Source organism: Mytilus galloprovincialis, chromosome 6 (assembly GCF_965363235.1).
Source record: "Mytilus galloprovincialis chromosome 6, xbMytGall1.hap1.1, whole genome shotgun sequence".
Lineage (NCBI taxonomy): Eukaryota > Metazoa > Mollusca > Bivalvia > Mytilida > Mytilidae > Mytilus > Mytilus galloprovincialis.
In genome coordinates this window covers 91,900,626-92,044,804 of record NC_134843.1, presented here as the reverse complement: position 1 = coordinate 92,044,804, position 144,179 = coordinate 91,900,626, and the positions used below count along the sequence as shown (strand labels likewise).

Here is a 144,179-nt window from a genome sequence, read left to right as displayed (position 1 = left end):
TTTGAAATTTTCAAAGAGCTTTTAAATAACAGTGACCTTTACCCATTTCAATTTCAAAATTCGGAATTTTTAAATTCAATTCTTTACAAGTAAGATCTAAAGATGTTTTTTAGATCTTAACTTTGATAACTTGTCAAACAAATGTGTGTTTGTACGTCTTTTGATTGTTAGGTGTTCGTCAATTTCTCGGTAAATATCAAATTTCTTTTATTGAGTGTGAAAGCGCATACATTATTAATTAGTTTCGAAATTTGTGTAACATTAACGTCAAACTTGGCTGAATATAAAGCTCTGTGCATAACTTTGCTTTACGGAAGTAAACATTACCGAAAACGGAGAAGAAAAAGGGGGGGGGGGGGTTTAAATTATGAAAACAAAAAAGTATGTTAGAAACACATTATCTTAAATATAAAGATAATAAATGAGTAAAAATTAGCTATTATATTTACAAGTATTCTAAGAATATTATCAGTGAGAGGGTAATGTACAACACCGATGTATTTTACAAACAATTGCAAACAAAAAAGGCACAAATATGAACCATGTCTTTTTGAATAATCAGAATAAAAATCCCGTGATAGTTACACATAATAAACAGACATCAGCATGGTATTAGAAAAAGGACTAGAGACAAACAAAAAACGAATTACTTCGCATAAAACTCAAAATTGATCAAAACGAACCATAAAAAGCGACGGTGAACTCATATGTTCCGGAGGGGTCAACAGTTACCACCATGCATGTAAAACTCTTTTGAAATACATGGATGATAACACATTATTTTATAGAAAATTTGTGACTAACACTAATATATGGTGTTGTTGAAAAAGACACCACTGATATTAATAAATTAATGATTGCATATTTGATTTGAGCTTGGATATGAACATTCATTTATGGTCAAATTAAAAATCAACTGTTTACAAAACTTCAAATTGTTCGTAATAAAATAGATTTTCTACCCAGATATAAATAACAAACGCTCTATTAAGCAAATATTTGGACTTATTCCTCATATCCTCAATTCTCGTCAACGTCGTACTTGAATTAACATTTATTCTTAGTTGGTTCGAGCGTCACTGATAAGTCTGTTGAATTTGGAATCTTTGAGTAATTATTGTAATCAGACGATGCAATTACCATCGATTCAAGTCTACTTATACTGAACATCTGTAAACCTTTATCGCTTTAATTTAGCAACAATTATTTACATAATCCTCCTAATATTCCTATTGTGCACATGCTAGCCTAGTATATATGAAAATTATACATATTGTCTCTTTTTCACGATATACTGTGGATGACCTCTTGCATGTCAATCATAAACCAAGCAAGTTATATATTTTTTTTTTTATAGAAATCCCATTTGGAGATTTGTAATTATCAGCGTAATGTTTTAATTTTTCTTAAAACAGTGGTCATTGGGACAATTTCGTGATTTCTGTTTACAATTTATCTAAATACTAGATATTACGCTTATATGTGAGCATAATATATCGGATATGTTCCTTACGTCGTAACTACAATCCCCTTCCCTTTCATGAATGTGACCTACCGAATTAGACCATTTACCGGATTTGTTATCACATAAGCAACACGACGGGTGCCGCATGTGGAGCAGGATCTGCTTACCCTTCCGGAGCACCTGAGATCACCCCTAGTTTTTTGGTGGGGTTCGTGTTGTTTATTCTTTAGTTTTCTATGTTGTGTCGTGTGTGCTGTTGTTTGTTTGTCTTTTTCATTTTTTAGCCATGGCGTTGTCAGTTTGTTTTAGATTTATGAGTTTGACTGTCCCTTTGGTATCTTTCGTCCCTCTTTTACACATACTTTCAGTCAAATCAAATTAATAAGGCAAAAACGCGCAAATTAACCAAATGTCTGCGCTATACAATGATGAAAACGAGATATCTAAACAATGTCTGTGTCATTTTGGTATTTTGTGGATAGTTGTCTCATTGGCAATCATACCACATCTTCTTTTTTATAAGATACTAAGTTTGAAACATTTTTGATAAACACATTCATTCAATGTTATTTCCAAAGCGTCTAATGCATTATGCCACTGTGTGAAGCACAATGTACACAATTTATTTCCTGTAAAAAGGGGGTAAAAACAAAAACAAAAATGTTACATTGACTATTTTAGATTTTTTGATATTTTGTATAGATTGTTTAGGCATTATAAAACATAATTTAACGCTTTAAGAAGTTTGGTGCTCAATGTTCTTCAACTTTGTACTTTATTTGACCTTTTTAACTTGTTATGGATTCGAGCGTCGCTGATGAGTCTTTTGTAGACGAAACGCACTTCTGACATAAATGTACACAATTTAATTCCTGTAAAAAGGGGGTAAAAACAAAAACAAAAATGTTACATTTACTATTTTAGATTTTTTGATATTCTGAATAGATTGTTTAGACATTATACAAAATAATTTAACGCTTTAAAAAGTTTGGTCCTCAATGTTTTCAACTTTGTACTTTATTTGACCTTTTTAACTTTTTATGGATTCGAGCGTCATTGATGAGTCTTTTGTAGACGAAACGCGCTTCTGACGTAAATACCAAATTTAATCCTGCAACCTATGATGAGTCAATTTTCGATTTTGTTGTTTGCCAACATATCTTTAATACTACAAAAACAGGGTGTTCTTTCTATCATTCTACCTTTCTTTTGTGTAAATTACCATGCATTATTTGCCTGCGCGCATGGAATGTCTGTTAATGTGAAATCATTTCGAAAGTTTTTGAAAATGATTCCGGAAAAAGTTACCTTTAGTGCCATTCGAACATTGTATTGGCCAAAAACATACAAAGTTATAATGACAGGGATCTCAATAACATATTTCATGATGGTGCGTTGAATATCTGCCACCACCGTCAATTTATTCCTGCAATTATTAAATTATCTTCCGCCATCGCCAAATTAACGCCGCCATTGTAAAAGTTTGTTGCCATTTCTCTAGCCGCCGCCATTTTTGTTACCAATTATAATCAATTGTATGTAATTGCATGTCCCTTAACTATTTGTATTAGAATCAAAAGGGTCCTCCTGATAACAGTTTTAAAGTCCTGATCGCTATACGGGATAAGATCGCTCATCACTTGTACAGGTAGACCGACTCACCTGACAAGAGAACACTTTATCAAGATAGACGATTGATTGTATTATTTAATTACATTTCAGTAAATGGTAATAAAAACTAAAATTAAAACAAAACTTAAATCGAGTTACAAAGAAAAAGTTTTACAAGTCGACCACGTTTTCTTTTATATCAGCACTGCCCTTTGTAAATCAATACCATATAAGTCGTAAAGCAGAACATAATGTCATGCCACAAGTACAGCAATTATCGATAATTTTGAATCACTTTACAATAAAAATGAGAACGGAAACAGGGAATGTGTCAAAAAGACAACAGGCTAAACAAAGAGCAGAAAATAAGTTTTAAAGAAAATTATATTATAAAAGAAAATAATATAATAATCCTAATAAAACTATTTACATTACTGGGTCGATGTCTCTGCTGGTGGACGTTTCCTCCCCGAGGGTATTACCAGCCCAGTAGTCAGCACTTCGGTGTTGACATGAATATCAATTATACGGTCATTTCAACAAAGTTGACTGCTTCAAAAGTATGATATATCTATATTTTATACAGTATAAATGTATGATATGGATTTCATTAAACTTGTCGAAATTATTTTTCTCTGGTATGTGATCGTTAAAAGGCTCACGAAACATCGCCTAACCTATATTTGCGGTGAAATTAAACATTGTGAATTCAAACGTACTTGGTCGTTTTTGCATTTATCTCATATAATATCATTTTCAACATCTGCTCTAACATAAGATACAATTAGAATTTGTTTGGTCCGAGATTCGTCTTTTAATAATGTTTTTTTCAATACTTACAAACCAAGTCTGAATATTCTTCGGAAGTTTTAACTTCAGACCTCTTATATTATTTGTTTAATACTGTTTTTACAAACACTTGATAATGAAAATGAGAAGATATAGAGTAAAATTCCTCGAAGGCAATTCAATATATAATACTGTTTAATGACAGAATTCCATTGCCTTGCAAATTTCTCATAAGTAAAATAACTTACATCCAAAATTAGAATTTATTACAGACTAAAGCTATCATTCATCAGTAAATCAACAACAAAAGCCATTATATGAAATTATCAATTTAATCTTGAGGAGATGGTATGATAGGCCTTCGGCTGTTTTCTATTCTTTGGTCAGGATATTGCCTCTGGCCATATTCCCCATTTCCATTCTAAATTTTAGAAAACATAACTGGGTATAAAAAATGAAAAAAAAAAATATTTTGCAGATTTATTATTCTTTTTGATTTTTTAATTCAAGGAGCCCAAACATTGACACTCACGTGGGTCTTCAACGAAGCTAGAAAATCCAGCACTCGGAGGCGGGCGTCAACAGCAATGAAGATGGACGTCACAATTAACTCCAAAATATATAAATGAACTAATATTAATTTACAAACAAAACAAACAAAGGCCAGAGACTCCTGACTTGGGAAAGGCGCAACAATGTGGCGGGGTTAAACATATTCTTTGAGTTTCCCCTCCCCTGTACGTCTAACTATTGTAGACTAAACAAACACACAGTGATACACACAGTAAAACCTAGTTTAAAAGAAATCCGAGACCGATATCAGAATAGTAACAAAAGAAACTAAGCAAAATTACAATGATGCATATATTACCAAAGGCCTATACAAGTTATTGACATCTCAGCTCCAGACCTCAATTCAACTGTTTGAAAGATTATGTCTGCATCATAAAAAAATCAAGCATAATACCTCCCGTTAAGGATGTAGTATCATACAATCATCAAATATATGAGAAGAACATAACCAGTATCACCCCAACCACTTTTTTTTGGAATAAATGTGTATATTTCCGATGCTGAGACCCTATGAGTGAATCAACATTAATACCAAAATTTGTCATCTGTAATAGTATCGGAACAATATTCATCATATTGGTCAGATACACACCCTTTCATTTAGCCAATTTCGTTTGAAGTAATAACTAATACAACTTATGATTTACTTTAACGAAGTGCACAATAATGACGTTATCTTGGATCCATATAGTCCCTTAAATTTTGTAAAAATTAATTTGAGTAATGAAATAAATATTGAAGACAAGATTTGCAAAATTATCTGATAAAAAAACAATTTCAACAAGCCCTGACACATAAGAACATTTGTGATTTCTTCATGAACATTCTTTATAATTAGATATAAGAAGATATGATATGAGTGTCAATGAGATTACTCACCATCCAAGTCATAATTTATAAAAGTAAACCAAAGTATGGTCTTCAACACGGAGCCTTGTCTCACATCGATAAGCAAGATATAAAGGGCCTCCAGATAATTACTAGTTAAAAAACCATTCAAACGGGAAAACCAACTGTCTAATCCATATAAAAAAAGAAGAAATGAGAAACACTTATAAACCTCATCAACAAACGACAACTACTGAACATCAGATTCCTGATCAGATTAGTTGATATATGCTGGAAAAAATGACACGTACAACTCTACTCTCGAATTCCTGATACGATTACGTAAATTAGTTTTGAAATGTTGAATTCTTTATATCATTGCCAGTAATTTATAATAGTACAGTTACGAGTTATGTAATTTGAATAAAAAATCGTGTTTTTTTCTAAAGCTATGCACCATCTTATTCTGTGCATGCATACATTTAGTATGACGTCTATTATCACTGAAATAGTACACATTTTTGTTATGGGGCCAGCTGAAACACGCCTGAGGTTGCAGTATTTGCTCGCTGTATTGAACTTTCGGCTGATTTCCGCGCTTCGGTCGGGTATTTGACACATTACCATTTCCATTCTCAATTCTATACATATTAATGTATTTTAAATGACCGGTAATATCAAATCCTACTTATCTTTGTATTCCTCATTCCTTTTCAGTTCTTTTTACTATCTACAGGTTGTGAAGACAACCATTCAATAGACATGTACACTTGTACATATACAGTGAAAACGTGATATATTTAATTTTCTGGGTAATACAAGCGACTTGTATGATTTGCTTTAACGTCCATCCTTCCTTATGATTTGCTTGAATTTGGGAATTGTAGCATGTACATATTTCCAATATCTATTAGTTTCAAGATCTGCAGCATTTTAACTGTAGCTCTAATGTTCAATTGCACACAAACCTAACCTCTTATAAAATAAAATAATACATTGCATTTATCATATTGCCATTATTTACTTTACCGGAATCAATAAAATATTCAGACTTTTTAAATCGCTATTAACGACTATCTCATTCCTATCAAGAATAAATGAGCTGTTATCACATTATTATGAGTGTATAAATAATATGAAAGTTTTTAGCATTGGTTATTCTTGATCGTTATAACGAATAACCATTTACCATTTTGAAAATCTATTGGCTTATATACGAACCGTTGCTGTCGTAGAATACAAAAGAATCTTAATCTATGCTTTGTACACATATTTTCAGTTATAGCAGTTAAACGGGATAAATTGTTGAGGATCACTTCGAAAATTGGCCGGTTTCGGCGACATTTCCCTTTTGAAATAATAATTTTGATTGACGGAATTCAAATACATATACTACTTACAATGCTGATAGATAGATCTCAAACTTAAACAAATGTTTACCTTTAAGGTGAGGTTTTGGAATTTGTGTCAAATTTTCGGACTCCTTGTTGTTTTTCCATACAATAAAATGTAAAATATTTTGCCCCATAACACCCATTAATTTTTCCATATAAGACTTAATAGCTCATGAAAGGTCATTTACAAAAATTTTAGAAGATTCTTGATTTTCTTTCTTTGGTTTTGAGACCCAAATAATACCAATGCAAATATAAGGTAAAAATCCGAGTCAGTCTTTTCCCGCCATATTTTAAATCTCGAAAAGGAGGTCCATGACCTATCAACATTTTTATCTCTATCCTTAATTGATGTCCTACCAGCTTATAGTATCAATTTTAATTTCTTAATTTCTTAATTTTTACCTAACCTCACCTAAGTACATCCTTAAAAGTTATATTACGAAAAATACCAGAACAAAAATACCAAACTCAAGTTAAATATGGTGATGATGATAGGTACCGAAGTGAGGGCAATCGAGAGGCAATGTTGGAAAATGTTAGTGTGTTTGTCAACTTGATAGATGAGGTTTGCCTTTTTTCTTATTAAACCAGGAATAAATCGTATTTGGTGATAAGATAGCGTAATCTTTGTTACGACATAATTAGAAAACAGATCGATTTTATACCATTGGATTGTATTTATAAAGCTAAGAATTTCCTTCTTAATTACGTTTTAATTTAGTGTTTTCAGAAAAAAGTAAGAAATACTCTGGATTTAATTTAGAAGAGGAAATTGGATACCTATACAAAACATCCACTTATTGAACTAGGTTTAATTTTTTCTTTTTTACTCTTTTTCTTTTTTTTTTAAACTAATAATCGTTTTTCTATTCTAAACTACTTTACAAATTGTATTATACAAGTCCAACCGACAGTTTCCTTCAATTTATTTTTCTTACTTTGTACAATGCACTACCTTTATTCATATAAATGGATGTGGGTATTAAAAAAAGAATTCTTTCCCCGGAACTAAAAACAAATTGACGATTCAAAGAAATGTAGAAAATCATGCCATGCCTTTCATGTTAAGTTTCATACTTAGTGCGAAAACGAATATCCTAGTAACGATATTAAAAGATGAATTATCTGTATACTGTTATGCTGAAAATTAATTTTTATAAATGTATCATCTGTGTTTTTCATGACCATGACCATTAACATTATAAAAGTATTCTAAATTAACTGAGGCAAAGTACATTCAAAAGCTTTTCAATGATTAAAAGTCATCGCATTTGACAAAGTTCAATGATTTCATTTTCATAAAGATTGACTATATCCAATCACTCCTTTACTGATATTTTTGAGAGTACTTGCAAGTCCTGGTGAACTTAAAATTAAGGACACGTCCGATACAAGATGTGTTTCTTATTTCAATCTTTTCAGTGATATTGATATAGATGATTGACTTTGAAGTAGGGCATATGAAAAACATGTCGAATTCAGCTTTTCCATTATCAAACGTCTGATATTTCCGCAATTGTACATCCTCTGCCCCCATGGCATTCACGTATTTAAATCATTCCTTACCAGTGTGTTTATTAATGATTTACAAACTTCATTAACAGGATATAGTCCTACCATTCCATACCAAAACCACTTCGACAGCAGTTTAATAGAAAGAACATTTGAAATCTACATTATAGATTGACCGTTATGGAATAACCGTTTCACAAATGATATCGGATATGTTCCTTACGTCGTAACTATAATCCTCTTCCATTTCATGAATGTGACCTACCGAATTTGAGTCTTTAGCGGATTTGTTATAACATGAGAAACAGGACGGGTGCCACATGTGATCTGCTCACCCTTCCGGAGCACCCCTAGTTTTTGTTGGGTTTAGCGTTGCTTATTCTTTAGTTTTTTATGTTGTGTCATGTATAATTTTGTTTTAACACTTTAATACTTTAGTATACTTTACTGAACTTTTCCCTGGAAATTCAGTAACTAAATACAGGGATACTCGGGCTAACGCTGTAATCCGAGTAGATTGTCAATACAGCAGATATATAATAAAAGATATTTACTTGGAAAAAAAAAAAAAAAAAAAAAAGTATAATTTTGTTTGTCGGTTTTGTCTTTTTGATTTTTAGTCATGGCGTTGTCAGTTTAGTTTCGGTTCATGAGTTTGACTGTCCCTCTGGTATCTTTCGTCCCTCTTTTATACAGTCACCATAAAAAAAAAATAGTTGATCGAAATAAAATTTCAACGTCTTATCTCATAAGGGTTATGATTTTTTGTTCTATGTCCATAAACATCAGAATACTGTTCCACACAACTACATTTGGATTCGCTTGATTAGTGATAAATACATAGCTGGGCATTTGATCTCTTTCTATGGAACGCCAAAACTGTCTTATGATGTGCACTTGTCATTATATGATGTGCATTTACCTTTACATGATGTGCACTTGTCATTATATGATGTGCAAACACCTTTATATGACATGCAAATATGCTTAAATTATGTGCAAGTATCTTTATATGATGTCCAAACATCTCTATATTATGTGCAAATATACTTATATGATGTGCATAAATACTTATATGATGTGCAAATGTTCTTTTATGATGTGCAAACATACTTATATGATCTGCAAACATTCTTATATGATGTGCAAATATACTTATATTATGTGCAAATGTACTTATATGATGTGCAAATATACTTATATGATGTGCAAACATCCTTATATGATATGCAAACATCTTTATATGATGTGATTGTGTCATTATATTATGTGCTTGTAATCTTATATCATGTGGTTCGGTTAACTTCATTATATGATGTGGAAACGTTATTATATGATGTGCTTTCATCGTCGTTATGGTCAATGAACATGATTACGATTAGAATGATTAATGTCTACGTCATAACTGATTCTGATCTGCTTCTGCAGAATTAATATAAACCCGGATCAAATCTGTAGCTATCGTTTGGAAAAAGGTTGAGATGTAAAAAGAAAAAAACTTGGACATGTTTGTTCCTCGATTTAAGGTGAAAAAATCACACCAGATATTATTGGAAAATTGTCAAATTGTGAATTGCAAAGTTTAGTTTTAATCAACTGGTCTACATTAATGAACATACGAGGTCTGCAATAATGGCCATACAGTTAAAGTTATTAAATTAAAGAAATGATTTTTTATGCCATGCTCTATGCTCATTGTACTAGGCTTATATTTGACAATATCTTTATATCTTGCGTTAGCGGCTTTTCTTTTTAAAGAAGTAAATACATGAATTTCAAGTACGTTCATTGTTTTGTAAAGTTTGCTTTGCTGATCATTTTAGCTGTGGAAGTTTGTCTTTATATATCACTTTTCTGAAGAAAGACACAAAAATGGACAAAAACCGGACATTGATAGGGTAATGACTAATATAATGGACCGGTTACAACCTCATGAAGAGGGGATAGGAAGAAATTAAGGGAGCCTTTAATTTTGATTTTGTTTTAAATAAAATGGTTGTATTCTATCGTTTATATTTATAGATTTGACGCAGTATAATGTTTTTGCGATGTGTTCGTTGTCCGTAAATACTTTGTTGCCAAAAAAACTTTTTAGAAATAAGGGGTCAAAACGGCACTTTAAACACGCAATTCTTAGGGTTCTTTGATATGTTGAATCTAGCAATATATTTAGATTTCGGATATTGGACAATATAATAGTTAATTGCCCAATTTAAATTTTAGAATTGTCATTTTTTTTCAATTTGTATTTTACGAGTTTCAAATTATCCGGCCACCGTCACACTACATACAGTGTGTCCACTATTTATTATGTGTCACAAACCTATGATGTGTCAGATATTGAATAATAAATTAATTCAAATTTAGACCTGTATAAAGCTGGAATGGTTATGTCCATACTTGCCCTAACTGTTTAGGGTTCGACCCTCATTGTACTCCCTCCCCCCGTAAAAATTAATAGTTTTGACTCGAAAGACGTCAATTTTACGGCTAGCTCCGCTAGCCTCATCTGTTAAAATCTAAATCCTTATTTTGTCAACAAATTTCTTCTAGCAAAGTATGGTTTCATCTGAAACTAGTAGTATTGAATGAAGGTGTGATAAATATCAATGAGACCATAACCGGCATATCTAAATTAAATTCCAAGTCGCAAACAACTTCCACACTTGAAGTTCTAGATCCACTATTGACGTGCTATTTTAAACTTATATTATTTATGGGTAGACTTTACATAGATAAATTCAGCCGTATTTGACGTGAAACTGTACTTATGTGTCCCGTCATACTTTGAACCACACCATTATTTTATTTATTATTTTTACTGTAAGTCTGTTTTTTGTTATATCTACTTTACGTGAGTCTGCATGTCTGCATTTATGTATGCCGTCATACGACAAAATTATTTTTATGTCTACCTGTGCGAATTTCAAACGCGCAATTTTACACCAGTAATGAAAACCTTCTTTCATTGATGGGTAGACTTTACATAGATAAATTCAGCCGTATAAGAAAAGCAAAATGAGAATGTTAAATTTGATGTATGCCTTTTTGTGCTACTTTGTTACATTTGTTGTTTATGTAGTGATATTAAGATGATAACACAATATTGACTGTTGTACCCCTATTTTTGACATTTTTACTCTTTGAGTATGTTTGTTTTGTTCATGCACCGTTGACAATGTAATGGAATTTGATGCGACTGTCATACAAGTGAGAGGTTTAGCTAGCTATAAAACCAGGTTCAATCCACCATTTTCTACATTAGAAAATGCCTGTACCAAGTCAGGAATATGACAGTTGTTATCCATTCGTTTGATGTGTTTGGACTTTTGATTTTGCCTTTTGATTTTTGATTTTCCTTTTTGAATTTTCCTCGGAGTTCAGTATTTTTGTGTTTTTACTTTTTACATGTACCTGTCAAAATCGAAAGTCAAATCTCTGTTGTGACAATACAATGGAATGCCCTCACGGTCATCGTGATGTACACAAGTGTGGGCAGGAGGACGTGTACTTCCTTGTACCAGGACAAATATAGTTTTCGACCTTAATGAAAAAACTCTTCTTTAAAAATAAAATGTTTTTTTTTTTAATTTCATTATTGTTTTATTTTTTCTCTCATTTTCAATGGAAACAATTATTTTGATTCCCTCCTGAAAAAGATAAAATATTTTTCTAGAAACTTGGAATCAAACATTTATAAAAAAAAAAAATGCCCTCCTTTCCCCCGCAATCACCCCAAAAAATCAATGGTCAGTATGTTAGCCCTGTTTACGGAGTTTTATATCTGAACGGCTTTCCTTTTATATTACGGGTAACTGTCTAGTGGCGGTGCTTTCATGGTAGCATGTTAGCCTCTAGTGTTGCTGGTCGTATGTTCGAATTCCGGCCAGTTCAAAACCAAAGAAGTTAAAATTGGTATTTGCTGCTTCCCTGCTAAATTAAGGAGTAAAATCAAACACTTGTTCGGCTCGGAATCAGAATAATCTGGGTAACACCGTAAGGTTAAATGGATTTCTATAAAGTAGCATGTTAAAAATCCAACTCAGGGTGTCGGTCTATTACAAAACAGGGTTAATATTCATTTCACATTAATATGTTCCCGTACGAATATACACCTGTCCCAAGTCAGGAGCCTGTAATCCGGTGGTTGTCGTCTGTTGATGTGTTACATACCGGTATTTGTTCTTCGTTCATTTTTTGTACATAAATTATGCCGTTAGTTTTCTCGTTTGAATTGTTTAACATTTGTTATTTCGGGCCTTTTATAGCTGATTATGCGGTATGGGCTTTGCTCATTGTTGAAGGCCGTACGGTGACCTATAGTTGTTAATTTCTGTGTCATTTGGTGTCTTATGGAGAGTCGTCTCATTGGCAATTATACCACATAGCCTTTTATATATCAATTTTCCGCTGGACGTCAAGCATACATTCATAATCATGTAAGTGTGCAATAAATGCATGAAAACATAATAAAAAGATGCAAGCAAATGTCATGTACCGAGTTGAAGGTCATCCCATATCTCCTTTAATTCCTTGGGGGGGAGGGGGTGGCCGAAGGGTCCAAGTATCTAGCCTGTCAACACTTACATGTATGTTGTGAGTTTGAATCCCACACGTGGCAGGTAAACTCGACTCCAATCTCAATTGAATAGAATTATTAGTTTTTCCTACCGAAAGTCGGTGTTTCTTTCCGGGGACTTCGGCTTCCTCAATCAATATAAACTCACTGCCACGAATTAGCACGATAGTGTTGAAAGTGGAGTTAAAAAGCAATCAATCAGCAAATGTCAATCAACCAATCATCCATACCGGTATAATTATATATGCAAGAGAGGATAATTTTGTAGCTATCGTTATAAAATATTTTTAAAATTGACTTTGAGGTCATTGGTGTCTTTTGAAATGAATAGAAATAGGAAGATATGATATGAGTGCCAATGAGACAACTCTACATTTAAGTCATAATGTGTAAAAAGTAAACAATTAAAGGTTAAATTACGGCCTTCAACACGGAGCTTTTACTCAAACCGAACAGCAAGCTATAAATAAGAGCCACAAAATTTGTTTTATCATATTTCCGCTGCTGCCCGGAAATTCTTTAATTAGTTCCTGCATTAATTGATCTTAGTCTTCCGCCGAAATGTTTGAAGCGTTAATTTTTGTTAAAATGCACTGTCTCACTTTATCTTAAAAATGCACTTTCGCTTAAAAGATTAAAGATCTATTTCTAAAACGTAATAAGTATTTTACTGTATTCTCATTATTGTAGCTCCCGTATATTCATTATTGTAGACCCATCGATTAAAATTCATAATTTGACAATTTTCCATCAATATTTGGTGTGATTTTTTTCATCTTTAAATCGAGGAACAAACATGTCAAGGTTTTTCTCTTTTTAAATAACTTAAGATTTGATCCGGGTTTATATCAATTCTGCAGAAGCAGATCGGAATCAGTTAAGACGTAGACAGTAATCATTCTAATCGTAATCATGTTCATTGACCATAATGACGATGAAAGCACATCATATAATGACGTTTCGACATCATATAATGAAGTTAACCGAACAACATGATAGAAGATTACAAGCACATAATATAAGGATATTTGCACATCATATAAGAACATTTGCACATCATATAAGGACAACGGGAAGGATTGTGCCTGATGTTCATATGATGAAATCATAATCTTTCAGTCAGTTTAATTGAAGTCTGGAGCTGGCATGTCAGTTAACTGCTAGTAGTCTGTTGTTATTTATGTATTATTGTCATTTTGTTTATTTTCTTTGGTTACATCTTCTGACATCAGACTCGGACTTCTCTTGGACTGAATTTTAATGTGCGTATTGTTATGCGTTTACTTTTCTACATTGTCTAGATGTTTAGGTGGAGGGTTGAGATCTCACAAACATGTTTAACCCCGCCGCATTTTTGCGCCTGTCCCAAGTCAGGAGCCTCTGGCCTTTGTTAGTCTTGTATTATTTAAATTTTAGTTTCTTGTGTACAATTTGGAAATTAGTATGGCGTTCATTATCACTGAACTAGTATATAACTGTTTAGGGGCCATCTGAAGGACGCCTCCGGGTGCGGGAATTTCTCGCTACATTGAAGACCGGTTGGTGACCTTCTGCTGTTGTTTTTTTCTATGGTCGGGTTGTTGTCTCTTTGGCACATTCCCCATTTCCATTCTCAATTTTACAGTTGCACATCATATAAGTACATTTGCACATCATATAAGTACATTTGCACATCATATAAGGACAGTTGCACATCATATAAGTACATTTGCACATCATATAAGTACATTTGCACATCATATAAGGACAGTTGCACATCATATAAGTACATTTGCACATCATATAAGTACATTTGCACATCATATACGTATGTATGCACATTATATAAGTGTAGTTGCACATCATATAAAGATGTTTGGACATCATATAAAGATGTTTGCACATCATATAAAGATACTTGCACATACTTTAAGCATATTTGCACGTCATATAAAGGTGTTTGCACATCATATATTGACAAGTGCATATCATATAAAGGTAAGTGCACATCATATAATGACAAGTGCACATCATATAAAGGTAAATGTACATCATATAATGAAAAATGGTCATAACAAGACAGTTTTGGCGTTCCATATCTTTCGACCAACTTGCTTTCGCTTATATTGGAGTTCCTACGAATCCCGAATTTGGATATTTTGATTTGTAAACCAAAAATTTCATTTTTGAGTCATTAACATCTTTTATTACTTCCAGAACTTGAAAAGTGATTTTCCCGGTATGTCGTGCAAAAATATATTATAAAATGACGACAACCATGTAAGTTGTTCCAATACACAGTATTATGGCATTTAACGAACAAATTAAATGAAGTTATGAACAGAAACGATTCTGATTATGAAGATGTAATACCTTTTTCTTTTATAAAAAAGGATATTGTGAGTTCGTACAGTTGAAAGTTTACTAAATAATAAAAAAAAACCTTAGAGAACTATACTACCGACTTTATAGCAGTTGTTAATCAAAGAATCAAGTTTCAGGCAAAAACATAACAAACAAATAACTAATGTGGAAATAACGGCCACAGTTCACTTAGAATGACGTGGTCTGACATGATTACAGAATGCCGACATGATTGATTTAACTGAAAAATCTGTGCACCATTGGTAGCAATGGATACTCAAGTTCCTCAAGGTTCAGCCTAAAGAGAACGAGGGTTGTGATCCCCAAATATTTCGGGTCTTATTCGCATCACCCCCTGGTTTCAGGGGAGTAAAGATTAACAGTTTCTATATCATAAAACTCTATATGCACGCTGAATACATAGGCCATACTATGTATCATAAAACAGTCAAGCTCGAACTGGTACCAATTCAGAACCGGCCACTCAGGGTAGACATGAGATGGTCTCAACAGAACTTCCTGCGGTACCGCAGGAAAGTAAAAACCTAATATGATCCGACGTACAATTACGGGAAACGATCATAACCCCTTAATCTTGCCACTTGAGTGTGTCTATACACATTCATCAAAATCCCCCCCCCCCCCAAACAACTTAAAGGTCCATTTAAGTGAACTAGCTAGGAAGGCATTAGTCTTTGTTTATACGTTTGAATCTTGGACAATAATATTTGTCCTTTTGTAATAGCTTTGTTATCATGGGGCTGTTATCCTTCCATGATATCCCCTCAGCAAGATTTGTTTTGGACGATATCACTTCTTTTGTTGTATTATTCATGTTATATATATATTTAATTCATCATAAAAACGCAATATTTTAGCAGTACTACATCCACTGATAAACCGCTCATGAATTGGCAATGTTTACTAAAAGAGTTATCTCGCCTTAAACGGCTTAGTTAAACAAAATTATTCTAAAGCACATATTTTTCGGTACTCCTTAAAATATTTTTAATATATATAATGCGATAAATCAGGAAGTTTTCTTCGTAGAGATAAACATTCTTTTCAATAAAATTGAACATCTGTGTACAAATTCGGAGGTTTGGGTAAGAACTAGACTGATTGGTCACTGCAAAAGTACAATGCAAGATGGTGGTATACCTAATTGCTTTGTTAGTCTGTAAAACGCACTAATAATAGTTTTCAATTCTCAATTTTATTATCCTCTAAAAAGTTTACGAAAATACGTTACCTGTATATATAATTTAGCTATTCTAGGCACCCCTTCGAAGTCGAGTACATTTGTATATATTTTTATCTTCAACAAGTAACGTGACCAATATTTTAAAAACAAGGGTATATAACGTACACTTTTAAAAAATAATTTATTCGTATCAATCAATACATATAGAAAGTACCACACTTCCTGTACTAAGTCGGCAACACATGCATTCCTAGTAAAACTTAAAATTCGGATACAGCTAAGCAGTCTGTGCAGTTTTTTTGGAAAGTTCAAACTTGAATAGTTTTACGTCGAATATATTTAGTGACCTAAAAGAACTATGTGCTAGAGTGAAATTCCATGTCGGTGTATATAGATGTACAGTTGATTAATTCAGACTAGAATTAAAAAGATTGTGTCCATCAGCTCTGTATATAGATAAGAATGCTAAATGTTTCTTTTAATAGAAGGAAATAGATCAAGAGTATTTGAAATTAATTTAAAAATTCATGGAGTCTCCCATCTGGATAATATGCGTGTTTGTCTGTAAAGTCCTTAAAAGTACATACCACATATTTGTTTGTTTCTAAAACTAGTTGTGGGAAAGCCCATAGTTCGTGTTGACATGTGATACATGTAAAAGAAATGTGATGGTAAAATACAAAGGTATCCTCAATGTTCACATATCGTGTTAGATGATGATGACAATCAAAAATATAAACAATACATGTATATATACAATAACATTGTTATCGCACTTCAAAGTAAAGAGGATATTTCTGCTGCTTCGTGAGTTTATAAAGTAATTTGATAATTGTGTCAAAAGTGCACATAATTCCCTTATTTGCTCTAAGTTGACTTGTTGGTAAACTAATAGTCCTGGCCATTAGCTTTAGTGAGCTATCTGAATAACCTATACCAATAGTAATAACAGATCATATGTTGAGGTTGAAAATATCAACTCAGCTTTGCTTGTATAACTATATTTGCTTGTAAAACTATATTAACTCTATTTGCATAAGTCAGAAAATTTAGGGTCAGGCATGATATGTATGTTTCAACAACGTAAACATGAGCTCTGTAGATATCTCAAGTTCAACTGACTTGATATTTAATACAAAAATTAAATATCAAATTATAAGCATATTACACAACAAGAACACATGCATAATGTAAACAGCTAGGCAAAGTGAAACATGCATAAATTAAAGCAAGCAAGCTAACAAGAAAAGAAACGCAAATTGAAAAGTATATATATATATATATATATAAAGTGCCTAGAAAATCAACCTAACGATGTTAGAGTAGATTTGATTCGTAACTTCCTCCCCGGCGCCGGGGCTGGAACCTGTACTTTATTTTCTAACTTCTACGACAACACCGCCTAGCATTGCGCAGAGACCTTATCCCCTCCTCTAACTCTAGCTTATAAAAATAAGCTTTCGTTTCGGGAGGTGTTACCTTCTTGTAGGAATTAAACAAGGATCTCTGATACAATACACGAAGTATTTATTCGAAAGGACAAGGTATAATTTGCAGTTGTCACTACACACAGGCAGACATATATATATATATATATATATATATATATATAAACGCCTAAAAAGTGTACATAACAACACCAATGATATAAAAAGGAACTATAAATGTAATTATTTATAAATATTTCGGATAACAGATATCCTTCGTCAGTCAGATTCTGATGTTAAATGAATCATCTTTAAGTCTTCTTAGATTAATCTAAGAGACTTAAAGAAAGTATTTTGAAACTTTTACATATCTGGCTACAAGAGTGGCTAGTGTAATGTAATGCTGACGAGTCATGTGACGTTGATTGGCGGGAAACGAGAACCGGATTCGAATGATGCAGTAATCATTTCTCTTTAATTAAATTGGTTTATCTTATGAAAGAGATAAACCGTATTATCAAATAGTTGGTTTCTATCTGTGTTAGCGTTTATTTTTGTTGCAATTCAGTGTTCCTGATGATCATTTGTTTTCCGCTTATCATTGATATGTCAATGTATGTTTCAATAAGGTTTAGTTTGTAACCCAGATTTTTTTTCTCTCAATGGATGTATGACTTTTAATCACCGGTATACTATTGTTGTCTTTTTTTTGCCCTTAGCTGTGCCTTTTTGCTGTGCCTCTATGACAATCATGAAGAACGTTTTGTTTATAAATCATTCAGTAATTGATAACTGTCAGGTATATCAGTTACTAAACAGTTTCCAATTAGACAAAATGTGTCTTACATCAACGATGTGATGTAATTACTCTGTCTATTATGTAAGTTAAGATGCATTTACCTACGCTTTAATAGGCAGTTAGACAATAAATCACTTCAAAAGACTCCCAGATCGTCAAATAAACATAAATATTACTACTACTGTGTTTAAAATAGATACAATCATTATAAAACATACAAATAATGATGTTTTACAGTGAAAACAGACAAATAATGATGTTTTACAGTGAAAACAAACAGTCAATTATAGTTTCTTTACAATGATACCATAGTATTTGCCGCATAAACTAATGACAACTTCAATTTTATTACGTAGTGGCTTGACAGTATTAATAAACTATCATTATATAATAGCATGGTGAGCAAAAATGTAAAACATGTTACACAGAGGAACAAGTGATCAGTATGCTGCAGTTTCCTATTGACAACATGTTTGTTGAATTTTGAGGTAGACTGTTTCAACAATTTGTCGGAATTCCTATGGGAACGAACTGTGCGCTTCTCCTTTCCGACCTCTTCTTATTTTCATATGAGTCGGAGTTCCGTCAGACACTTAACAAAAAGATCAAAGGAGCCTGGTCATGTTAATTACACATTCAGATATATTGATGATGTTCTTTCCATTAACCATCCAACCTTTCTGATTTTGTTTCTTTAAATATTCCCTAAGAACTCGAAATTAATGAAAAAACAGACACGGCTTCCTGCGCCATTTTTAGACTTATACCTCGAACTTGACATACAAAGTCATCTCAGTATCAGAATTTATGACATAGAAGATTTTACTTTGAAACTATCAACTTCTCCTACCTCAGTAGCAATATACCAACTTCACCTGCATATGGGATATACATGTCCCAACTTATTCGGTATTCAAGAGCCAGCAGCAACTACTGAAACTTTGTAAAACGTCACCAGTGTCTAAGCAGAAAGTTAATATATCAGGGTATGTTAAAGAACGTCTCTTTTTTTCTAAAAAGTTCAGCGGAAGGTACCAATATCTTGTTGATAAATATTCCGTATCAACTTCAGAAATAATACACGATGGTCTTGAAGCTTTGATTCTGGATACTGATGTTGTAAGTCATCTTAATAAAGTGTTATATCATTCTTCTATTTGTTTTTATAGATATTAATTTTACTGTTTTGTTCTTTTAATGGTATCCATTTGATGTGGCTCTGTACCTATACATCCTGTCATTGTGTTATTTTGCTATGATATTTTTGTATTCTTGTCTTTCATTTATGCTAATGTTCTTTGTCTGTGTGCCTAATTTTATTTCTTTCTTGTATATTACGTACTTATACATCCCGTCATTGTGTTATTGTGGCAATGTAAATGTTTGTTTGTATATCTGTTTGTTTTATTGGGATTCGGGTGACAACGCATTGCTGACTGCTGTAACCTTATTTTTGATATTTTTACCTATTATATCTGTTTGTTTTGTTCAAACATCGTTGTTAATATGAATTTTATACGACCGTCACACAAGTTAGAGTTTAACCAGCTAAAATTCAGGTTTAATCCCACATTTTTTACATAAGAATTGATTTTGCCATTTGATAAGTGACTTTTCAACAACTGGCGAAATAGTGTGATCACATATTTTAAAATTATTTTCAAGAAATGAAACTGAGTTTTTTATAAAAATATTTTATAAAAGATAACTCATCAAAGATACCAGGCTTCGTATTAAAAAAGGTGAAAGAAATTAAACGGTTCTCTGTCATAACGTAGCGATACATCTAACTGTTCTAATCGGTTAACACATAAATACTTGTAAACAACAATGTAACCCTATGTTGCTGATTAAATTAATTGGTCAAATTTTATAGTGTCATTTCTGTGAAAGTTATTACAATTATTTAAAGTTTTATGATAATTGCATAAATGAAGCAATACTAATATTTCTGTTTATTTTTCGATTGATAGTTTTTATAAAAGATTAAGTGAACCTCTTCGTATTCAAAATTAGAAATGTATATAATCTTACGTAATAAACAGAGAGACAACAATAAACCGTTAATTTAAAACGCATTTCTCATTAAATGATTTTGTATATACTGCTTCACATGACTTTATGTTCTTTTTCACGGGTTCAACCGAACATAAAGCATTTCTTTTCTATACAAGGCTTAATAACACAAAACACAAATATTCTATGGGATGCAGGTTTGCAGCATCCAGTCTTTTAATAAAACATTCGGAACATAATAACAACATGTGAAAAAAAAATTAGAATGGCAGGTGTTACGCAAAAAACAGTCCTTATCACATTCTCTTCCCTAGAAGTAAGATCAACAGCCTGAACAATCTACAAAATATAATTACAAAAATTAGAAACAATTCACAACTACATGTAAATGAGTGAATACTGTAACTTTGGACAGTATACATGTTCATCTATTGAATTGTACAATTCTATAAGAATAATCTTATACGTGTGAAAGACAGTACCTATAGAACAAAAATTGTTCTTTTTTTTAAAACTAAAAATAAAAGTCAAACAGACCTTAACAGCAATTGAAATAAACGTGTAGACTGATTGAATGCAAACCGTCGAATGATTAAATTCCCGCTAAGGTATGCACGGGTGAATCCACCCGTGCAAATTACTACGCATAACGGTATTCGTTACGCCTTATAACGAAAAGAAATTTATGTAATCAATTACCCAATGATTTGTGACAAAAGCGTTCTGTTGATCCAACTGTTTGTTTACAACTTTGAAGACAGTAGCTCTTGTTGTTTTTCAAGTTTATAGGTATGGCAAATATAATGATACTTTTACTTAGCAAACTTAGAATAGAATTATGTTATCAAAAACAGCGAAATTAGTATGACAATAACTAACAAAATATCCGTATATTTTGTTTGGTAATGTCATTATCCTGCTATCAAAGTATAAAAACAAAACATTACCGAAACAGGAAGCAAGATTTTCCAACGGTAACATGCTTTAATAAAATCTAATATGAATGTCAATAATTGTCCTCTGCTAGATTTTTGAAATTTCTTTTTTGATGAGGAAACATTTTATTCATAATATCATAACAAAAGAGACGATTTCCTCTCTAAATTTATCTTTCGTTACTGGATCGTTATGTTTGAAATAGCAAATTTTGAAATTGAAAATATCTTTTGTTATTTAAGTCAAATAGATAGATGAAATACACCTATACCAACAGAATAAAGGGCAAGTAAATATAACTGAACCCAATAGCTCAAACAAAAAGTTTCAGTCATACTCGACAAGACTTCAAATAGAGAAAACGAATATACATATATTTTCTATGACATATATTGACTGGGATATGTCTTTTATATTTGACATATGTTTCATTTGTACCCATCAAAAACAAAGGAAAATAATTCGTTTAACAATGTCATGCATTTCAACTTGAGTTCTTCCTAGCCGTACAAAATAAAGTTAACAGGTTAAGAAATATGGTTTTGTTTTTCTATACATTAATTTGATGTTTAGTAGTTGCCGTTTGTTGATGTGGTTAATAGCGTACATCATTGGGGCCCTTTATAGCTTGCGGCTCTGTGATAGCCAACGCTCCGTGTTGAAGATCGTACTTTGATCTATAATGGTTTACTTTTACAAATTGTGACATGGATTGAGAGTTGTCTCATTGGCACTAATACCACATCGTCTTATATCTATGAAGCCATGGATCCAAGCTCTATGTTGAAGGTCGTACTTTGACATTTAATGGTTAACGTCTACAAATTGTGACTTGGATTTAGAGTTGTCTCATTGACTCTGATACAACATCTATTTATATCTATGAAGTTACCTTGATATAGGCAATATAATGATAAGCAAAATAAACATTTTAGGAAAAATCTCAGTTGTATTGAAATGATCAGTGATATATATAATTCTCATTAACCTGTAAAGTTATTCTATTCAACAACATGTTCATGGAGTGCATGATCCCAGTCTGTATGGATATTTAATTTCTTTTCTTGAAGGAATTTATATTAAAATGTAAGTTGGGAGGAAATAAAGTAAATTACAATTCTATGGTGTTGGCGTGAGATGTAAACTATCTAAGGAAATGTGATGTGACTGCTAATGGCTAATGATAAAAATGACCAACAGTGTCCAAATTAATCAAATTTAACCAACCAAAGGTCATCATACGGTGTTTATCAATGAGCAAAGCCTTCCACATTTTTCAAATTGTACATTTCTTTGCATGTTTTTGCTGGTTCAATTTTTATCCATAAGTATGCAATGTAGAAACATATATTGTTATACAGTTTATATATGGTTTGCCTGTTTAACAGTTTGAAAGGAAATGCTGTCAACGACAATAGCAATTGTTCATGAAGTAAATTAATTCGAGGTTGAATTGTTCTTAGAAAAGAATTTTGGTTCTAATTGCCAGTATTTCATGTTTAATGGTGTTTGAGACAGCCAAAACAAAAGTAAATTAAAAAGTATTGATAAGAAGTCGTTACATTTGACATCGTTAATAAGGAACATTATTACAATGTTAACGTTTTTTTGATTGAACATTTCAGTGTCTTGTCCTTCATATATATGTTAGTGTTTATCAGACCATTTTCTTACTACTTCTATACATTAAACCTATGTTTTTTATTATTACGAAAATGTACGGATTGTAGAGCTGACCAACGTCATTTTACACTTAGGATCATTAACGATAACAAGTGTACCGCACTAATTGAAAATTTAACAAATAATGGCTTGTCAGTGATTCTCGAAGCCAATCCTAAACATATAGTTCGTGCCATGATTGATTGTGATACATTAATTAACCTATTCTTTTTTGAAATTTTATGGCAGCAAAATCAAATTTTGAAATCGTTGTTTTTATTCAAATTCTTTCTTTACTGTGTTGATTGTATGTAAAAAAGTATAACACAAATACCGAACTTCAAGGTAATTCATTAAAGAGGAAGTCCATACAACAATGAAACCAAAGGAACAACTTGAATTCATCTGTGATATTCCTGAATTTTAATTTTGTAGATTAATGGCTACGCGAATGGTAAAAGCAGGCTAAACCTATCACTTGTATTATAGCTGTTTATAGTTCCGTTGTATTGAGTGACCCCCGATCAGATATACTTTTAGTAGGTAATTGTGGCAATAATTTGTTTTCAGCAACCATAACTTTGTAAACAAACTTCACTAACCTACAACACAATAGACTAGAAATTTCGAACAAGCATACATTTAAATGATACAAAGACACAAGCAAAAAGTTGTTGTTGAAAGTATATTAACAAAAAACCTGAATTAATTTTTTTTTTAAGTTGATAGTAAAAGACATTCCCTATAAAAACAAATTGTACGTAATATGAATACACGGGTAATCCAAGAGACCACGTAAAAAGTTGAAAAAATAAAAATGACATACTGGGTCGATGCCTCTGCTGGTGGACGTTTCGTCCCCGGGAGTATCACCTACCCAGTAATCAGCACTTTGGTGTTGACATGAATATCAATTATATGGTCATTTTTATAAATTTCCTGTTACAAAACTTGCATTTGAATTTTTCGAAAAAAACTTAGAATTTTCTTATCCCATAAAGAGATTACCTTAGCCGTATTTTGCACAATTTTTTGGAATTTTGGGTCCTCAATGCTCTCCGAGTTTATACTTGTTTGGCTTTATAACTATTTCGATTTGAGCGTTACTCAACGAGAGTCTGGCGTATTAAATTATAATCCTGTTACTTTTGATAACTATAGTAATAATTTCATTACAATAAAATGAATTTCAACGTATTATTTTGTTTGTTGTCGTGGTGGTAGACTTTCATAAAACAAGTGTCTGAAAAAAGGATGGTCAACGCTTTACAATGAGAGCAAAATCTTCTTGATGTACTGACTATTACATTGATAGTCTGAAAATTCTAAAATCGAGCAGAGATTATTCATGAATAAATTTATTAGAATATAATAGAATAGAAGAAGAAAATCGAATAGTAAAAAAACTAAACAATAGAACTCAAAAGGAAACACGAACTGATAACTTTTGTAATTTCAGAGAGAAAAAGGAAATATTTGGGAGTGTACAAAGTTTCTTGATACAAACGAACCAGTAAATTTACAATTTATCAATGTATGAAATCGAATTTTCTCAAATAACTCCACGTTAATGGCTAAATCAAAATTTCTACTTCATAGTGTACAACTAAAGTATTTTTCTAATGTTTAAACAAATTATCAATTATGGGTTTTACAGCTGCAAACATATATAAAGCGACACCATCAAATGCGATTGCTTATACAAGAAAGTTGTTTCTCCGCCGTTTAAACAGCTGTCACAACACTTGAAGGTGGTTATTTCAAAATAAGTGTTGCAACCGTTCGTTGCTGCAAAAATCAGTATCGTCAGCGCTATGCTGACATCCGAAATACACAAAACGTACAATTAAGCTGAAACTGATATTTTTTTTTTTCTTAGACAGAACAAAAATATAATACATTTAAAATATAGAACTCCACAGCCCATCAACTGGAAAAAGAATGTCAAGTCACTGATAGATGCAGTTGAGGACTATGCAAGAAAATGGGGAAAGCGCGAACCAGACGAACCAGAACTGGATACTTTGTTTGAATGGATCAAAGCTATTTGATCTTGCATTCAAAAGTTACGATGTAGTATGAGCACTAGCGTTACTAACCTTTTCACGAATCCGGAGGTTGTGGATGATTTTTCCTCTTTGCATGACAAATATGTCGTTGTTTCAGCAGATAAAGCCTCTAATATTGTCTTCATATGTAAAAACCATTATTTGCAATGTCTCACAACAGAGCGTGGAATAAATAGAACAACTACATATTCCTTAACATCATTTACCAAGGACGAGATTTTACAAAATCACAAATCTGTCCTTCTTTCTTTTGGTATCAACATCAAAGAAAACGAAGAAAATTTACCATCATTATACTGGATACCAAACTACACAAAACTACATATACACAGTTGGCTCGTCAAAATGTTCGACTAAACATCTATAAGAAAATAAAATACTGACTACTATTCTTTCTAAAGTTCAAGATGGGCTTCAAAAATATTGTGATGAGAAATATTCTACCAGTGGTGTTAACCAGATGTGGATTCTCAAAAATTCGATAGATCTACTGCTTAATCTTCGATCACAATTTTTTCAATTTTGCAGCATCATAAAGACTTTTGATTTTTCTACGCTTTACACTACTATTCCCCATGATCAGTTGATGATCGACTCCACCATCTCAATAATCAGAGCTCTTTCAAAAAATGGGAATTGTAGATACACATTTCTTGTTTTGGGTTACAATAATTCATATTTTGTGAAGAACCACACTGAATCTACCAAAAAATATACTAAAAATGATATTATCAATATGCTGGACTTTTTGATCGACAATATATTTGTTGAGTTTGGAGGATTCATATTTCAACAGACTATCGGTATTCCAATGGGTACTAATTGTGCACCCATACTAGCCGATTTGTTTTGTACTCGTATGAAGCAGAATTCATTCAAATCCTTCTAAAGACAAACAGAAAAAGCATATTGCGAAATTCTTTAATTTCACTTTCCGATATATTGTTGATGTCCTATCATTTAATAACCCATATTTCAGCCAATACTTGCATCTAATATATCCCAGTGAACTTGAAATTAAGAATACTACTGCTACTAGAAGGACTGCTTTATACCTTGATATTTTCCTCAATATTGATACAGATGGACGACTTCACACGAAAATCTATGATAAACGGGACGATTTCAACATCCCAATTATCAATTTCCCATTTCTCAGCAGTATTATACCCTCTGCCCCTTCGTATGGTGTTTACATATCTCAATTGATACGTTATTCTCGTGCATGTTCACACTATACGGACTTCATATACAGGAGTGTGCTCCTAACGCAGAAACTGCCCTAACAAAGTTATGAGGAGGACAGATTAAAAATGACACTCCGTAAATTTTACTGACACCATCACGAATTGGTTGATCCATACGATGTATCTTTGTCCAAACTAACTATGGACATTTTTACCACGTGTTAGATTGTGGTTTGTCATTACGTCGTTTGATCTTTTAATTACCGAACGTGACTTATTCCCGAATGTGACTGCAGAGTGTGAATTCGTATTGCTTTAAGACGTGGCACGGTACTTTTCCATCCCAAATTAATTTGTTGGGTTTTGATGTTGTGTTTGTTGTTGTCATCGGATTTTGTCAAATGTCTTAACGTTCGTAGTTGTAAATCGTATTTTTTCTGTTGTATTCGTTTGTTTTGTTGGGGATAACTACTCATCCAGTTCATTTTCGATCATCGAAATTAACACGATATATCTGGTTTGCAGTTCAATCAGAAGAAACACCGACAAAGCTAGATAATACAATTAATTATCTAATTACTACTACAATTAAATATTTATTAGTATTATAATTTTTACTGTTTTTAATATAAGTTAGATAGGTCATACAAATCTAATCTTGAAATTCATTCAAATTCTTTCTTAATTTTCTGAACACGTTTTAAAAATTTAAATGTGACGTCACTTTTTGCGTTACAATGATTATGGCTAACACGGCTGTGATTTTGTAATGTATTCGTTTTTATTCTATAGTCACCACTTCAGTTTATCATGTATATCTATTGTATAGTCAATTTATAAAATTTACTGTTTGCAAAACTATGTATTATTCTTGATAATAATGTTTTTGTCCCAGGCGGATAACACTGGCCTCACAACTTTTTTGGAACTTTGGTCCCCGGCGATCTTCAACTTTATTGTTGTTATGGCTTTCAAAGTTTTTCCATCTGAACATAGTTTTGTGTGGACTTAACTCACGTCTAGCGTATGGAATTATTTTTTAACCTGTTACCTTTTGATGGCTATTATTCGTTTGTTTCTCTGTCCTATATTTTCTCCCATTTATTTATTGTAGCCCTTTCGTGTAATGTTGTCATTTTAATGTTATAATTAACAGTCATTTCATAAAATGCCCTGTACCAAGTCAGGAAAATGGCCATTGTTACATTATAGTTCGTTTCTGTGTGTTACATTTCGGTGTTGTGTCTCTGTTATATGTGTCTCTTATATATGATACGTTTCCCTCAGTTTTAGTTTGTAACCCGGAATTGTTTTTTCTTGATCGATTTATGAATTTGAACAGCAGTATACTACTGTTGCCTTTATTAATATAAAAATCTTAAAATAAAAAAAAAAACCACATATCTGATAATTATAAAAAAAGAAGAACAAATTAAAACAAACAGTATTAACTAAGTAACAATTATAAAAACACATTAGTTAGTCGACGTTTCAATTTCCTCAATCGATAAATAGACAAATCTAAGTAACCAATAATAACTGAGTACTCCAACGGTCACCGAAAGGAACGAGATGCGTCTCCGGCTTTACATACACCATCCACCATGCAAATACACACCAAGTGGAAAAGGGAACAATCGAAAAGACTATTCTGCTATCTGTGATGATATTATATGCACCGACTGGGTCACCAGATGTCGTCTTATTTATTGATCCATCGTTAACAAAATCTTTACGATATACTGAGGATTGTAAACCCAGGAATAGATCACCTTTATTGTATTCGGCAAAACCTTTAGGATCCCGAATAAATTGCGTCATGAATGCTCTTTAACTTCGTACTGTTTTTGACATTACATGACTTTTTTTTTATTCTTGAGCGTCACTGATGTTTCTTTTGTAGAGGAAACGCGCGTCATGGTTACACCTTTTTTTGTTTCTGATGACTCCAAAGAAATTATATTAATATCCATGATTGTGACAACATGTCTCATGAGAGCTAACACAAATATTATTGGTGAACAAAATTAGTGGTGGTGACCATTAAACGTATGCAGTGTCAATTTCATTCATTCTCTGCAACCTCATACATTTGTTAAGAAGAAATAAGAAGATGTGGTATGATTGCTAATGAGTCAACTCTCAAAACAATGTGTAAAAGTAAACAATTACAATGACTAGTGTTCATTAATTCAAACAGGAAAATTAACGTTTAAATCTATATAAAAACATGAACACTACTTTTGATGAATTCCGTGTAATGTGAACTTGCCCAAGGGTAACGTTTCAATTTCAATTTAACTATGTTTAAATGGTTTTACACTAATAAATTTGTGTGGCCCTTTATAGCTTGCTATTCGGTTTAAGCCAAGGCTCCGTGTTGAAGACCAATCTTTGACCTATAATGGTTTACTTATATAATTGTGACTTGGATGGAGAGTTGTCTCATTGGCACTCATACCGCATCTTCCTATATCTATATACCAAACAATGGTGCAGAAGGTATAGTTATGCTGGAAATTAATTTTAGTTTATCTAATGGATAACTTTAAGTTATGTTTTTCGTTGTTAAAAATAGGGAATCACGTGAGAACAGTATCAACTCAGAAACAAATATGTCAATACTGTAATTTTATTTTGTGTATCAGAAATATTTACAAATATTAAATCATCTACACAGTTTATATACCAGCTAAAGAAACGAATAAAAGAAAATATAGAAACGATGATATTTGTTCTTCACTTTAAAGAATTATTCTATTATGTTTTGTCTTAAGAGTACAGTTCCAACAAGATTATGAACTGTCACAGACGAAATATCAAATTGTAGCTTGTCTATTTGGATCCCGTCTGTTTTCATAGCCAAACTGTTTATATGGCAGGAAATAATGTCTGTTTTGCTTATCCTGTCCCGAATGGTTTGATTGAAATACAAATCCCTGTTTTTATGCACAGATTCTGAATCTTGGGTAATTAGATAAACACTATAATAGCCTTTTTCGCCACAACCTGACATTTTTGCTACGTACTGCGCATTACCAATTGACGTTTTATGCCAAATTGCGCACTTACAATTGTTGATATCAAACGTCGTTTGGATGTTCATTTTAGAGAAAGTATAAATTACAAACACCAATTCCGACTTTTTCGATGCTGATGTTATTCGGGTTTTGATTATTACAGGCATTTCATCATCTAGAACTTCCAAAGTCAGAGAAATTTCTTCTGCACCAGGAACTGTAATGCATTACAAAATATTTCTGTAGATAATGTTACCTTATACTTTAAAACGTCATTCTTTGCTAAAGTCGCGTTTAAAAAAAACGCATGTGTTATACATAATTAATATATCATACAATTGTTTTATATTTAGTTGATGCATATGACTTATACCGAATATTTTAAGAATAAATATGAACGAATTATAGCAATTTACGTAACAGCCATCATTTTTATTTCTATTAATTTGACATATTGAGAAATTAGTTTGCGGGATCATAGATTTACTCGGACCATTCCATTCCAGTAATATTGCATTATATAGTTATATTCTGTCAGTCAAGTTTATGTGGTGACAATTATAATTACATTGATCACACTTTTTCTTTTAAAAACCAAAGGTTAAACATATATCAAAAATGCTACTATAAGATATGTGGTATGCTTGCAAAACGAGACAATTTAAAAAAAATGACCGGACGACAAAGATCTGAATAAGAACAGGTCACAATATGGCCAGCAGCAATAAGTTAACTCACTATGACAAAGTTAGATATGATTGACACGGACAACAATTTTCGAAACAATTCAAAAATGAAAATCAACTTATCATTTGTTTATATTATGGATATTATTTACCGTTATCTTTCACTTGGGGTATCTAATTTAAGAATTGGATCCGGTGACCCGGCCAACAAACTGAGATGGCCGCCATGGCTAAAAATAGAACATAGGGGTAAAATGCAGTCTTTGGCTTATTACTCAAAAACCATAGCATTTAGAGCAAATCTGACATCGGGTAAAATAATTATCAGGTCAAGATCTATCTGCTCTGAAATTTTGAGATGAATTGACAACCCGTTGATAGGTTGCTGCCCCTGAATTGGTAATTTTAAGGACATTTTGCTGTTTTTGGTTATTATCTTGAATATTATTATAGATAGAGATAAACTGTAAACAGCAAAAATTTTCAGCAAAGTAAGATCTACAAAATGGTCTGTTGATCCCTTTAGGAGTTTTGCCCTTTATAGTCAATTTTTAACCATTTTTCGTAAATCTTAGTTATCTTTTACAAAAATCTTCTCCTCTGAAACTACTAATCCAAATTAAACCAAACTTGGCCACAATCATCATTGGGGTATCTAGTTTGAAATTGTGTCCGGTGACCCGGCCTACCAACCAAGATGGCCGCCACGGCTAAAAATAGAACATAGGGGTGAAATGTAGATTTTGGATTATAACTCTGAAACCGGAGCCTTTAGAGCAAATCTGACATGGGGTAAAATTGTTTATCAGGTCAAGATCAATCTGCCCTGAAATGAATCTGACAACCCGTTGTTGGGTTGCTGCCCCTGAATTGGTAATTTTAAGGAAATTTTGCTGTTTTTGGTTATTATCTTGAATATTATTATAGATAGAGATAAACTGTAAACATCAATAATGTTAAGCAAAGTAAGATTTACAAATAAGTCAACAATGGTCAATTGACAAATGGTCAATTTACCCCTAAGGAGTTATTGTCCTTTATAGTCAATTTTTAACAATTTTCATAAAATTTGTAAATTTTAACAAACATTTTCCACTGAAAATACTGGGCCAAGTTCATTATAGATAGAGATAATTGTAAGCAGCAAGAATGTTCAGTAAAGTAAGATGTACAAACACATCACCATCACCAAAACACAATTTTGTCATGAATCCATCTGCTTCCTTTGTTTAATATTCACATAGACCAAGGTGAGCGACACAGGCTCTTTAGAGCCTCTAGTTTCTTCTCTTAACATCTTGAATATGACAATAATCTTGCCTAACCATTAAAAAGTCCACATCTAAACCAAACCCTTGTCCTTCAATGAGTCGAGATAGTACAAAAAACATATATTGATATTTTAGATGTCATTGTCATTCTTCGGCATTCCTATTGCCTTATGTCATCTCTCAGTTATAGTGGTACTTACCATGAAATCTGAACTACCTAAATGCAACAATGCTGCAAACATAATCAAAAGATAACAGACATCCATAATGTAAAAAAATTAGATTTTGATACGTCCTTTTGAAAAATTCCTTGAAACAATTTCAATATACGTGAAAAAATAAAAAGGTCACTCAGACGACCTAAAAAAACAATGACCATAATTTATTTTCAAACCAATAAATTGTCGCCAACTCACAGCACATAGTTAAATTTATATCATAATTGTCAATCTAAAGTATTGTAAATGGTATAATGTACTTTGACATTCATATCTCGTTTATTGCAGATTGTACAAGGTGATTTTAAAAATATCTACGTTTTATATATCGATTTTGTAACGTTCTAAATGTATTGTTTTTTTTAAATATACTGAATGCAAATAATTTATAGAATAATGTTGTCGTTTGCTTGTTAATTGCATTTCTTTTAAATACTTATTCGCCAAACACATGCAAACAAATGAAACACGAATTTCTTAAACATATTTTGATCTCAAACAAACAAACATCTGTCATAAGTAATAAACCTTAAATGACAGAGAACGCAATATGTTTTTGTGCGTATGCGTTGTTTGATTGATGTCTCGCTGAGGTTTTACTACAATTGTCTTCAAATCTAAATTCAAATTGTGATATCGCTCCTTTTCTGCTCAAACGTAAAATTTGTTGAGATAATAGATTTAACATTGTATCCGTAAGTTTATTTTTAACAATTATTAAGTGACTTCGTGTTCCTATACCTCTTATTCCATACAATTTTAATGTGTATGTCTAGAAATATTTCATATTTACTATTAAACTGTTTATCAAAAGAATCTTATTCATTCAAATAAAATTCCTTAAAGGGGGGCAGATAATAAAAATACAAGCCGACATACTTAATGATTGGAAAAACACAGAATCAGATATATGTCCTTGATATGTGTTCACTGCTAGCAGTTCTAGTCCAAATCATATTGATATTAGCTATGACTTTTTGGAAAGATAAGAACTTGTTCTAAATCTTTACTTAGGCACCGGCCTCCCTTACAACACGACAGGTTAGCTACTGTTACTAAATGTATTCACACTGAAATATAGTTCCCTACAGTTCTCATGTATATGCACAATATACATACATAAACTGAAAAAATGGGTATATATTTTTTAGCAGTTAATTCAAGAAAAATTGTATGTCATTAATTAAGGTGTGTTGATGTGCAGGTTTTTTTTACAACTTTTGATTAGATAATTTGGTATTGATATCATACTAGTATGATTGACAACTGTCATTATCACCAAACAGTCAGAGTCAAGATAGACATTTAATTACAATACCTCAACTCCTAAACTGTCAATCATAATGACCACATTACTTATCAACCTCAGTCTTACATAATTATACAGACCCTCCAATACACATCTGAATATACAAATATTTGACCATATAATTGAATACACAAATGTATATATCAGATGTTTGATATATATAAGGATGATAGATTTTATTAATTGCCTATTACTTTTGATCTACATTACATAAAGTGATTCTGTAAATTATGTCTGAAAGATGAATAATTAATGGATTAACAAAATCTTTAAAAAAAAATGAAATATGAATATAAATATGAATATATAAAAGGTATTCAAGTAAGACCTATAATTCACTTGATAAATTTTAATAATCTGACATCTGTAATTAATCAACAATTTAGATTAGTTCACTTGTTTTTTTTTATCAGGAATTGGCTTGAAACAGTTTTAAAATTTTAAAACTTTTAATTATAACAAACCATTGTTTATTAGTTTATTCCCTATCAATCATTGTGTCTATTGTAGTGATTTGAAATGTTAGTAAAAGTAAATATATATTTTTGCAATCAAGAAAGAATCCACATTTCAATAAAATAAGTTTTTCAATTTGTTTACCATGTTTACGTTGAAAAAGTACATTTTTGATGCCTCAGTGTGTTGAAAAATACTTTAAAAATTGATCAAAAAGCACTCTACAACTTTTTAACTTCAACGTCATATAACCTATGTTTTAGCTTACAAAATGCTTCAAAAAAAACATTTTTAGATTATTTTTGTTGACACTTTAAAGTTCTTAGCTGTTGGTCTAGATTTTTTGTCTTACAAGGATAATTTGTAACATTTACTAGAAGAATTTTTGATTTGCAATTTTTTGTTTTTTTGAAACATGTTCAGAACAGGCAACATTATTTCGATAAGATATAAACCATGTAAACTGCAGTTTAAATAAAACTTTGCGAATTAAGACTGGAGACCAATACTATTTAATTTGAGCTCATTTTATCCTCATACTGGAAAAACACTTTTCCTTCTAAAGACCTGCTGTTAATGCAATTTTCAGCAAAAGTGTTTTATTAATGTTCTTCCCCCCCCACCATACCTTGATATGAAATTATTCAAACTACTGTTCTAATCTTTCCATGAATGATATCCATCACTTTGATTTTTTAAATGTTTAGAAAGTTTAAATGATTTTGGCTATAGTTTGTTTAAAGAATTTAAATTTCATTTGTACTTTTGTTAGATGATGCATTATTATAGTACAAGAACATAAATATTATCTGCTTGGTATTTAAAATCCATCAGTTGCAAAGTTACTAGTTGATAACTAGAATCTAACATCATACAAAACTGCTTTCTTCCAAAATCTGAGAGAGGTGATTGGTTGACTCTTATCACTGTATATTTGAAGGGAAAAGTGTTCTTGTAAAATGTTGTATGATACTTTCTAAAGTATTGATAACTCTATACATTTGTAAAACTCATTCAGTTCTCCTTTCAAAAAGGTATACATGTACTGTATTAACATGGAATGTTCAAGTAAAATATAAAATGTAACAAGATTTTTGTAACTGCTGTTCAATTACATGTTTCAAGTTCTGTGATTTTTATGCAATATGGGCCCATATATATATTAATGTGATTTTGATATTAAAATTAAATATAAGAGGGAGTTTCTCATCTACAATCTTATAAATAAACTTTTACAAAAGGCGTTTTGCCCTAAGATAATATGTAACTGAGGAATTTGTAGAGTTGAAAGATTATCATTTATCTCTATTTTCTGTTTGAGCTTTTGATTTTTCCATTTGATTAGTGACTTTCTGTTTTGAATTGTTGGAGTTCAGTATTATTGTGATTTTACTTTTTCCCTAGTTATCTTAAGTGAAAATCCGCCAACATCTTTTCAATCTACAAAACTGAGAAAACCTATTCTCAGTTGAGTAACTTGAGATGGAAAATTATCACACAGAAAGATCACGACTAGGACAAAATTTAAGAAATTAATCATTATTAGATTTTATTTATTGAAGTATTATACTTTTTTGTGACTTGTTGTATTTTACTCCTGTGTGTCTTACTGGGTGATACTCATGTCCCTGCAGTAGTGGCTGGGGTACACAAAATCATTATATATGCACAGCAAAAACACACACCAAGCAGTTTGTCTCTTTTACAATAATGAGGGTGTGTTCAAGCCAAGATTTTGGCATCTTTATTAGCCACATGTTGTCAAAAAGTTAGTATAATAATACAATTAGATTATTGTTTAAAAATTGACAGTTAAGGTTAATGAATTTGTAACATGTTTTGCCTCTTAAGTCTAAAATTAAATCATATATGCATATATCCCACTGGGTACTTATATGCATAGATATAGACATGTGATTAAAATTACACAATTCCAAGGGAATGCAACCAGCCATATTTGATAAATTTGCGTTCTCGGTGTATACTTCCCATATAGGGTTAAAGTTGGGTTTGTTGTAATACATTAACATGAGGATTAATACATGTGTTCATCAAATGTTCTAAAATTGATGAACTAATAAATATGCAAAATTAATGTTTAAATTCATATTGCAGGTTTACTGAACATGGAAATGTGATATGAGTAGTGCCAGTAGATGAGCAGTACTAAGGATGCATATTCTTGACTTTTGTGAATGAAAAAAAAGATAAACAGTTTGATTTTCGTTGAAATTTATGTGGAGTTGTAATGGTGCTATTTTCACCAAATTTACTTCAGAGATATTGATTGACTGGTGTAAAACTTTTTTTAATACAGAACAAAGGTAATGTGTATGTTAAAATTGAGTTAAAAAATATGTTTTTATGTAAACTTTTGTAATAAATTAATGAATTTATAATTATTTTTTGTAAAACCCTAGTAAAATATTTTCATGTTTATGTTTATATAACAAGATTTTATAAACATAGGTTGCTGTCTCATTGATGTTATTCAAACAGCTTCATATATTTCTTTATATTTATTGAATTGAATAAAAGTTTGTTTTTCAATATGAGATTGTTGTTTTTGCTATTGTTGTACTAATAAATATTTGTTTAGTAAAAAAATAATACAAATCATTATAAGGTTAACCTTATTAAAGTTTTTAAAATAATTTGTATAGTCTCTTTATTTTTTACTTTTTAAAGAATCTGTTGCTATAGGATTTATTTTGTATAATCTTCATCAGTTCTCTCATTTTGATTTAAATATTCATGATTTAAAAGTCTTGAAAACTTAAGAAGACAATCTTTCTACACATAGAGCAATTTAGTTCTTACAATTCTGTATTTACCTCTGTAGTTTGGTAGATACTGTTTACCTCATGTTTTTTTACTTTTGTGTCGTGTCATTTGGTAACTACCTCATCAATAATTACCACGTGTGTTTTTAATTTTGTGTCATTGGGTAACTACTTCATCAATATTTACCTCGTGTGTTTTTAATTTTGTGTCATTGGGTAACTACCTCATCAATATTTACCTCGTGTGTTTTTGGATTGGTAAAGAATGTTATAAAAAAGTTGAAACCAATTTTCTCATCAGTGATCACAAATCTTTTGAAGGCCACCGATGAGTCATCAATACAACGAGAAAATCTTACCCCAGCTTCTCAATAATAATGTGTACTAGTTCAGCTAAAACGGATGTTACACTAACCTACGAATGAGCCAAAAATAAAAAAAAACAAAAACAAAAAAAAAAACCCAAAAAACTCAGGACTAACAAACGGCCAGAGGTTCCTGACTTGTGACAGGCACAAACATTCAGCCTGTTTAACATGTTTTGTGTGATCTCAACACTCCACAAATACCAGTACCAATGAGGCATAAACAGACACAGCAATCTGCACAGTAAAACGCAGTCCAAATGGAGTATGTGTCTGATATTTGAACATGTAACAGAAGAAACTAAGCAAAATTGCAATTATAATCAACACAAGTTGCCAAAGCACTATTAATTTATCAGTTACTTGCATGCCAGCTCCAGACCTCCTTTAGTCTTACTGAAAGGTATGAAAAGAATATCGAGCACAATACCTCCTGTTATCAGTTTAGAACCATATCCTCATAAAACATGTAAAATTATGTGAGAACAGAACCCATATCTTGCCAACATCTGGTTTTAGAATAACAATGTTTATTTCCTATGCAAAGACCTTACACGTGAACCAGTTTAAATTCCAAAAAATTATATATTTAATGAGCCTGATTTATGTACAAAACAACAACCCAACACTTTGATATATACAGCATTATTGTGGATGGTTTCTGCTTAATACAATATCTTTACAAGGGGTAGACTCTTTCTAGATTTTCTAGATTTTTGTTTTTGGCTTGCCTGGAAATTCTAGACAAGTAAGTGCAGATCTTGACATTAGATAAGAAGTTGTTTGAACATAGGCACTTTTCTTTTGAAATTTTTCGACCTTGTATTCACTCTCATAGTCTATTTAGTTTGAAATTTTTAAGTAGTTATAATGTTATAATTTGTGATTGTGTCAATTGATTTCTCAATCTAAGGAAACCACTTTTAATAAATGAAGGATATTTGTATGCAGTTTGTTTGTATTGTCGTATCTCTCATCTGAGAAACGGTTATTGACAACTGGAAAGCCTATAAAAGTCCGCTTGTCATCCTTAGTAGCAATATACCAACTTCACCTGCATATGGGATATATATTTCCCAACTTATTCGATATTCAAGAGCTTGCAGCTCCTACTCTGACTTTGTAAAGCCTCATCAGTGTCTGAGCAGAAAGTTGACGAACCAGGGGTGTGTCAAAGAACGTATCGTCCTTTTTCTAAAAAAAAGTTCATCAGAAGGTACCAAGACCTTGTTGATAAATATTCCGTATCAACTTCACAAATAATACATGATGGTCTTCATGTATAGATTCTGCGTTCTGATGATGTTTATCATCTTAACAACGTGTTGTATTGTTCTTTCATTTGTCTTTGTTCTATTAATAATATTACTTTTACTGTTGGATTGTTTTTATGTGATATCCATTTAACGTGGCTCGGTACTTAAAAATCCCGTCAATGTGTTTGTATTATCTTTCATTTTTTGCTGGTGTGTTTTGTATATGCGACTTTTTGTGTTTCTTTGGTTCCTATAACGTGACTCTGTACTTTAAAAATCCCGTCAGTATGATATTGTTCTATTATACGTCATTATGATATATTTCTATTATGAATTAGAAAATGCGTTCAACCACAAACGTCAAAATTATTCAATCGCGTAGTGGAATGAACTATTTGTGGATATATAAATTCTATATAACTTTTGGACTATTTTAAAAATCGGTCTATTTCTGAAATTAATTCTTACATACTTTTGATTTTTAAACCTGTCTGCATTGCCCATGTGAAATTTTAAAATTGTTTTAAAACATTGAATGACAAAAATATGCTACGTATATGATTTTCTGACGTCAGACACGCGAATCAATGAATGTGTTTGTAGATAGATGTTTTTGTGTTCTGTTTAATTGGTCCTTTTAAAATTGATACACGATGATGACTGCTGTACCCATATTTTGACTATATTATTTATTATGTCTGTTTAGTGAACGTATCATTGTAAATATAACGGAATTTTATGAGACTGTCAACAAAGTGAGAGGTTTAGCGCTTTAAAACCAGTTCTAATCCACCATTTTCTACATTTGAAAATGCCTGTACCACGTCAGGAATATGACAGTTCTTGTCCATTCGTTTTTATACGCCCGTCAAAATTTTGATGGGACGTATTATGGTATACAAATGTCCGGTGTCCGTCCGTCTGTCCGTCCGTCTGTCCGTCTGTCTGTCCGGCGTAAACATGTCGCACTGTAACTTGAGAACCACTTATCCAAATTTCATGAAACTGAATATAGTTTTTTTCTTATGATGGTCAAATGATCTGTATACTTATTGGTGAAAATAAGATTAATACTTTTTGAGTTACGGCACTTTGTAACTAAAAAAGGGGGTGTTTTTTTCACATGTCGCACCGTATCTCAAAAACGATTCTTGATTATGGCTTAAAACTTTAAACACTTCTTAGTTATATTAATCTTAATATCTGTATACTTTTTGGTGATGATTTAAAATTTCATTTTTGAGTTATTGAGTATTTTGTAAAAAAGGGGGAGGGTTTTTTCACATGTCGTGCCATATCTCAAAAACAATTTATGATTATTGCTTAAAACTTTACACATGTGTTTTTTATATTAATCTTAAGATCTGTATACTTTTAGGTGATGATTCAAAATTTCAATTTTTAGTTATTGAGTATTTTGTAAAAAAGAGGGAGGGTTTTTTTACATGTTGTGCCGTATCTAAAAAACAATTTATGATTATTGCTTAAAACTTTACACACTTCTTTGTTATATTAATCTAAGATCTGCATAATTTTTGGTGATGATTCAAAATTTTATTTTTGAGTTATTGAGTATTTTGTAAAACAGGGGAGGGTTTTTTTACATGTTGCGCCGTATCTCAAAAATAATTTATGATTATTGCTTTAAACTTTACACACTTCTTTGTTATATTAATCTTAAGATTTGTACACTTTTTGGTTTTGATTCAAAATTTTATTCTAGTGATATTTAGGTTTTTGTAAAAAAAAAACAGGCTGGGGGGTTTCACATGTCCCGCCGTGTCTCAAAAACAATATAAGGTTATTGCTTAAAACTTTCTCAGAAACTATTTATGATAATTGCATAAAACTTCCACACAAGATGTCGGGCGTATCATGCGCTCATGGCGCAGCTGTTTATTTATGTGTTTTGTCATTTGATTTTGCCATGTGATTATGGACCTTCCGATTAGATTTTGCTCTGAATTCAGTATTTTTGTGATTTTACTTCTTTCTAGTAGACTGGTTTGATGTAATATCAATCTTTGTCAAATAAAGGCAACAATAGTATACCGCTGTTCGAAAGTCATGAATCGATTGAGACAAAAAAAAAAAAAAAAAAAACCAGAGTAACAAACTAAAACCTAGGGAAACTCATCAACTATCAGAGGAAAACAACAAAAACAGAACTAAAATCAAACGACAATGCAACACACACAGAAACGAACTATAAGATAACAACTGCCATTTTCAACATCGAAAAAAAGATCATACCAGCAGTATCGATATCTGTCCTTATCCAAAGTTGACTGGGACCAATCAGATACAATCAGAGAAATGTGGGTGTGTCGGAACGTCATCAGTATACATATGTTACTAAAGTAACTTGCCTTTGGTTTATTTCTTTTAGATTAGGTTCTGTGTAAATACTGCTTTATATTAGAACAGAAAAAAATCTTCCTCGGTGTATTTTTGATGGAGTCGTGGTATAGTTCTTTACAAAGTAAAACAAAGTGTACTGATGGTTTAAGCAAGGATTTTGTTAGTATCTACGATTTTGTATTTTGTAGAAAAAGCTTTGTTTAATTAGGCGACATAGAAGATCTTTTACTTCAGGATGAGGGTATACAAGCGTAAAGGTATACACTACAATATGATATTGATATTATTAATAAATCATTTGACATGCTATATATGAAACACATTTCATCATCTTTCCGCCACAATGGGCTTGTTTTAGAAGATGCAAAATTTGTATGTCCCATATTGCTGATATAATGATGATAATTGCCCATGATTATTTATGTACTTATCACATTTTTTCAAGTACGACTGATATGGTACTAGTCTCCCTAATAAGTTGTAATTGAAATTGAAATAGCCAGTGTTTGTGAATGAGCATGATGTAAATGTCATATTATAAATTGTTAACTGCCATAGTGCTGGTTCTGACATACTTGCATCACCAGCCCAGTAGTCAGTACATTGGTACTGACATGTTTTTTTCTATAACAAACCTTTTTTTTAAATTGTTGGTTAATAAGAAATTATAAAGAAACTGAGGTTTGAACATCCGCAGGCAAAGTTGGCTTTATATAACTTCTTAGGAAGAAGGATAAGAAGTTAGCAATATCCTTCAACTTTACTTTCCGCTATATAGATGATGTTAATTCTCTCATTAAATAATTCAAAATTTGGTGACTATGTTGAACGCATCTATCCCATCGAACTAGAGATAAAGGATACTACAGATACAGTTATGTCGGCCTAATATGTTGACTTACATCTAGAAATTGACAATGAGGGTCGGTTGAAAACCAAACTTTACGACAAAAGAGATGATTTCAGCTTTTTAATAACGTTTCTAAGTAGCAACACTCCATCAGCACCTACATACGGGGTATATATATCTCCCAATTGATCCGATATTCCCGTGCTTGTATTTCCTATCACGATTTTCTTGATAGAGGGTTGCTGCTAACAAGGAAGCTATTAAACCAAATGGTGAAGTTGAAATCATCCCTTCGTATCTTTTACGGACGCCATCACGAGTTGGTTGACCTTTATAAAATAACCGTTGCACAGATGATATCGGATATCTTCCTTACGTTGTAACTACAATCCCTTTCCCTTTCATGAATGTAACATACCGAATTAGACTTTTTACCAGATTTGTTATAACATGAGCAACACGACGGGTGCCACATGTGGAGCAGGATCTGCTTACCCTTCCGGATCACCTGAAATCACCCCTAGTTTTTGGTGGGGTTCGTGTTGCTTATTTTTTAGTTTTATATTTTGTTTCGTGTGTTCTTTTGTTTGTCTGTTTGTCCTTTTCATTTTTAGCCATGGCACAGTTTCTTTTCGATTTATGAGTTTGACTGTCCCTCTTGTATCTTTCGTCCCTCTTTTATATAAAATTGAATATTTTTGTTTTGTCCTGTTTTGTCATTTAGCTCTTCAAGTGTTTGGATTTGTTTTTACATCCTTGGCTTTCAACGTTTATGGCGCATTTGGTGCAAGAAAATTGGCACCGTTAATTTTATTACTACCACTGGGTCGATGCCGAGGGTATCACCAGCCCAGTAGCAAGTACTTCGGTACTAGCATGAAAATACGGATTTTTTGTGTTATTAAAATTTACTGTTACAAAATGATAGAAATTATTATAAATTAAGGAATGTATCTTCCTCATGCAAAGCTCTGATTCCTTTCACGGATGTGGCTATACTTTTTGGACCTTTTGGATTGTAGCTCTTTATCTTTTATATAAGCTTTGGATTTCAAATATTTAGGCCACGAGCATCACTGAAGAGACATGTATTGTCGAAATGCGCATCTGATGCAAGGAAATTGGTACCGTTAATTTTATTATGATGAAGTTCGATCTAAAAAAAAGTACTTCGGACGTATCAAATTTATAAAGTGTTATTGTCATTTTCTCAAAAACACTCTAAAAACGTATATAATAGACGAGCTTCCAAATCTCTGTGTTACAGAGACTTTCAATAAAGTTTAATTTCTGTTTCATTTAAACTAAATTTCCTTTATAATTTTATCACAAACTCCATTATTGTTGTAGCTTAATATCCTTTATCGTTGCGGATTAATCTAAAAATAATTTGTTAGTGCTTGTACAAAAATTATTGTAGACGTGGACGTTTTTTTCATTTATATGTAATCTCAAACTATATTTTACTTGATATTTATAGGTAAAAAGTTAAGTTTCTGCCCGCAAAAATAACTAGAATTTCTAATTATTATAGCTTTTATTTTTTTTTTATTTCTGTTTAGTTTGTACTCATATGACTAAGTGAAACATGAAAATAAAAAAATATTTTCGAGCTGCCTGGAACAATTTTAATAATGACAGACAGACAGGAAATATAAGAAATATCAAAACGCAATGATTTCAAAAATTTCATACAAATGAATAATCCCGTTCACCAAGCGTAAGCATTGCAGCGAGTTTTGAAGCACAATTCTTAAGAGTACTTGGTTCTTTATAAAATATATTACCGTGCACTAATCTGGTTGCGAGGTTCTGTAAATCTGCATTTAAAATAAAGAACAGCATAGTTTAAAGATCTACTTATATCTTGTTATATTATATAGATATAGGAAGATGTGGTATGAGTGCCAATGAGACACATCTCCATCCAAGTCACAATTCATAAAAGTAAACCATTACAGGTCAAGGTAAGGTCCTCAACACGGAGTCTTGGATCACACCGAACAGCAAGCTATAAAGGGCCCAAAAATTACTAGTGTAAAACCATTCAAACGGAAAAACCAACGGTCTAATCTATATTAAAAAAAAAAAAAACGAAATCGAGAAACACTTATGTACCACATAAACAAACGACAACTACTATTTTTCATTAAATTTTCTAATCTCTCTACATAAACAGCTAAGACATTTTCTAAATCGGACTCTAACATGAATATTGTCTTAATAAAAAGTAATAAACATAGAAAAGACACAGAAAGAAAAGTAGTACGTAGATATATTAAGATTGTACCCGAATCCTTGCATTTATTCCAAAGCTGGTAAAAAAATTCAAAAATACAGAACTCCAAGTAAATTTCAAATGGAAGTCCCTTAACATATTGCAAAATCAAAGCTCAAACACATCAAACGAATGGAAAACAACTGCCATATTCCTGACTTGATACACCATTTCCTTATGTAGAAAATAGTGAATTGAACCTAGCTTTATAGTTAGCCAAACCTCTCATTTATATGCAATCGAATGTCATTCATTTATATTGACAATAATGTGTGAGCCAAAAAACTTAAACAGACATAAAAGGTAAAAATGGCAAAAACTGGGCTACAGCAATCAACATTGTATTATAATCTTGATCACTATAAAACAAAAAAATATTTCAACAAAGCAAACCCAAATGGTAAGTAGATATTCTATAGGCAAATCACATAAGCGACAATGAAAGTCACGAATCCAGAAAAGGATCATAGCAAAATAACTCTATAGGCAAATCACATATGCGACAATGAAAGTCAAGAATCTAGAAAAGGATCATAGCTAAATAACACAATTCCGGGATGTATGAATACCGAAAGGATAATATGAAAAAAATGGAATAAACAGTAAAGTTTAAAATATACAAAAACAAATACAAATATCATAATATAAAAAGATTGGATTGAATTCATTTACACGTTTGCTGTGTTTTTGTTTTAAATCTTGAATAAATGGTACGATACGCTGTTTTAAAACTTTACCATCATCTTTATATATAACCTTAGAGATATATTTTTAAATTACCTTGAGTACAGTGATAAGGTGTGGAATGTGAACATGTTTTCAATTTGACCCATGAACGATAGTATATATGTGTCGCATCCATTGCCAGTCCTTTATTTGTATTGCTCGGACAAACCAATCATATAAAAAATAAGATGTGGTATGATTGCCAATGAGACAACTATCCACAAAAGAACAAAATGACACAGACATTAACAACTTTAGGTCACCGTACGGCCTTCAATAATGAGCAAAGCAGCCCTTACCGCATAGTCAGCTATAAAAGGCCCCGATAAGACAATGTATAACAATTCAAAGGAGAAAACTAACGGCTTCATTTATGTAAACAAAATGAACGAAAAACAAATATGTAAGACATAAACAAACGACAAGCACTGAATTACAGGCTCCTGACTTGGGACAGGCACATACATAAATAATTCGGCGGGGTTAAACATGTTGACGGGATCCCAACCCTCCCCCTAACCTGGGACAGTGGTGCATTTTTCAACAATATATATATGTTTATAGATTATATGACAATAGATTCAAAAGAGACGCAAAGGATACCAGAGGGACATTCACACTTATGAATCGAAAATATTCTGACAGTGCAATGGCTTAAAGAAAAAGACAAGCAAAGCTTGACCAAATTAATTTAGTTTTTCAACGCAATCTATCAGAATATTTTTTCCAAATTTAACACTATGAGTTTCGGGGAAATTCGAGAATATTTTATTTTTGTCACCTGCTTGGCCTGCAAAAAACCCTTGAAGTACAATGGTCGTTCCCATATAAAAGAGATACGGTCTAACAAATAATAAAAAACTTAGAGTGTATGCACTTATTTACGTCTATAAGAGTTCGTAAGATGACACGAACTATTCTTTTTATGATTATAGTTTTAAAATAATAGCTTTCACAACTTTTCAGTTCTGAACCCCAAAACATGATTTTCGTTGGAAGTTGGTATTTTGTTTGATCTGCTGTGCTGATATATTGTTGTTTAATGATTCCGATTTCATTTTATGTATTTAATATTCTCGTTTTTTAAAAAGTAGATCCATATTTTTACATGTGTAAACAGTTTATTTGGTACAACGCTTATTTTTGGATTAAAAATCGTCGAAAAAAAATGTAAATTTCGTGATTGATTTTGGAATTATGATTCTTATCCTGCTTTATGACAGAAAATGGAACAGTGTTTTTTTCTTCTCTACATGTTTTTGCGATAAATTTTGAATTTCTTGAGAAAAAAACCCTACTCTTTTAAAAGTTCTCAATCGATATTTTGTCAATTCAAAGTATGACCCAATCAGACAACTGACCCACATGCATTAACGGTAAATGTTTTAAATTCTGATATGCATAATAACTGTTACATGTACCTTAATATTTGTAGATAATCTGCTTTAAGGTAGGGCTAGTCTACACGACAAGTCTGTTGTATCAGTCGTAGCATAATGGTAAACATATGAAACAAGGCTGTCTGAAAAAGATAAGGCAATACCTATATATTAGATCCGCGTTTCCGTCCTTTCATCTGTAGATAATATTGTTAACGTTTTCTTCTCTTGAATGCATGAACTATTTGCTATTTGACTTCCGGCAAGTAACCGTAAATGGATCATTTTCACATGATAGATAACGTGAGTCAGATATCAAATTCAATTTTTTAAAAGTAAGGATATCTTTTTCATTATTACACCTGTAATAATAATTATAAAGGATGACATTGAAGTCATATGCAACGAGTGACTGATGAATAATAATGTGTATCTTTTTTTGGACCAATGCATGTACATATTATAAACTTAGTCTTCTGTGCACGATTTTATCATCTTTTACGTATCCATATCGTTTAATCGCCATTGTTTTTTTTTCTCTCCGTCTAATTTGATGTGAAAATATAACAGCTAATTACTTGTCGTGTTTTGAAGCCGTAGTTTACCGATTGTCACCTTTGTAAACAATCAACAAAGAACTAGCATGGATATTGAGCACGTGTATAACATGTACAATTAAATATTTTACTTCAATGACAGATCCATATATATTGCGATCAGCGGATTTTTACGAGAAAGGTCACGCTGAGTTCACTGCATACTGGAAACATTGAATTGTTTACTGGATGCAAACAATTAAAAAAAAAGTAAATGTCTTCTTAATTTGGACAAATTATAGAGTTTTCTTGAGAAAAACGGATATTTTCATCCGTTTTATAACAAAAACAACCCATTTAAATAAGTTTTAAAAAACATATGCATATTTTTTTCAAATTTGAAGTTTCATATGATTTTAAAGTCAACCTTATTTGCTAACAATTAAATGATCGTTGTTTATTACATCAGATTTAATCTACTCACCAAATGTTTCTGTGCCCTGTATCTAAGTTAACCCTCTGTTTGTCCAATGAATTAAATAATTTCTAACAACAGTATTATGCTCTTTGTTGAACAGGTTATCTGTTTTGTTTTCATTCATGACTAAAACAAACCCTCCTGCTTCACTGGACGATTTCCGTATCAGAAATGATCCTACCACTTTGTTTTTAATTCTTTCAATTGCTAGAAGAACCAAATGTCAAGAGTCATTATTGTCCGAAAAAGCAAATATATAAAACTATGAACAAAAGAGTGCATGTACGTTATATCATATTAAAAATAGTTAAAGTATAAGATTTGTTATCAAACTTAATCCTCATTTCATGATGCAATAAAAACAACGTATCTATAAATGACTAATTCGCTTTTTATGTGTTAATTATTAACTGTTTTCCTTATGTGAACTTATATCTATTCTTTTACTTTATTTTCAACTTTAACTATGTCTCCCATAAAATTCAATACAAATATGTTTTTTTTTTACAAATGAGATACCAATAGATAAAATAAAGAAAATATTGGTTTACAGATTGAGATAATGCAATTTAAAGCAGACTTTGTGAGGGAATTTTTAAGGAGGGAAAAAAGGGTGAAAAAGGATATAAACGCACAAAACAAGTAAAAAGATAGAAAAGAATGTAACACAAACCAGTTGTTTTGAAAAAGGTCATCAAATCAATACATATCAATCCGAAACATAAATATAATTTACTTGTACTGTTGTGGCGGTAGTACCTGTTCATTTCAAATAAACCTTGAAGTTCGAAAATTATTACTTTAAATAATTTTAGTGTCAAACCTTCGTCTCTGGAAATATCAGGAAAGTACCAATAATGCCTTATTGCTTGAAACGATTCACTGCTTAAATTAACCCCACGTCTCAAATCTAAAACGTTAAATACATTTATAAATGATAATAACAAACTGAATGATTTTGAATATAGCTCTGGCTATTCTCATACAATATGGAGTCCAATTCAATACTCAATTTACAAATATATTTAATGGTGTTTAAATTTTAATATAGGTATTGTTAATTGATTTTAATGAGTTGATTTCGCGCACTCGAGTAACATTTACTAACAAAGATCAGAGTAGTATGTTGTTAAACGCATACTAACCAATATAGGCTTCAATGGAATATATAAACACTATCAAACTTAACCGTTTCTGTCGTTAACTCATGGGAGATGTCCGTTGTTATTCTATGGTTAAAATCTTGTAATGTATACTGTTGTCATACTATTTATTTATATAAGTCTCTGAGTGTTCTTGCGTTTATAAGTACTATATTCCTGTCACGCAATGTTTTGTACAAGTTATATTTTATATAACATGATTACTTGCACACAAAATATATATCCCATGTGAAACGAATTTGTTTACTGTTATGGAATTTCGGTTTCACAGATGACAATTGTTATGCTGATATTCCGAACCTAAATCTCGTCCTCTCCACAACACCCTTAAATATGTATTTTGTTTTAAAATTAAATCAAAAGTAAAGCTTGTTACACAGTAGTAGAAATTATGTTTTTTCAGACTGAGGCAATATTATGTATAAGATACGTGTTATTATATTTATAGTTATTACTTACCACCTTTTGGAAGATTTAATGTACATGGCAGTATACCTTGTGCTTTTGTATGTTGGAATACCAGTGATCCAATGGTGTCTAAAACATAAATCAAAACAATATTGCAGAATGAGTTTGTTAATATCTATGATAAGAAGTATTGATGAAGTACTCTAGAATATGACTGCTGAGTGTGAATTCGAATTTCTATAAGACTTGTCCCGGTATTTGTTTATTCAGCGTTCATGTAATGTAATTTTAGCGGCATATTTAACATTGCCATAATTTTTTTCTTCTTAAAATGTCCGGCACCAAGTCAGAAATATAGCAGTTGTTATCTTATAGTTCGTTTCGGTGTACATTGCATTGCCGTTTGGTTTTTATTGCAAATCAGTGTTCTGTTGTTTCTCTGTTTTCCTCTTATAGTTTACGTGTTTCTCTCGGTTTAAGTTTGTAACGCAGATTTGTTTTCTCTCAATCGATTAACAACCTTTGAACAATAATACTACAGTTGTCTTTATTGAACATGTTTCGATTATTTTAGATTTGTTGAGGTATTCACCAGTCCTCTTCGATTATTTCGTAATCGATTGGCACCTTGTGAAAAGTCAAATCACAAAAACACTGAACACCGAGGAAAATTCAAAACGGAAAGGGCCTTATTAAATGTAAATATCAAAAGATTAAACACATCGAAAGAATGGATAACAACTGCCATAAACCTGACTTTGTACAGGCATTTTCTGAACTGCTGATAAATTCTTCAATTAAATATCGATAATGTTGTCTGGTGCATGATTATTTTTTTTACAGAAATCAACTCTTTAAAAAACCAGAATAGAAAAAAAAAAAATCAAGGATGTTATCAAATCCAAACCATTAGTCAATTAAAAAAAGACAATCCCTTAATCACAAGAAAAGAATGAAACAGAAAATTACTATTCACTTAATTACGGAATTTGTCTTGGAAGAGTCAACATTTAATCTAAATAGGTGTCAGGCTCAATAAATTATGTGCCATATATGATTATTGATCCTATACTACACAAGCATATATAGAAAAGCTTTTTATTCTTTCAATAAATTGAAATATTTTAACAACAAAACTTTGAATGGAAAACATAAAAAAAACCAAACCGAACCGATGTGCACCACAAAAAAAAAAAAAGAAAAGGAAATTACGCATGCGAAAAGTGAATTTTATGACTTAACATCGGGCATTATGCATTTATTTGTATTGATATCGGAATTTCAGCCATTGAGTTATCTTTCTTAATGTCTGTACTTATTTAGATACAAAATATCAAACATCGATGCATTGCTTGATTCTATTTCTACAAGAACACAACCCGAAATTACAGGCATTTAGAGCATAAATAGAGGTATGTTGACTGTTGTAGGATAAATTTTGTAAACATTTTATGACTGGAGAATTCCAGGAAAGGAATAAAAAAAGGATTGGTACTTGGGGGCAGGCCATTTTTTTTAGCAATGCCCTTTTTTTCAAAATCCGTTATTTTTTTGTTTTCAAATGATTTCAATTATTTGCGTTTTCCTGTATGAACAGACATATGTACTCTTCTCATTGGTTTTTGTGCTTATAAGAATCCATTGTGACGTCATAATTGACATTGAGATATCATACTAAGTACAGATTTGTAAGACGTACGAAAACATATATCTAACCATACTATAATCTCTATATATAAATATATGACACCCGTTTCTAGTAAACCAAGACTTAGTCTTGATAGTAAATAGCAAATACACTTTTTTCTTAGTATATATGTATTTTCATAGTGTACAGAAAAAGCGAAAATAATTGTCCTGTCCCCAAGTACCTGCAAAAATTTATGTGTAATTTTTAAGTAGTTTTAAACAGCGAGGAGAGCAAATGCGACTATGCATGGTACCTATAGAATGCAAAGGCATGATTATTAGGTTATTGTTGAAGGAAGAGAAACGGCACACACAATAAGGTCTCCTCATTAAATAGTATAGATATTTCGAAAGTTTTGAGGCTCATAAGATACATTATGTGTTTTTAAAATATCGTACGTTCCATATTTTGAATTAGCGGGTTGTTAGAATAGTTCCAACTGAATGTGCCATATATTATTACGTTAACTGTTGTATAATGAATTTTTGTAAACATTTTATGACTGGAGAATTTAAGAAAATGTAGCAATAGTCTTCCTCATTAAATAATATAGATAGTTCGAAAGTTTTGAGTCTCATAAGATACATTATGTGTTTTTAAAATATCGTACGTTCCATATTTTGAATTAGCGGGTTGATAGAATAGTTCCAACTGAATGTGCAATATATTATTACGTTAACTGTTGTATAATGAATTTTTGTAAACATTTTATGACTGGAGAATTTAAGAAAATGTAGCAATAGTCATTGGTTTTTGGGGACAGGACCAATCCACCATTATCTACATTAGAAATTGTCTGTGCCAAGTCAGGAATATGACAGTTGTTGTCCATTCGTTTGATGTGTCTTATTTTTCGATTTTGCCATTTGATTTGGGCCATTCCATTTTGAATTTTCCTCAGAGTTCAGTACTTTTGTGATTTTACTTTTTAATGTTAAATCTCACCAAACTTCTGCGCTGTGGAAAAGAACTGATACTTGTTTTCTGTCGATTTCTCGATAAGATATGTAGAGACACAATCTTCCAAAGAAATTTCTGTTGGGTTATCGTACAATGAGTCGTTTTCCACTCGCAAAACGAGAGCAAAATAACCAACTTTGATACTTGACTTCCTTATCAAAAAAGTTCCAGGTGTGGTGGCTTTCAGCGAAAGCAGAGCTGAAATAGCATTAAAATAATTCTAACTACATTGTGATGTTTATTGGAAGAATTGACTACTATACCAATTGTTATGTCACAAGTACAATCTGAATCAAAATTAACATAGCTTTTGTTGACGTTTGTCGCAGTTTGATTTGAATCCTTAACTTCATATCAATTCTCTAGCTTAATCCATTTAAGCTTTGACAATAAATCCCGGATAAATACCTAAAGATAACTTCATATTTAGTCGGTGATGTCTATCTTATTCTTCAATAGTTGGAAACATATCCACAAGGTATCACATCTATATATAGGCATCCCAAAAGTTAACTAAAGTTGAATATAACTTAAAACTTTATACATATGTTACTGGTTGAGTCTGTAATTGTTCAGAGAGTATATTCAAGCAAAGCAGACACATTTACTATCAATATCAAGGCTATTGTAAATACTGTTGATTTCGAGTGGTAAAAGTAAACAAATAATAAATAAACATAATGTATAGAACCTTCTGTTTTACTTATATCTGGCATAAACCAAAATTTCGCTGCCTTTTCTACATAGTTCAGAGTAATAAACGTTGGCGCTATCAAATCTAAAATGAAAAAAGCAGACTAAGTATTTGTAAAGACATAACGATGATGAAATAAAAAAAAAATATGTGAATAAATGCAATAAATGTAATGTTAACTCTTATGTGACAATATGAACCTGAAGAAATAAATAAAAACTTCTGTGATCATATCAAATTAATCTGATACATCACATTACCTCTAAAGCAAATTGAAAAAATATATTAGTTTAATATAAACTGTACTGTAGAAAAAGATCCAATAGTAAATAAAATTGAGAATGGAAATGGGGAATGTGTCAAATAAAATCACCATAGATACCAGGACTAAATTTTGTATGAACGCCAGACAGACGCGCGTTTCGTCTACAAAAGACTCATCAGTGACGCTCGAATCCAAAAAGTTAAAAAGGCCAAATAAACTACGAAGTTGAAGTGCATTGAGGACCAAAATACCTAAAAGTTTTGCTAAATACAGCTAAGGCAATGTATGCCTGAGATAGAAAAGCCTTAGTATTTCAAAATTTTAAATTTTGTAAACAGTTAATTTATAAATATAACCATATTAATGATTATTCATGTCAGCACAACAAGTTCTGACTACTGGGCTGTTGATACCCTCGGGGACATAAATCTCCACCAGCAGTGGCATCGACCCAGTGGTTGTAAATAAACTCATCATAGATACCAGGACTAAATTTTGTATGAACGCCAGACAGACGCGCGTTTCGTCTACAAAAGACTCATCAGTGACACTCGAATCCAAAAAGTTAAAAAGGCCAAATAAACTTCGAAGTTGAAGAGCATTGAGGACCAAAATACCTTAAAGTTTTGCCAAATACAGCTAAGGCAATCTATGCCTGAGGTAGAAAAGCCTTAGTATTTCAAAAATTAAAAATTTTGTAAACAGTTAATTTATAAATATAACCATATCAATGACAATTCCTGTCAGAACAAAAAGTGCTGACTACTAGGCTGGTAATACCTTCAGGGAAATAAATCTCCACCAGCAGTGGCATCGACCCAGTGGTTGTAAATAAACTCATCATAGATACCAGGACTAAATTTTGTATATACGCCAGACGCGCGTTTCGTCTACAAAAGACTCATCAGTGACACTCGAATCCAAAAAGTTAAAAAGGCCAAATAAACTACGAAGTTGAAGAGCATTGAGGACAAAAATACCTAAATGTTTTGCCAAATACAGCTAAGGCAATATATGTCTAAGGTAGAAAAGCCTTAGTATTTCAAAAATTCAAAATTTTGTAAACAGTTAATATATAAATATAACCATATCAATGATAATTCATGTCAGCACAAAAAGTGCTGACTACTGGGCTGGTGATACCCTCGGGGAACGAGACAACAACCCGACCATAGACCAGACAACAGCAGAAGGTCACCAATAGGTCTTCACTGCAGCGAGAAATTCTCCCACCTGGAGACGTCCTTCAGCTGGTCCCTAAACAAATATATATACTAGTTCAGTAATAATTAACGCCATACTAAACTCCAAATTATACACAAAAAACTAACATGAAAAATAATACAAGACTAACAAAGGCCAGAGTCTCCTGACTTGGGACAGGCGCAAAAATGCGGCGTGGTTAAACATGTTCATGAGATCTCAACCCTCCCCTATACCTCTAGCTAATGTAGAAAAGTAAACGCATAACAATACGCACATTAAAATTCAGTTAAAGAGAAGTCCTAGTCTGATATCAGAAGATGTAACGAAAGAAAATAAACAAAATGACAATAATATATAAATAACAACAGACTACTAGCAATTAACTGACATGCAAGCTCCAGACTTCCATTAAACTGATTGAAAGATTATTTCTTCATCATATGAGTATCAAGCACAATCCTTCCCGTTAGGGGTTTAGTATCATAACATCATAACATATATGAGAAGAACATAACCCGTGTCATGCCAACAACTGGTTTTTAAATAAATATGTTTAGTTTCGATGCAAAGACCCTATACGTGAATCAATATTAACGCCAAAATATGCAATCTTTAATGACCTGACAACAGTATCGTAACTATATCCCTTCTTAATAAGTCTAAACATTTACAAACCAGTAACTTCTTAATATGTAAAAAAAAAACGTAAATAAACATTCTTATGTCAAATTGAAATATCATTTTCTTTGTTTTAAACTTTGAAAGCGTGGGTGTTTCTGATTACAAATTACCAGCGACCACGCATGACTGGAATAATTTGGCAAGTAAAGATCGGCAAAGAACTGAAATGATTTTGCTTCAAAAAAACGAATTTGATATGACCAATTTTTAACTGATGGGTAATAATTCTTGCCTAACTAACTCAAATTTATAACAATATCAAATGCCCTTGTGTTTTTGCCCTTAAAACGAAAGCAATAAAACTAATGCAAAGCACATTCTGGATTCACCTTAATCAGGAGTGCAGATGTCCCAAAATTGAAACCAACGATTAAATACTAAATGTATAAAATTAAACACTTCTATCTAGGGTCAATTTGGCTGAGTGAGTTGAACCCTTGCGCCTTTTTTTTCTAATAATTTATGAAAAATGAAAGGATATTTAAAAACGTTTGTGATAAATCGTGTCAGTACGGAAACACCGATGCAAAAAAAAAATAAATAAGAAATGGATTTAATGATCCCAATCAGATTTGCAATACATTTATTTGTCAATAATGGTATTATATTTGGTTATTACGTACCTTCTGAAACCTCCAGTTGTTCAAAATCCGAGCTTAAACTTATATCACTCGCAGGTTCATTATTACTGGACTTCCGTGATGACTGAAAAAAGAAACATGTATATAATTACTAAGTTTTCTCTCTACTCTTTTACACAATTATTTAAACGTCAATCGTGTATGTAGCAACTTTTTTGATTGCAACGAAAGAAATCGCTGTTTTACTGAAACATTACAACACCAGGGTTTTCGATATCACAAACTAGTCAAAACATTTACTCGATTGTGTCGTCGGTACAAGGACATACTTCGTATATATAAATCAACATGTAGACATCTTATACGTTCAGGTATTTCTTATTTAATCTTTACAGTAATATTCTTTACAAAGCAAAAAAATGTTGGCATTCACCTCAAAAGCTAACCAAACCTATAAACAGTATGTCAGAAGGGATTTAATTACGATACTGTTGTCAGGTAATTAAAAATGGCATATTTTGCTATTAATATTGATTCATTCATAGGGTCTTTTCATCGGAAATATGTTCAATTATTCTTAAACCAGTTGTTGGCAATAGAAGATTTGATCAAGCAGCGGCCATCCTTTGGAATGCATTACCAAAAAAACTTCAAAATGCAAAGTCGGTGCCTGTATTCAAAAAGAACTTAAAAACTCACTTTTTTCGACAAGCATTTTTAATCCCTTAAATTCGTTTCTGTGATACATTGTGCCATAGACGTTAGCCTGCTTTTGATTTATCGAACCTTTCTTTTAACTGGAGATATGTTTTATTTATAATATGTACATTGTATGTTTTTTTTTTTTTTCTTTTTTTTTTTTTTTTTTAGTAGCACACATATTTTTCATTTAAACTTTTTTGGCTATTTGTTTTACCAATTTTATTCAGTATAATTTTTTACTCGTTTTTTTTATTTTGATTCATTGATATATATATTCCACTTTTTTGAAAAAAAATTCCACATTATTAATCCTTTTATCTAGAAAAGTTTTAACACTTAAATATTTATTTTGTGGGTTCATGTTTTATATTTTTATCACTGTCTGTGTGTATATTTCGTTTAACATGTGATGTAAAGCGCTTTGAGTAATATTGTATTAGATTTAGCGCTATAGAAAAATTGTAATAATAATAATAATAATAATAATAATAATAAATAAAGATACGGGTTATGTTAGTTTCCTATATATTATGATGGTATGATACTAAACCCCTAGCGGGAGGAATCGTGCTTGATTTTCATATGATGAAGACATAATCTTTCAACCATTTTAATTGAACGCTTGAGTAAGCATGTCAGTAACTGCTAGTCCTTTGTTTGTTTATGTATCATTCTCATTTTGCTTAGTTTTTTTTATTACCTTTACCTATATGGGACTTAGACTTATTTGAAACTCAGTTTAATTGTGTCTCTTTATCCTACATTGCCAAGAGGTATAAGGAGAGGGTTGAGATCTTACATAAGATGTTTAATCCTGTTGCGCCTGTCCATAGCCAGAAGCCTCTGGCCTTTGTTAGCCTCATATACTGCATGTTTTGCGGAGGATCGCAAAATATTTGGTTTATCCATGTCGGGGTTTTGCTAGGACACACCGCAGCGTGCCGGGCAGTCTCAAACATTAATAAAGATTTTATATATAAAAATATCTATACTACTACTAGGTTCAGGAAAAGTTTGGATTGTAATTTTAAAACTCCGCCCAGTACACAGGTACGCTATACTAGCCATGCTTTTTTTAAAAGGTAAGCTAATAAGGAGTTATGGATTAAAAACAATATAGTAGAGTGATGTCATTGCGGCAAAAAATGTGAATGACAATTTTGTTTGTGAACACTTGATTTGATCTTACTGTGGAAAAGAAATATAATACTAATTATCGATCTAGATGATAAGAGATGTTTTTTATTTATAATATTGAATTTTAAATTTGAACTTTGGTGGATAGTAACATAATTTAGTAAATGTTGTGTTTTTAATTAATAATTAATTGTGAAAATTAATAATATAACTAAGTATATTAATTAAATTCCTAATTAATATTTAGTGTTGACCAATGTCCGAGTCTAATATTTTATTGATTTATTTTTTACAATAAAAATGGGTATGGTCGTTTCAACTGCATTGGTTTAAAGGTAAAATATTTTGTATCCAGATTAGGTTTGAAGTGGAAATACCTCCAAATATATGTGGGCTTACAAAATAAATAAAATCTATAAGATATATTATATAATTTATTGTATACAAATCACAACAACAAAGAATTTCACAAGACCTGTCATTTTTAAACATACATTCTAAAAGCCGTATGGTATTCGGGTATTGATCCGTTTGCAAGCTGATTGTTTTAGCTTCGGCGTGTAATTTGGTGTTTCGCACAAAATTTCTGCGCCCTGAAACTATTGGGATTATACCAGCACAAGGATACCGTCCAGAAGAGAAACATTCTATTAAAGCTTTAAAATGGATTAAATACGTATCACAGTTTAAAGGGGTACACAACCAGCATGCAAGGAACGGTGGGGAGAAAACGATTGACCAATACAGAGTAGATGGTTATTTTGAAACCGATGATGATGGAAAAGTTGTAATGGAATATCTTGGTTGTTTGTGGCATGGATGTCCGAAATGTTACGCCCGGCACACTATTAACACTTTGAATAAGTTATCAATGGCTGATTTGTATCATCAAACTATGGAGAAGAAAATCCATATTGAAAAGCAAGGATATACATACAGATGTATATGGGAATATGAGTTTGACAAAAATATCCGTGAAAATGAGAGCATCAAAAGGTTCATAGCCTTCTTCGATATTACCACACCCTTAGAACCGAGAGGTGGTAGAACGGAAGCATTTAAACTGTACCACGAATCTTCAGATGGCGAACATATCAAATACTATGATGTTACCTCACTTTACCATTACATCAATAAAACTGATAAAGCCGTATTAGGTCACCCAACAGTTGTGACAGAAAATTTTGATGATTTACAAACATATGAAGGATTAATCAAATGCAAAGTATGTTCTCCCCGTGAACTTCACATTCCGGTGTTACCCCCTAAGATTAACAACAAACTGATGTTTTCCTTGTGCAGAACTTGTACAGAATTGAAACAACAAACCACTTGTGAGCACAATCCTGAAGAACGATCATTTATTGGAACTTGGGTAACCGATGAGTTAAAGATGGCATTGCAAAAGGGATACGCATTGGATACAATTTATGAAGTATGGCACTTCAATGATGTTGAGCAATATGATCCAAGATCAAAATAAGGAGGAATCATCACGGAATACATCAATACATTTTTGAAAATGAAACAAGAAGCCAGTGGTTGGCCTAGCTGGTGTATTAGCGAAGAGTATAGACATAAATATATTCAAGATTATTTTGAAAAGAAGGAATCTTACTGGATTATGCCAAAATAGAAACAAATCCTGGCCTCCGTTCCCATGCTAAACTTATGTTGAACAGCGTCTGGGGTAAATTCGGACACCGGACAAATTTACCTCAGGTTGAGTATGTGTCAGACCCTTTAATTTATTTTGATATTTTGACCAGTGATCAACATCTTGTAACTGGAGTTAGCTTTGTTACGGATGAAATGGTAGAGATGAGATGGAAAAACAAGGAAGAATTCCTGGAAACTTCTGGAAGAACCAATGTAGTAATAGCTGCATATACAACAGCTCAAGCTAGATTAGAATTGTACAGTTATTTAGAAAAGCTAGGACCCCGAGTCATGTTCGCCGATACTGATTCAATTGTATTCACTGTAAACGAGGGTGAGTGGGTACCTCCACTTGGTGACTATCTAGGAGATCTAACAGATGAAGTCCCGTTTAATAACATCACACACTTTGTTACCGGTGGCCACAAAAACTAGGCTTTCAAGCTGGAAAAGCCAGATCCTACAGGAATTAAAACTGTATGCAAAGTACGCGGAATAACACTCAACTATAAAAATGCTCTTAGCATTAATTTTAATACCGTGCGCGAAATGGTGACAAATATAAGAGATCAAAATGTTGTAACAGTTGTTGATGAAAACAAGATTTCGAGAGACCCGAAGAACGCCCGAATTATAACAAAAACAGAAAGTAAAGATTTTAAAATTGTGTTTGACAAACGAGTCATAGTTGATAATTACAAATCAATACCATACGGCTTTTAGAATGTATGTTTAGAAATGACAGGTCTTGTGAAATTCTTTGTTGTTGGGATTTGTATACAATAAATTATATAATATATCTTAAAGATTTTATTTATTTTGTAAGCCCACATATATTTGGAGGTATTTACACTTCAAACCGAATCTGGTAACAAAACATTAAACCTTTAAACCAATGCAGTTGAAACGACCATACCCATATTTATTGTAAAAAATAAATCAATAAAATATTAGACTCGGACATTGGTAAACACTAAATATTAATTAGGAATTTGATTAATATACTTAGTTATATTATTAATTATCACAATTAATTATTAATTATCACAATTAATTATTAATTAAGAACACAACATTTACTTAATTATGTTACTAATTAAAAAAAATGACCACTTGACCCATGTCGAAAATTCCCTCCTCCCTCCAAGATGGCGGTTTAAACGTTAGGCCTATGGGGAAAAATGATCTAGTCTCACAGGGATGACTACTGTATTATTTACCATTGCTTCGTAAATAAATTGACATTATTGACAACAACATGTGGACAGTGACTATTCTTCATTTCCCGTAAATTACTCAATTTTCCAAGATTACAATACCCCGATCCATTGAGCCCGGTCCGTTCAATATTTTCGTAGGGAAACGGAGTTAAAAAGCATGAACTCGCCATCTAAGAGTCTGGACCTGAATATTATTTAGAATTGTTGGTGGGTATACGTATTAAAAAGGGAACTGCAAAAACGAATTCAGAACACAAATTACATCAAAGATTTGGAACGTGAAATTCTTGAGGGATAAAGGAAACATTACAAAGTATTAAGGTAGGATTGTTTTATTTTGTTAGTTGTTCAAAAGTTTAAAGTTTTTTCATGCGCATATTTACATCGACTGGTAGCCATTTTGTTTTTTACGAATCCTGAAGGCGGTTAACTGTATGTTTACACAGTTTTGGGAGCTGGATCCCCATAATTGTCACATTTACCTATTATGTCTTTTTGCTCACCCAATTTTGTCGATATAATTACAAGCAACTTTCATATGCAGTGGGACGTTTAGCTAGCTATAAAACAAAGTTTAATCTAAAAATGTTCCTCGGTAAATGTCTTTACCAACTTCCCATGTATGAATATACGTTCAACTTGGAGTTTTTTTTAAATGTTAATTATGTATTCAAAGTTCGTGGCATTATCTTAAAGATAAGTTCTATTTCATATTATTTGATTGATTTGTGAACGAAAGTAACTTCGCTAGGATTACATACTTTAGATACAGATACCCCCGTTAATGGTATCTATAAAAAGGGCCGTGCTTTTTGTAAAATAAAAAATGTTTCGTATTAAAGTATACGTAATATATGGCATTTGGAAATTGTTTCTGCTATTTGGTCACGCCAGGCTATAGCAAAAACAAATATTTTATAAGTTTTGTAAAAGAGAGGCGAAAGATACCAGAGGGACAGTCAAACTCATATACTTCATTGTAACTATGGATCTATTCAGTTGATAAACGAAAATAATAAAACTTTGCCTGTCGCTGTTCCTAATGATTTTATAACACGGTTTAGTATGAAAACAAAGTGTTTTGTATTTTTACAGACACATTATTTTGGATACAAATAATTAAACTACCACTACAAAAATGTAAATAAAACATTTAAAGCATATATACTAAAATCACTATGAGTACATACGTCGGTGTCTGGATCATTATCGACCTCCGCGAAATCAACCATGTCATGTTTTTTGTGTCTTCCAGCTATACAATTAGGACAAACAGCAACGCCACAGTCGATGCAGTAGAGACAACATTTCCAGCCTTTGTGTAATTCACATCTAGCAATCAAATTAAATGTTCTCCCTTTTTTAGGCAAACCAACATTTCGGATGTCGACTATTTCGTGAGGCTCTGATGTTCTGAATTTGGAGAGCACGTTATCGCGACATTTCACAAGACCTGTCATTTTTAAACATACATTCTAAAAGCCGTATGGTATTCGGGTATTGATCCGTTTGCAAGCTGCTTGTTTTAGCTTCGGCGTGTAATTTGGTGTTTCGCACAAAATTTCTGCGCCCTGAAACTATTGGGATTATACCAGCACAAGGATACCGTCCAGAAGAGAAACATTCTATTAAAGCTTTAAAATGGATTAAATACGTATCACAGTTTAAAGGGGTACACAACCAGCATGCAAGGAACGGTGGGGAGAAAACGATTGACTAATACAGAGTAGATGGTTATTTTGAAACCGATGATGATGGAAAAGTTGTAATGGAATATCTTGGTTGTTTGTGGCATGGATGTCCGAAATGTTACGCCCGGCACACTATTAACACTTTGAATAAGTTATCAATGGCTGATTTGTATCATCAAACTATGGAGAAGAAAATCCATATTGAAAAGCAAGGATATACATACAGATGTATATGGGAATATGAGTTTGACAAAAATATCCGTGAAAATGAGAGCATCAAAAGGTTCATAGCCTCCTTCGATATTACCACACCCTTAGAACCGAGAGGTGGTAGAACGGAAGCATTTAAACTGTACCACGAATCTTCAGATGGCGAACATATCAAATACTATGATGTTACCTCACTTTACCATTACATCAATAAAACTGGTAAAGCCGTATTAGGTCACCCAACAGTTGTGACAGAAAATTTTGATGATTTACAAACATATGAAGGATTAATCAAATGCAAAGTATGTTCTCCCCGTGAACTTCACATTCCGGTGTTACCCGCTAAGATTAACAACAAACTGATGTTTTCCTTGTGCAGAACTTGTACAGAATTGAAACAACAAACCACTTGTGAGCACAATCCTGAAGAACGATCATTTATTGGAACTTGGGTAACCGATGAGTTAAAGATGGCATTGCAAAAGGGATACGCATTGGATACAATTTATGAAGTATGGCACTTCAATGATGTTGAGCAATATGATCCAAGATCAAAATAAGGAGGAATCATCACGGAATACATCAATACATTTTTGAAAATGAAACAAGAAGCCAGTGGTTGGCCTAGCTGGTGTATTAGCGAAGAGTATAGACATAAATATATTCAAGATTATTTTGAAAAGAAGGAATCTTACTGGATTATGCCAAAATAGAAACAAATCCTGGCCTCCGTTCCCATGCTAAACTTATGTTGAACAGCGTCTGGGGTAAATTCGGACACCGGACAAATTTACCTCAGGTTGAGTATGTGTCAGACCCTTTAATTTGTTTTGATATTTTGACCAGTGATCAACATCTTGTAACTGGAGTTAGCTTTGTTACGGATGAAATGGTAGAGATGAGATGGAAAAACAAGGAAGAATTCCTGGAAACTTCTTGAAGAACCAATGTAGTAATAGCTGCATATACAACAGCTCAAGCTAGATTAAAATTATACAGTTATTTAGAAAAGCTAGGACCCCGAGTCATGTTCGCCGATACTGATTCAATTGTATTCACTGTAAACGAGGGTGAGTGGGAACCTCCACTTGGTGACTATCTAGAAGATCTAACAGATGAAGTCCCGTATAATAACATCACACACTTTGTTACCGGTGGCCCCCAAAACTATGCTTTCAAGCTGGAAAAGCCAGATCCTACAGGAAATAAAACTGTATGCAAAGTACGCGGAATAGCACTCAACTATAAAAATGCTCTAAGCATTAATTTTAATACCGTGCGCGAAATGGTGACAAATATAAGAGATCAAAATGTTGTAACAGTTGTTGATGAAAACAAGATTTCGAGAGACCCGAAGAACGCCCGAATTATAACATAAACAGAAAGTAAAGATTATAAAATTGTGTTTGACAAACGAGTCATAGTTGATGATTACAAAACAATACCATACGGCTTTTAGAATGTATGTTTAGAAATGACAGGTCTTGTGAAATTCTTTGTTTTTGGGATTTGTATACAATAAATTATATAATATATCTTATAGATTTTATTTATTTTGTAAGCCCACATATATTTGGAGGTATTTACACTTCAAACTAATCTGGTAACAAAACATTAAACCTTTAAACCAATGCAGTTGAAACGACCATACCCATATTTATTGTAAAAAATAAATCAATAAAATATTAGACTCGGACATTGGTAAACACTAAATATTAATTAGGAATTTGATTAATATACTTAGTTATATTATTAATTATCACAATTAATTATTGATTAAGAACACAACATTTACTTAATTATGTTACTAATTAAAAAAAAAATGACCACTTGACCCATGTCGAAAATTCCCTCCTCCCTCCAAGATGGCGGCTTAAACGTTAGGCCTATGGGGAAAAATGATCTAGTCTCACAGGGATGACTACTGTATTATTTACCATTGCTTCGGAACTATAACTGTTGTTGAAGGAACATAAACGCCTTAAAATAAATTGACATTATTGACAACAACATGTGGACAGTGACTATTCTTCATTTCCCGTAAATTACTCAATTTTCCAAGATTACAATACCCCCATCCATTGACCCCGATCCGTTCAATATTTTCGGAGTTAAAAAGCATGAACTCGCCATCTAAGAGTCTGGACCTGAATATTATTTAGAAATGTTGGTGGGTATACGTATTAAAAAGAGAACTGCAAAAACGAATTCAGAACACAAAATACACCAAAGATTTGGAACGTGAAATTCTTGAGGAAGAAAGGAAACATTACAAAGTATTAAGGTAGGATTGTTTTATTTTGTTAGTTGTTCAAAAGTTTAAAGTTTTTTCATGCGCATATTTACATCGACTGGTAGCCATTTTGTTTTTTACGAATCCTGAAGGCGGTTAACTGTATGTTTACACAGTTTTGGGAGCTGGATCCCAATTATTGTCACATTTACCTATTATGTCTTTTTGCTCACACATTTTTGTCGATATAATTACAAGCAACTTTCATATGCAGTGGGACGTTTAGCTAGCTATAAAACAAAGTTTAATCTAAAAATGTTCCTCGGTAAATGTCTTTACCAACTTCCCATGTATGAATATACGTTCAACTTGAAGTTTTTTTTTAAATGTTAATTATGTATTCAAAGTTCGTGGCATTATCTTAAAGATCAGTCCTATTTCATATTATTTGATTGATTTGTGAACGAGAGTAACTTCGCTAGGATTACATACTTTAGATACAGATACCCCTGTTAATGGTATCTATAAAAAGGGCCGTGCTTTTTGTAAAATAAAAAAGATAAAAATGTTTCGTATTAAAGTATACGTAATATATGGCATTTGGAAATTGTTTCTGCTACTTGGTCACGCCAGGCTATAGCAAAAACAAATATTTTATAAGTTTTGTAAAAGAGGGGCGAAAGATACCAGAGGGACAGTCAAACTCATATAATTCATTGTAACTATGGATCTATTCAGTTGATAAACGAAAATAATAAAACTTTGCCTGTCGCTGTTCCTAATGATTTTATAACACGGTTTAGTATGAAAACAAAGTGTTTTGTATTTTTACAGACACATTATTTAGGATACAAATAATTAAACTACCACTACAAAAATGTAAATAAAACGTTTAAAGCATATATACTAAAATCACTATGAGTACATACGTCGGTGTCTGGATCATTAACGACCTCCGCGAAATCAACCATGTCATGTTTTTTGTGTCTTCCAGCTATACAATTAGGACAAACAGCAACGCCACAGTCGATGCAGTAGAGACAACATTTCCAGCCTTTGTGTAATTCACATCTAGCAATCAAATTAAATGTTCTCCCTTTTTTAGGCAAACCAACATTTCGGATGTCGACTATTTCGTGAGGCTCTGATGTTCTGAATTTGGAGTGCACGTTATCGCGACATTTACCACACATAAGTAATTCACAGGTCAGGCATTTCCATTTGATAGACCCCGTTTGATCACAAAGTTGACATAAAATAGGAGCTTGTCCTTGTATAAATAGATCCGAAGACATATTGCTGGACATAAACCTCATTCAATTTAACAAACAAAAAACTATATCAGTCGATTTATCAATTTGCTTATCTTAAGTAAACTGTATGAACACTTATTGATCGATTGAATAAAATCATTCTTAAGGTTATCATTTAACCCTCTAGAAAGATCTTCCACTCATATCAAGAAATCTGGGCCAAAAATTCTATTTATTGTAACTGTTAACAAATTCTTAACCTTTGCACAACACATGATAATTTCACCTGTTGATACAATAATAATGTTTTTGGTTATATAATGTTAACTTATTTAATAATTTTCTTTTACCTGTGAACATTATTCTATTTGGCGCTAATGTTACTTGTTCAAGGTTTTTGTTGACTTGCTGAAATTAATTTACATCTCACAGCGGTATACTACTGTTGCCGTTATTTATTCGCCCCCTTTTTTTTTTTATTCATTTTGTATTTAAATTGTGTCATATATCAAATTTATGCTTTCAGTGTATGTTAACTTTTGTTAATATGTCTTTTGATTGAGTTAAACTATTTCAATTGTTATTTTATAGTGTGTCTTTATATGTTGTGATGTTACGCTATTGTTTAAGGTAAGGGTAAAGGTTGGTTCCTATTAAAATGTTTAAACCCGCTGCATTTGTTTGCATCTGTCATAAGACAGAAACCTGATGTTCAGTTATTGTCGTTTGTTGCTGTGGTTTATAAGTGTTTCTCATTTCTCGTTGAATATATCGATTAGATAATTTGTTTCCCGTTTCCCGCTGGTTTTGCACTAGTCATGTTTTGGGTCCTTTATAGCTTACTGTGCGGTGTGAGTCAGGGCTCCCTGTTAAAGACCATACTTTGACCTATTATGGTTATTCATTCACAATTTGTGACTTGGATGGAGAGTTGGCCCATTTGCACTCATAACACATCTTTTTATATCTATTTACAAAAGCTGTCCATTGTCGAGTAGTTCATAAGTGCATTTCCATGAGACTTATATTTTGTTTACAGAGATGTCATAATGCAGGATCTTTTTCTTGTTGCATCGAATCTTAAGCCGGCTTGCTAAACATGACCTTCTTAAACAGACTAGACAATACTATATCAGTACGTTTATCAAATTCTTTATCATAGAAGTTTTTTGGCAAATTTTTGATAATTCTTTAAAAGTCCCATATCAAATTCTGTCGATCTTTTTACGTTGATACTATTTTTTGCTGTTGTTTTCTTTTCACTTTTTTTTTAAAAAAGAAGGGGGAATATACAAAACAACAATCCATTACAAACAAACATCGCAATGGTAACGGAAAAGGGCGAAAGACAAACAACAACAAGCAAATTATTACGCAGACAATTAAAAAAAAATATATCTTTGATATCTTTGCTTAGTTATTTTAAACAGAAGATGAAATCAACATAGCTTCAAGTCTGCTTATATTGAACATCGTTAAACCTTTATCTCCGTAATTCGACAACCTTACTTTACATAGCCTTACCAATCATGCTAACTATATTAGAATTATACATAGTGTTCCTCTTTTTATACATTACTACGTTTGATCTCTTGCATGTTAATCAGAAACTATGTGAGTTATATTTTGATAGAAATCCCATTTGAACCCTTTGTTATTATCAGCATCATGTTTTCATTTTCATGGAAAAGTGTTCATTGGCACAATTAAGGGATTTCTGTTTGGAAATTGTTTTAATACTTTATATTACGTTTAGATGTGATCAAATTGTTACATGCTTTCTGTCGTTATCTAAAAGACAAAAGGTATCACAAGCATGGGATATTTGCCGTTTTCGTTTCTTGAAAATTAATCTCCTACAAAAACCGGTTGTGCCCCCTGTCATTCAACCTAAATGTTTCAAATTATTTATGCACTATTTGCCCTAAGGTATGAAGTTTCTCATCCATTTCGAAAAATTTGTGAATGATGTATAATGCAGGGATCTCCACGACCTTTTTTTCTTCTTTTTTTTCTTTTATCTTTTACCACATTTAATTTTTCCCCGTCATCATTAAATTATCTTCCGCCATCGTCAAATTATCCCCGCCAATGGTTGTCTTTTATCTAGCCGTCGTCACTTCTTTTAACAATTATAATCAAATGGTGTTATTGCATATCCCTCAGGCTTTTTGCATTATAATCCAAAGTGTCCTCCTGTTTACAGTTTTTAGAATATAGAAAAGTGCTCCCCGACCAATAAAATTGTAGAATTGGATGGCTCGTAATTGTGAGGAAATAATTTAAAACGTGTTCTTAGTGAGGGATTATCATATTATTTGGGTCTATTTACAGTTCAAAACAAAGAGTTTATACAAAATAGTTACAGCTGCCCCGAAGCACATTTATTAGATTCATAGGATTTATCACAGTCATTGAACCAATAAAATTCCGATAAAAAAGGCAACAGTAGTATACAGCTGTTCCAAATTAAAAAATCGATAGAGAAAAAAACAAATCCGGGTTACAAACCCAAACTGAGGGATTGATTGATTGTTGGTTGCTTTACGCCGCATTAACACAAGACTAATTAAACTAAAGGAAACACATCAAATATAAGAGGAGAACAACGACACAACAGAAATATAACACTTAAACATTGTGAAATGCAACGCACACATAAACCAACTATAATATAACAATGGCTATTTTCCTAACTTGTTACAGGACATTTTGAGAAAAAATGGTGGGTTGAACCTGGTTTTGTGCCTATTAAAAATTAACATTAGAAATTTGAATATATTCAAAATGTTGAAGGCATTTCATTACACATTATGAAATAGTATTTGATTTAAAAAGCCGAACCAAAATATAGGCTGTGAGATAAAACTACTTTTAACTCAAAAGTATTCTTTTTATTTAACTATAAATACAAAATAATACAATTTCTCACTAAAATATTACATGGTTTATATTCATACTCGCGATCAAGAAACATATACAATTCCTACCTTTTCCTTGTACTGTCGTGTCACCTAATGTCTATCACGAATTTTTAAAAATATTCCCCAAATTATAAAAAAAACCTCGCATCACTAAAACAACCCATAAATGAAATGTTAAAGTAAGTAAATGAGTTATTAATTAGTGAGTAAGTGAGTAAGTAAGTAAGTAAGTAAGTAAGTAAGTAAGTAAGTAAGTAAGTAAGTAAGTAAGTAAGTAAGTCAGTCAGTCAGTCAGTCAGTCAGTCAGTCAGTCAGTCAGTCAGTCAGTCAGTAAGTAAGTAAGTAAGTAAATAAGTCAGTAAAATGTTATTGATAAACATACAATATATATTGTTCACCGAATATATCAAATTGATACATCCAGTTTTTCCGGCGTACATTCAGAAATGGAAAATGCATGTTGCATAGTATATTACTTAGAATTTTTTTGTGATATTTTAATTCATTTAAATCTTTTAAATTGTTTATGTATTCCCTCCAATTTTGTGTTCAACGTTTTATAAAACGGGTACAAAATTTCTTGCAGTTGATGCTACATTCCTGAATTTGACAGTGAAAAGACATATCCCTCCGATTTATAGGTTTCACTTTGGAAGTACAGCCGTTTCTCAAACCGCGCCTCTATCTGTGAGATATGTAATATTCATTTAGTTATTTGTACGTACTGGTTCCCAGACATGAACTGTATGTTTCATTTTATGGAGACACGACTTGAGAATGTTACCAGTATAAAACATCTTGTTGCGGTGAAAATTGAATTCTTAAGTAGACACAAAGTGAAAGTAGGGGTATACTGTAGTTAAATAAATATAATAAGCAATATATCAGCCCGTTGAATTAACCATTCCTTACATAATAACGAAGGAATGAAATACTTTTGATCACGCCACGCCGTAGACACAGGGCTTTGTCATGGTGAAAGTTCCTCCGTCGTTGAATTTTCATCCATTGAGATCCCTAATAATGAACCTAATTTTGTGTTCTTGTTTCTACATAAATATACAAATGAAACGACATGAAATGTGCACGGATAGGGTCATGTTGTTTATAGTGGTTACAAGAACTGATATTCGGATTTGTCTTGTTAATATTTATTCAAAATAAAACGCCGAGTTATGTACTTAGTGCAAAATAATTAACTATTATTTCGTTTTGTTTTTTCATTCCCAGAAAAACTCATAAAGAAGTGATGAATAATTCAAAAAGGAATCTTCTGACGTATAGCACTGATGCCAAGTTTAGTAGACAATTCAGGAAACTGCACGAGACAACTAGGATATAATTTCTCCACATGCATGAAGTGTCATTAGGACGAGTACTGTATGCAACCACTCTCGAAACTACACATTCTACGGGTGGCGTGAATCAGATGTGGATACTAAAAGAACTTTTAGAGAACATACAATTTTAGACTCTTTAATCTTGCAATGGTACTTAAACATTTGAAAACTATTGACTCTTCTACACTTTCCACAATTATAACCAATTATAAACTAAAGGACTCAATGAAATTACATAATCAAAATGCTTGATGTTTTGACTGACAACATATTTGTTTCGTTCAGAGGACGCGTGTTTCAACAAATAAACAGCATTCCCATAGAAACTTGTTTTTGACGAATTGTTCCTTTATTCTAATGAGACTGACTTCATTCAGGAGCTTCCTAAGGAGAACGAAAAGAAGTAAGCATATTTTTTTACTTCATGTTTTGCTATATTAATGATGTTCTCTTATTAAATAATTCAAAATTTTGGTGTCCATCCATCGAACGTGTGTCACATCTGACTTAATTTAGAAATTGACAATGAAGGTAGATTGAAAATAAGACTTTATGACAAATGAGATGATTTTAGCTTCAGCTTCCTAATTGTGAACTTTCAATTTCTATTCAGCAACATAAAAAAACCACCTGCATATGGTAAATATATCTAAATTCATACGATGTTCCTAGGTTTTTATTTCCTATCACTATTTCGTTGATAGAGGTTGTGGTTCCAAGGAAGCTATGTATCTTAAAAGTCCAAGTGGCAAAGTCAAAACCATTCCTCCGTAAATTTTATGAACACCACCACGATTTGGTGGACCGTTATGGATTATCTGTTAACTGTCACAGAATGACGAGTTATGTTCCACATTATCGTCTTCTTTCACAAGAATACCTACCAATTTATACTTATTACCAGGTATGTAACTACATGGTCAACAACGACAGGTGCCACATGTGGAGCAGGACATTCTTACCCTCCGAAGTACCTGATATCACACCCGTTGTTGGTGAGGATCTTGATGGTCGGTCTTCAATATTCCATGTTGTGTTTTGTGTACTGTTTTTTGTCTTATTCTAATTTTTTCTGCCATGAACTGTCAAATTAATTTTTGAATTATGATTAATGTCCCTTCAGCCTCTTTCGCCTATCTTTTGCATCATGAATCAGAAAAAAAACACATAAATATGACATTAAAAAGAACAGCAAATATATAAAAATCTAGTGACGCTATATACATTTTACTCTATATATCAGAATTGAAATTAACTTTTGAATCATTCGAGCTATGAATCTTTGAATATTTACAATAACGGTTGTATGGAAGCAGTCTCAAAAATAATTTCAATGCTTACAAATTGCATATCCTTTCCTACGTGAGATATAAAAACAATATTTAGAGCATGTCTAACACCATACTGAGGTGTGCCTTATTAATGACCAACTTTTGGAAAAAGTCAAAATTGATTAATGCAAATTACATTGCCATCAGAACAAACATAAAAAAACGAAATGCACAGAGGAAACTTTGGTAAATGAAAAATTGGAATGAACCATTAAGCATCATAAATTTGTTCTAAATACCTGACATATTGATAGATTTTGAATCAAGTTAAAATTAAATTTGGCATGACGTATTCCATGCATGGGATACTATTGTGGATAAAGAAGAAATATTATTTATTAAGGTTACTGTGAACGAAAAAATTAATAAAAGTAAAGAAATAACTTTGATTTTGTTAAAACTGGCACAATAAAGGTATAAAAAAAAATATATTAAATTGATGAGATTGTATCAGATGTTGGGAAAATTCAAATTTAACAGAAATGTTAAAAAATATTACATCATAATTCTGATGAAGAGAATGCAGGAACGTTCTATGTATTTGATAACTATAAACTATCTAATCCATTTATACCTTCTTTGCAAAGATGTTTTTTTGTAAAGTCCAAGTGTAACAAAAGACATGTATTCACTATTTATTTGAATTATTATAGTTCCAACAGGTCAGCAAATACAGAATTATATGTTAGGTTCAGACGAAAATGAATGGACTTATTTTTGGAAAATCGTTTATAGGCACAATAAATACAGAACTGCAATGGTTACAATGTATAAAGTATATCAGAATATTTGAGGTTAAGATAAATTTGCTTGCACCAAGTAAGGAATATTACAATTGTTTTCTATTCGTTTCGATATAGTCTAATGTTTAGTGGCATTAGTTTTTATGAACCTCATTATTCAAAATACCTTTGAGTTTTTGTTAATACTTTTATTCAAATATCGAAGACCAAAGAACAAAGCATAACTTGTTCGACTTGGCAAAGAAAACAATAGTAGGATTAAATCAGTTATACGAAAGCACAAACCTTGATCTTTGTATGCATGTTTAACCTCAGAAAAATATTCCAAAAAGGGAAAATTATATAAAGAAACTACGCCGTTATGATGGTCTCATACATGCTATGTGAATATGTTGACATAATTGTTTAAATATGCTATGGTAAGAACGGTAAGGTAACGTTAAATTTGTTTTGGCCTTCAAAATTTTATTTTGCACGTACCCGAATTCTTTAAATATGTATCGTGTTCCCAAAATGTCATTGGTATACTACTTGGGCACGTGATACCGCAACACATATTCTATAAGTCCTAACGGGAGTGCATTATCAAATAACAACCAGTTAAAATGAAAATGAATCATGTCATTGTAGGAATTTTATCGGTTCTGTAAAGATTTCTATATTTTAAAAAAGATTTTATTCTTTATGCTTTCCAACTAATAAAAATAAAATATCCGAGCTCGGTGTTAATTTAAAAAAAAGGGAAGTACAAAAAAAAAAAAAATCAAACGCCATTGTATTAAAAAATTTTGATGCTACAAGACTTTGTCTTTGAAAACTGCAGACCAACATTTAAGATAGACGGTACAAATTTTCCAATTCTGTTTTTGATTTACCTCTCTTTGATGATCATGTTCTGTTTACTCATTCTTACATAGACCATTTCGTGTATAGTGCTTTACGCTCGTGTTGCAAAATGACGTCATATTTTAATTACCTTGTTATTACACCAAAATGGTATGGTTGAGATATGAAAAGCATCATCGTCTTGAACATGCATGACCTATTTTAATCCTCAACAGCATTCATATACTACAAGTAAATTTTCATTTTTTTTGAAAATAGAAAAATTGTATCGTTTTGTTTGTTTGCTAGTCCCAATCGGTGCTCTGCTTAGATGCTGTTATTTGTTTGCGTTAGCCCCAAACAAGTACCATATAATGATCCTCTGATTCTTTTTAAAACATATACATTAATACGTTGTATTGTTGTGTGACAGTGCAAATATTAGTAGTTACATAGTTTGCTAGTGATTTAACATGTTTAATGCGGTATAAACTCGAATCCCCATATGGAATTTACTGACCCCATATATACCGTATTACGTCACTAGCACACTATGTAACGAATTTATCTTACCGACTATCTTAATTACGTGGCATTTAGAAGATAAATTAATAAACTACTTCAATTGATCGTACACAAACAAATGCCAACAATAAGAACTTGTTAGCTTTAAATGTGTTTTATGAATTTATTTCAATCTTTCATCATCTTTTTCTCCGTCTGTTACAACCTTTAAGATTTTTTTCTCAGTACCGTTTCTTTTTTGTACAAGGACGAAACACCATAACTAACTGTGTATTTAAATAAGCCCCGTCTACTAACCTAAAATGAAAAATACACGATCTTCACTCGGTTGGTTTTTACCAATCATATTCCTAGAAATGCATAGGAGATAAAATATAATATCTCCTGACCAGTTACTGAAGATTAAGTCTATCTCATCTCATTTAAAGGATGTTATTTTCATTAATGTATAATTTCAGTCTAACCTCTCTGTGACTTTTATTCTTGCATGGTTTTATAAGAATAAACATTTATATTAGAAAAATGACGCATTTTATAGTTTTTGATAATAGGTACAATTTGTTTTAGATCTAAGAGACTCTCAACATAATGCTTAATCCTTGATTAAAAAAAATATCTTCTCCATTTAATGATTACCGATAAGATATTTTTTACTTTAAAGAGGTGTTTTTTTTTTAACATACGTCATACATAATAGTAAATGCTAAAATATTGGGGTAGACATATATCAATTATTAATTAGATATGAATTAAACTGAATGTAGCATACCATAAACTCTATTTCGTCTACGAAATGAGTTCCATCTTATAACGTTAAGATAATGTTTCGATATTTCGTCGAAGTTGTTACATAATGTATTTGTAATATAAAGAGAGGCGAAGATACCAAAGGGAATTTCAAACATTGAAGTTGACAAAAATTTGGCAACTCAACGACAAAAAACAAAAGAAAAAGACCCCGACCAAAACAGTAGAATACAATACAAAGGAAAAGTTTATCTAGCTTTCCAGGTTAATCCACCGTTTTCTTCAAAGGGAAATGCTTAATATACCAAGTCATGAATATGATGTTTTCAATTCATTTTATGTTTTTAAGCTTTTGATTTTGCCATTTGGTAATAGAATTTCCGTTGTGAATTTTCACTTGAGCTCGGTATTTTTGTTATTTTACTTTTCATGCACAACTTGAGAAATAGATTAAAAAAATCAGAATACGATCCCAAACAAAAACAGGGGCAATTGTTATGTGCTATTAAAGGTTCAATAGATTATGCTCTAACAGTTAATTCTGTCGTGTTTCTCATGTTAGTTAAAACTCGGTGATATATCTAATTCGGTGATATCATAGTTGAGGCATTTTAGGAAAAGAAAGGGATTGTAGTTGCTATAACTGTTCAAACGAAGGAACCGAGTAGTGTACTAAGTGCAAAATAATCAATTATCATTATTTCGATATGTTTCTTTAATCCCAGACAAAATCATAAAAAAGTAATGAATAATTCAACGGAATTCCTCTTTCGTATACCACTAACGACATGTTACGACAAGTTTGTAGACAATACAGGAAATTGTCCGAGACATCTAAGATATAATTTCTCCACATGCTCAAAGTATCATAAAGACAATACTGGATGAAACTACTTTCGAAATTCAAAGAATTGAGCGTTCGATAGTGCACAATACGAATAGTTTGTACTTTGATTCACCCGGTAGTATAAATGGATGATATAGATTTCATTTAATATGTCTAAATTATTTTTTCTTTTTTATGTGAAAGTTAAAAGGCTAACAAAACCTTGCCTAAAAAATACTTGCGGGGAAGTTTATCGTTGTCAATAAAAGTGTGTTTGTCTCTTATGCATTCATCTTATATTACACTTTCAACATGAGCTCTAACTTAAGGTACAATTAGAATTTATTTGGTCCGAGATCCGTCTTTTAATAATGTTTTTTTTTCAATACTTACAAACCAAGTACTAGTACCAATTAACTTCACAAGTTTAATTTTAAACCTTTATTTAGGTTATACTATTTTTGCAAACACATTATACTGATAATGAGATAATATAGAATAAAGTTCCCCGAAAGAAGGCAATTCAATATATAATACTGTTTAATGACAGAATTCCTTTGCTTTGCAATTTTCTCAATATAATTCATCTTTAATGACCTGACAACAGTATCGTAATTTTCTGAATACTAGAAAGTCTGTTTAAAAGTTTGGTAAGCTTAGGAGGCGAATGTCGACATTTTCGTGCTTTGAATAGAATATTATTATAAAACATTTGATAATAAATACCTGAACATATAATTTATGTGCATGTTTTTTTTTCGAATCATGCACTTGTACCGATGATTAAATTTAGTGATTTTGTTTACTAGTTTGTGATACCGAAAACCTTTTGTTAGAATAAAATACGTTGTTATATGCTAGCACGTAGGTTTAAAGGGGTATGACCACGAAGGCCCTAGATTGGCATACAAAAAAATATAAAACCTTGTGATACCAAATGTTTAAACCTATATTTAGGATCATACGCGAATTTAGTTAAAAAAAAAGCTAGACACTATTGTTGTCTGCGAGTCAATTCAACAAAGTTGACTGCTTCAAAAGTATGATATATTTATATTTTATATAGTATAAATGTATGATATGGATTTCATTAAACTTGTCGAAATTATTTTTCTCTTGTATGTGATCGTTAAAAGGCTCACGAAACATCGCCTAACCTATATTTGCGGTGAAATTAAACATTTTGAATTCAAAAGTACTTTGTCTTTTATGCATTTATCTCATATAACATCATTTTCAACATCTGCTCTAACATAAGATACAATTAGAATTTGTTTGGTCCGAGATCCGTCTTTTAATAATGTTTTTTTTTCAATACTTACAAACCAAGTACCAATATTCTTCGGATGTTTAACTTCAAACCTCTTATATTATTTGTTTAATACTGTTTTTATAAACACTTGACAATGAAAATGAGGAAATATAGAGTAAAATTCCCCGAAAGAAGGCAATTCAATATATAATACTGTTTAATGACAGAATTCCATTGCCTTGCAACATTCTCAAGTTAAATAACTTACATCCAAAATTAGAATTTATTACAGACTAAAGGAATCATTCATCAGTAAATCAACAACAAAAGCCATTATATGAAATTATCAATTTAATCTTGAGGAGATGGTATGATAAGCCTTCGGCTCTTTTCTACTCTTTGGTCAGGATATTGCTTCTGGCCATATTCCCCATTTCCATTCTCAATTTTAGAAAACATAACTGGGTATGAAAAATAAAAAAAAAATATTTTGCAGATTTAGTATACTTTTTGATTTTTGAATTCAAGGAGCCCAAACATTGACACTCACGTGGGTCTTCAACAAAGCTAGAAAATCCAGCACTCGGAGGCGGGCGTCAGCAGCAATTAGAAAAAATGTAAATTTGTTCAATGAAGATGGACGTCACAATTAACTCCAAAATATATATATGAACTAATATTAATTTACAAACAAAACAAACAAAGGCTAGAGGCTCCTGACTTGGGACAGGCGCAACTATGTGGCGGGGTTAAACATATTCTTTGAGTTTCCCCTCCCCTATACGTCTAACTAATGTAGACTAAACAAATACACAGTGATACGCACAGTAAAACCTAGTTTAAATGAAATCCGAGACCAATATCAGAATAGGTAACAAAAGAAACTAAGCAAAATTACAATGATGCATATATTACCAAAGGCCTACACAAGTTATTGACATCCCAGCTCCAAACCTCAATTTAACTGTTTGAAAGATTATGTCTGCATCATAAGAAAATCAAGCATAATACCTCCCGTTAAGGATGTAGTAGCATACCATCATCAAATATATGAGAAGAACGCAACCAGTATCACGCCAGCAGCTTTTTTTTTGGTATATTTCCGATGCTGAGACCCTATGAGTGAATCAATATCAATACCAAAATTTGTCATCTGTAATTACCTGGTAACAGTATCGGAACAATATTCATTTTGAATAAGTCTGTTTAAAGGTTTGGTTAGCTTTGTGAATGTGAATGTCGACATTTTTGTGCTTTGTATAGAATATTACAATGAACAATTGGATGTGAAATACCCGAACGCATAATATGTCTGCATGTAGATTTTTATTTCGAATGATGAACTTATACCGATGATCATTTTTAGTGAATGCTTTGACTAATTTGTGATATTGACAACCCGTATATTGGTCAGATACACACCCTTTCATGTAGCCAATTTCGTTTGAAGTATTAACTAATAAAACTTATTTACTTTAACGAAGTGCACAATAATGACGTCTTCTTGGATCCATATTGTCCCTTAAATTTTGTGAAAATTAATTTGAGTAATGAAATTAATATTGAAGACAACATTTGCAAAATTATCTGATAAAAACAATTTCAACAAGCTCTGACATATAAGAACATTTGTGATTTCTTCATGAACATTCTTCATAATTAGATATAAGAAGATTTGATATAAGTGCCAATGAGACAACTCACTATCCAAATAATAATTTATAAAAGTAAACCAAAGTATGGTCTTCAACACGGAGCCTTGTCTCACACCGATAAGCAAGATATAAAGGGTCTCCAAATAATTACTAGTTAAAAAGCATTCAAACGGAAAAACCAACTGTCTAATCCATATAAAAAAAGAAGAAACGAGAAACACTTATAAACCTCATCAACAAACGACAACTACTGAACATCAGATTCCTGATCAGTTTAGTTTGTATATGCTGGAAAAAATGACACGTACAACTCTACTCCCGAATTCCTGATACGATTACGTAAATTAGTTTTGAAATGTTGAATTCTTTATATCATTGCAAGTAATTTATAATAGTACAGTTTACGAGTTGTGTAATTTGAATAAACAATCGTGTTTTTTCTCAAGCTATGCACCATCTAATTCTGTGCATGCATACATTTAGTATGACGTCTTTTATCACTGAAATAGTACAAATTTTTGTTGAGGGGCTAGCTGAAGCACGCTGCGGGTGCGGTATTTGCTCGCTGTATTGAACTTTCGGCTGATTTTCGCGCTTCGGTTGGGTTCTTGTCTATTTGACACATTACCATTTCCATTCTCAATTCTATACATATCAATGTATTTTAAATGACCGGTAATATCAAATCCTACTTATCTTTGTCCCCCTCATTCCTTTTCATTTCTTTTACTATCTACAGGTTGTGAAGACAACCATTCAATCGACATGTACACATGAACATATACAGTGAAAACGTGATATGTTTAATTTTCTGTGTAATACAAGCGACTTGTATGATTTGCTTTAACGTCCATCCTTCCTTATGATTTGCTTGAATTTGGGAATTGTAGCATGTTCATATTTCCAATATCTATTAGCTTCAGGATCTGAAGCATTTTAACTGTAGCTGTATTGTTCAATTGCGCAACAACCTAACCTCTTACAAAATGACATAATAATTGCATTTATCATATTGCCATTAATCACGTTACCGGAATCAATAAAATATTCAAACTTTTTAAATCGCTATTAACGACTATCTCATTCCTATCAAGAATGAATGAGCTGTTATCACATTATTATCTATACTATTAAACGAGAAGACCTCATTTTGGGTGTCGCTTCTCCTCCTTCCACAATAAATTAATCATCATGCCTCTGTGTCCTATAGGTAACATGTATAGTCGCATTTGTCATCCATTCTTATGATCATTCAGTTTGGGTTATTTTGGGATAAAAACGAAAAAGAATGCGTCCGGATATTTTCCCGTCATTGGACAAAACTTTAAGTCAGATTAGTCTTCCGGTTTGTGTTTTTCTGTACTTTGAACATACAAAGACTATGAATAAAGTATATAAATTTGCTTTGTGCTATCATTTTGAGTTCTAGCATGTTTCATCCTTGCTTAACGTGCTTCAGTTTGGGTTATTTAGGGAGGAAAACGAAAATGAATAATACTTGCTATTTACTATCAATTAGTTTACAGTGGCGGATCCAGAACATGAGGGAGGGGGGGGCTGACTGAACTAAGCGGGGGGGGGGGGGGCGTTCCTCTCATGCTTCAGTGATTCCCCATATAATTAACTTTTTTTTTTCAACGAAATGGGGGGCAGGGTCCCAGCCCCCCCTTTGGGATCCGCTTATGGATTAATATCAACGGCGGTCACTGCGGATATATTTCTGTATACTTACATACATTTATTTACTATGAATAACTGTTTTTGTTACAAAAACAGAAGGTATAAAAATCGGGGTATTTGGAAAATAGGTGGAAGGCAAAAAAAATGTGCCCAGTCCCTAAGTACCTTTGACTTTTGATACCTCTCCTGAAATTCTTCAGTCAGTATATTTTTTTTTACAGTTTACATACGCTCTATTTCCCCGCGATTTCGCGGGTGTGTTCTAGTATTTATAAATTAACTGTTTACAAAATTTTGGAATTTTTGAAATACTAAGACTATTCTACCTCAGGCATAGATTTCCTTAGCTGGATTTGGCAAAACTTTTAGGAATTTTGGTTCTCAATGCTCTTCAACTTCGTTCTTTATTTGTCATTTTAAACGTTTTTGGATTCGAGCGTCACTGATGAGTATTTTGAAGACGAAACGCGCGTCTGGCGTATATACAAAATTTATTCCTGGTATCTATGATGAGTTTATTTACAACCACTGGGTCGATGCCACTGCTGGTGGAGATTTATTTCCCCGAGGGTATCAAAAGCCCAGGAGTCAGCACTTTTTGTGCTGACATGAATTGTCATTGATATGGTTATATTTATAAATTTACTGTTTACAAAATTTTGGAACTTTTTGAAATACTAAGACTTTTCTACCTCAGGCATAGATTACCTTAGTTGAATTTGGCAAAACTTTTAGGAATTTTGGTTCTCAATGCTCTTCAACTTCGTACTTTATTTGGCATTTTTAACTATTTTGGATTCGAAACGCGCGTCGCGTATATACAAAATTTAGTCCTGGTATCTATGATGAGTTTATTTATGAGTGTATAAATAATATGACAGTTTTTGGCGATGGTTATTCCTTGATCGTTATAACGAATAACCATTTAACTTTGAAATCTATTGGCTTGTATACGAACCGTTGCTGTCGTAGACAAATCTACCCGTTATAACCAATACTGCCCATTACATGATAGAATACAAAAGAATCTTAATCTATGCTTTGTACACATATTTTCAGTTATAGCAGTTAAACGGGATAAAATGTTCAGGATAACTTCGAAAATTGGCCGGTTTCGGCGACACTTCCCTTTTGAAATAATAATTTTGATTGACGGAATTCAAATACATATATTACTTACAATGCTGATAGATCTCAAACTTTAAAAAATGTTTACCTTTAAGGATGTTCTTAGGTGAGTTTTGGAATTTGTGTCAAATGTTCGGACTCCTTGTTGTTTTTCCATACAATACAATGTAAAATATTTTGCCCCATAACACCCATTAATTTTTTCATATAAGACTTAATAAATCATGAAAGGTCATTTACCAAAATTTTAGAAGATTCTGATTTTCATTCTTTGGTTTTGAGACCCAAATAATACCAATGCAAATATAAGGTAAAAGTCCGAGTCAGCCTTTTCCCGCCATATTTTAAATCTCGAAAAGGAGGTCCATGACCTATCAATATTTTTAGCTTATCTTTGTCCTCAATTGATGCTCTACCAGCTTAAAGTATCAATTTTAATTTCTTAATTTCTTAATTTTTACCTAACCTCACCTAAGTACATCCTTAAAAGTTATATCACGAAAATTACCAGAACAAAAATACCAAACTCAAGTTAAATATGGTATCAAGATACCACGGATGAGGATAGGTACCAAAGAGAGGGGCAATCGAGAGGTAATGTTGGAAAATGTGTGTGTGTTTGTCAACTTGATAGATGAGGTTTGCCTTTTTTCTTATTAAACCAGGAATAAATCGTATTTGGTGATTAGATAACGTAATCTTTGTTACGACACAATTAGAAAACAGATCGATTTTATACCATTGAATTGTATTTTTAAAGCTAGGAATTGGTAATTACTTAATTTCCTTCTTAAGTACGTTTTAATTTAGTGTTTTCAGAAAAGTAAGAAATACTCTGGATTTAATTTGGAAGAGGAAATTGGATACCCATACAAAACATCCACTTATTGAACTAGGCTTAATATTTTTTTTTTTTTACTTTTTTTTTTTTTTTTTTTTTTTTTTTATCTTTTTTTAATAATAAGTGTTTTTCTATTCCAAACTATTATAAAAGTACAACCGACAGTTTCCTTCTATTTATTTTTCTAAATTTGTACAATGCACTACCTTTATCCATATAAATGGATGTGGGTAATAAAAAAAGAATACTTTCCCCGGAACTAAAAACAAAATGACGACCATTCAGAGAAATGTAGAAAATCATGCCATGCCTTTCATAATAATTTTTATACTTAGTGCGAAAACGAATTTCCTAGTAACGATATTAAAAGATGAATTATCTGTATACTGTTATGCTGAAAATTGATTTTTATAAATGTATCATCAGATTTTCATGACCATGACCATAAGCATTATAAAAATATTCTAAATTAACTGAGGCAGAGTTCATTCAAAAGCTTTTCAACGATTAAAAGTTATCACATCTGACAAACTTCAATGATTTCATTTTCATAAGGATTGACTATATCCAATCACTCATTTACTGATATGTATGTGAGTACTTGCAACTCTGGTGAACATAAAATTAAGGACACGTCCGATACAAGATGTGTTTCTTATTTCAATCTTTTCAGTGATATTGATATAGATGATTGACTTTGAAGTAGGGCATATGAAAAACATGTCGAATTCAGCTTTTCCATTATCAAACGTCTGATATTTCTGCAGTTGTACACCCTCTGCCCCCATGGCATTCACGTATTTTAATTCATTCGTTAACAGTGTGTTTATTAATGATTTACTTCACTACCAGGATATGGTCCTACCATTCAATATCAAAACCACTTCAACAGCAGTTTAATAGAAAGAACATTTGAAATCTACATTATAGATTGACCGTTATGGAATAACCGTTTCACAAATGATATCGGATATGTTCCTTACGTCGTAACTACAATCCTCTTCCCTTTCATGTATGTGACCTACCGAATTTGAGTATTTACCGGATTTGTTATAACACGAGAAACACGACGGGTGCCACACGTGGAGCAGGATCTGCTTACCCTTCCGGAGCACCTGAGATCCCCCTAGTTTTTGTTGGGTTTTGTGGTGTTGCTTATTCTTTAGTTTTCTATGTTGTGTCATGCATAATTTTGTTTGTCGGTTTTGTCTTTTTCATTTTTAGCCATGGCGTTGTCAGTTTATTTTCGATTCATGAGTTTGACTGTCCCTCTGGTATCTTTCGTCCCTCTTTTGTACAGTCACCATACAAAAAATAGTTGATCGAAATAAAATTTCAACGTCTTATCTCAAAAGGGTTATAAATTTTTGTTCTATGTCCAAAAACATCAGAATACTGTTCCACACAACTACATTTGGGTTCGCTTGATCGGTGATAAATACACAGCTGGACATTTGATCTCTTTCGACCAACTTGCAATCGCTTATATTGGAGTTCATACGAATCCCGAATTTGGATATTTCGATTTGTACATCAAAATTTTCATTTTTGAACCATTAACATCTTTTATAACTTCCAGAAATTGAAAAGTGATTTTCCCGGTACATCGTGCAAACACATATTATAAAAATGACGAGAACCATGTAAGTTGTTCCAATACACAGTATTATAGCATTTAACAAACAAATTCAATGAGGTTATGAACAGAAACGATTCTGATTTTGAAGATGTAATACCTTTTTCTTTTATAAAAGAATTATATTGTGAGTTCGTACAGTTGAAAATTTCTATGTTAGTTTCACTAAATAATCAAAAAAACCCTTAGAGAACTATACGACCGACTTTATAGCAGTTGTTATCAAATAGTTGGTTTCTATGTATGTTGGTGAATGTTTGTGTGGCAATTCAGTGTTCCTGTTGCTCCTCTGTTTTCCTCTTATTGTTGATGTGTTTCAATAAGGTTTAGTTTGTAACCCAGATTTTTTTTCTCTCAATGGATTTATGACTTTTAAACACCGGTATACTAGTGTAAAATGAGATACAAATAGATGAAATAAAGAAAATATTGGTTTACAATTTGAGATAATGCAATTTAAAGCAGACTTTGTAAGGGAATTTTTAAGGGGGGAAAAGAAAGGCAAAAAATAAACTCACAAAACAAGTACAAAGATAGAAAGGTATATAGGTGTAATACCACCATTGATTTTCCCCTATCAGTCTTTGTTAAATTTGCACTTCTCAAAAAAATGTTCAGAATTTATCTTTGTTTCAAATAAAGAAATACTTGGCATGAGTAAAGTTTCATCCTGTCCAGTACTACAGAAAAAATTTCACATAACATTTCATTGCATATAAGTAAAAAACACCCATTGGAAGTTAACCAATCAAATTCCTCCCCTTAATTTATCTGTGTACAAGGTTTAGTCACCATGTAACCTCAAGATTACAAACTTTTCTATAGAAATCCCAAATAAAAAATAATGGTGTTTTGAAATGCCCAAAACATATGTTTATGACACAAAAATGTTTTTACTGCAATAAAATGTAGAATTATTTACCTACAACTGTCAAATTCAAGGGAATATTTTTTTAGACCTACTTTCGTATACAACCGGATGTGACATACCATGATTTGGTGGTATTACACCTTAAGAAGACATTATTGTTCAATAAACTGAATGTAACTTTTTTCCTTTGTAATACTGGTTATTTCAAGCATTTCTGTCAAGTTTTGTCATAATCAGTTCAATAGTTTGAGAAATATCTAGTATAATGAAAGACGACATCTACAGCGATTCGAGCAAAATTTCTTCGACAAATCCAAACCAAGCCGAATCAAGATGGAATAGAGTGTAGACCAATAAATGATCAAATATCTATCTTATCTGCCTACACACATTTAAATATGATACACAAGAGGATTTTAGGAAGATAAATACCACTAATGAACCTCTTTGTCTTCTTTATAAGGTCTCTTTTTGTCAATTTAGACCTCTTATTTCCTCAAAATTTCAACGTTGCATTCCAATAAATAAAAATTATGGGGTAACTTTCACTCATTTATGGTAGAAATGTTATAAGAAATAAGTAATTGAAGCATTTTAGCAGATTGAACAATCCATATAAAAGTTTGCTGTCTCCAAGGAGGTTTTAATAAGTCCTTACGTAAAAATTAAATTTACGCCGCGTTCCAGAGAGGGACATAAAAGGCTTCTCTTTTAGTAAATAATTTGTCGTTACAGCATTAAAGATAATTTCATCTACTTATAACTATATATTTATTTAAGTATTTCCTCGGAAAATGTTCTATAATAGCAGAATATCAGAAATAAGGAGACCCCATCCCCCCCCCCCCCCCAAAAAAAAAATACACTTAGTATGGCTTGTTCTGTCAACTGATTATTCATGATAGAGTCCTATTTCAAGACAATTTTCTCATAAAATGTGCTTTGGAGACTCAATCCACTCAGAATATTTCATATTTTGTAATATTTCACTTAAATAGCAAGAAATTTTAACACATGAGATTACTCACAAGGTCAAAGGTGCATGTACAGCTTCCCATACTAGGTGTAATACCACCATTTATTTCCCCCTATTAGTCTTTGTTAAATTTGCACTTTTCAAAAAAATGTGCAGAATTTATCTTTGTTTCAAATAAAGAAATACTTGGCATGAGTAAAGTTTTATCCTGTCCAGTACTACAGAAAAAATTTCACATAACATTTCATTGCATATAAGAAAATAACCATCATTGGAAGTTAACCAATCAAATTCCTCCCCTTAATTTATCTGTGTACAAGGTTTAGTCACCATGTAACCTCAAGATTACAAAATTTTCTATAGAAATCCCAAATAAAAAATAATGGTGTTTTGAAATGCCCAAGATATATGTTGATGACACAAAAATGTTTTTACTGCAATAAAATGTAGGATTAATTACCTACAACTGTCAAATTCAAGGGAATATTTTTTTAGATCTACTTTCGTATACAACCGGATGTGACATACCATGATTTGGTGGTATTACACCTATAACACAAACCGGTTGTTTAGAAAAAGGTCATCAAATTAATATAAATCAATCCGAAACTTAAATATAATTTACTTTTATTGTTGTGGCGGTAGTGCCTGTCCATTTCAAATAAACATTCGAAAATTATTACTTTAAATTATTATAGTGTCAAACCTTCGTCTCTGGAAATATCAGGAAAGTACCAATAATGCCTTATTGCTTGAAACGATTCACTGCTCAAATTAACCCCTCGTCTCAAATCTACAACGTTAAATACATTTATAAATGTGAATAACAAAACTGAATGATTTTATATATAGCTCTGGCTATTCTCATACAATATAGAGTCAAAGCCAATACTCAATTTACAAATATATTTAATTACATGTATTGTTATTTAATTCAAAACAACAAATAGGGAAATATTTTCCCCGAATGATGTTTAATATAGGTAATGTTAATTGATTTTAATGAGTTGATTTCGCGCACTCGAGTAACATTTACTAACAACGATTAGAGTAGTATGTTGTTAAACGAATAATAACCAATATGTGCTTCCATGGAATATATAAACACTATCAAAACTAACCGTTTCTGTCGTTACCTCATGTGATGTGTCCGTTGTTATTCTATGGTGTACATCTTGTAATGTATACCGTTATCATACTATTTATTCATATAAATCTCTGAGTGTTCTTGCGTTTATAAGTACTATATTCCTATCACGCAATGTTTTGTACAAGTTATATTTTATACAAAATGATTACTTGTACACAACATATATATCCCATGTGAAACGAGTTTGTTTACTGTTATGGAATATCTGTTTCACAGATGACAATTGTTAAGCTGATATTCCGAATCTAAAGCTCGTCCTCTCCATAACACCTTTAAATATGTATTTTGTTTTAAAATTAAGTCAAAAGTAAAGCTTGTTACACAGTTGTTGAAGTTTTACACACTGAAGCAATATCATGTATAAGATACGTGTTATTATATTTATAGTTATTACTTACCACCTTTTGGAAGATTTAATGTGCATGGCAATATACCTTGTGCTTTTGTATGTAGGAATACCAGAGATCCAATGGTGTCTAAAATATAAATCAAAACAATATTGCAGAATGAGTTTGTTAATATCTATGATAAGAAGTATTGATGAAGTACTATAGAATATGACTGCTGAGTGTGAATTCGAATTTCTATACGACTTGTCCCGGTTTTTGTTTATCCAGCGTTCATGTATAAATAACGAAGTAATTTTCATTGGATATTGTTTTGTGTCGTATAGTTTTGATTCTATCTTTTATATTATTCTCGTATGTTGAAGTAAAGATAACTAATCTTAACTATGTGCACAGCATTTATTTTATTTTGATGTTGGAAGAAACGCCGAAATAGGTAGTTGAACTATTACTAACACAATTCTAAACTAATATTTTGAAATTGTTATGAAATACAACAAATCACATAATTAGAAACCTAATTTTGATTTATATCAAAGTTTTAGAAATTTACCTGTGACGTTACATTTTTGATGCATTTGTGTGACAGATACACAATTCATAAATTTGTTTAGCTGTGTAATGCCCTTAATTAATTTTAGTTATTCGTTGTTATTCTGTGGATAACATGTCAAAAAGTACTTTTATAATATTTATTTATGTATTTCTCTGTCATTGGCATTCTTGCGTTTATTTGTACAATATTCCCGTCATGTAGTGTTGTAATTTTAACGGCATATTTAACATTGCCATACATTTTTTTTAAAATGTCCGGCACCAAGTCAGAAATATAGCTCTTCGTAAATTTTACGGACGCCATCACGAGTTTGTTAACCGTTATGGAATAACCGTTTCACAAATGATATCGGATATGTTCCTTACGTCGTAACTACAATCCCCTTCCCTTTCATAAATGTGACCTACCGAATTAGACTTTTTCCGGATTTGATATATCATAAGCAACACGACGGGTGCCACATGTGGAGCAGGATCTGCTTACCCTTCCGGAGCACCTGAGATCACCCCTAGTTTTTGGTGGTGTTCGTGTTGTTAATTCTTTAGTTTTCTATGTTGTTTCATGTGTACTATTGTTTGTCTATTTGTCCTTTTCATTTTTAGCCATGCCGTTGTCAGTTTATTTTCGATTTATGAGTTTGACTGTCCCTCTGGTATCTTTCGTCCCTCTTTTATAGTTCGTTTCTGTGTACGTTGCATTGTCGTTTGTTTTTTGTTGCAGCTCAGTGTTCTCGTGTTTCTCTGTTTTCCTCTTATAGTTGAAGTTTAAGTTTGTAACACGGATTTGTTTTCTCTCAATCGATTAATGACTTTTGAACAGCAGAACTACAGTTGTCTTTATTGAAGATTTTTCGATTATTTTCGATTTGTTGAGGTATTCACCAGTCCTCTTCGACTATTTCGTATTTGATTGACACCTTGTGAAAAGTCAACACCGAGGAAAATTCAAACGGAAAAATCCTTATAAAATGGAAAAATCAAAATATCAAGGATGTTATCAAATCCAAGCCATTAGTCAATTAAAAACAAACATCCTTTGATCACAAAAAAAGAATGAAACAGAAAATTACTATTCACTTAATTACGAAATTTGTCTTGGAAGAGTCAACATTTAATCTAAACAGGTGTCCGGCTCAATAAATTATGTGTCATATATTATTATTGATCCTCTACTACACAAGCATTTATAGTAAAGCGTTTTTTTTTTAAATAAACTAAAAAATTTTCACAACAAAACTTTGCATGGAAAACATACAAAAACCGAACCGATGTGCACCAAAAAACAAAAAGAAGAAATTACGCATGCGAAAAGTGAATTCTTATTTATTTGTATTGATATTGGAATTTCAGCCATTGAGTTATCTCTCTTAATGTCTGTACGTATTTAGATACGACATATCAAACATAGATGCATTGCTTGGTTCTATTTCTACAAGAACACACTGTGAAATTGCAGGCATTTATAGCGTAAATAGAGGTATGTTAACTGTTGAATGATGAATTTTTGTAACCATTTTATGACTGGAGAATTCCAGGAAAGGAATAAAAAATAATCGGTACTTGGGGACAGGCCTTTTCTTTTAGCAATGACCTTTTTTCAAATTCCGTTATTTTTTTTGTTTTCGAATAATTTCAATTATTTGCGTTTTGCCTGTATGAACCGACATATGTACTCTTCTCATCGGTTTTTTATGCTTATAAGAATCCATTGTGACGTCATAATTTACATTGAAATATCATACTTAGTACGAATTTGCAAGACGTACGAAAACATATATCTAACCATACTATAATCTCTATATATAAATATATGACAGCCGTTTATAGTAAACCAAGACTTGGTCTTGATAGTTAATAGCAAATACACTTTTTTCGTAGTATATATGTATTTTCATAGTGTACAGAAAAAGCGAAAATAATTGTCCTGTCCCCAAGTACCTGCACACATTATGTATAATTTTTAAGCAGTTTTAAACAGCGAGGATGGCAAATGCGACTATGCATGGTACCTATAGAATGCAAAGGCATGATTATTAGGTTATTGTTGAAGGAAGAGAAGCGACACACACAATAAGGTTTCCTCATTAAATAGTATAGATAGTTCGAAAGTTTTGAGTGTCATAAGATACATTATGAGTTTTTTAAAATATCGTTCGTTCCAGGTTGTTAGAATAGTTCCAACTGAATGTGTCATATATTATTACGTTAAATGTTGTATGATGAACTTTTGTAAACATTTTATGACTGAAGAATTTAAGGAAATGTAGCAATAGTCATGGGACAGAACCAATCCACAATTTTTTACATTAGAAATTGTCTGTGTCAAGTCAAGAATATGACAGTTATTGTCTATTCGTTTGAAGCGTCTTATCTTTCGATTTGCCATTTGATTTGGGTCTTTCCATTTTGAAATTTCCTCAGAGTTCAGTATTTTTGTGATTTAACTTTTTAATGTTAAATCTCACCAAACTTCTGCGCAGTGGAAGAGAACTGATACTTGTTTTCTGCTGTTTTCTCAATACGATATGTAAATACACAATCTTCCAATGAAATTTCTGTTGGGTTATCGTACAATGAGTCGTTTTCAACCCGCAAAACGAGAGCAAAACATCCAACTTTGGTTTTTGACTTCCTTATCAAAAAAGTTCCAGGTGTGGTGGCTTTCAGCGAAAGAAGAGCTGAAATAGCATTAAGGTAATTCTAACTACATTGTGACGAATTTAGATGAATTGACTACTATACCAATGTTTATTTCACAAATATGTACCATATTAATTTTCTAGCTTAATCAATTTAAATTTTGACAATAAATCAAGGAAATTACCTAAAGATAACTTCATATTTAGTCGGTCATGTCTATCTTATTCTTCAATATTTGGAAACATATCCTCAAAGTATAACATCTATATATAGGCATCCAAAAAGTTAACAGAAGTTAGATATAACTTAAAACTTTATACATATGTTACCGGTTGAAAGTTATCAAAGGTACCCGGATTATAAGTCTGTAATTGTTCAGATAGTCTATTCAAGCAAATCTGTTCAGACACTTTTTACTACCAATGTTAATGCTATTGTAATTGACATTTATTTTGAGTGATAAAAGTTATCAAATGATAAATGAACATAATGTATAGAACCTTCTGTTTCACTTATATCTGGCATAAACCAAAATTTTGCTGCCTTTTCTACATAGTTCAGAGTAATTAACGTTGGAACTTTCAAATCTAAAATGAACAAAAAGCAGACAAAATATTTGTAAAGACGTAACAATGGTTAAATGAAAAAAAGTAAATAAAGGCAATAAAGGTAATGTTAACTCTTATGTGACAATATCAACCTCTTCTGTGATCCTATCTAATTACTCTAATATAACATATTACCTCTAAAGCCAATTAAAAAATAATTATATCAGTTTGATACACAATGTACTATAGAAAAAGATCCAATATTAAAACATTTACAAACCAGTAACTTCTTAATATGTTAAATAACGTAAATAAACATTCGTATGTCAAGTTGTTATATCCAGTGTATATCATTTTCATTGTTTTAAACTTTGAAAACGTGGGTGTTTCTGAATCCAAATTACCAGCAACCACGCATGACTAAAATAATTTGGCAAGTAAATATCGGCAAATAACTGAAATGATTTTGTTTCACAAAAACGAATTTGGTATGACAAATATTTAACTGATGGGTTTGACTACTTGTCTAACTAACACAAATTTATAACAGCATCAAAATACCGTTGTAATCTTGCGCTAAAAACGAAGCACATTCTGGATTTACCTTTCAGGAACGCACATGTCTCAAAATTGAAAGCAACGATTAAATACTTCCTTTATAAAACTCAACACATCTATCTAGGGTCAATTTGGCTGAGTGAGTTGAACCCTTGGGCCTTTTAGTTTTTTCTAATAATTTATGAAAAAGGAAAGGAGAAAAGTTGTGATAAATCGTGTCAGTACTGAAACACCGATGCAATAACAAAAATGCATTTAATGACCCCCCCCCCCTTATTCAGGACTTGCAATACATTTATTTGTTAATAATGGTATTCTATATAGTTATTACTTACCTTCTAAAACCTCCAGTTGTTCAAAATCCGAGCTTAAACTTATATGATTAGGTACATTATTACTGGACTTTCTTGATAACTGAAAAAAAGAAACATTTATATAATTACTAAGTTTTCTCGCTACTCTTTTACACAATTGTTTTAAAGTCCATATTTGCAGACAGAAGTCAGAGTTAAACTAAGTTTTATTACTTGATAACATTTGTGTTCTCTATGGAGACTTATTATATCTTGAAGTTTTCCGCATTCCCATGGTAACTAACTTTGCACCACTTAGAATTGTTGGTGAGTATATGCATTAAAAGGGAACAGCAAAAACGAACTCAGAACACAAATTCCACCAAAGGCTTGGAACGTAAAATTCATGACATGAGGAATTAAGAAAACATTACAAAGTATTTAGTAGGATTGTTTTATTTTCTTAGTTGTTCAAAAGAAAAGGTTTTTTCATGTGCACATTTACATGCACTCGTAGCCATTTTGTTTTTTACGAATACTTAAGGCGGTTATAACTGTATGTTTACACAATTTTGGGTGCTGGATCCCAATTATTGTCACATTTACCTTTTTGGGTTGCTAATCCAATTTTGTCGATATAATTTCTGTAAAGTAACTGTCATATGAAACGGGACGTTTAGCTTGCTATAAAACAGGTATTATCTTAATGTTCAATTCTATTTCAATTTATTTGATTGATTTGTGATCGAGAGTTATTTCGCTAGGATTACATACTTCAGATGCAGATACCCCCGATAATTATATCTATAAAAAGGGCATTCTTTTGGTAAAATAAAAATAAAATGTTTCGCATTAACGATTTCGTAATCAATGGCCTTGGCAATTGTTTCTTCAATTTGGTCACTCCTGGCTATAGAAAAATCATACATTTTATAAGTTTTGTAAAAGAGGATTGAAAGATACAAGAGGGACAGTCAAACTCACAGAACTCATTGTAACTTTTGATCTTTTTATAACACGGTTTTGCATGCAAACAAAGTGTTTTGAATTACAGACACATTATTAAGGATACAAATGATTAATTTACCAAAAATGTAAAGAAAACGTTTAAAGCATATATACTAAAAAACACTATGAGTACATACGTCGGTGTCTGGATCATTAACGACCTCAGCGAAATCAATCATGTCATGTTTTTGTGTCTTCCGAAAATACAATTGGGACAAACGGCAACGCTACAGTCGGTGCAGTAGCATCTTCGCTAGCCAAGGGTTACGATCCATTCCCGTTCTCTTCACCCTTGGCGGATTGAGATAAAATTTCGAAGACACAAGATAAGGATTTTTATTGGTTGCAGTCGAAACTCGCTGCATCCAATCAAAAAGCGCCTATAACATGATCACGTGTAAATATAGAAAGTGTTTGTAAACAATTGCCACGTGTTTATTGTGCAACAAGTCTTTACATTCTATAAACATACGACTATATTTAGTGACAACTTGAATGTTTTTAATCAATAAGAAGTTCCTGTGTATGTTTCATGCACAGATGCATGGATGTTGACGTATATTTTCGTTTCCGGCTTTATCAAGTGTGTAGGTTCTAGACGCTACCGTGTTTTTACCTCCAAATTGAAGAGTTCAAGTGCTACCATTGGTCAAGAATAATGTATTCGGAATGGGCTTGACTTTAATCTTCCGATAGATAGCGCAACATTGTTTTCACAAATGTTGGCTCAATCTGCCAAGGGTGAAGAGAACGGGAATGGATCGTAACCCTTGGCTAGCGAAGATGGTGCAGTAGAGACAACATTTCCAGCCTTTGTGGAATTCACATCTAGAAATTAAATTAGATGTTCTCCCTTTTTTAGTCAAACCAACATTTCTTATGTCGACTATTTCGTGAGGCTCTGGTGTTCTGAATTTGGAGTGCACGTTATCGCAACATTTACCACATATTAGTAATTCACAGGTAAGGCATTTCCATTTGATAGACCCCGTTTGATCACAAAGTTGACATAAAATAGGAGCTTGTCCTTGTATAAATTGATCCGAAGACATATTGCTGGACATAAACCTCATTCAATATAACAAACAAAAAAAAACTTTACCAGTCGATTTATCAAATAGCTTATCTCAAATAAACTGCATGAACACTTATTGATCGCTGGAATAAAATCATTCTTACGGTTATCATTTAACCCTCTGGAAAGATCTCCCACTCAATATCAAGAAAGCTGGGCCATAATCTCTATTTATTGTAACTGTATACAAATTTTAAACGTATCGACAACACACGATAATTTCACCTGTTGACACAATAGTAATGCTTTTGGTTATTTTATGTTATAGTGCCTAACAAGATTTTGTGAGGTAGACGAAATTGACCTTAAAACGATAGTATTGACTTTTTTGCTCCAAAAATAGGTAGATCAGACATATTTTGACTTTATTTAATGACTACCTTAGTTTGAGATTAATTGTAATTAGCATGTTCCTATGAGACTGAAAAATGTTGTTTTTTTGTAAGATAAATAATAGTTTTACCTGGCGTAGCCGAGTGTAAAGTGTATTTTGGCATTTCTCTCCGGAAAATGACTTGTTTATTGGAATAAAACGTCTTATTTGTAAACTTTTTCTGTTTTTCTCTCCAATTGACTATTAAAAAATAATCTATCTACTGTGTATTTGGAACATTTTGTGAAAATAGGAGAATTGGCAATTCTTACCTTTCACACGATACGATATTCCCCTGCTTGCATTTCCTATCATGATTTTCTTGATAGAGGGTTGCTGCTCACAAGGAAGCTTGATACGATATTCCCGTGCTTGCATTTCCTATCATGATTTTTTTGATAGAGGGTTGCTGCTCACAAGGAAGCTATTAAACCAAGAGTTCCAAATGGTGAAGTTGAAATCATCCCTTCGTAAATTCTACGGACGCCATCACGAGTTGGTTGACAGTTATGGAATAACCGTTTCACAAATGATATCGGATATGTTCCTTACGTCGTAACTACAATCCCCTTACCTTTCATGAATGTGACCTACCGAATTAGACTATTTACCGGATTTGTTATCACATAAGCAACACGATGGGTGCCACATGTGGAGCAGGATCTGCTTACCCTTCCGGAGCACCTGAGATCACCCCTAGTTTTTGGCGGGGTTCGTGTTGTTTATTCTTTAGTTTTCTATATTGTGTCGTGTGTGCTGTTTGTTTGTCTTTTTCATTTTTAGCCATGGCGTTGTCAGTTTGTTTAAGATTTATGAGTTTGACTGTCCTTTTGGTATCTTTCGTCCCTCTTTCATACCTACACTTTCATTGATAAAACATAATATGGACTCATCCAGTGTCCAGTTTGAAGGTCATTTTAGTTACTGTCACATTCATACACGTTCTGATTTAATAAATAGTCATGTATGTAAAGCATTAACAGTTTGAAGGTTAACTAATAATAACTTAACCCAATCAAATTACGTAATATTAAATAACAATGACTTGTCCACATTATAATAAGTAATAGAGGTAAACTGGGTAGGGAGAAAATGTAAGATATTCAAAATTTATTTTTTTGCAATAACGAATAAAAATTTATCAACCAAAAGTTTTGCTATAATTTCATAAACATGTCGTTCTGTATTACTACAATTTTTGGATCTTTCATTTATGTATTTAAGGCCATACAAAGTTTGGGCTTCAAAAGTTCACACAATTATTGACTTTATACAGAAATTTTGTACTTTTAAAACATAACATGTTTCCAAAACAATACGTTACTACAAAGTAAAATCATTTCTCAAAACACTGCAAAAATTTTCATTTTGATTTGTATAGAAGTATTCTCATAAAGTGCGTTAAAATAAACATTGGTATAGCAAACATCGAATTCCCTCACAAAATCTTGTTAGGCACTATAACTTATTTAGGTTTATATCTCTGGTCTCTATATGTTAAATATATACTAGCTTTGATAGCTTTAGCATAACTATAAATTTTCACTTTTGCTTCTCGTACTTTGAATAACAAAATCATTTATTTTGTAAAAAAATATTTTTGTTCTCCATTTATACTGTATACCTTACAACACAATAATTTTCTTTTACTTGTTTACATTATTCTATTTGGCGCCAAGGTACTTGTTCAAGGTTATGGTTGACTTTCTGAAATTATTTTACATCTCACAGCGGTATACTACTGTTGCCTTTATTTATTGGCTCTTTTTTTATTCATTTTGTATTTACATTATGTCATTGATCAAATTTATTCGTTCAGTGTATGTTCACTTTTGTTAATATGTCTTTTGATTGAGTTAAGACATTTCAATTGATTTTGTGATGTTACGCTATTGGAAGGTTGGTTCCTATTAAAATGTTTAAACCCGCTGCTTTTGTTTGCATCTGTCCTACGATAGAAACTTGCTGTTCAGTATTGTCGTTTGTTGATGTGGTTAATAAGTGTTTTTTCATTTCTCGGTTAATATATCGATTAGATAGTTGGTTCTCCCGTTTCCCGTTTCATGCTGGTTTGCACTAGTCATTTTTGAGGCACTTTATAGCTTTCTGTTCAGCACTCATATCACATCTTTTTATGTCTATTTACAAAATCTTTCCATTTTCAAAAACGTCAATATAGTACGAGTAGTTCACAAGTGCATTTTCATTAGACTCAAAATATTTTGTTAACAGAGATGTCATAATACAGGAACCTTTCCTTGTTGCATCGAATCTTAAGACGCCTGGTTAAACACGACCTTCTTAAACAGAAAAGACAATACTAAGTCAGCACATTTATCAAATTGTTTATCATAAAAGTATTTTTTTGCATATTTTTGATAGCTCTTAAAAGTCACATATTTAAATCTGTCGATCTTTATATTATTTTTTTTGCTGTTGTTTTCTTTTCACCTTTTAAAAAAAATGATGGGGACATACAAACAAGACAGCAAAAATCCATTACAAACAAACATCAAGATGGTAACAGAAAAGGACGAAAGACAAACAACAACAAGCAAATTATTACGCAGACAATTTACAAAATATCTTTGGTATCTTTGCTTAGTTATTTTAAACAGAAGATGAAATCAACATAGCTTCAAGTCGGCGTATTTTGAACATCGTTAAACCTTTATCTCCTTATTAACTGATATTCGGGTTTGTCTTGTTAATATTTATACTTAGTGCAAAATAATTACTTCAGTAACTATTATTTCGTTATTTTCAATTTCCAGACAAACTCATAAAGAAGTGATGAATAATTCAAAACAGAATCCTCTGACGTATACCACTTATGACAAGTTCAGTAGACAATTCAGGAAACTGCACGAGACAACTAGGATGTAATTTCTCCACATACATGAATAATCATTAGCACGAGTACTGGATGCAACCACATTCGAAACTACACATTCTACGGGTGGCATGAATCAGATGTGGTGGATACTAAGAGATTCCAAAGAACGTTTAGAGATCATACAATTTTATACTTTTTAATCTTTGAATACTTCAGACCAACATTTAAGATAGACGGTACGAATTTTCCACTTCTGTTTTTACCTCTCTTTGATGATTATGTTTTACTGACTCATTCTTACATTGAACATTTCGTTTATAGTTATATGTAGTCTTTTTCTTTTATACACAACTTAAAAAAAGGTTAAAAAACTGAGAAATACGAACCCACTCAAAAACGGGGCAATTTCAGGTGCTCTTAAAGGGTCAACAGATCATGCTCTAACTGTGAAACCCGTCGTGTTGCTCTTATAAGTTTAACCCGGGGATAAATGTAATTCGGTGATATCACATTTGAGGCATTCCGGGAAAAAAAAACAATTAAAGAATCGATTAGTGTATGAAGTGCAAAAAAATCATTTATCATTAATTCGTTTTGTTTCTTTATTCCCAGACAAAATCATAAGTGATGAATAATTCAAAACGGAATTCCTCTTTCGTATACCACTTACGACATGTTACGACACGTTTGTAGACAATACAGGAAATTGTCCGAGACAACTAAGATATAATTTGTCCACATGCATAAAGTATCATAAAGACAATACTGGATGAAACTATTTGCGAAATTCAAAGAATTGAGCGTTCGATAGTGCACAGTACGAATAGTCTATACTTTGATATACCCGGTAGTATAGATGTATGATACGGATTTCATTAAACATGTATAAATTAATTTTCTTTTAATGTGATAGTTAAAAGGCTAACGAAACCTCGCCTAACCTATATTTGTGATGAAATTTACCATTGTCAATTAAAACGTATTTTGTCTCTTATGCATTCATCTTATATTACACTTTCAACATGTGCTCTAATTTTAGATAGATTAGAATTTGTGTGTTCCAAGATCCGTTTTTTAATAAAATAAATTTCAATAATTATATACCAAGTACCAGTAAACTTATCAAGTCTAATTCCAAACCTCTTATATTATTTGGTTAATTCTATTTTTGCAAACACTTAATAATGAGAAAATATAGACTACAATTCCCCGTAAGAAGGCAATTCAATATGTAATACTGTTTAATGACAGAATTCCATTGTTTGCAATTCTCATAAGTTAAACAATTTACATCCAAAATTAGAATCTGTTACAGACTAAACACAATTATTAAGCAGTACAGCAACAACAAAAACTATTATATTAAATTATCAATTTAATCTTGACGAGATGGTATGATAATGCCAATGTTTGGGTTCCGTGAATTCGAAAATTCAATAAGTATAATAAATGTACAAAATATTTTTTTTCATTTTTAATACCCACTTATGTTTCCTAAAATTGTGAATGGAAATGGGGAATTAGACCAGAATCAACCAACATGAAAACAGCACAAGACAACATACGGGTCTTCAACAAAGCTAGAAAATTACGCACCCGTTGGCGGGCGTTAGCAGCATTTAGAAAATTTTTGAACTAGTTCAATAAAAATGAACGTCGCAATTTACTCATTTAAAACATATAAATGCGAAATAAATCATTTGCGAATTAAAAAAAAAAAAAAAAAAAAATTGACACTATTGTTGTTTGCCGGTCATTTAAACAATGATGAAGCTTCCAAAGTATGATATTCTACAAGTTTTAGCCTGTTTTAATGTATTTGTAAGTAGTACTAATATTCCTTTCCACATAAAAAACAGTGGCCACATCCTTCGACAAAAATAAAATTGTTATAAAAGATGTATATGGGTCAGATACATATCCTTTTATGTTGTCAACGTCGTTTGAAGTAATAACTAATAAGTGTTAAACCATTCACACAGGAAAACCAATGGTATAATCTATGTAAAAAACAACAAACGAGAAACACTTATTAACCTCATCAACAAACGACAACTACTAAAATCAGATTCCTGATCAGATTAGTCTATATGCTGGAAAAAAATGACGCGAACAACTATACTCTGGAATTCCTGATAATATTACGTAAATTAGTTTTGAAATGATGAAGCTTTTATATCATTGCAAGTAATCTATTATTGTACAGTTTACGAGTTTTGTAATTTGAATAAAATAATCGAGTTTTATCTCAAGCTATGCACCATCTAAGTATGTTCATGCATACATACATACGTTTAGTACGACGTTCATTATCATTGAACTAGTACACATTTTTGTTTCGGGGCCAGCTAGAGCACGCCTGGAGTGGCGGGATTTTCTTGCTGTATTGAAGACCTATTTGTGGCCTTTGGCTATTTTCCGCTTTTTGGTTGGGTTGTTGTCTCTTTGGCACATTCCCAATTTCCATTCTCAATTTTAAACACATCAATGTATTCTTAATGACAGGGAAAATTAAATCCTCCTTATCGTTGTCTCCCTCATTCCTTTTATTTTCTTTTTACCATTTACAGGTTGTGAAGACATAACAATCAATCGAAATGCATACAGCTACATATATGGCGAAAACGTGATATATTTAATTGTCTGTATAATACTTATAATTCGTATGATTTGCTTTAATGTCCATCTTTGCATGAATTTGGGAATTATAGCATGTACATATTTCCAATATCTATTCGTTTCAATATCTGCAACATTTTAACTGTAGTATTATTGTTCAATTGCGCACCAACATAACCTCTTACAAAATGTGAAATACATTGCTTTTATCGTATTGCGATTAATTACTTTACTGGAATCAATCAAGTATTCAGACTTTTCAATCACTATCAACGATTATCTCATTCCTATCAAGAATTAATGAGCTGTAAAAAAATGTAATGAGTGTATAAATAATATGAAAGTGTTTGGCGATGGTTATTCTTTTATCGTTCTAACGAATACCCACTGGACATTTTGAAAATCTATTGGCTAATAAACGAACCGTTGCTGTCGTAGACAAGTCTACCCGTTAGAAGCAATACTGTCCATTACATGGTAAAATAAAAAAGAATCTTAATCTATGCTTTGTACACATATTTTCAGCAGTTATAGCATTTACAAAAGATAAGTTGTTGAGGATAACTGCACAAATTGGCCGGTTACGGCGACATTTTCCTTTTTGTAAATAATTTTGATTGAAGTCAACTATATATGCAGCTAACGAAGCAGATAGATCTCAAACTTAAAAAAATGTTAACCTTTAAGTTGTGTCAGGAAAAATACCAGAACTAAAATACCAAACTAAATTAAATATGGTATCAAGATATTGGTATCGGATGAGGATAAGTACCGAAGGGAGGGCAAACGAGACGTAATGTTGGGATCTGGTAGTGAGTATGTAGGGAATGATAATTCAAGTTTGCCCTTTTTCTTATTAATAGTTATCAAAGGTACCAAGCTTGTAATTTAATACGCCAGACGCGCGTTTCGTCTATATAAGACTCATCGATGATACTGAGATCAAAATAGTTACAAAAAGCCAAAGAAATACGAAGTTGAAGCGCATTGAGGATCCAAAATGTTATGTCAAATACGGCTAAGGTTATCTGTGCCTGACAATAGAAAATCCGTAGTATTCGAAAAATTCATAATATTGTAAACAGGAAATAAATCGTATTTGGTGATAAGTTAACGTAATCTTTGTAACGACACAATTATAAAACAGATCGATATTATACATGTTATACCATTGAATTGTCGGAAGTTTAATTTTAAAGCTAAGAATGGTAAGTTACTTGATTTCCTTCCTCGTGACGTTTTGATTTAGTTCTTTCAGAAAAGTAAGAAATATTCTGGATTGAATTTAGAAGAGGAAATTGGATACCCATACAAAACACCAAACAAGGCTCAAACTGAACTTACTTTACAAAAAAATCGTTTTTTATTTCCAAATTATAATAAAAGTACAACCGACAGTTTCACGATATTTTTTATTCTAACTTTACACAATGTAATATATATATATAATATAATTTATCAATATAAATGAACGTGGGTATTGAAAACAGAACACTTTCACCGGAACTTAAAAACAAAATGACAATCATTTAAAGAAAAGTAAGAATTTATGCCATGCCTACTATATTGATTTTTATACTTAGTGCGAAATTAAAAATCCTAGTCACGATATCTAAAGTTGAATTATCTGTATAGCGCTACGCTGAAAATTAATTGTTATAGATATATCATCTGATTTTCAAAGTTCATGACCATAAATATTATAAAAATATTCTAAATCAATTGAGGCAGAGTTTATTCAAAAGCTTTTCAACGATTAAAAGTTAACGCATCTGACAGAGTTCAATGATTTCATTTTCATAAAGATTGACTATATCCAATCACTCCTTTGTCCATATATTTGTGAGTACTTGCAACTCCTGGTGAACTTAAAATTAAGAATACGCCCGATACAAGAAGATTTGTTTCTTATTTCAATCTTTTCTGTGATATTGCTATAGATGGTTGACTTTGAAGAAGAACGTATAACAGACATGACGATTTCAGTTTTTTCATTGTCAAACGTTTGATATTTCCGCAGTTGTTTAACCTCTGCTCACATGGTATTCACGAATCTTAATTTATTCGTTACCAGTGTGTTTATTAATAATTTACAGACTTCCTTAACAGGATGTGCTCCTACCATTCAAAACAAAACCCCACTTCAACAGCAGTTTATTAAAAAGAACGATTAAAATCTACATTATACAGTCACCATAAAAAAATAGTTGATCGAAATAGCATTTCAACGTCTTATCTCATAAGAGTTATAAGTTTTTGTTCGTTGTCTATAAACATCAGAATACTATTCCACATAACTATATTTGGATTCGCTTGATTGTTGATAAATACACAGCTGGACATTTGATCTCTTTCGACCAACTTGCAATCGCTTATATTGGAGTTCACAGTAGTATGGCATTTAAAACAAACAAATGACGTTTTGAACAGAAACTGATTATTAAGATGTAATACCTGAGCGCCGCTATCCTTCTTTTTTTTTTATAACAGAATCATATTGTGAGTTCGTACAGTAGAAAATCTTTAGTTTAGAAAATGTTAGTTTAACTAAATAATAAAAAAAGAATTGTACGGCAGTTGTTATCAAATATTTGGCTTCTATGTATGTTGGCATTTATTTTTATTGCACTTCGGTGTTCCTGTTGTTCCTTTGTTTTTCTTTTATAGCTGTTTCGTTTCCCTCGGTTTTAGTTTGTAACCCTGATATTTTTCTCTCAATCAATTTATCACTTTTGAATACCGGTATGCTACCATTAGGATAAACAAGAATGTTTTATTAATAAATTATTTAGTAATTGATAACTGTCTTGTGAAACAGTAAATAAACAGTATCCAATTAGACAAAATGTGTCTTACATCAACGATGTAACGTAATTACTCTGTCTATTATGTAAGTTAAGATGCATTTACTTACGTTCTAATTAGAAGTTAGACAATAAATCACTTCAAAAGACTCCAAGATCGTCAAATAAACATAAATATAACTACAACTGCGTTTCAAATAGATACAATCATTATAAAACATACAAATAATGATGTTTTACAGTGAAAACAGACAAATAATGATGTTTTACAGTGAAAACAAACAGTCAATTAAAGTTACTTTACAATGATACCATAGTATTTACCGCATAAACGCATGATAACTTCAATTTTATTACGTAATGGCTTGACAGTTTTAATGTATTGCATTATTTGTGTGATTTGCAGTATAAAAATACGACCAGAATTTTTTTTTAGCATGGTTAACAAGAATGTAAAACATGTTACACAGAGGAACAAGTGATCAGTAGGCTGGAGTTTCTTATTGACAACATATTTATTGAATTTGGAGGTAGAATGTTTCAACAAATTGTCGGCATTCCTATGGGAACGAAATTTGCTTCTCTTGTCCGACCTCTTTATATTTTTATATGAGTCGGAGTTCCCTATTAAATATGAAATACATTAAATATTCCCTCAGAACTCGAAATTAAAGAAACGACAAACACGGCTTCCTGTGCCTCATTTTAGGACTTCGAATTTGATATACACGGTCATCTCAGTACTAGAATCTATGACAAAGCAGAAGATTTTAATTTTGAATTAATCAATTTCTCCTACCTCAGTAGTAATATACCAACTTCACCTGCATAATGGATATACATTTCACAACTTATTCGGCATTCAAGAGCATGCACCAACTACGCAAACTTTGTAAAACGTCACCAGTGTCTGAGCAGATAGTTGATGCACCAAGGGTATGTCTAAGAACGTCTCATTTTTTTCTTCTAAAAACTTCATTGGAAGGTAGCAAGACCTTGTTGATAAATATTTCGTACTCAACACAAATAATACACGATGGTCTTGAAGTAAAAATTCTGGGTACTGATGTTGTAAATTATCTTAATAACGTGTTATACAAGTTTTTTATTTGTCTTAAAGAATATTACTTTTACTGTTTTGTTCTTTTAACGGTATCTATTTGATGTGGCTGTATATCTATACATCCCGTCATTGTGTTATTTTTCTATATTTTTGAAGGTTTAATCCAACATTTTCTACATAAGAATTGATTTTGCCATTTGATTAGGGACTTTCCGTTTTGAATTTCCATCGGATTTTTTTTTATGATTCTATTGTGTATTAACTTATAACAACTGGTGAAATAGTATGATCAAATCTATCCAATTATTTCTAAGAAATAAAACTGAGCGCTTTTTTTTTAGGTATTTTATAAAAGATAACTCACTAAAGATATCATGCTTATAGCTGTGCATTTTAGACGCTTTCTAAAAAATTAGACGGTTCATTGTCATAACGTACCGATACATCTAACAGTTTTAAACAGTTGACACTTAAATACTTGTAAACAACTATGTAACCCTATTTTGCTGATTAAATTATTGGTTAAATTTTATAACGTCATTTCTACGAACATTATTACAATTATTTTAAATTTTATGACAATTGCATTTAAAATGAAGCAATAATAATATTTATGTGTATTTGTCGATTGATAGTTTTCAATAAAGATTAAGTGCCCCTCTTCGTATTCAAAATTAGAAATGCATATAATCTCACGTAATAAACACAGAGAAAACATTAAACCATTGATTTCATTTCTCTAATTTAAAGAGTTTGTAAATTATGCCTCACATGACTGTTATCAATTACCCAATGATATGTGACAAAAGCGTTCTGTTGAAGAAGGTAGCTCTTATTGTTTTTCAAGTTTATAGGTATGGCAAATGTGATATTTTACTTAGCAAACTTAGAATAAAACTATGTTATAAAAAACAGCGAAATTAGTACGACAATAACAAAATATCGGAATATTTTGTTTGGTAATTTCATTATCATTTATCAAAAGTATAATAACAAAACATTACCGAATTAAGTACAATTGTACAACAAGATTTTACAAACAGGAATTTACTTAATAAAATCTTATATGAATGTCAATAATTGTCCTCTCCTAGATTATGAAATTTCCTTTTTGATAGGGGAAACATTTTTTTCGTAATATTTTAGACAAATGAGACGATTTCCGTTCCATATTATTTTTTCTCTACTGGACATTTATGTTTCAGATTGCAAATGTTGGAATTGAAAATATTATTTGTTTAATCAAATAAATAGCTGAAATACATCCGTGCCAACAGAATGAAGAGAATGTAAATATGACTGAACCCCTACAATTTCTAAGATAAAGTTTCAGTCATATTCTAATAATTTAGTTTTGGATGTTACGTTTCTTCTGATTACCTGACGTCGTTTTGTTTATCAGCCCATAGATATAATTTTTGTCATGTGACCGTGACGTCATCGGTTTTTTCATGATTTACTCCGGTTTAAAATGGAAATTATAAGAAAAGACTGTAATAATTTTTCTGCCTATTCGAAATAACATAAAAATGTGGTGCACACTTTAAATAACCCGCTACGCACGTTATTCAGTGACAGTCATTCCTTAACTAGACTTCACATAGAGAAAACGCTTATACATATATTTTCTGTGACATATATTGACTGTGATATGTCTTTTACTTGACGTATGTTTAATTTGTACCTATTAAAACAAATAAGAAATTACGTTTAACAATGTCATGCATTTCAATTTGAATTTTTCCTAGCCTTACAAAATAAAGTTTACAGGTTCAGAAAAATGGTTCTGATGTTTAGTTGTTGTCGTTTGTTGATGTGGTTCATAGTGTACATTATTAATTGGTGCCCTTTGTAGCTTGCGGTTCTGTAATAGCCAACGCTATGTGTTAAAGACCGTACTTTGATCTATAATGGTTCCCTTTTATAAATTGTGACTTGGATTGAGAGTTGTCTCATTGGCACTCATACCACATCTTCTTATATTTATGAATTTACTTTGACATAGGCAACTATACAATAAATATAATGATAAATAAAGTAAATATTTAAAGAAAAATATAGGTTGTATTGAAATGATCAGTGATAGATAATTCTCATTAATCTTCAAAGTTATTCTATTCAAGACATCGTTCAAGGAGTGCATGCTCCAAGTCTGTATGGATATTCAATTTCCTGTTTTAATTTCAATCCAGGAAATTTAATCTTTTCTTGAAGGAATTTATATTAAAATGTAAGTTGGAAGGAAATAAGGTAAATTACAATTCTACGGTGTTGGCGTGAGATGTAAACTATCTAAATAAGGAAATGTGATGTGACTGCTAATGATAAAAATACCCAACAGCGCAAAATTAATCAAATTTAAGCAACTTAAGGTCATCGTACGGCGTTTAGTAATGAGCAAAGCATTCCAGATTTTCATATTGTACATTTCTTTGCATGTTTTTGTGGGTTCATTTTTATCAATAAGTATGCAATATAGAAACATCTATAGTTATACAGTTTATATTTGTTATACCTTTTTAATGGTTTAAATGGAAAGGCTGTCAACGACGATTGCAATTGTTCATTGAAGTAAATTAATTCGACGTTGAATTGTTCTTTAAAAATAATACATTTTTTGTAAACCTTTAATGTTAGAGCATTAATGTTTAACAGGTTTGTCGTTTCATCTATTCTTCATTGATAGTATCCTGCAATTACATACAACATAATTGGTCTATCTACTATGTGCAGATTGTAAGTCCATGTTGCTCATTTTACTGAATATTTCGATTACATCTTGAATACAGAGTATACATATCTTTATTTTAGGTATTTGTTTTTACTTTTCTGGATTGCAATTATGTACAAGTTGACATAGGAATTAAACTAAATCAAGTGTTTCTATGTGAAATGCGTTATGCAGCAAAGTCAACGACATTAGAGTGCGTGGCTGCATGATTTCATATCAGGAGGTTAAGCTTCATCGGATAATAGAAATATTTGTTATTGTTTTGTTTGTTTTATTATATTTAAACCGCGTTGCTTAAAGTTGTTGGTACCTTTGATAACAATTTAGTGTATTGTTTTCTTATATTACAATTTTTGATGTATATTGTCTTATTCCAATGGTTGTCATAAAATATGCGATGGTTTGAAACTTATAAAAATGGTTTATTCCAATCAAATATTCAAGAGTCTTTAAAAAGACCAGGACCTCGCAATTTGCTGTTTTTGTGATAGAAAAAAAAGTAAAATAACAAAGTTACAGATTTACAAGGAAAACTCAAAACTGAAACACCCTTAAAAATGGCAAAATCAAAAGCTTAAATATATCAAACGGACGGAAAACAACTGTTACATTCCTGATTTGGTATATGCATTTTATTATGTAGACAATGGTGAATTAAACCTGGTTAAATAGCTAGCAAACCTCTCACTTGTATGACAGCGCGTAAAATTCAATTTTATTTACAACCAATTTTGACATAAATTGAATGTATCACATACATGTGAAGTAATAATTATTTTAAAGACAAATACTAAAAACATATATTTTGTTAAGTAATGTATAACTCTTGATAAACTTTGCCCAAAAAATCAATGGAAAAGCCGTATAAGCGATTATTATCCTTGAGATAACATAAACTTGACTGAGTCTGAAAGGTTGATGTTTTTCTAATTGCAAGTGTTTTATGTTTAATGGTGATTTAGACAACCAAAACAAAAGTATATTAGAAAGTATTGATAATTCGTTACATGTGACATCGTTAATAAGGAACGTTTTTACAATGTAAATGTTTTTTCGAATGAACATTTCAGTGTCTTGTCCTTCATATATGTTTTAGTGTTTATCAGCCAATGTTTTATTATTACGAAAATGTTCGGATTGTAAAGACACAAACAAAAAATTGTTGTTGAAAGTATATTAACAAAAAAGCCGAATTAACATTTTTCAAAGTTGATAGTAAAAGACATTGGAGTGTAAAAAATTCTTTGAATGTTTTAGATAAATTACGTGCTTTTGATGGTCCTTTTGATTCTGTTAATAGTTTTGATTTTCTACTCTTTACACTACACTTCCACACTATCTTATTAAACAAAAGTTTTTCTATTTAATTAAATGGTCGTTTGGTAAAACTGAATGTAGATATATTTGCTGCAACTCATTTAAAGCCTTCTTCTCTAATGAGAAAGTTAAATATGCTAGATATACTTACTGGAGGTGTGATGAGATGATTGAAGCTGTTAATTTTCTCCTTGATTATATTTATGTACGTTTCGGCAACAAAGTTTATCGACAGGTTGTAGGTATCCCCATGGGCACTAATTGTGCCCCTTTAATAGCACACTTGTTTTTGTACTGTTACGAATCACAGTTCATGTAACTCAGTAAAGACCCGTCGAAATTGCATTTAATTGATAAATTTAACAACACTTACCGTTATCTTGATGATATTTTTTCGTTAAATAATCAAGAATTTTCTCAATATACTGCTGAAATTTACCACAAGGAACTTACTTTAAATAAATCAAATTTATTCGGTAATAACTGTCCTTTCCTGGATTTAGATATTTCGGTTTTGAACGGGAAACTCCACACGATTTTTCGTTCCCTATTGTTAATTTTCCATTTTTAGATGGTGATGTTCCTTTGGCACCATCTTACGGTGTTTATATTTCACAACTTGTTCGCTATGCCCGTGTCTGTTGTGACGTTTTTGATTTTAACGAACACAACCTATGTATTACTGGTAAATTATTAAACCAGGGATATCGTTACCATGAATTACTTAAAACCTTTACTAGATTTTTCCATAGATATAAAGATTTGGTTTTGAAGTTTGGTTGTACCTGTAGAAAACTTATTTTAAACGGGACAGCACATCCTTATTTTTACGGAAATGTTGTTAACCGTGCCCGGAAATTTAGAAATGATCCATGTAAACTTGTCGCTCCTTTAAATAAACTTATTCTAAAAGGTTACCTATTCAACACTGTAATAAGATCATTGAATATTGTTTTTATTGGTATAAATATTGATTGTGTTATCAGTAAATTAAAAGCTAACTAAATATTTCTAGTATGTTATATGCATATACATATTCATGAATCTACAATCTGTCGATACCTGTAACTTGGCATTGCACAAGGTCATGTTTTTCTCTGGCTGTTTATGACGTCTTTACACTAAATCCATTGGATGTTGGATGTGTACGGGTTGATAGTTTAGTCTTAGATGCATGATTTTTTTATTAGTTGTTAGTGGCTTTGAACTAGCTGTCAGATAACTGCGAGTACTCTCAGATCTGTTTATTGTGTCTTTTTCTGTCGGGATGTACCGGGCCACGTCCACTTGTATTTTTGTCCATCTGATGAGTTAAGCCTTTTTCAACTGATTTTTATTGTTCGTTCTTATGTTGTACTGTTATACCACTGTCCCAGGTTAGGTAGAGGGTTAGGATCCCGCCACATTATTTATGTATGTGCCTGTCCCAAGTCAGGAGCCTGTAATTCAGTGGTTGTCGTTTGTTTATATGTTACATAAAATTGAGAATGGAAATGGGGAATGTGCCAAAGAGACAACAACCCGACCATAGAAAAAAAAAAAAAAAAAAAAAAAAAAACACAACACAACCGGAGGCGTCCTACAGCTGGCCCCTAAACAAATATATAATAGGTCAGTGATAATGAACGCCATATTTGTTTTTCGTTCATTTTTTTTTTACATAAATAAGGCCGTTAGTTTTCTCTTTTGAATTGTTTAACAGTGTCTTATCGGGGCCTTTTATAGCTGACTATGCGGTATGGGCTTTGCTCATTGTTGAAGGCCGTACGGTGACCTATAGTTGTTAATGTCTGTGTCATTTTGGTCTTTTGTGGATAGTTGTCTCATTGGGAATCATACCACATCTTCTTTTTTATATTCTCTATAAAAACAAATTATACATAATATGAATACACGGGTAAACCAAGAGACCACGTAAAAAGTTGAAAAAATAAAAATGACATACTCGGTCGATGCCACTGCTGGTTGACGTTTCGTTTTCGAAAAAACGTAGGATTTTCTTATCCCAGGAAGAGATTACCTTAGCCGTATTTGGCACAACTTTTTGGAATTTTGGGTCCTCAATGCTCTTCAACTTTGTACTTATTTGGCTTTATAACTATTTCGATCTTAGTGTTACTGATGCGTCGTATGTAGACGAAACGCGTGTCTTGCGTATTTAATTATAGTCCTGGTACTTTTGATTACCATAGTAATAATTTAATGAAAATAATTTCAACGTATTCTTCGTGGTGGTAGACTTTCATAAAACAAGTGTTTAAAAAAAGGATGGTCAACGCTTTACAATGAGAGCAAAATCTTCTTCATGTTCTGACTATTACGTTGGTAGTGTGAAAATTCTAAAATCGAGCAGAGATAAGTCATGAATAAATGTATTAGAATATAATAGTATGGAAGAATAAAATCGAATAGTAAAACAACTAAACAATAGAATTCAAAAAGAAAAACGAATTGATAACTTTTGTAATTTACTTTCAGAGAAAAAAGGAAACATTTGGGCGACAGTACAAAGTTTCTTGCTACAAACGAACCAGTAAAATTACAATTTATAAATGTATGAAATTGAATTTTCTCAATTAACTCCACTTTTATGGCTAAATCAAAATCTCTACTTTATAGTGTACAACTAAAGTATTTTTCTAATGTTTAAACAAATTACCAATTATGGGTTTTGCAGCTTCAAATATATATTCAGCGACACCATCAAATGAGACTGCTTATAGAAGAAAGCTATTTCTGCGCCTTACCAGCTGTCACAACACTTGTATGTGGTTATTTCAAAATAAGTGTTGAAACCGTTCGTTGCTGCAAAAAACAGTATCGTCAGCGCTATGCTGACATCCGAAATACCCAAAACGTACAATTAAGCTGAAACTGATATCTTCTTCTTTATTAGACAGAACAAAAGGATAATACATTTTAATAACACAAAACAATCTAAAAATAAATAATAAAAAAAAAAAAAAAACAATATCTGATAATTATAATAAAACAAAAAAAAAGAACAAAAAAAAAAAAAAAAAAAAAAAAAACTCAACAGTATTAACTTAAAATAACAATTATATGAACACATTAGTTAGTCGAAGTTTAAATTTCCTCAACCGATAAATAGACAAATCTAAGTAACCAATAATAACTGAGGAATCCAACAGTCACCGAAAAGAACGAGAGGCGTCTCCTGCTATACATACACCACTCACCATGCTAATTCTCACTAAGTGGAAAAGGAAACAATCGAATTGACTACTAGTACTCTGCTATTTTTGATGATATTATATGCACCTACTGGGTCGCCAGACATCGTATTATTTATTAATCAATCGTTAACAAAATCTTTACGAAATACTGAGGATTTTTAACCCAGGAATAAATTACATTAATTGTATTCGGCAAAACCTTTAGTATCCCGAAAAAATCGCGATAGAATGCTCTGTAACTTCGCACAGTTTTTGAAGTTCATGACTTTTTTTATTCTTGAGCGTCACTGATGTTTCTTTTGTAGAGGAAACGCGCGTCATGCTTACACATTTTTTGTTCTGATATTATATAAAGATCCATGATTGTGACAAGTGTTACCGGTGAACACAGTTAGCGGTGGTGGCCATTAAACGTATGCAGTGTCAATTTCATTCATTCTCTGCAATCTCATACATTTGTTAAGGAGAAATAAGATTGCCAATGAGTCAACTCTCAAGACAATGTGTAGAAAGCACACAATTACAATGATTCAAACAGGGAAATCAACGTTTAGATCTATATAAAAACATGAACACTCCTTCTAATGAATTCCATGTAATATGAACTTGCCCAAGGGTAACGTTTCAATTGCAATTTAACTATTGTTACATGGTTTTACACTAGTAATTTTGGGAGGTCCTTTATAGCTTTCTATTCGGTTTGAGCCAAGGCTCCGTGTTGAAGACCATTCTTTGACCTATATTGGTTTACTTATATAATTGTGACTTGGATGGAGAGTTGTCTCATTGGCACTCATACCACATCTTCCTATATTTATATACCAATACAATGGTGTAGAAGGTATAGTTATGCTGATAATTAATTTTAGTTTATCTAATAGATAACTTTAAGTTATGTTTTTCGTAGTTAAAAAAGGGAATCACGTGAGAACAGTATCAATTCAGAAACAAATATGTCAATACTGTAATTTTATTTTGTGTATCAGAAATATATACAAATATCAAATCATCTACACAGTTTAAATACCAGCTATAAAAACGAATAAATGAATTAGAAAAACGATGATAGTTGTTCTTCATTTTAAAGAATTATTATATTATGTTATGTCTTAAGAGTACAGTTCCAACAAGATTATGAACTGTCACAGACGAAATATCGAATTGTAGTTTGTTTATATGGATCCCGTCGGTTTTCATAGCCAAACTGTTTATATGGCAGGAAATAATGTCTGGTTTGCCTGCCCTGTAACGAATGGTTTGATTGAAATAAAAATCCCTGTTTTTATGCACAGCTGTTGAATCTCGGGTAATTAAATCAACACTGTAATACCCTTTTTCTCCACTGTAATAGCCTTTTTCTCCACAACCTGACATTTTTGCTACGTACTGCACATTACTAATTGACTTTTTGTGCCAAATTGCGTACTTACAATTATTGATATCGAAGGTTGTTTGGATGTTCATTTTAGAGAAAGTATATATAACAAAGACCAATTCCGACTTTTCCGATGCTGATGTTATTCGGGTTTTGATTATTACAGGCATTTCATCATCTGGAACTTCCAAAGTCAGAGAAATTTCTTCTGCACCAGAAACTGTAATGCATTAAAAAATATTTCTGTAGATAATGTTACCTTATACTTCAAAACGTCATTCTTTGCTAAAATTGCGTTTAAAAAAGTTCATGTGTTATACAAAATGAATATATCACACAATCGTATGATATTTAGTACATGCACATATGACTTATTCCGATCATTTTTAGAATAAATATGAACGATTATAGCAATTTACGTAAATCAACATCCATCACTGCTATTTCTATCAATTTGTCATCAGCTTTGATATTGAGAAATTAGTTTGCGCGATCATAGATTTACTCGGAGCATTCCATTCCAGTAACATTCCATTATATAGTTACATTCTGTCAGTCAAGTTTATGTGGTGACAATTATAAGTACATTGATCAAACATTTTCTTTAAAAAAAAACAAAGGTTAAACCTATATCAAAAATGGTACTATAAAGTATGTGGTATGCTTACAAAACGAGGCAATTTTCAAAAGTGACCGAAAGACAAAGATCTGAATAAGTACAGGGGACAATATGGCCTGCAGTAATGAGTTAACTGGCTATGACATAGATAGATATAATTGACACGGAACAACAATTTTCGAAACAATTCAAAAACGAAAATCAACTGATCATTTGTTTTTATTTTGGATATTATTTACCGTTATTTTTCACTTGAAATGCGTTAACCATTTCAAAAGTAGTAAAAAAAAAAAAAAAAAAAAAAAAAGGAAATGAAAATTTCAATCAATATTAACGCATGACATTATCAATGTAAATAAACTAAATCTACTTAAAAGCAATCAACAAAATAAAGTATTGCTTACGTTTGGTAACAATGATATCAAAATCCGACTTGAACTTGGAATCATCTGGTACTATCATTCGCCCAGAGAACACAGTTTTTCCGACATAGTCATCGTGCATTCTTACAAAGGATAATAACTGGAAGCTGATACGTCCCATCTCTCTTGTGACTGTTGGGTTTTCCTGAAAATATTAAGTTGTTAATATCGGCTTGGGAAAAAAAACCAGACATTAAGAAAATGTCCGTGCCCTTGATATGGCCATATAAGCCATTGAAAATGTGGGGGTAAATGATGCCATTCAGATCGTTTTATCGTTTAACATTGGTATCTTTTTTTCGCTCAAAAACTATGAAAAAAATGTCATGGATTTTATAAGATTTTCAAAAATTGGCTTGAGAAACAAGTGTTATAAAACAATAAAAAGTAAAGTAGGGGTTAGCATTTCTTATGGCAACACATGGTCAAAACAGATGATTCCGAATATCTGACATAAATTGAAAAAACATAAAGAGGGAGCATCTTTAAATCATCATTTGATAAAATTATAAATTATTAAGAAACAACGGACCGACTCCTCCATGTATATTTTATCATTGATAATTTTGACCATCATTTTTATTTCATTTTGATTATACAGATCTTTGCGTGTTTATGATGTAGGTACATCCAGAACAGTATTTTTTTAAATTTCGGATTTCCAATGAAAAAAAGTAGAGAATCGAATAATATGTGTAAAAGATATAAAAAAAAACTTTGGTTTGAACCGATTGCAAACGCTATTTTTTTTTCTTCTCTTAAATCTTGAAAATGACAATTATCTTGCCTAACTAATATTTTATACTTGATATAGAGTTCATATCTAAACACCAAACCCTTATATTTCAATGATTCGAGATAGTAAAGAAAACATATATTTATATTTCAGATGTCATTTGTCATTCTTCGCCGTTCTTATTGCCTTCTATTATCTGGTTTATATTTTTCCCTATATTTTTTCTTGTTTGGTAATATAGTTCTTCACGTGTTTATGTTACTAAAGTTTAGATTTAAAGTTGAGCGTACCTGTTGAAAGTTAATAAAAAAAAAGCCGCTTGAGGCGCACGAAATTAAAAAGATGCATATACTACTACACCTCAGCAAAAATGGCATTAAAAAATGTAATATGATTAGAAAGACTATACATGCCATGTTTTACCTTGTGTCTAACCAGTACCTTGCAGTTATAAGTAAGTACTTACCGTTAAATCTAAACTACCTAAATGCAGCAATGCTGCAATCATAACCGAAAGAGAACTGATATCCATAATGTAAGAACTAAGATTATGATGTGTCCATATGGAAATATTTCGTGAAACAATTTCAATTTATGTGTAAAATAACTAGGTGAGACAACCCTAAATAAACAATGACCATAATTTATTTTCAAACCAATTTATTGTCGCCAACTCACAGCACATAGTTAAATTTATATCATAATTGCCAATCTAAATTATTGTAAAGGGTAAATTGTACTTTGACATTTCATATCTCGTTAATTGCAGATTTTACAGGGTGATTGTAAAAATATCTATGTTTTTAAATATGGTTTTTTAACGTTATAAATGTAATTCTTAATAATATACTGATGCAAATAAATAAGAGAATAATGTAGTCGTTTGCCTTTTAATTGCATTTAATATAAATACTTATATGATGTATGCATGTTAACAAATGAAACACAAATGTCATTAACATGTATTGACCTCTACATTTGCTTGAAACAAGTATCTGTTACAAGTATTAAAAACTCTTAATGACAGAGAAAAAAATCGCTAAAATATAGCAAAAAAATACACTGGCGACGTTTGTGACTTTGAACATAGACTTGAATATATTTCGAAAAACATTTTTGTTTTTTTTGACTAGTTTCTAAATTAGTTGCAGAACTTTAATAATACCTGTAATATACCAAATTCACATATAACCTGGTTAATGAAGATTTTAATTTTGATTAACTTTGTTAAAATAATACATTTAACATTGTATATTGATTAATTATTCCGTAAGTTTAGCCTTTAAAATCATTAAATGACTTTACAATTTACAGAAGCAAACTTTAAACGCAATCGAGTTCATGAACTTCCTATTCTATACCATGTAATTTTATTTCTGGGAAGATGTCATATTTACTATTAAACAGTTAATTCAAAGAATCTTATTTATTCAAATATAATTCCTTAAAGGGGGAAGGTAATCAAAATAAGAGTATCATCTTTCATATGAGTTAGATTTTTCTAATTATTAGTATGTCGGCCTGTACGAATCTGTAGGTTATACAACAACAATATGCAAACTGTGCAACAAGAAAACATTATATTTAACGATTAACTATACACTAATTGCCAACAAATCTGTTGATATCATGTTGAGATATTTTAATTTGAAATAGGAAGTAATTGTGATAGTTAAATGAAAACAAATGAACAAATGATAAAAAAGAAAAACAACTTAATTAAAGCCTGCCTGACACATCCCCATTAACATTTGAAATCATTGCGAACAATACATGTTTCCAATTGTAAATTATGCAATGAACAAGTTAATTATTCCTGATGGAAACTTTTCCAAATATTACATGAAACTAATAGTTTTTAGTTCTTTATACAAGAAGTATTTCAGTGAAGAAACCAACGTGTGGTGATTTAGTGTAATTTCTCGATTCGAAATCTTTGAAAAACAGGGTCTATATGTCGATCATTTTTCACTTGCTAAGTTAAAAGAATAAAAGCGTTGCGTTGTTCCGTTAAAATGTTTCAATCTAGTCTCTTGTCTACCATTTTTAAATTATTTTGCTAATTTATCTGTTGGTATGGATATAAAATTATTGACTGTCATTCAGAAAACAGCCCATATTCCAAACATTTCATTATCTTGATGTCCCTCTAAACCAAATTTGAAGGCTATTTTAATCTTCATTTATCCAAAAAAATATTTTTTGCCCACTGCTCCCATATTTGAAAAAAAATCACAGGGGCCAAAATGGGAAACTACACAACTAACTGTGGTGTGCTACCTTAATTTCATTTTTTTTAAACAAAGAAAACAACCCAGTAAAGACATATTTTTGATGAAAAGATAAATGACATTTTTTTTAAAACTGACTTCATCAGTTCGAATATTATCTAGCCCTTTCGGAATCGCTTGACACTATTGCTGATAAAAACAAGTTTCACAAACAAAACTGTCATTATTCTATATGTATGAGGTTAGCGGATAGTTCAACGCGTGCTCAGATGCTTTACCTGCCACATTCTTAAAGTGCTTTTCCTAATTCGGCAATTTAGCGGATGTAGTTGGTTGCTGTTCATCACTCTTGTCGTTCATTTATTTTTTTATAAACAAATCAGTCAGCAAGTTATTTTGTTTAAATTGCTGTACATTTTTGTCATGTCAGACCATTTTATAGCTTGTTGTGCCGTATGTGTTCTCTCGTTGTTATCTGGTGAATATTTCAGATAATCATTTACCTTAGTTTTATGTGTAAAGGTGATGGATGATTATTAAAAGGAAGATTATGTGTTAATTTAAACGTTTTGATAGGCCAAGTCGTCATAATATGCATTTCGATTTATTTGCGGGGACATAAAACTTTGAAAACTTTAAAGTAATCGAGCAAAATACACACACATATATGTAGGGTTTATAAACAAAATTATGTGAAAACATACCTGCAAGACTCGTAAGATTTCGTTTGGTATTATTAATTTGCTGAAAGTTATTTCAGGTTCATTGTAGCGAAGTATAAGTTGTTAAATTATTTATAACGGTACTATTGGAAAGAAGTTTAAGAGTTAAGGCGGCCGATATTGACGTACTGGAAGGTATTCTGATTCTGTCTTTAATCAATAGATTATAAAGTTTAAGCTAGTGTTTAGTTTTTGTATGTTGTTTGTGCTATTATTGTTGTATAAGGGTAAATCAACATAGTTGAACTAGATGCTACTTCTGCTGTAATGTTCAAAGCCATTGCTTAACGTAAGTTTTTAATAATGAAAATTCTCAATAGAATATAAAAAATCCCCACCTCCAATCTAATGTATTCATTGATAGGAGCGTATTGAATAATATGTCTGTATGGAATCGATGATTTCAAATATCTTTTAGTTGTGTGCTGATTTCAGCTAACTGCTAGTTTGCACACTTTTAATTACGTCCATTTTCAATAGATAAAAATATAGACAAAATATTTACTGAGTATATGATTATGAAATCTGATCAAACTATTTATCTGTTTTAATTAGCTCTGATTTCTATGTATATTGACGATTTCTTTTTAATTGTGTTGATTCGTTTGTAATGAAACTTTGGAAAAAAATTCCAATAATTAAGATTATTGAATTTTAAACGTGATATCAATTCAATAGAATCACTTGAAAAATATAAAACTAATTGCATGTTAAACAATATTATGAATGTCAAACATACAGTGCAACAACACTGTAACTACACAGGCAAAATTTGCTCACATGAATTTGACATGAATCTCACATGAAATTCACGTGAAAAATTTCACGTGGGATTCACTTCAAACGAGCTTATACATGAAACTCACGTGAAAATTTTCATGTGAATTTCACGTGAATTGAGATTCACATGATTCTCACATGAAAAATTTCACATGAATTTTACGTGAACTTAAAAAAAAAATGGTATTTTTCATGATTTTACTTAAAGATGAAATTTAGATGTTGTTTGAATAAGGTTATTTTTAAAATTCATGTGAATTTCACGTGAACAAAATTCGTGTAATTTTCATGTGAAATTCATATGCGTTAAACATGAGATTCATGTGAAACTCACAAAAACTGATTTCAATTGAGATTCATGTATAAGCTCGTTTGAGGTGAAATTCACACAAATTTATATTCACGTGAAATTGATGTGAATGAAATTTGCCTGTGTAATAGCGTTATCAATATATCATTCTGAAATACAGCAAGCGCAGCGAGTTATATAAATTATTTTTATTTTATTTCAAAGAAAAGTTATGCGGCACTATGTATTACGCATGAGACCTAATAATGAGTGACTTTATTCGATTGCAGTAAAAGTAAGATACATAAAGATAAAACACTCTGTTACACGTTGTAAACATGACAAATTTGGTACCCGGAGTGTAAGTAGTGTTTGTTCGTTTGTTAGTTTGTTAGTTTGTTAGTTTGTTAGTTTGTTAGTTTGTATCCGATCTGACTAAAGACGCTTTTGTAGATGATTTCGTCTATTTCGTTTCACATGTTTGTCATATGGATATCATATCAAATATAGTTGAACTATCACATAAACATAGTACCATTTATCATAGAAGTGTGAAGATAAAGGAAGAAAGAATAGCATGAACACAAGATGCAGTTGCAAACGATGATGTTTCAGCCGTAATATATGTCAGGTTAACAGCAAGAAGGCATCATCTATCGTGTGGGTTGATATCAACAAGTGTTTAAAAAAAGGATTGTCAACGTTTTACAATGAGAGCAAAATCTTCTTGACTCGGACCTCTCTTAAACTGAGTTTTACTGTGCTTTTGTCTACTACATTGGCTAAAGGTATAGGAGCCTGTGACCTTTGTTAGTCTTGTATGATTTTTAATTTTCGTTTCTTGTGTATAGTTTAGTATGACGTTCATTATCACTGAACTAGTATACATATTTGTTTAGGGGCCAGCTGAAGGACTCCTCCGGGTGCGGGAGTTTCACGCTAAATTGAAGACCCATTGGTGGTCTTCGGCTGTTGTCTACTAAATGGTCGGGTTGTTGTCGCTTTGACACATTCCCCATTTCCTTTCTTAATTTTATTGATGTACTGACTATTACGTTGATAGTCTGAAGGTTGTAAAATCGAACAGAGATTTGTCATGAATAAATGTATTAGAATATAATAGAATAGAAGAATAAAATCGAATAGTAAAAAAACTAAAAAATAGAATTCAAAAGGAAAAACTAATTGATAACTTTTGTAATTTACTTTCACAGAAACAAAAGGAAACATTTGGTCGACAGTACAAAGTTGCTTGCTCCAAACGAACCTGCAAATTTACAATTTATAAATGTATGAAATTGAATTTTCTCAATTAACTCCACTTTTATGGCTAAATAAAAATTTCGAATTTATAGTGTACAACTGTTCTAATGTTTAAACAAATTATCAATTATTTCTCCGCCTTTTAAACAGCTGTCACAACACTTGTATGTGGTTATTTCAAAATAAGTGTTGAAACCGATCGTTGCTGCAAGGTCACTCAGGCAACCTAAATAACAATGACCAAAATTTATTGTCAAACCAATTTATTATCGACAACTCACAGCACATAGTTAAATTTCTATCATAATTGCCAATCTGAATTATTGTAAATGGTTTATTGTACGTTGACATTTCATATCTTGTTTATTGCAGATTTTACAAAGTGATTTTAAAAATATCCGTGTTTTATATATCGTTTTTGTAAAAAAATATACTGATGCAAACGATAAATAACAGAATAGTGTTGTTTTTTGCCTGTCAAAGGCATTTTATTTAAATACTTATATGATGTATGCATGTTAGCAAATGAAACACAAATGTCATTAACATGTATTGACCTCTAAATTTCCTCAATTCTAGAAGAGTGGTGAAACAAATATATGTTACAAACACTTAGTGACAGGGAAAAAACCGCTAAAATGTAGCAAAAAAAATACACTGGCGACGTTCGTGACTTTGAACATACACTTGAAAATATTTCGATGTTAAAAATATATATTAGGTATTTTTTATCATTCATTTTAAACTCGATAAAACACAATGTGCATAGTTTAAAAGAACGAACAATGAAAAGTATTTCTAGGGACCATATTTGTATAATGCTTGATAAGCGACTTACCTAATACTTAAATTTTAAATTGATCAATTACCATCAATATAAAAAAGAAGATGTGGTTCGATTGCCAATGAGACAACTCTTTCCAATAGACCAAATGACTCAGAAATTAAAAGCTATTGGTCACCGTATGACCTTCAACAATAAGCAAAACCAATAATGCATAATCAGCTTTTTTGAAAGGCCCCGAAATCACAAAAGTAAAACAACGAGAAAACTAACGGCATAATTATTTGTTAAAAAAAAATGAACGAAAAACAAATATGTAACAAACGACAACCACTTAACTACAGGCTTCTGACTTGGGACAGCAAATACATGCAGAATATAAGCTTTTTTATGGGATTATTTTATAAATCATACTAACATTTCTTGAATGTCTATGACAGAGAAGTGAAATATTTGTGCGTATTGTTTCAAAGTAGATACTAGTATAAGAAAATATGTTATAAGTGCCAATGAGACAACTCTCCATACAAGCCACAATTTTTACAAAGTAACCGTTAAAGGTCATAATACCGCCGTCAACACGAAGCCTGTGCTCACTCCTAATAGTAAGCAATATAGGGTTCCAAAAAGAACTAGTGTAAAACCAACCAAACCGGGAAACAAAAGGCATTTTTTGCATTTTTGACTTCTTTCTAAAGTGGTTGCAGAACCTTAATGGTACCTGTAATATATCAAATTCATTATAACCTGGTTAATGAAGATTTTAATTTTGATACCGGCCGGTCCTTTTCTGCGTAAACGTAAACTTTGTTAAAATAATACATTTGACATTGTATATTGATTTATAATTATGTTAGTTTAGCCTTTACAATCATTAAGTGACTTTACAGTATCACAATTTAAAAGCAATCGAATTCATGAACCGCTTATTCTATACAATTGTAATTTTATTTCTAGGAAGATGTAATTTTTACTATTAAACAGCTATTAGAGAATCTGATTTATTCATATAAAATTCAAAATAAGAGTATAATCTTTCATATAAGTCAGAGTTTTCTAGTCATTAAGTATGTCGGCTTGTACAAATCTGCAGGTTATATAAAAACAATATGCAAACTGTGCAACAAGAAAGCATTATATTTAACGATTTACTATACAAATGAAGAGTACAATAAATGACAAAAGATCAGGACAGGGGCAAAAACGCAAAACTACTCTTTAGCTGTTATTTGCTACAGTACTTGCAACCTTAGGCGTTACTGTTTGACGTGAACTTGACTGATCGGTGAATGATCGGTGACGGATGTTTGACTGATCGATGAGTGATCGGTGATCGGTGACCCATAGGATCCGTCAGATAAGTCAAATAAGAATGCAGTTATTGATTTATTTTGATACAAATTATTAACCGTCATATGATTTGAGTACTTTTTGTACATCAAGATTAGCTGTTCTTCATAAAATATTCTTACTTAAAGGAAAAAGATACTAAATTTTTTTACGCGTTGCCTAAAATGCAAATATTTCTTCGTTTTACTGAAAATTATTGACCGCTATTAAATTTTTGTACTTTTTATAGTTTAGAATAGTTTTTTTTCATAAAATTAAAAGAATATCAGAAAAATCATACTAAAATTTTGTTTGCATTGTATAAAATAACCAAAATTATTATTCTTTTTATCAAAAATGATACTATTTTATTTGAAATCAGTTATTTTTACCATCTTGAGACAAGTCTTCTAATCAGAATTGAGATATAATGAGAATTAAAATACTTAAACTTTTATTTTTGTGGAATAAGAATGCAGTTATTGATTTATTTTGATACAAATTATTAACCGTCATATGATTTGAGTACTTTTTGTACATCAAGATTGGCTGTTCTTCATAAAATATGCTTACTTTAAGGAAAAAGATACTAAATTTTTGTACGCGTTGCCTAAAATGCCAATATTTCTTCAATTTACTGAAAATTATTGACCGCCATTAAATTTTTGTACTTTTTATAGTTTAGAATAGTTTTTTTTCATAAAATTAAAAGAATATCAGAAAAATCATACTAAAAGTTTGTTCGCATTGTTTAAAATAACCAAAACTATTCTTCTTTTTATCAAAAATGATACTATTTTATTTGAAATCAGTTATTTTTACCATCTTGAGACAAGTCTTCTAATTAGAATTGAGATATAATGAGAATCAAAATACATAAACTTTTATTTTTGTGGAATAAGAATGCAGTTATTAATTTATTTTGATACAAATTAATAACCGTCATATGATTTGAGTACTTTTTGTACATCAAGATTGGCTGTTCTTCATAAAATATGCTTACTTTAAGGAAAAAGATACTAAATTTTTGTACGCGTTGCCTAAAATGCCAATATTTCTTCAATTTACTGAAAATTATTGACCGCCATTAAATTTTTGTACTTTTTATAGTTTAGAATAGTTTTTTTTCATAAAATTAAAAGAATATCAGAAAAATCATACTAAAAGTTTGTTCGCATTGTTTAAAATAACCAAAACTATTCTTCTTTTTATCAAAAATGATACTATTTTATTTGAAATCAGTTATTTTTACCATCTTGAGACAAGTCTTCTAATTAGAATTGAGATATAATGAGAATCAAAATACATAAACTTTTATTTTTGTGGAATAAGAATGCAGTTATTAATTTATTTTGATACAAATTATTAACCGTCATATGATTTGAGTACTTTTTGTACATCAAGATTGGCTGTTCTTCATAAAATATGCTTACTTTAAGGAAAAAGATACTAAATTTTTGTACGCGTTGCCTAAAATGCCAATATTTCTTCAATTTAATGAAAATTATTGACCGCCATTAAATTTTTGTACTTTTTATAGTTTAGAATAGTTTTTTTTTCATAAAATTAAAAGAATATAAAAAAAATCATATTCAAATTTTTTTCGCATTGTTTAAAATAACCAAAACTATTCTTCTTTTTATCAAAAATGATACTATTTTATTTGAAATCAGTTATTTTTACCATCTTGAGACAAGTCTTCTAATAAGAATTGAGATATAATGAGAATCAAAATACCTAAACTTTTATTTTTGTGGAATAAGAATGCAGTTATTGATTTATTTTGATACAAATTATTAACCGTCATATGATTTGAGTACTTTTTGTACATCAAGATTAGCTGTTCTTCATAAAATATTCTTACTTAAAGGAAAAAGATACTAAATTTTTTTACGCGTTGCCTAAGATGCTTCTTCATTTTACTGAAAATTATTGACCACTATTAAATTTTTGTACTTTTTATAGTTTAGAATAGTTTTTTTTCATAAAATTAAAAGAATATCAGAAAAATCATACTAAAATTTTGTTTGCATTGTATAAAATAACCAAAATTATTATTTTTTTTATCAAAAATGATACTATTTTATTTGAAATCAGTTATTTTTACCATCTTGAGACAAGTCTTCTAATAAGAATTGAGATATAATGAGAATCAAAATACCTAAACTTTTATTTTTGTGGAATAAGAATGCAGTTATTGATTTATTTTGATACAAATTATTAACCGTCATATGATTTGAGTACTTTTTGTACATCAAGATTAGCTGTTCTTCATAAAATATTCTTACTTAAAGGAAAAAGATACTAAATTTTTTTACGCGTTGCCTAAGATGCTTCTTCATTTTACTGAAAATTATTGACCACTATTAAATTTTTGTACTTTTTATAGTTTAGAATAGTTTTTTTTCATAAAATTAAAAGAATATCAGAAAACTCATACTAAAATTTTGTTTGCATTGTATAAAATAACCAAAATTATTATTCTTTTTATCAAAAATGATACTATTTTATTTGAAATCAGTTATTTTTACCATCTTGAGACAAGTCTTCTAATCAGAATTGAGATATAATGAGAATTAAAATACTTAAACTTTTATTTTTGTGGAATAAGAATGCAGTTATTGATTTATTTTGATACAAATTATTAACCGTCATATGATTTGAGTACTTTTTGTACATCAAGATTGGCTGTTCTTCATAAAATATGCTTACTTTAAGGAAAAAGATACTAAATTTTTGTACGCGTTGCCTAAAATGCCAATATTTCTTCAATTTACTGAAAATTATTGACCGCCATTAAATTTTTGTACTTTTTATAGTTTAGAATAGTTTTTTTTCATAAAATTAAAAGAATATCAGAAAAATCATACTAAAAGTTTGTTCGCATTGTTTAAAATAACCAAAACTATTCTTCTTTTTATCAAAAATGATACTATTTTATTTGAAATCAGTTATTTTTACCATCTTGAGACAAGTCTTCTAATTAGAATTGAGATATAATGAGAATCAAAATACATAAACTTTTATTTTTGTGGAATAAGAATGCAGTTATTAATTTATTTTGATACAAATTAATAACCGTCATATGATTTGAGTACTTTTTGTACATCAAGATTGGCTGTTCTTCATAAAATATGCTTACTTTAAGGAAAAAGATACTAAATTTTTGTACGCGTTGCCTAAAATGCCAATATTTCTTCAATTTACTGAAAATTATTGACCGCCATTAAATTTTTGTACTTTTTATAGTTTAGAATAGTTTTTTTTCATAAAATTAAAAGAATATCAGAAAAATCATACTAAAAGTTTGTTCGCATTGTTTAAAATAACCAAAACTATTCTTCTTTTTATCAAAAATGATACTATTTTATTTGAAATCAGTTATTTTTACCATCTTGAGACAAGTCTTCTAATTAGAATTGAGATATAATGAGAATCAAAATACATAAACTTTTATTTTTGTGGAATAAGAATGCAGTTATTAATTTATTTTGATACAAATTATTAACCGTCATATGATTTGAGTACTTTTTGTACATCAAGATTGGCTGTTCTTCATAAAATATGCTTACTTTAAGGAAAAAGATACTAAATTTTTGTACGCGTTGCCTAAAATGCCAATATTTCTTCAATTTAATGAAAATTATTGACCGCCATTAAATTTTTGTACTTTTTATAGTTTAGAATAGTTTTTTTTTCATAAAATTAAAAGAATATAAAAAAAATCATATTCAAATTTTTTTCGCATTGTTTAAAATAACCAAAACTATTCTTCTTTTTATCAAAAATGATACTATTTTATTTGAAATCAGTTATTTTTACCATCTTGAGACAAGTCTTCTAATAAGAATTGAGATATAATGAGAATCAAAATACCTAAACTTTTATTTTTGTGGAATAAGAATGCAGTTATTGATTTATTTTGATACAAATTATTAACCGTCATATGATTTGAGTACTTTTTGTACATCAAGATTAGCTGTTCTTCATAAAATATTCTTACTTAAAGGAAAAAGATACTAAATTTTTTTACGCGTTGCCTAAGATGCTTCTTCATTTTACTGAAAATTATTGACCACTATTAAATTTTTGTACTTTTTATAGTTTAGAATAGTTTTTTTTCATAAAATTAAAAGAATATCAGAAAAATCATACTAAAATTTTGTTTGCATTGTATAAAATAACCAAAATTATTATTTTTTTTATCAAAAATGATACTATTTTATTTGAAATCAGTTATTTTTACCATCTTGAGACAAGTCTTCTAATAAGAATTGAGATATAATGAGAATCAAAATACCTAAACTTTTATTTTTGTGGAATAAGAATGCAGTTATTGATTTATTTTGATACAAATTATTAACCGTCATATGATTTGAGTACTTTTTGTACATCAAGATTAGCTGTTCTTCATAAAATATTCTTACTTAAAGGAAAAAGATACTAAATTTTTTTACGCGTTGCCTAAGATGCTTCTTCATTTTACTGAAAATTATTGACCACTATTAAATTTTTGTACTTTTTATAGTTTAGAATAGTTTTTTTTCATAAAATTAAAAGAATATCAGAAAACTCATACTAAAATTTTGTTCGCATTGTTTAAAATAACCAAAACTATTCTTCTTTTTATCAAAAATGATACTATTTTATTTGAAATCAGTTATTTTTACCATTTTGAGACAAGTCTTCTAATTAGAATTGAGATATAATGAGAATCAAAATACATAAACTTTTATTTTTGTGGAATAAGAATGCAGTTATTGATTTATTTTGATACAAATTATTAACCGTCATATGATTTGAGTACTTTTTGTACATCAAGATTGGCTGTTCTTCATAAAATATGCTTACTTTAAGGAAAAAGATACTAAATTTTTGTACGCGTTGCCTAAAATGCAAATATTTCTTCAATTTACTGAAAATTATTGACTGCCATTAAATTATTGTACTTTTTGTAGTTTAGAATAGTTTTTTTTTCATAAAATTAAAAGAATATCAGAAAAATCATACTAAAATTTTCTTCGCATTGTTTAAAATAACCAAAATTATTCTTCTTTTTATCAAAAATGATACTATTTTATTTGAAATCAGTTATTTTTACCATTTTGAGACAAGTCTTCTAATCAGAATTGAGATATAATGAGAATGTCAAAATACTTAAACTTTTTTTTTTTGTGAAATAAGAATGCAGTTATTGATTTATTTTGATACCAATTATTAACAGTCATTTGATTTCAGTACTTTTTGAACATCAAGATTGGCTGTTCTTCATAAAATATGCTTACTTTAAGGAAAAAGATACTAAATTTTAGTATGCGTTGCCTAAAATGCAAATATTTCTTCATTTTACTGAAAATTATTGACCGCCATTAAATTTTTGTACTTTATTTTAGTTTAGAATAGTTGTTTTTTTTCCATAAAATTAAAAGAATGTCAGAGAAATCATACTAGAATTTTATTCGCATCGTTTAAAATAACCAAAATTATTCTTCTTTTTATTGAAAATGATACTATTTTATTTGAAATCAGTTATTTTACCATCTTGAGACAAGTCTGCTAATTAGAATTGAGATATAAAGAGACTTAAAATGCTTAAACTTTTATTTTTGTGGAATAAGAATGCAGTTATTGCTTTATTATGATATAAATTATTATCCGCCATATGATTTCATTACTTTTTGTTCATCAGGATTGGTTGTTCTTCATAAATTATGTTTCCTTAAAGGAAAAAGATATTATTTTTTTTGTACGCTTTGTCAAAAATGCAAATATTTCTTCTCATATTGGAAAATATTGTAATTTCAATTGCAATCAGTTGTTATAAATGATTTTGATATGTTTTTTTGTAGAAAATGTGAATTATTCAAGAATAAATCTGCTTTAAATTATTTCTTTCTTTTTAAGGAATATATTTATGTTTACCACCATTGGATTTTTGTACTTTTTATTGTTTCTTTCTTTCTTAATCCTCTTCATGTTCTTGAACACATAAGGCATCAACAAGGGACCTCCAACTCGTTCTATCTTTCGCGATTCTTTCTATTTGTTTCCAGGTGTATCCATGTCTTTAATTTTATTGTTTAGGAGTAGTTATTTTTGTAATTTGTTATTTCAAAGGCTTCGATTGTGACGAGAATATAGAAAGTCCATGATTATGAATTTTTTTTTAAAGAATTTTATGATGATAAGAATTTAAAAATTTAAAATATTGAAAAAAAATAGACTACATTTTTCAATAACTGATCCTTTCATTTTGTTTTTCCCGAGTATGTTTGGAATATAATAAAATCAATTTTGCGATGTAGACACTCGCCGGGTTTGAAAATATTTAACCTAAATAAAACTAAAAAGACCATTATTTAATGATGATATTTTAATTTAGGTTTTATCTGTACATTTCTTTTCATTTCAATTCATAAAACTTTGCTAAATAATTAATAAACAAAATGTATCATTAAACGTTCGATTTTCACGAGTCGCCATTTTAATTAAATTAAACGAAACTAAGATTCCGTAATTTGTATTAGTTCATCATGTGACGTATTAAAGTTCAATCCGTCATCAAGGTCGATCGGTACTATCCGTCCGATCAGTCCGATCAGTCAATTACTTTTACTATAAGTCTGACGGATTGCTGACGTGAGTTTGACGCGAACTTGACTGATCGGTGACTGATCGATGACCGCTGATTGATCGCTGAAATAGTAACGCCTAAGGTTGCAAGTACTGTACCTTAATTTAACTTTTTTTTAAAACAAAGAAAAAACCCATTTTACATATTTTCGAAAAAAAAGAATAATGACATTTTATGTTTTTAAACTGACTTCATCAGTTCGAATATTAGTTAGCCCTTGTGAAATCGCTTAACACTCTTGCTGATGAAAACAGTTTCACAAACACAAATGCCAGTATTTTATATGTATCAGGTTAACAGATCGTTCAGCGCTTGCTTATATGATTTACCTGCCACATTCTGAAAGTGCATTTCCTAATTCAGGATCCTGTAATTCAACGGATGTAGTTGGTTGCTAGTTATCACTCTTGTCGTTCGTTTATTGTTGTATAAACAAATCAGTCTGTAAGTTATTTTGTTTAAATTGTGTTCTCTCGTTGTTATCTGGTGGATTTTTCAGAGAATCATTTACCATAGTTATATGTGTAAAGGTGATGGATGAGAATTGAGAGGCAGATTATGTGTTAATTCAAACCTTGTGATAGGCTAAGTATTCATAATATGTATTTCGATGTATTTTCGGGGACATAACACTTTGAAAACGTTTTAAAAGAAATCAAGCAAATTATACAAACATATATATGAAGGGTTTATATACAAAATTATGTTTGAAAAAAGATACCTGCAAGACTCGTTAGATTTCGTTTGGTGTTATAGATTTGCTCAAAGTCGTTTCAGCAAAGTATTAGTTTTTAAATTATTTATCAGGTACTGCTTGAAAGAAGTTTAAGAGGTAAGGTGGCCGATAATGGCGTACCAGAAGGTATTCTGTCTGAATCAATAGATTTCAAAGTTTAAGTTAGCGTGTAGTAGCTAGCAACATTTTTGTGTGTTGTTTGTGCTATTGTTTTTGTATACGGATACATCAGCATATTGAACTAGATACTTTTTCTGCTGTAATGTCCAGAGTCATTGTTATACATTAGTTTTTAAAAGAAAATGATCAAAACAACAGAAAAATTTAACGCCACATCTCATTTTATTGGTGCAAATTTCAGCAAATTTCTAGTTTGCAAAATTTCACTTACACCAATTATCAATAGATAAATTTAAAAAAATAAGAAAAAAAAAAATGTTTTGCTGAATATAAGATTATGAAATCTGATCAAACTATATATACATATATGTGTTAAAATTATCTGCAATCTCCATGATTACTGATGATTTCTTCTCATTGTGTTTGTAATGAAACATAAAAAAACAATACTTAAAATAAGTGAATAGATAATTTGATATCAATTCAAGAGAAGCACTTGAAAAATATTAAACCAATAACATGTTTAATAATATTATGAATGTAAAATAGGGGTGAAAGATACCTGAGGGACAGTAAAACATACATTGTAACAACACTATAACAAATCATTATTAATTAACTACACTGTTATTGGACTTACTATGATGGAAACTGCCTATGCAATATAAGGTGTCAACTCGGCCAATATAGATTTTTTTCTGTATTGGCCGAGTTCTGATCTGGCCAATACAGGATTTCGAAATGTCTCTAGTTTTTAGATCAAAAGTCACGATAAACATAAACTGAAAGAAATGAGTTGCTTGAAAGACGCAGTTTTTACTCACAATAAACATGCTGAAACGTTCAGTATGGCATATATTCCAGACTAAAGACGGTCACATTCATTTAAAAATCATTTTGAAAGCAGACGATGAAATTATTTCAGGTTTATGTAACGAGTAGATTATCACAAAGTTCATTTCTTGACGACCTCACAATTTCACGATGATACAAATCGATTTACTGTTTTGCTTCTCATGTTTTGTAAACTGTCATTCATTTTTAAACTCGAACCAGGCATATGCATTCTGTAATTGTGCAAACCTACGTTCTTTGGTCATTTGGCTTATGGATAGTTGTATCATTTTAAACTCCTAGGCTACATTTTGTTTTAAAATATATTCAATTTGTTTCTGCATAATACATGCAAATGCAGTACCTTTCCAATTACTATTTATATGTGAAGCGTCTAAATTTGTTGTAACACTTTTTAGTGACTGGAAAGGGTAGAAAAATTCCTCAGAGGAGCAAATGCTGAAGACACCTGGAAACAACACCAGATCATTTGATATTGCATCTTATAAAAAGAAACTGAGATTTGGATTGTTCCACTTCAATGTAAAAATGTTCATCTCTCGTGAAATGAAATAAAAAAAATATTGTATTACTGTAGTTAATTAATAAAGATTATACGTGTATTTTTGTATTGGCCTAACTCGGACCAATAACAATGCCAATACAGAAATACTCACGTAATAATATCGTATTATAGCGTTATCAAAATATCATTCAAACAGGCGCAGCGAGGTATATAAATAATTTTTACTCTATTGCAAAGAAAATTTATGCGGCACTTTAAATTACGCGGAAGCCTTCATTAATGAAGATCTTTAATCGACTGTAGTAAAAGTAAGATACATAAGATAAAACACTCTGATACACGTTGTTTACGTGACAAATGAAACTGTTTATGAACAATATTGATGTAACAAAACTCAATTTAATTACATAGTTAACAAACTTTATTTACTAAGCCACAATATATTGAAGAAGTAGTTCAGTCTTTGTAATTAACAAATGTTGAATGCTGTGTATTACTTTTTTGGTACCCAGAGTGTAAGTAGTGTTTGTAAGTTTGTAAGTTTATATACGATCTGATTAAAGAAGCTTTTGTAGATTATTTCGTCTATTTTATTTCACATGTTTGTCTAATGGAAATCATACAAAATATAGTTGTACTAGTTGAAACAAAGTACCATTTATCATAGAAGTTATATGTGAAGATAAAGGACGAGAGAATAACATGAACACAGGATGCAGTTGTAAACGATGATGTTTCAACAGTAATATATGTCAGGTTATGAGCAGTTGGGAGATAAGCAAGGTTAGAAAAAGTAGTCGTTATTTAATAAGAACTGGTTTCCAGCCGTAATAAGGCATGATCTATCTTTTTGGTTGATATCAGTTGTGATCGTAGATAGGAATATTATGCTCAGTGAACTTTGATGGAAAGAGTGACGTTAAGAAGATGCTCAACAATCTGACTGCTCAAGTCCTTATTTTTCTATGTTTGTCTTATTCTTTTTTAACCATGGCTTTGTCAGTAGATTTTCGATTTATGAGTTTGAATGTCCGCCTGGTATCTTTCACTTCACTAATATCATCTTTACTTTTTTTTAGATGTGGAGTTATCGATCAAAAATTGTTTCTATTTGAGGAACCTTTGCTTAGCATGTCATTTAACTGTCTGCATAATTTTAGTCCACCTTATCTTAGATTGTTGGTGTTATGATTTAGACTTAATGACCATCATGCGATTGAACTGTTGCCGGTAATGGTGGAATAGAGTAAGGTTAGTAAAATATGATATCATTTTAAAATATTGCCATACAAGCGGGAGGTTTGGCTAGCTAAGAAACCAGGTTAGGCCTAACTTTTGTTATCTTAAAATGTCCTGTACAAAGTCAGGACTATGGCAATTGTTATCAAATAGTTCGTTTCTATGTACGTTGGCATTTGTTTTTGTTACACTCCAGTTTGTGTGTTGTTCCGCTGTTCTTATAGTTACTGTGTTTTCCTCGGTTATAGTTTGTAACCAGGATTTGTTTTCTTTAAATCGAATTATGACTTTAGAACAGCGGAATACTACTGTTGCCTTTATTTGTAACATATGTTCTTCATAGTGCAAGCAATTCTTTCTAAGACCACACTTTATCTGCCTAACTCTTTATGTACATATCAAATTTGTGGAAATTGTACGTATTTTATTCTTGGCTTGTATTATTAGAAATTATAACAACTTCACATATTATATAATTCTTAACTTTGCGAAAATGTGTTTAAATACAAAATTATCAACAATTTGAACAAAAGCTTCGTCTAAAGCACACCATTGATTATTGTAAAGACTGAAAATGTCATCTATAAAATCAAACAATAAATTAAGTGAGTAGTTTCTAAATGGCTTTTCACTTTTATTCAAATTTACAAGTCTATGCAACTATTATTTTATGTCCGTCGGAATTACAATGTTAACGTTTTTGTTAGAATATTTTTCAAAGTAAAACAAAATTATTTCTATATATATATTTGTGAGAATATTTGTGCATATTCCTTTTATAATATTTGTCAATCTTTAATGTCAAGATCATAAATAGATCCTTATCTATATAGTAAAATGTGCTATTTAAAAACAAAATTGGCTGGTAACATAAAAGTCAAATATATTTTTTATCGGAAATAGAATCAATACTTCATAAAATGCTACACATATTTCCCATTAACATACTTTTACTTTAAAATGGACAAACATTTATGATTCTGATTATGTCATTTTGATTTAGAAGTTTGGTCTTCACTGATGGGTTCATTGGACAATTGTAGAATTCTATATCCATTATTAACTTATTTCATCGTAAGGATTATTGTCTATCAGTGAAATAGGATAACCTTTTTATAACATACAGGTGAACATGTCCGCTGTCCTCATAAAGTGTCAATCATACTTTGAAATACCGAGAGCGTTTACCTTTCACTCAAAGAAAATTCTATTACAATTCAGAATCAAACTAGTAAACTAATTACTACATGTATACACGTAATTACTTTTATTTCTTATACAACTTATCAATACCAGATTACAATTGACTCATTAATTAAGGCTATTTGATTTCTTGTGAAAAGTTGTAAATCCTTATTCTATTCAAATCATTACATCATTAAGGGAGAAACTATGCATCACTGTGACTTGAAGATGCTACACGAATAACAGCAATACAAGCGCTGTTCAATTGCATTTTGCTGTTCATGTACTGATAACGGGATCATATCCTTTGTCTTTCTATTTATTAAAACAATCTGAGTGTTTAAAATGATTCAAACATTTAGTTTATAGTTAATAACTTTTTTATGAGATATCATGCATGCACAAAATTGCTGATTCATGAGCTGATATAACCTTCCATTGTGGTGTCAACGTATATTTGTACCTAATAATATTTGTTCATGAAGGAAACAATATTATAATAATATTTGTTCTGCGGAAATTATGTCATGGAATATGTTTTCCTTCTGTATTATATTTGTTCCACTGATATTAGGAACTTATCTTATATGTTGATGAGTATAACAAATGTTCCTATTATGCTGAAATTTAGTTTACACTTGATTGATTATTATATAAATCAAAACAGATTTTAAATGCTGATTATATCAGATATATTCTGAACCAAAACAGATTAAATGCTTATTATTTGATTATTATGTAAAATGAAAAGTGTTGATATGAGTTAGATATATTCACCTGTACACAACACATATATGGAGGCTGATGAGTATGAGAAAATTTTTATGGTTTTAAATGATGGGATATATGTTGAAGGTTAGTAAATAATGTTTATTATAACAAGTCCAGCTGTGAAATATAAATGTTAATTCTAATGAGAAAAGTATCATTTAAAGGTCAAATATGATTACCAGTAACTGTCGATAATTCAGAAATGATTATTCAATGTCTACAACATTGGGAACAACTATTCCCCAAATTCATGATACCTGTTCTTATAATAAATGTAAATATCAATTTACCATTTCGGCAGTAGTAATGGATAGAATATAATAATATTTTTGGGTTGGAAAAGATATTATATAATATTTTTTTAATCAGGAATAAATATTACATAATACTTATTCCATTCGGAATAATTATTACCAGGATTACATAATACTTTTCCAATCGGGAATAAATATTACATATTACTTTTTCCAATCGGGAATACATATTACATAATACTTTTTCCTATCGGAATAATTATTACAAAAGATTTCTTTCATTTTTTTCTTCATTTTAATGAATGATATGTCAAAATGATAAAAGTCAAATTGTAATACCAGTCATAAGACAATGTTTCCACCATAATATTTATTCCAAAGATAATTTATTATGTAATAAAAAGTCCTTTTGGAATTTATTTTATGTGATAAAAATTCTGAATCATCAGTCGGTTTATTATACTGATGGAATAAATATCACATAACAATAATTCCAATTGGAACTTTTGTTACATAATAAATTATCTTTGGAATAAATATTATGACGGAACTTATGTTCTGTGACAGTGGAACATCAACCAGCAGTGGAACCGACCCAATGGTAATGCACACTCATCAATCATATCCTGATAATAAGTACACCTGTATCACGTGAACGCTCTTTGTTAAAAATACATTTAATCAAATGACTAATGATATACAAAAAAAAACCCTAATCATTACCGATTTAGCTACCAATTGATTGCTTAACGTCCAGTGGCAAATATTTCATGCATATTCAGGACGAGAACAAGTTAACAATAAATACTATTATAGGTAGGTTGATACAATAGAGGCCATCTAGGATGATGGTCGGGGAAATTTGGACTGCCACTGAGGGTATATTGGATAGGGACAGAAATTTTGCCTTACAACAGGTCACCTACGGACCCCTCAAAAAGTTGTTGCAAGGCTTCTTAATTTGCAAAGAGCGTGGCACTCTCCTTACACGAGGCATCGGATTTAACGTCCCCCTTCTGACCGGACGTGACTTCGAACTTGATACATCCCGCACAGCGAAACGGACGCCTTACTTCGGCAAGCGTTTTACTGCCGGTCGGGAGAAGACCAAGTGACCATATTTCTATACCCCAGTCACCCTTTGGGTGATTTAGCTCCAATGATCGTAAAGTAAAATATATATTTGATAGTATTTCTGTATTACTGGATTCTGTAATACTATCGTCCCAAGTTAAGAAAATGACAGTTGTTTTCAACTTCTTCTGTTGATAGATAGCATTTGATTTTGTCATATTTATGAACTGTTTTTTTTTTGCCTTAGATTTTGGAGTCTAGGTTATAAAATTTTGTATCTAGTTATCTTTTCAGTAGAAGCTTCTGTTTCACATGAGTTTGTAAAAATATTTCTGGACTATGACTGATTCCTTTGCTGGCCTAGTTCACTTTATGAAGAAACAGAAACCCAAATATTCATTTATACAAAATATAAAAATAATGAGACAGCTATCCACCAAAGTCGAAATAAAGTGAGTGTAAGCAATTATAGGCAATTGTACGGTCTTCAACAATAAAAATGCTTTAGCAAACCAATTTACAAAAAAGAATGACAGATGTGAACCAACGACTTCTACTGAACGACGGTTTTCCGACTTGGGACAGGCACATACATAATTAGGCGGGGTTAACATCTTTGTGAGCGATCATATCCCTGTAGACTGAGACAGAGGTGTAACAACACAACATAAGAACAAAATAATAGAATAAGAGTTCATCAGATCTTGACATAAGTTAACTTTGATATGACACGGATATTAATTTCTAAATGATAAGCTTAGATCATATTGTTTTATCCCTAACTGTATTCGATTATTCGGTTTTGTCTTTGATTCTGTCTGACGTCTGACAATAATCATGTCTAGGTGTCAAAGTTAATACTGCTATTCTGCATTCCGTGCCTTATCGCAATATGACAGGAACATCTAACTGATAAAACATTACTGATTGACAACCACTGATGAAAAACGGTATAATTTGTGCATCGATTGTCGTATTAACGTATCAATCTGACACGATTTTCGTTTTCAGTATCCTGCAAACGCAATAATATTAATGATAATGATATTATCTCGTTAATGTCCAAAAATTTTCTCTAATGAAACTGATTAAATATTATGTATAGGAAAAAGATCAAATATTATCGTATTTTCTCATTGAATGTATCTGTGTGCATCCTTCTCATGGTAATAATGTTATTTATCTATGCAGCCCGTAACACAATTTAATAGACAATTTGGTTACCTTACAGACATGAACAGGTGCTCGTTAAATATTTTTGACTTTTTTCAAGTGATTTTCAATGTTCCTATCCATTACATAATTGCAAATCTTATGCGAGATTAAAAATGTCCTGTGCCAAGTCAGGAATATTGCCATTGTTATATTATAGTTTGTTTATGTGTGTGTTATATTGTAACGTTGTGTTTTCGTTGTGTCGTTTTTTTTCTCTTATTTTTGAATGTGAATTCACATTACTATAAGACGTGTCACGGTACTTATCTATCCCAAATTCATGTATTTGGTGTTGATGTTATATTTGTTATTCTCATAGGATTTTGTCTAATGCTTAGTCCGTTTCTGTGTGTGTGTGTGTGTTACATTTTAATGTTGTGTCGTTGTTCTCCTGTTATATTTAATGCGTTTCCGTCAGTTTTAGTTTGTTTTCCCGATTTTGTTTTCTGTCCATGGATTGGTGAGTTTTGAACAGCGGTATACTACTGTTGCCTTTATTTATGACGTATGAAAAGAAGCTAACATTATCATGACTTATGGTTGGTTATAGTTGTTGACTATGCTGAACACCTCTTTCCCATTGAATGTAAAATAACGAATACATCATATACAATACCATCTGCTTTCTATATTTAGTTGAATGTTTTTGCTCCGTGTTGAAGGCATCATTGTAACTTTGAGATGAAGAACATAAATATAGGCAATGTTTTTTATGCTGTCGGTGAATAGATTGTTTTTTTTTTTTATATCATGGATGAATAATATGCGCCCTTTGTTATTTATAACATCTGGAAATTGATAATAAGGATCGATTGCGAATAAAACTTTACAACTAAATAGATTAGTTCAGGTTTCCATTTCTATCTAGCAAAAGACCAGCAGCGACAGAGTTTATATCTCTCTTGATACGATATTCCAAAACTTGCATAACTGTTCATACTTCCCTTGATGAAGAGTTGCTTCTATTAAGAAAGCTATTGACCTAGAACAAATTTTACGGACGCAATTACGAGTTGTTTGACCGTTTTGAATATCTTTTTCACAATTAATTACGGACATGTACCAATTTTCGCGACGGTAATTCTGTTCTCTTTCCCCCTAAATAAAACATATTACCGGTTTGTACTATCAAAACGACAGGCGCTACATGTAGAGCAGGATCTGTGTTGTGTATACTGTTTTTTCGTTGATCGTTTTTCGTATTTTGTCATGCCATTACTAATTTTTTTCGACTTATCAGTTTGAAAATCTGTTTGGTTCCTTTAGCAGCTGTACTGTATAGGTTTTCTTTGGACTCATAAAATTTTACAGGTTATTGCTCAAAGATATTGGAATAGATGAGCATGACTATTATATCATACACCTAACAGATGATGCCCACAATGTGCATACAAGACATATTTATGAACATTCCCTATAGATCTTCCAAATTATTATGCACCATCCTTAATTTTGACATTATTATTTCCAGCATGTTTTGTTTTGTTTATTCATATGGTTTATTTTAATTAATTTGACCTTCTTTTGTCACTATCAGAGTGAGTTTTGTATACCCAATAATTAGCGTGGTATCATAGGCTGTGTTTATGTTCGTAAGTATTTCATTGTCACACATATAATCATAAAAGAGGGACGAAAGATACCAAAGGGACAGTCAAACTCATAAATCTAAAACAAACTGACAACATCATGGCTAAAAAATGAAAAAGACAAACAAACAACAGCACACACGACACAACATAGAAAACTAAAGAATAAACAACACGAACCCCACCAAAAAACTAGGGGTGATCTCAGGTGCTCCGGAAGGGTAAGCAGATCCTGCTCCACATGCGGCACCCGTCGTGTTGCTTATGTGATAACAAATCCGGTAAATGGTCTAATTCGGTAGGTCACATTCATGAAAGGGAAGGGGATTGTAGTTACGACGTAAGGAACATATCCGATATCATTTGTGAAACGGTTATTCCATTACGGTCAACCAACTCGTGATGGCGTCCGTAAAATTGAGGCGTCATCAACTACATAACATGTATATACTAATTTATGTTAAAGCTCTAGGAATATAGTCGAATAAAAAACGTAAATGACAGAAATGATAAAGGGTATCCATCTATGACAAAACACGACAATAAAAAACCCAACAAAAACAGATGGAAGATCGCTACATGTTATTCTTGATCTCAGAAGTCAGAGCGAGGCGGGAAACACGAAAAATAATAATAATAATAAAAAAAAAAATAAAAAAAAACCAACCTGTCATTCACCTCACTAAAAGTCAATAACACGGACCCTACCACTTGTTTGAGCGGAATTTATTGCAATAACGATTACGCAACGATTGTGTGTCGAAAAATCAAAGCTATGTAGTAGTATCATAAAAAAAAAAAAAAAAAAATGACAAAAAACTCAACATTTACTGTTTTACTTTAAACTGGCATTCACACTGAAATATACAAAACAGTGCAAACATTTATACAACCACTACGCACATCGAGATATGGTAGAAAATTGTGTATGCATAGTACAAGTAATTTATGAAGGCTCGTAAGATGTTACACCACTATATGTAATTGCCGTAAAAGAATCGTGAAGAAATAGATGTTTCCAATAAACACAAGATAAGTAATTGCTTTGAAACTTTTTCGTTTTCTATAAGAATTAATGTATTAACATTACACTACTATGTTTACTGCTTAGAAAATTAATTGTAATAAAACAAGGTTAGTGTCCGTCCGTGTACATTTACGCCAAACATTTTTCATTTTAAAATGAAAAATCAATTTTTAAATTGCTCTGCAAATCTTAAAGGTAGTTGGTTTGAAAAATGTAACAAAAACCCATAGAAATCACTTTCGAAAAACCATTTTCTCTATGAGATTTGAAATTTGTTATTTTCATGAAATTATATTTTTGATTTAACGAAGATATTGAAACAAATAACAGTAACTTTCTGTTAAAAATGATTTTATTTTGTCAAAAGTTTAAAATTATTAAAACATTTGTATTTGCTTGCTTTAGAAAACAAAACATATTTCAATCTCATTCTTAAAAGCAAATATTGAAAATACTGACCTTTAGCATTTTTCAATTTAGTTTTACAATATTGACAAATGGAAAATGATCTAACGTGGAGCATTTTTCAATTTGACTAACAATATTGAAAAATGAAAAATGCTCAAGCATGGAGCATTTTTCAATTTGTCTTCAAATATTGAAAAATGAAAAATGCTCCAACGTGGAGCATTTTTCAATTTGACGTTTAATAATGAAAAATGAAAAATGCTCCAATTTTTCAATTTTCATTTTACTGTGCAATATTCAAATTTGAAAAATGTTCATTATTTAAATGTCTAATAATGGGAACGAAATGTAATTTGTTTCAATGTAGGCGTTTTAAATGTTTAAATTGTTGTCCCTTTTTATCAAATGTTTTACTATTTCCGTTTTTTTTTTGTCTTGTTTTAAGCGCAATATGTCTTGAAGATCTTTTTAAGGTGTGTGTGTGAACTATGTGTGGTATCAACAAATTCCGAACAAGAATGGTATACTGACAAGTACGATAATGACCACAAATCATTATTTCTTTTTATCTATATACAATGTATATAGCTGTCTTTGTAGCTACGTGTTTATGTCTATCTTTCGATCTATCAATCTGTCATTCATTGTATATATCTTGCTATCTGTCTATCTATCTGACTTTTGTTTTTCTTTGTCTTTTCTTTCCGTAAGTCGTTTTTGTTCTGAAAATGGATTTACTAGGCGATGCGGAGTAGACGAAGTAGCATTGAACCATATCGTGGCTGAATGTGTCAAACATGTTAGAAAAGAAGAGAAAATATTAGAATATTAGATATTGTCCATGTCAGTTTCTGTACATGCTCAAGGAGCAGGGTTCGCGATTCGAAAGGGATGGGGAGGGATGGGTGTAGATGTTAAATTATTCTGATCACTGTGCTAGTATATGTTTTCAATTTTGTATTTTTCTACATTGTACAGCGTTTCCTAATTTTGAATCTGTTTAATACAAACTTGTTTTTCCCAAGCTTATGATATTCACAATTTCATTCGCAGAATTTCAAATAAGCAATCATCTTATAAAAGAAAATATGAAATTAACTTGCATGTATGTGTGGTAAATGTATATTTCGAAGAATGAAAGACTTCTTATATTTGCTTTACCGAAATCAAAATGTAGCAAAGAATATATAATAATTTTGTGAATAGTATTTCAACAAACATGAAACAGTTCCCCCGAGGTTCTGTATTATGTACATTCTATTATCATGTCTTTAATATGATTTTACACATCTTCAATATGTGAAAGCAAAACGAGTATTATAGGACAAATATGTCGACACAAAAAAGGGGTCTCAGTCAGTGACAATCTTCTTTTGAAATACAAAAAGGAAAAAATAACAGATCGACACAGATCGACACAAATGATCGAATTTCAAACCGTATGCATCATGTACATGGAACAAATACTAGTAGTTACATTTATCAAGCAAAGGAATCAACGTGTGTGAAGCTAGAGTTGGTAAAGCATTAGCGACAGTTAACCCTCGCTACCATCATTTACGACAGCAGCAGTGGTTGATCCAGAACTTTTCATAAGGGGTGGCACTGACTGACCTTAAGGGGGTCCAGTCATGCTTCGGCGATTTCCTATATAATCAACATTTTTGGAGTTATGGAGTTTTTATTCATAAAAAAATGAAGCTTTTTTCCAGTTTTTCGGATAATAAATCATAAAAATGCTTTCAGCATTTAATGATTAGACTATGGTGACTAGTTAATATATCTATTAAACTAAGTACCCTTTTGATTTTTATATAATTTCTGATTTGATGTTGTACAGTTTGGGGGATTTTTTCTTCTGACAAAATGTCGGAAACGGTCAAGGAAATTTTGCATGACGAAATTGAAGAAATGGTGATAGACAGAAAAGAGAGTACTGACAGTATAACATGGAAAGACGGAACAAGAATTGTGGAGCTTTTAAGTCTGGCACTGAATAACTGCAAAACGCTGCACGGCCCAGCGGAATCTGCTCAGCGTAGGGAAAGAAATATTTCAAGGAATTGGGATCTATCTTACTATTCGTTGCTTAAACTGTATCATGCTGAAAAACAAAATTCTGAACAAAACGACCTGCAATAGCTAATTATGAGTACTGGTAGCTGCTTAACGTACAGCGGCAAATATTTTTTGCACATTTATGACATCCAAATGTTATTTTAATGACACTTAAAGAAATGAGAAAACGTATGAACCCGTAATTAATGAGAAAAATTTAACAAAATCTATGGCGCGGAGGGTAGCCGAATCTGGTCTGGTGTTGAAATACATACACAAAAGTCATTACTACGGCGTGTTGTACAGCTGTGCAATATTTTTCAAGACGAGAACAGTTATTTTCATTTATTGATAATGAATTCGAAGTAAATAATATTATCTTGAATTCTTTTCTTGTTTAGCATTTAGCAGCCTCCAAATTTTACGGAGAATTGTCATTGTAAGGCCAAATTTAACAGACTATCAATGAAATAACAAAACCGACTGCATGTGCGAGACTCTCATTGGTGGACAAGGTCGTATAACACCTCTATTCGTAAATAGAATAATAAGTAAAGAGAGCCTCAGACTCAGTGTCTCATCCTATTCTGGACTTGAAATTGGTACATAAAAAAGCCGATTTTAATTGATATTTTAAAAACATAATATTGTATGTGTATGAAGAAAAACTGTCAATAAAAATCCGTTACAAAGATTTCAAAAATTATATTGGTGTCTTTTTTGGTTTGAATTTAAGCAAAATATTACCAATAGAGGCAGCATTGTCACACGTTAGTTTGTTTAATTGGTTGTACATGTATTCTTTTTGTATATGAAACTGGATGTAATAGACCAAAACAAGAAAACGCCCGTTCACATGCTGTTAAAAGGCCTTGTAATTAACGGTGTCTTTTGCTATGGTTCATCATATTTGTATTTTGTTCATTGTTTTGTACTTAAATCAGGCCGTACGTTTGAGTTTTTTTTGCATTTGTCATGTAGGTGCCTTTCATAGCTTACTATGCGGTATGGGTTTTACTCTTTATTGAAGGCCGTCCGATGTCCTATAGTCGTTTAGTCATTTGTCTTCTTATTTGTATAAGCATGTCCCTATTGTACATTTTTTACTTCAATGTATTGAGAGATAAAAATTGAAGTATCGGCAAATGTACACTAACTGCAGACAGACAGATCAGAAAGTGTACACACGTTAAAACTCGTCGTATAGTTAGACGATCAGAAATACGAACAAAGTGTTTTCAATATAGCTCTTCTTCTAGACAAACAAGTATGCAAATATTCATACGTATACGCCGTAAAAATTTTTTATGTAACTTATCTATTGATAAAGACATCGTTCAATATCATTCCCTTATACCGGCTGCAGTACTTCCTATGAAATATTATATTACAACTTCATTTTCGGTCGATTGATGCAATAATGGCATGAGTTAAATTGCACAAAACAGCTCTTATTATAAAACAAGAAGTTCTGCTCATAATTTAAAGAGGTATGGCCAATTTATCGATGATTTTTTTCACAGAAGGGCCAATTTCAAAAAGTGCCGAAAGGATAAAATTTACTATAAAAACAAAAAATAAAAATGCTTTTTGATCAATATCTCGATTTACATATATTATGACATGTGTGATCAAAAGTTAATTTGACCCTAAAAAAGGATGAAAGTCCAATATGCGGATTTTCAGGTGTTTTTAGGTGAGAAAAACATGGAATCCCCTAAGAAGGACTTTTCAAACCATAAAAAAGTTATACTTTTTATGACTGTTGTTATTCATACAACTTGTTCACTTAAAAATGAAATTGGTTTAGAGTGTCCTTATTACATAAAAAACAACTTTTTAAAGAAAAAATTGTAACATCGATAAATTGTACCGATATAGATTCTTAATAAGAGAGATATGTATAAGCATCGCCGTAGCTCCATTAGTAGAGCACAGAGCCACTAATAAATGATGGTTTTAAAGAAAGAGTTCGAATCTCGCTCAGAATATTTGCATTTTTTGTATTGTTATATTAAATTTTAATGTTTCTATCATATTTTTTCGGATGTTTGCTTAGTTCATAGAGTCATTCTGGTTCATTTTGACTATATAGTTTACTAGTTTATCATTTTACATGTATCAAAGAAAAAAACTAATGTATTGCTTATTGTGTGCATTCCTAGACTATCCATACTCTTGACTTACTTTCTATTAATGTGGTTACATTTATTACATATATCCAAGGACCAACTGCCGTCAAACTGATAACCAATAACACGAGAATTAATTCTATAGCAATGAAAACTACATGTTGCGGGGGTTATATACACATAACTTAAAATAAGGCCATTGTATACAAGTTTCAAAACAACACAAACTATTTTTCGAAACCTTTTTTGAACCTTTTATGTAACAAATGCAGTCAACAACAACTTTGTCGCCAATTCACAAACTGTTTAGATACTAGTTCTGAAATGTTTACCACCGTCCCTACACCGGTACTTCAGTCATCAGAAAATAAAACAACACAACAGAACAATCAATTACACTACAAATCGTGATTGTAGGTAAAACAACAAGAAGCTGTTGCACCTGTATCACAACGAAGGTCCGATTTGTTAAAATGACAGAAAAGGCAATATAACATGTGTCAGTAACACAGGGTGATCTATGACTTACTGACGGTATTAAAGATGTTCTCGGGTTAAAATATAAACATGTAGTATCTTATCTTATAGACGATAAAACCTTACAAGACCAGGAAAAGTACAGATATACATATATTTAGAATGAGACAATCAAGATTTGAATTTGTTCCGTGTTATTTGGCTCCTTGGCATGTTACGTGGTATGGCACCTTGCATAAAGGATGTTAATAATAAAATAAAATCAATATTAAAAATCAATAGTCTTGGCCTTGTTTATGTAGGAATACCTGTATGAAAATAGATGACGTGACGTATTATCATGTACTATAATTAACATCTATCGGGCTATTTAAAGCATGATTTACCTATCTAATCGAATGAAACAAATCGCCGGCAAATTGGCCATGGCTCAAAGTTTGAAAGATAATTATCTTTTGAGTGTAAAAAAATAAATAAAATCAAGGTACGTCGGGACCTTTTAAAGTTGACGATACGGTATCGGTTTTGTCATTGTTGACGGTTATATGGTATGATCGCCTCACTTAATTTATAGTTGGTTCACATTTGTCATGTCAATAATGTTGTCTGTCATCCTACAGTACATCAAGCAACTTTGAACTAATGTCGGACGGAGATGCACCTTTATACGTCTAGCAGATCTACATCTGACAAAGCAATCTGCTAGAATCCTTCATTTATATTAAGTATCAACGCATTGAAAAACACCTGCATAAACTTAACAGCGAACTCGTGTACGGCGGGAATGATTACACGACGTTGTTGCGATTAAAACTTAATTTAACGTAATTTAGCGCCATACTGACAGACGTCGTAAAAAAATAAAGATGTATTACTTTTATTGAAAAAAACAAGCACATGGACCCCAATTGTTTTCTTTTGCAATCAATCAAGTACTGTTTCAAGAACACTCCGCCAAAATTTCAGGAAAAAAACAACGATCAAATTTTTTCTGCACTTCAAAAGACGCAAAAGTATGGTCAATTTTTTATTTCGGATATAGCAATCTAAATCCGGATCATGATGATTTGGTTTAACCTTAAACTTGTTTCAGCATGTTGATGTCATGGATCAAGGGAATATTTTACAAAAACCCGGTTAAGTAATGACTTTTCGTTCAAAAGTATTGTTACTTTCTTTAAAAGTCATAATTTATTAAATTTCAGGGATTTTCTTCCAAATATGCAAATTTCGAACCAAATTATCTCTAAAAGTAAGTCATGAAGGTACTTTTTTCTTTGCATATTTAAAAAGTACACATTGAAATTGACCTTCTATCAAAATTTTAAGAAAAAATCAACGAGGGATCTCTACTGTATCGTTTGCCCTTAAAGCATAAAGACAAGAGGAGTACCATGCGATTACAGCGGAGCTCTTTATTTATTTATTTGAAAAGTCTTTTCAAAAGAGGGACGAAATATACCAAAGGGACAGTAAAACTCATAAATCTAAAATAAACTGACAACGCCATGGCTAAAAATGAAAAAAAACAACCAAACAAACAATAGTACACATGGCACAACATAGAAAACTAAAGAATAAACAACACGAACCCCACCAAAAACTAGGGTTTATCTCAGGTGCTTCGAAAGGGTTAGCAGATCCTACTTCACATGTGGCTACCGTCTTGTTGCCAATGTGATAACAAATCCGGTAAATAGTCTAATTCGGTAGGTCACATTCATGAAAGGGAAGGGCATTGTAGTTACGACGTAAGGAACATATCCGATATCATTTGTGAAACGATTCAACTGTTTTATAATATGCTTTTTATCACTGTTCGATGTTAAGGGGATGGTTGTGCACATAAAACGAGTTTAATCACTAAGAGTCCTATATATGCGCCGTAAAACTAATTTTTCTCGAATGAATTGAATTGTTTTTAAATTCTTCTTTTTGGATTCTCTTATACAGCCCGTAACAGAAAAGTGATCGAATTGATGTTTCTTTACCGTCAAAATTAGCTACGTTATCGACAAACTTAATTGAGTAGTGACCGAACTATTGGTACTTTTACGTTAAAAAGATTGACAATGCTGACAAACTTTCATGTGTCGATAATCAAGTTTAATACCGATAATATTGAAAATAGTTCTAATAATATGAAACAAAATATGTCCATGCACCATTTTGATTGGGAGAAAAGTAGTCATTTCTTCAAAGTCAGAACAGAACAAAAAAGATTTATGGAAGGACGTCTTGGTAGCATTATTTCCTTTACAATTTTACCCAAAACGAAAGGAAATATACTGGTAAACAATTAAAAAGGTGTTTGATAGGAATGAAGTCTTTTATTTTTTCGGACTACAATGTGTACCGTATGTGTGATGGATTTGAATTCAATCAATAACTTTGAAATGTTTTCTCATATGTATACACAAAAGGGAGGACTGGTATTTGTACTTTTGTTAGAATATGTCTTCGTCTGTTTCACAGGCACATGATGCATGTGGTGGAGTTGAACTAGTTTAGTGGTATGCCAACCCTACCCCAACAAGTGGTCAAAGGAAAAATCAATGAAAACAAAAGCAGTAACAGACGAACTATAAAAATCACACAGAAATTCACCCAATCTGCTTTTTGGTAAAGAAATATGGTTTAACAAATATTTGTCATTTCTAACTGAATATCCATTTATACATGGGTGGTTAGACTGCACGCAATTGTATATCACAAAAGTAAATACACCAAATACACCTAAAACTCTTTACCCAGTAGGAAAACCTTTTCAATTATCTGGATTCGTGCGTCATTAACGAGTCTTAAATAAAAGAA

At 31.3% G+C, this 144,179-nt stretch overlaps 2 protein-coding genes and 1 long non-coding RNA gene across 6 annotated transcripts; 1 reads left to right on the top strand and 2 right to left on the bottom strand.

Annotated features, from left to right (window-relative positions):
• Positions 1–42,624: 42,624 nt before the first annotated feature.
• Positions 42,625–90,766, bottom strand: LOC143080707 (tensin-4-like). Of its 4 annotated transcripts, none has more exons than XM_076256704.1 (9): positions 90,659–90,766; positions 89,556–89,634; positions 88,615–88,701; positions 87,940–88,152; positions 84,971–85,048; positions 84,129–84,215; positions 46,376–46,576; positions 45,398–45,498; positions 42,625–42,792 (listed from the first exon to the last, which is right to left on the bottom strand). In XM_076256704.1, exons 1-7 carry the CDS (start codon positions 90,698–90,700, stop codon positions 46,398–46,400), a joined length of 765 nt encoding a protein of 254 aa, XP_076112819.1. In that variant the 5' UTR covers positions 90,701–90,766; the 3' UTR covers positions 42,625–42,792; positions 45,398–45,498; positions 46,376–46,397. The 4 variants fall into 4 exon arrangements, with proteins under 4 accessions (XP_076112819.1, XP_076112818.1, XP_076112816.1 ...); XM_076256703.1 differs by lacking the exons at positions 84,129–84,215; positions 84,971–85,048 and adding exons at positions 47,193–47,279; positions 47,992–48,069 and having other exon boundaries at positions 42,633–42,792; XM_076256701.1 differs by lacking the exons at positions 84,129–84,215; positions 84,971–85,048; positions 87,940–88,152; ... (1 more) ...; positions 89,556–89,634; positions 90,659–90,766 and adding exons at positions 47,193–47,279; positions 47,992–48,069; positions 50,576–50,788; ... (1 more) ...; positions 54,060–54,141; positions 63,799–64,254 and having other exon boundaries at positions 42,650–42,792.
• LOC143080708 (uncharacterized) lies at positions 45,527–49,352 on the top strand. Its single transcript, XR_012979776.1, has 2 exons — positions 45,527–45,658; positions 49,264–49,352. It is a non-coding gene; the product is annotated as an uncharacterized LOC143080708 (long non-coding RNA).
• An 18,724-nt stretch (positions 90,767–109,490) lies between the features above and the next one.
• On the bottom strand, positions 109,491–112,304 carry LOC143078414 (uncharacterized). Its single transcript, XM_076253286.1, has 3 exons — positions 112,155–112,304; positions 110,935–111,097; positions 109,491–110,131 (listed from the first exon to the last, which is right to left on the bottom strand). The coding sequence occupies exons 1-3, from the start codon at positions 112,218–112,220 to the stop codon at positions 109,629–109,631; spliced, it is 732 nt and encodes a 243-aa protein (XP_076109401.1). The 5' UTR covers positions 112,221–112,304; the 3' UTR covers positions 109,491–109,628.
• Positions 112,305–144,179: the final 31,875 nt, after the last annotated feature.

What these genes read in the sequence shown, in the direction of transcription:
- LOC143080707 (XM_076256701.1), bottom strand. Translation starts at nt 64,185, where the DNA reads ATGAGGTTTATGTCCAGCAATATGTCTTCGGATCTATTTATACAAGGA. An exon ending in TTCCACAGCGCAGAAGTTTG is followed by an intron (nt 48,070 to 50,575) that starts GTGAGATTTAAC and finishes TTTATGTTTTAG; the next exon opens with ACACCATTGGATCACTGGTA. An exon ending in ATTAAATCTTCCAAAAGGTG is followed by an intron (nt 47,280 to 47,991) that starts GTAAGTAATAAC and finishes TTAACGTTTTAG; the next exon opens with ATTTGAGACGTGGGGTTAAT.
- LOC143078414 (XM_076253286.1), bottom strand. Translation starts at nt 112,220, where the DNA reads ATGGATATCAGTTCTCTTTCGGTTATGATTGCAGCATTGCTGCATTTA. An exon ending in TAGGTAGTTTAGATTTAACG is followed by an intron (nt 111,098 to 112,154) that starts GTAAGTACTTAC and finishes TAATATTTTCAG; the next exon opens with GAAAACCCAACAGTCACAAG. An exon ending in TGATATCATTGTTACCAAAC is followed by an intron (nt 110,132 to 110,934) that starts GTAAGCAATACT and finishes AATGCATTACAG; the next exon opens with TTTCTGGTGCAGAAGAAATT.